Genomic DNA, 136,271 nt, shown 5'->3' with positions numbered 1-136,271 from the left:
TTTTTTTTTTTTTCTGGGGAGGGGGGGAAGGGTATAGTGCTTGGTTAGCCAGAGTAAGGCCCTGATGGATCCCCAGCACCTACGATAGAGGTGAAGAAGGTATAAGAGGGAGAAGAAAGAAATCAAATATTTGAACTAGATGCTGGTGGCTCATTCCTATAATCCTGGCTACTCAGGAGGCTGAGCTCTGAGGATCACAGTTCAAAGCCAGTCTGGGAATGAAAGTCCATGAGACTCTTATCTCCAATTAACCACCAGGAAACTGGAAGTAGAGCCATGAATCAAATTGGTAGAGTGCTAGCTTTGAGCAAAAGAGCTCAAGGACTGTGCCCAAGTCCTGAGTTCAAGCCCCATAGCCAAAAAAAATAAGAGAGAGAGAGAGAGAGAGAGAGAGAGAGAGAGAGAGAGAGAGAGAAAGAAAGAAGAGGAAAAAGAAAAAAGAAACCAAACATTTGAAGAAAGTTTCTGGGATTTCTTCGGAAAAAGGATTGAAGATACTCACCCATCTATTATCTAATATCCTTTAAAAATGAGATTTGACAAATTCTTCCAAAGCTAGTCAGGAAAAGAAATAATGCATCTCCCGAACAGAGAATTTGTCAGACGTTTGCTTGCTTCTGAGCTGGGGAAATTGGCTCAGTGCTTGGGACAGCCTACCCCAGTGTTAGACATTTCTGTCAGATCTTTATGTGAAACTGAAATCAGATGCTTTGTGACTTCACTCCCATGGATCTACACAACAAACTAACTCCTTTTGTCTTTTTTCTTCTTATAGTACTGGGAGTAGAACCCAGGGCTTTGTGTATGTTAAGCTTAGTACATTGCTGTTGAGCTACTTCCCAGATCTCTCTCTCTCTCCCTCTCCCTCTCTCTCTCTCTCTCTGTCTTTCTCTCTCTCTTGTGTGTGTGTGTGTGTGTGTATGTGCGTGCATGTGCACACACACCAGTCCTGGGGCTTGAACTGAGGGCCTGGGCACTGTTCCTGAGCTTCTTTCTTTTGCTCAAGGCTAGCACTCTACCACTTGAGCCACAGCTCCTCTTCCAGCTTTTTGGAAGTTTATTGGAGATAAGAATCCCATGTACTTTCCTTCCTGGGCTGGCTTCAAACAATGATTCTTTGATTAGAGGTGTGAGCCACCAGTATCTACCTTGCTAATTTTGAGGCAAAGTCTCACTAAATTGCCCAGGGTAGTGTTGACCTTTCAATCCTCTTGCCTCAGCCTCCAGAGCAGCTGTGATTGGTCCTCCTTTTGTCTCTGAGAGCTTTATAGAGATCAGAGGGAGAAAGATCTCCTCTTCACACTTGTGCCCCTACCAGTTCTGTTTCCAGGCCCCTATGCCACAGTGAGGTTTTTTTTTTTTTCAAATATGCTGAGCTCTTAATCTTCTGTACCTCGGAATATACTGTTTCTTCTGCCTGAAATGCCCTTCCTGTACCCACCTTTGATGTCTAGCAAACTTACTCATTTTTCAAAGGTCAAGGTCATTGCTACCAGCATCCTTCCTGCACGCAACAATTACTGAGTGCACACTCAGTGGCAGGCAGAGTGGTAGGTGCTGGAGACACAGTGAGGAACAAGATAGATAATGAGCCAGGTGCTGGTGGCTCACACTTGTAATCCTAGCTACTCAGGAGGCTGCCATCTGAGGATTATGATTCAAAGCCAACCTGGGCAGAAATATAAAATCCACAAAACATCTCCAGTTCATCAACAAAAAGATAGAAGTGGAGATGTAGCTCAAGTGGTAGAGCACCATCCTTAGTGAACTAACGAAGTGACAGCAAGAAGCCCTGAGTTCAAGTCACACACACACACAGAAAACAGAACCCAGGTTGTCTTTTAAGTAGCTGCTCTCTGGGCATTGGTGGCTTATGCTTATAATCCTAGCTATCAGGAGGCTAAGATCTGAGATCACAGTTTGAAGCCAGCCCTGGAAGGAAAGTCCATGAGACTCTTTATCTCCAATTAACTACCAAACAGCTGGAAGTGGAATTGTGGCTCAAGTGGTAGAGCACTCACCTTGAACAAAAGAAGTTCAGAGACAGTGCCCAGACCTTGAGTTCAAACCCCAAGACCATAGCATGGGGAAAAAATAAAGTAAAGCATCTGCTCTCCTCTTCCTTACTTCTCTTCTTCCATTACATCATTCTCACGCTGGTTTATCTGTAAGTTTACTGTGACCTCCTCTGCAGTGAGTGCCTGTAGCTATAAACTGCTCTTTACCTCCTGTCTTCTTTAGCGTTGCCAGTGGTAAATAGAAGTTTATTGAGCAATATTCTATTACTGTAACCTTTCCTCTTGTGGCATGTTATTTGTGGCTAAAAGGCCTCCTCTTAGAAGGTAGATTGCTTAACTATGTGAAATTGTCACTGCGATATGGATATAAGTATTAGGGCCAAGGAAAGCCTTCTCATAGCCCACTAAATTCTGACAGTATGATTCTAAAATAGATTTACCACAGGGCCTGAGCATGGTGGTACTCACTTGTAATCTAGCTACTCTGGAGACAGAGGTAGGAGAATCAAGGTCTGAGGCCAACCCAAGCAAAAGTATAAGACTTTATTAAAAGCAAACAAACAAAAAGGATGGCTAGCCCTGGTGGCACATGATGATAATCAAGAAGGAGGCGGCCACATAGGGATCATGAGTTTGAGACCAGCTTAAAAAAAAAAAGACCAATGAACCAATAAACCAACAATAAAACTGTCCAGGCATGGTGATTCATACCTAGCTATTTGGGAGTTGGAAAAACTGAGAAGATTCCAAGGCCAGGTGAGATTCTTCTCTCAATCAATGTCAGGTGTGATAGTGAGTGTCTGTGTCCCAGCTCTAGGGGAAGCTTTAGGTAGGAAGAGCACAGTCTGATCTTGGCAAAAAATTGAGACTCTAGCTGAAAAATAACTAAGGCAAAAAGCACTGATAGTGGTAGAGCATTTGCCTAGAAATCATGAGATACTGAGTTCAAAACTCTAGGAAAAAAAGGAAGGAGGAGGAGGGGAAGGAGGAGGGGGAGGAGGAGGAGGAGGAAGGAAGGAAGGAAGGAAGGAAGGAAGGAAGGAAGGAAGGAAGGAAGGAAGGGAGGGAAGGAGAGAGGGAGGGAAGGAAAAAAGAAGCCATATTAGAGAACTCATAAGCCTTAATTTCAAAGAGCCCTCATGGGGGAAACTGGGTAGAGATGATGTGTTGTTAGTGGAATACATGGAACGGAGTCATCTAGGTTCTAGAGCCTCCTCTACTGCAGGCCTTCTCACTAACAAAGCATCATGGCAAATGGACCTTCTATCACTCAAGGGGACTTCTACAAAGCAGTTCCTCCTCTGCCTTTGTCAATAGGTCTGCTGAGAAGTAGAGTGCCACCGAGTGGTGCTGTATAACTTGGGACACACAGCGCAGATGGCAGTAGGATCTGTATCCACCCAAAGGTGGGAATCAGGAGCTATCAGCGTTTTCTTTCTTTCTTTTTATTATAGCGGTAATATTTAGAGGGGTTACAGTTACATGAGTCAAGTAATAAGTACAAGTCTTTTTTCTTTTTAAAAATGTCAGTCAGAGCCAGGTGTGGTGGTACATGCTGGTAAACCCAGCTACTCAGGAGGCAGAGATAAATGGATCAGGTCAGCCTAAGTAAAATGTTAACAGGAGCAACAAGCCAGGCACTAGCATGCCTGGAGCTGCTTGGAAGCAGAGATAGGAGGCTTGTGATCTGGGGCTGACTAGGGCAAAGGTGCAAAGACCTATATGAAAAACAAGTGAGCAAAAAGGACTGGGAGCATGCATCAAGTAGTGGAGTGCCCGCTTCGCAATCATGATGAATTCAAACACCAGTACTACCACCACACACAAACAAGTAAATCCCTGATAAATTATTCCTCTTGCATTTAGAATCCAAATCTGTAGTGCTATTAGGAAACCCCTCTCTGAGCTTCCCCTGGCTATATGACAGCTTCAGACCTCCTTCCCTTGTGCTGTGGCCCACTGGCTCTATTTCTGGCCTTTGAATACACCAAGTTGCTCAGCTCCTTTTAGCAGCTTGGCCTTGGCTGTGTCTCTTGCTTTTAATGCTTTCCCACAATGGCACTCTGCCCAGCTCAAATATCATTTCTCCAGTGAGGCTCCCTGGTCTAACTTAGGTAGCAGTGTCTGCCTTCTACTTATTTTCTATATAGTGTCTTCTTTCATGTCCATACATTTCCTCACTTGTATGTGACCTGTCTTCCCCCGTGAGCATGAAAGGTCTAGTACAGATTGAACCTTATCTTTTTGTGGTACTTGGGCTTGAACTCAGTACCTCATGCTTGCTAGGTGGATGTTCTATGCCTCCAGCCCTTGGGGCTTGAACCTAGGGCCTAGCATTCTTGCTTGGCTGTATTGATCAAGGCTGGTGCTCTACCATATGAGTCACACCTTCACTTCTGGCTTTTTGCTGGCTAATTGGATAAGCATCTCTTGGATTTATCTGCCAAGGCTGGCTTTGAACCATAATCTTCAGATTTCATCCTCCTGAGTAGCTAAGATTACAGCTGTGAACCACCAATGCCCAAGTGGGGCCTTTAGTCCCAATTACTGCTATATCCTTAGAGATTAGAACAGTGCCTAGCACAGAGGAGGGTCTTGATTGGTGTGTGTGTGTGTGTGTGTGTTTGTGTGTGTGTGTGTAGGTGTGAACTTGACCTCAAGACTTTGTCTTCATAATAAATGATGAAGCTTAGAAGTGGATCAGTCAGCCCTTTTGACTCCGTCTCCTCCCGTTTCATGATGCTTGCCCCTTTTAATAGCCTGTTCTCTTAGATCTGCAATTAGGTTCACCGTATGCCAGCCTCAGCACAGTCTTTTTTTGTACTATTAGCCTTTTTTTTTCCAGAGAAATTGGCTTTGTCTGCCTACCACAGAGCCCTCCGCTTCCTGTTACACTAATTTCCCTGGAATGACAGAGAATCCTGTCCTTATACAGTGTTGCTTTGTGGGATGGGTGCTTGCTACACTTCTACAGAAAGGCTACTAAGTTTTAGGAACATTTATCATGTTTGGAAGTGCGGTGAACAGAAAAAAAGCAGAGGAGGACAGAATATTTATTTGTATTATCTGAGTCCTGTGAAGAATTAACCTCTAAATATTTGATATTCAGCCAGCCTGCCAGCTTAAGATTTTCATCATCACAAGTCTCACTGTTCTTTCTCTCTCTCTCTCTCTCTCTCTCATACACACACATACACTCACACACACACAAATTATCATCATTGTCATCTTCATTGTATCATCATGAACAACAACAAAAACAACAGGGCTGTCAGGCATCAGAAGTACTCAGTGTTTGTTGAATGAATGAACAACAACTTTATAACAGACTGCCAATGTCCTTTCTAGTTTTATTTACTCCACTTCTGCCTAGAGTCCAGCTTCTTTGACATAGTATGAATAGGTAGCTGCTAGCTGTAAATGATGGGAATATGCAAAGAAGACCTAAAATGGAAAATTCTTCAAGGCTTCCAGTCCTTGAGGAATTTTAAATAGTAGAGAGATATAAGCAGTGATCACGTGAGGAAGAGATCACAAGTGTTCAGAGAGAAATATTGTACTGTAATTAAAACATCCTCACTGGGTGCTGATGGCTCTCACAGCTGTAAATTTTAGCTACTCGGGAGGCTAAGATCTGAGGATCAAAGTTCAGAGCCAACCCAGGCAGGAAAGTCTGTGAGACTCTTATCTCGAATGAACTACTCAAAAAAAAAAAAAAAAAAAAAGCTGGAAATGGAGCTGGAGTTCAAGTGGTAGAGTGTTAGAGCTGAGCAAAAATAAGCTTAGGGATAAACCTAGGCCTTGAGTTCAAGGCCCCAGGACTGGTACAAAAATAACACACACACACACACACACACACACACCCCACAACCTTTCCTGATTTATCAGTGACCTGAGTCCTATAGACTGAGCCAGGGATAAGAATTTCTCACAGAACATCTCAATAAATGCTCAGAACCTAGCCATGAATGCAGTTGGCCCTGGAGATGATCTGTTTCTGGTTTATTGCAAGTGCTTACAACAAGTGTTTAGCCAGCTTTTCTGTTGTTCCTAAAAAGCATTGCCTCTTTACTTGGACCTACAAAATAATAAAAGGAGAAAAGCCTGTCATCGTTGCCTCCATTTTGTTTGTCTCTGCTGTAAGCTGTCCTCTCTACTGTCACATTGTAGTCACCTTGGGTTCCAGGAAAGGCAAGACTGTCACATTTATGATGAGGGACTGAAACTACCCCTAAGGGTGGCCTCAGAGGACAGACCCTAGAGGGACCTACAGAGAAAAGGCTGTACTTAGAGCAGGAGGAATCACCTCATGGCAACAAGAATGCTCCCCTCAGCCAGGCCCAAAGAAACACAGGTCCCATGGTTTCCCTTATCTGCAATAACTAGTATATGTCTAGGACAAGCCAAAAAGGTCAAAAGCTATGTACATTGGACTATATAAGATGATATGAAGTGAAATGAACCCCAAGATAGGGACACAAGAGGTTTTATCTTTGTTGCTGTTCTTCTTCATGTACTTATAATGAACTATGTGATTTTTTTTCTTTTGTATGACCTCCCCCACAGTATAATTCGTTTTCACTGTATTTGATGTCAGTGCCCTGCATCTTGTATAAACACTTCTCTAATTCGGGGAGGGGAAGGGAAAAAACACAATGCTTAAATAAGGATACAGGTTGACCCACTGTAACGACGAGATGTACAAGACACTATGTTGAAAATGAACTTTACAACTTCGATGGGGGGGACAGTAGTTGGGGAGGTTGGGAGGAGGGAAGGGATGGTAGGGGAAAAACAAAGGAGGAGGCAACAATGCTGCATAGGAAATGTACTCATTATCTTACTTATGTAACTGTAACCCTCTGTACAGTATTTTTACAATAAAAAAATAAAGAGTACTCCTCTCAAGTCATGACAGTGGTAACTTCCCCAGAGCCTGGGAGAACCAGAATGGAGATAATGACCAGCAGATCACACCTATAACCAGGACCCCTACTATGTATACCTTTGCCTCTAATTCTTCCTCTAAAGCTAACACTCATGTTTGTACCCTAAAGATGGCTGAAGACAAACCAAAGTGCTATCATCCCATGCCATGCCCCTGCCACTTAATATTTCTTTGCTCTTCACAATGTTTATTTGACATAATAATGTCTGATTAGACTTGGCATAGTCTTTTCCTAATAGATGATCTTATTTTCATTACGTTTTTTGTGTTGCCTGAATTATTCTCCTGCTGGGTGCAGAGGGCTCAGGTAGAAGGCTGCACTGACGCTGGTAACGGTATGCTCCAGCTACTCAAAACCAGTCTTTTCACCTTGCACCCCACAGCTTCTTACCTCTATGTGTTGGCTTTTGTGTTGGCTTTTGTGTTGTTCTTCTACTTATTCTTCCCTTATTCCTGCCTTGATGACTTCCCATTCTTCCTTTAGGACTCAATTTTGTACCCCTCCATGTGGCTTTGTTCTATACCACTGCTCACAGCTCCTCTCCTGAATTTCATTTAAAGGTTTCAGTTAGCTGAGTGCATACAGCTTACACCTGTAATCCTAGCTACTCAGGAGGCTGAGAGCTGAGGACTGCAGTTTGAAGCCAGTCCAGGCAGGAAAGGCCATGAGACTCATATCTCCAACTAACCAGCAAAAGCCAGGAAGCTGAAGTGAGGCTCAAGTGGTAGAGCACTAGCTTTGAGCAACAAAAACTCAGGGACAGCACTCCAGCCTTGAGTTCAAGCCCCAGGACCAGCACACGGACTCTCTCTCTCTCTCTCTCCTCTCTCTCTCTCTCTCTCTCTCTCTCTCTCTCTCTCTCTCTCTCTCTCTCTCTCTCTCTCTCTCTCTCTCTCTCTCTCTCTCCCTCTCTCTCTCTCTCCCCCCCCTCTCCTCAGCTAAAGGTTTCTTGCCTCCTAGACACTGAACTCCTCTGTGTGCTCAGGAGCTATTGTTGGATCTGCCACATGGCAATTGCACAGTATTTGTCAAAATCCCCAGTCTTGCATGGGGTTTGGGGTGCCTGTGGCATGATGAGCTAGGTACCTGGACAAGATAGTCAATGCTGTTCAAAACTAGGTCCCTGGCTTCATGTTCTTAAAGCTAAATTGAAGGGGAAAAGTCATTTCCATAGAAATTATATAGTTAAAAATTAGTGTATCCTAGAATTAAATATTATTAAATATTAGTGTGGTAGAATGTTTAAAGAACTGGACTAATCAGAAGACTTGGTTTCTAGTTCCTACAACTTACTACATGACTTTGGCCAATTATTTACCCTTTCTAGATTTTCATTTTCTTCCTCTGTAAACAAAGAGGTTTGATCAGATGCCTCAGATCTAAGGCTTCTAAAACAGTACCAGCTCTGACATCTGTTAGGCTCCATGGAAACCGAGTGGGAGAGACTATTAGTCTCAGTTTGCCCCCTTGTGGTCACTCAGAGACATCACAGTCCTTAGACACTAGCAGACTATTCTCTGGGAGAGCAGAGCTCATGCCTAGTAAACAAAGAACTGTGGGATTATGATCACTGTAGAATAAATAGAGCAACCACGTTTCTCACTGATCACTGGCAGGTTGTGGTACAAACCTGTCTTCCTTCAGGACAAAGGAACGTGGGATGGGAAAGCACGAAATCTGTTCCCACCTTTCAACTGAGCCTATCTTCTATCAGTGCTCTCTAGTGAAAAATCAGTCTGTGAGAAGCTGCTTTGTATCTCCTCTGACATTTTCTTCTGAGGCAAATTCTTCATTCTTCTCAGTATAACTGTCTATCCATTTATTTATGACAAAATAGATCTGGGTGCTGGTGGCTCACGCCTGTAATCTTAGCTACTCAAAAGGCTGAGATCTGAGGATCACAGTCCAAAGCCAGCCCAGGCAGAAAGTATGTTAGACTCATAACATACTCATAGACTCATAATGGAACTATAGCTCAAACAAATAGTGGAGCACTAGCCTTGAGCCAAAAAGCTCAGGGACAGTACCCAGGCCCTGATCCTGAGTTCAAGCCACAGGATTGGGGTGCGTGCGTGTACACACACACACACACACACACACACACACACACACACACACACACACACACACACACACACAGAGTCTCAAGAAATGGGCCTGGGGAAATGCAAAGGGAACCAGAAATGGAGAAAGAGATCATAAGAAAGTGATCACAAGGTCTCTGAGAGACAACATTGTAATTAAACTTTCCAACCCATAGAGGACCAATCCCTGTTAAGATCAAAGTAGCCTACTAAAGTCATAGGATATCCTAAGATGTTTCTGAGTTCCTTACCCACCTAAAGATTAAGCCAAGGTTTTATTTCAGTCTAAGATGGGTCAGAGACAAACTGTCCCTGGAGCAATGGATCTTTAACTTACTTTACTCTAGGGATCTGGTAGCCCCCATACTGATGTGTACATTGTAATTCTGCAAAGTTCTAACCTTGTGACACTGCTGCTTACTGGTGACCTTAACTCTAGGCTGAAACTGGGGCTAGACATTTCTCATAGCCAATCTCCGTATATACTCAAACCTCAAAGGCTCATCCTGTCATTTTCCCCCCACCTCTTTTCACTCTATTGAAACTGTATTCCTTTCCTAATGAGCTTTATTACCACTTGCACTATGTTTCAAGTCTTGCCTGAATTCTCTACTCTAATGCAAGAATTGAGATAGCTCATTGACTTTCCTGAAACAAGATTATTATTTGTTTTCCTTGCTGGTAATTATGGTCTGATAGTTATCCTTATAAAATAGAAATCTATCAGGAATACTCCTTTGATCCAAATATTACATCTTTCAATGGTTCCCCTAATATCATAAGTGTATTGCTCTATAAAAGAGACATATTACAGGAATGTTAGATAAAATAGGCATGTTATTGCTTAGCATGGTACCTGGCTCAATAAGTTATGGTTTTTCTAATTCATGTTCAGTTTTCTAGTCTTACTCCACCCAATGTTCTAGCCACATCCAATTCATTTATTAGTTCCACACAGATTCTAAACTTTTGCACATTTGTGCCTCCACTCAGTTTTCACTCTGAGATGCCTTCCCTGTCTTTGCCCAGTGATTTCCCTCCCATCCTTCGAAACGCAGCTCAAACATCTCATTTACAGACACCTTCCCCAGGACCTCCACTTTTGCTCTCTTCTTAACACCTTGCATCTGTTATATAATTCTGTTATTCTTTTCTGTTATGAATCTTGACTTGGAGGGAGCAGAGACCAAGTCTTACTATATTTTGTATTCGTGGAATGTTTGGAAAGGGGTGAAGGAGGCCGAGAAGATGGCATGAACATCAAGTGTAGAGGTTTTAGCTTGGCAAAAAGGACTGCACCTCCTCCTCTGAAACAAAAGGGAAGGAATTGTAGGAGAATGATATTATGAAGGTGGCAAGGGAAGAAGAGGTCACCAAAGAAATGAGGGAGGAAGAGAAGTGCAAACAGGGGGTTCATGGCCTGCAGAAAGTTCTTCTAATAGAAGTAGGCAGTGTGTGTGTGTGTGTGTGTGTGTGTGTGTGTGTGTGTGTGTGTGTGTGTGTGTGTGTTAGTATTGAGTCTTGAACTCAAGGCCTTCCACTCTCCCTTGGGATTTTCACTCATTTCACTCATGACTAGTGTTCCACCTAACACTCAAGCCACACCTCCAGCCAGGCTTTTTTTTTTTAAGCTAGTTAATTGGCGATAAGAGTCTCACAGCCATTTCTGCCCAGGCTGTCTTCTCATCAGGATCCTCAGATCTCAGTCTCCTGAGTAGCTTGGATTATAACAATGAGCAGCCAGTGCCTGGCTCAGAGTGGTTTTGATTCACACCAGAGTCAGAGTCAATCAATCCGAGAGAGAGAAAAGCAGGAGCCACCATCCAGACGGAGTAAAGGTTTGCAGTGATGTGGATGGGAAGCGAGGAAGGCTTAATAAAGGAAGTTGAGCATCATGCAGAGCTACTTGGGTGTAGGCGCTGCAGGGAGGAATGGAAGATGATTCTGGCAGAGATGCAATACTCGGGAAGTACTGCATGGATGGTAGAGCAGGAGCAGCTGGAGGAAGTATCGGTGTGTGTGGTTACACAGTCGATTGCTCTAGGTGCTACCCTGCATTGAAGTGAGCTCTCCAGTCCCACTTTTCCCTGGGGTCTATGGCATAGGTAGGTGTTGAGAAAAAAAAAGCAACATGTGCTATTTGGGCTGGTTCTGTTCTAGATTATTGACCTAAGCTTGTTGGATCATTTTCAAGTGCAGAGAACTCTTAATAACCATTTTTTTAGGTAATCTTTGAAAAACAAAACCAGCGTCTTGGTCAGAGTACCCTAGGGCAAATGACAGAAATTGTAAATGATTTCAGAAAAAATGGAATTTAGAAGCCAGGCACTGGTGGCTCATGCCTGTAATCCTAGCTACTCAGGAGGCTGAGATCTCTGAGGATCAAGGTTCAAAGCCAGCCCAGGCAGGAAAGCCCATGAGACTCTTCTCTAATTAACTACCTAAAAACTGCAAGTGAAGCCATGGCTCAAAGTGGTAGGGTATAATAAGCCTTAAGCAAAAGCTCAGGGACAGTTCCCAGGCCCTGAGTTCAGGTCCCACAACCTAAAAAGAAAGAAAAAGAAAAAAGAAAATTTGTTGAAAGGATGCAGGGGTGACAGGAAGGTGGGAGAGTCAGATGTGGTTATAATCTAGAAAGGCCAGGCAGTGGGTGCACAATGAGTTCCTGTCTTAGGGACAATCTGGCACGGCCACCATCCCCAAGGTAACAACACCAACTACCCCTCTTCCAAGTCTGTATCTGACAGCCACTGCTGCCATTGCAGTTGGATACCTACTAATTCTGTTGCTAAGAGCAACTCCAATTGTCTCTATGCCTTTGTGCCACTCACTGGAGATTAGAAGGTCAGAAGGGGGCTGAGCCCGGGTCATGTGTCATGTCCTGGCTGCTGAGGGCAGGGAGAAGAGTAGAAGAATAGCCCCCTGCTTCAGCCTCTTCCCTTTTATCCTTAGAATGGGGCATTGTCCCAGGCAGGAATGAGTTTTGAATGCTGTCTCGGCAAAGCAAAACAAGCAAAATATCTACCATGCCCAATTCAGTCCCCCCACCCCTTTCCCCGCTTAGGCTAGTCTTCTAGTTCTGTTATTGTCAGCAGGCAATTGTGATCACAATTCAAGGCTGCTAGGCTTGAAACTTAAGACTTATTCTTATCTCATTCCCTTTCTCATCAGGAATAATTCTGGATTTCTAAGATTTGCCTTGCCTTCTGTCACTGCTACTGCTTTAGTAGGCAACAGCGTAGGGGAGAAAAGAGACTGGAAATTGAGTCAGACTTCTAGAATGTTAGAGCCAGAATAGACCTTTGAACGTACCTAGAGTGGTGGGTTTTCCTAGGAGTATTCATTGAAATTATTATAACATTAAAAAAATACATATCCAGGTATCCCACCAAAGAGTAGGTCCCACTAAAACACTGAAGTGGAACCTTGGTGCATATTTATGTGGTGAATATCAGCTGAGAATTATAACACCTTTGTTTTAAAGGAGGATGAGGACCATAGAGAAGGTAGCTCCTTGAAATCACACAGTGAATTCAAGGGGCCAGATCTAAGCTGTGATCTCCTGGCATCTGGTCCAATGCTTCTAAGACCTCCTACTTTTCCCTCCTGTAAAAGGAAATTTCCTGTCTCTATTTGCAGCTAGTAAAGGGTGCTTCATCATTGCAGGCCAGTAGTAAATAAGCTCTTTAAAGGGCCAAGCTATCCAGAGTATGAAAACAATAATGAAATCACTAAAGTTGTTTTTTTATTTAAACAGTGAGGGAGCCAAGTGCTGGTGGCTCACACCTGTAATCCTAGCTTCTCAGGAAGCTGAGATCTGAAGATCATGGTTTGAAGCTAGTCCAGGCAGGAAATCTCACAGACTTTCTCTACTAAACTACCAAAAAAGCCAGAAGTGGAGCTGTTGGCTCAAGAACTAGAGATCTATCACATCTTAGCTACTCAGGAGGCTGAGGTCTGAGGATCACAGTTCAAAGCCAGCCTGGGCAGAAACATCCGGGAGACTCTTATCTTCAATAAACCACTAGAAAGCTGGAAGTGCCACTGTGGCTCAAGTGGTAGAGTGCTTGCCTTGAGCTGAAGAGCTGAGGGACAGCACCCAGGCCCAGAGTTCAAGCCCCATGAATGACCAAAAAAAAGCAAAAAGCAAAAAACAAAAACAAAAACAAAAAACCCCAAAACAAAAAACTAGAGATCCAGCCTTGAGTAAAAGAAGTCCTGGGATAGCACTTAGTCCCTGAGCTCAAGCCCCAGGACTGGCACCAAAAACAAAAAAGGGGAAGGGTGACACTGTCCAAAAGAAAATGTACTCTTTACCTTACTAATGTAACTGTAACCCCTTTGAACATCAACTTTATAATAACAATAAAAATAAAATAAAAATAAAAAGGGGGGAATGAAAGAGTAATAGAGGAAGTTACATTGTATAGACAATATAACAATAAGCTCCCTTTGTACAATTAATATACAGTAAAAAAGAAGTGAACAGCTCACATAAAGGACTCCATTTCAAAAGATGATCTCTGAACTATAGGCCTCTCTTGTCAGAACTGGGAAAAATAACCTCAACAAGTTCAAGAAGGGAGAGAAGTCCCATGGACAAAGGACAAAGGACACTCTCCTCCTCCTCCTCCTCCTCCTCCTCCTCCTCCTCCTCTTCTTTTCCTCCTCCCCCAACCCCTCTTCCTCCTCCTCCTCCTCCATCTTCTTTTTCGGGCCTGGCACTGACCCTCAGTCTTCAGCTAAAAGCTAGCGCCCTACCACTTGAGTCACAACACCACTTCCAGCTTTTTTCTGGTTATGTGGTGCTGAGGAATTGAACCCAGGGCCTCATGCATGTGAGGCAAGCACTCTACCACTGAGCTAACTTCCCAGCTCCCTTCAATTTTTAATTGTCCTTTAGACATCTGGTTCTCATTTCAAGAATCAATCTTTCTTTTATTTTTGTGCTTTCTTTTTTTTTTTTTTGTTGGGTCCAGTCGTGGGGCCTGAACTCTGGGCGTGGGCATTGTCCCTCAGCTCTTCAGCTCAAGGCTAGCACTCTAGAGCTTGAGCCACAGCGCCACTTCCGGCTTTTTTTCTTTTTGCTTATGTAGTACTGAGGAATCGAACCTAGGGCCTCATGCATGCAAGGCAGGCGCTCTACCACTGAGATACCTTTCTAGCCCAGCTTCTGCTTTTCTATAAAGCAGGAAATGCCTTTTATGTAATGCCTTTCTAGCTCCAAATCTACCTTAGGGCAAAGGAAGCAGAGTGGGAGGCCTGTTGTAGCAGAACCATCTCTCCAGGCTTTGGAGGGGGAGCCTCTCTTTTCCCTACCCCTTGGGCATTCAGAAAGAGAAGGGTAATGAAGTTTGAGCACCTCCCCCTGGCCCAAGCTAGAATGACACCGTCAAAAGCTGGCCTTTATGAAACAACTCTGAAACAAGCAGACTGTGGATTAAAAGAGAGTTTGTGCAATAAGAGGACAAAGTTTGTGCAATAAGAGGGCAATCTGTAAAAGCTACTGCAATAATCTAAGTGAAAAATGATGAGAAATGATTTGGGCAGTGCGAGTGGATAAGAAGGAAAGGATTGGTGGAGAAAGTCATTTCTGTGGAAGAACTGACTGGACTAAGCAGATATGGAAGATGAGGCTAAAGAAGACTAGGTTTGGAGCTTTAAGGTTGGGCCTATAATAGGAGTAGACAGCTGCTTTAAAAGGCAGGTGGGAGACAGTTACGTGGAGGGACATGGCGAACAGAGAGATACCAAAATCTACTCGAAATACAGTGAGCCTAGCCCATCAAACAGACCAGGTTGGAGTGCTCAAGTTGCTACAGCTCCCGCCAAATTTGGTCTGAAAAAGAGACAGCTAACCAATAGGTCCACAAAAAAAGTTAGCCAATCAACAAAATCCCCACTAACTCCGTAAAAGCCTGTCTTCAACTCCACATCTATGTAACAGCATGGGCAGAAGCAATAGGAGCAGTGGCAGGGACAGCACCTTGCTTTTCTACCTAGCTGCCTGTTATTTGTCTGTCTTTTTTCAATCAATACCCTAAGAAACCTTGCTTTTTTATATTCTCTTGGCAAATTCTTTTTTTTTGGGGGGGGGGGTCCGGTCGTGGGGCCTGAACTCTGGGCCTGGGCACTGTCCCTCAGCTCTTCAGCTCAAGGCTAGCACTCTACCACTTGAGCCACAGTGTCACTTCCGGCTTTTTTCTTTTTGTTTATGTGGTGCTGAAGAATCGAACCCAGGGCCTCAGGCATGCAAGGCAAGCGCTCTACCACTGAGCCACCTTCCCAGCCGCTTGGCAAATTCTTTTAACAAAGTGTAACCCCCCAAATATAATGTAACACCAGCAAGCAATGCTAGTTTTGGAATAAGGGATGCAGACATCCTCCATCAGGCAACTAAATTTTCATGGTGGGTCTCAGGAAGTCTGGCCTGCAGAAACCAACTAGAGAGATTCAGAAGAAAGCAAGAGATGGACCAGAGAAGCAAGCAGAGTGAGAAGAGAAGGGGACAGAGACCAGAGGCTATTAGAATATCTACAGTTGAGTTCTAGACAGGAGTATGACTCAGAACTGGAGGAGCTAGGAAATAGGGAAGAGAAGAAAGCCAACAAAAACAAGGATGTATGGTTTTGCCAATAAAGGGAGGGGAGTTTCAAGAAAGGATGTGTAAAGAGGGGGACTGACTCTAGTCAGGACTGACTAGAGGCTGTTACTTTCAGCAGCTATTGATTCAATTAGTTATTGGCCATAGTAGGCCAATAATCAGATCACAGGTACTGGGTGATCCGATCCTTCAGAGAAAGCCCAGACCCTTATATCCAATGCAGCCCCTAAGCAGCTTTCTGGAAACTTCATATGATTCCCACTCCCCGTAGCTTGCTCATTCTACCAGGATGTTGCAAGATAGAATACGTAATTATTTCATGAAGTTTTAAGATCGTCCGGAATTTCCAAATAAAGTCCTTCAGCAGGGAACCATCCTAGCTGGGTTCAGCAATAGACTGTTAGGGCGAGGCCGAAGACCGGATATAAAGAGAATGACTAATAAATATTAATGAGGTGTCCTCTCTCGCCAACCAGGTCGGAGAACCTCTTCTAAGCCCGCCGTAGACCCGCCCCCTCATGAATATGCAGATAGAGAACTCCGCCCCGCGCCGTCCCGCCCGCCACTCTTCTCCCTCGCAACCGACTCTCCCTTCAAACGAAAAACAAGATGGCGGCGGCAGGTCCGAGTACTCGGGCTTCTTCCGCGGCGGCCGCGGCGGCTCTGAGTCGGCGGGGCCGGCGAGGCCGCTGTGACGAGATGGCGGCCGCCAAGACTGGGGCTCCAGGCTCGGCCTCTGGTTCTGCCTTGTTGGTGTTGTCGCCGCCGCCGCCTCCGCCGCCGCGGCCGGAGGGGTCGGGCTGCGCCGGGTGCCTGGAGACTCCGGGGGAAGCGCCGGCCGTGCCGTGCGGACACTCGCTGAGCGGGGCGTGCACCCAGCGCGCTTCGGAAGCGGTGGGCCCCGGCTGTTCGCGCTGCGGCGTCCGCGGCCCGGGCTGGGCCCGCCGTCGGGCCCGCGACGACGGCCAGGCCGACGCCGAACTGCCGGGCGAGCGCGCCCGCCGCGGCCCGCCGGAGCGCTGCCGCCCGCGCCGGGACGGGGGCGCGGCCGCCGCGGGGCCCAGGCCGGAGCCGGAGCTGCGCGCGGCGCCCGCGGAGCCAGGTGGAGCCTCCTTCCCTTCCTCCCCTTGGGGGGGGGGGGGGTCCGGGTGCCAGGCCCCGCGGCCCCGGCCGGGCCTGATTTCGTGGGGGTGGACGGCCCTGGGTCCTGGTGGAGCGAGTGTGGGGAGTTGGCCTGGGTTCGGAACCGGCTGTGCCCGGGCCCTCTGTGTTGTGTATGAATTTTGAACTGTGGGGTGATCTACCGCGTACCTTGGGATTTGGAGGGGGGTGGGGACGGTGAGGGGACCCCGCGCCTTGCGTTAAGTCCGAAGTTTGCCGGGAATCAATTCTTGGAACAAGTTTAGAGGCAGGTTGGAGCTGGGGTGCGGAGCGGGAGGGGCTCTGGAGGAGCCCACAAGTGCTTTGGCTCCGTGCTGGCCTTGGAGTCGGATTGCTTGGGAGGAAGTGGGTTCCTGGGCCCGAGTGGAGTTAGACAGGTTGGATCTGAGGGTACGGACGGAAGGGAACGTTTCAGAGTTGAGAGCCGAGTGGGTTGCAGAATGAGCTCACGCGTGCAGTTCTTTTCATGAAATCCTGAAAAGTGCATACTGAGCACAGAGCGTGGCACATAGTGGGGAAGCGATAGATGGCCACTTGTTACCAGACGAGGGCAAAGCTCCACTAGCGCCCGATCGAAAAGCTGGGTGGGTGGGGTTTAAAAGTTTTGTAAACCAAGATTGGTTGGCCAGGGTCGCTTCTGTCTCCCTAGCTGTATAGATTTCCACTATCCTGGCAAGTTAAATATAAAGTCTGTTGTGGGACTCTGACCCGAACTTCTTTACCTTTTGTTAACATCAACAGCTTATTATTCGGTCCTGAGCTTCGAGACAGAAATTGTCCCGCTTAAAACACAAACCAAGACTGAGACTTCTTGGGGACACATCTAGTCACCACATCAACAGCTGTTTGATTTTTTTTTTTAAATCTTACTTAGCAGGATATTTTCAAGAAACATAAATCAGAAAAGTCCATATAATTAATACTGTGCCTTATGATGTTATTTTCAGTAAGGGAAGGGGAGCATTTGCTTGTGTATGAAAAGTGCAGTCCCTAAAGACTACAAGTCCCAGAATGCAATCTGATTTGATTCAGCTGAGACACTGCTGTGTTCTAGGATACCTTGTTTCCTCTCTTAGTCTATATCTCTATGCTTCTTGGTACTCCTTTTAAGCATCACAACATCTCTGCGAGATAGGCAACTTTGTTTCCATTTTGTAGGCACAGTTGAGGCCCTGGGAGGTTAAGTACCTTGCCAAAGAATGAAATCCAATTCCATTGGATTGCTGCTCAGTTAATTTACCTCAAATTCTGAGATTATGAGCTGGGTGTGGATGGCTCACACTTGTAAAATCCTAGCTACTCCGGAGATCCAGAGAATCAAATTCAAAAAAATGCTTACCTAGCAAGATATTTGCAGGAAACATGAATCAGAAAAGGCTATATATTCGAACCAGTAAGTAGAAAGCAAGGCTGGAGGTATGGCTCAAGTGGTAGAGTACCAGGCCAGTAAGCACAGGACTCTTGAGTTCAAATGTCAATGAGGGCAAAATAAAAATAAAAGTCTGAGATTATAAAAATCTGGTCTTCCTACCGGTATTGTTAATTATATAGTCAAACAGATTAGACATTTAAAAAATTTTTTCTGAGCCTAGGAGCCATTGCAAAATATTTCAATTTTGAGCCATGAGAGTTTTACTTTCTGATTTGTGTAAATGTTTTGCCCTTGAAGAAATTTTTTTTTTGCATAAAACACTATTGATTATTAAATTGGGATTCTAAATTAGGATCTGTTGAGTTACTTAGAATCCACTAGTTATTTAGCAATTTTAAGAATATTCAAAAATATATTGCTTAGCATTGTTCCTTTAGCATAGTTAAATGAGCTGATAAAGGCCTACTTTCCTTATGATTATAAATGAAATTTTATAGCAGATATGCTGGTATTTAAGTGAAAATCGTATTCTTTGTATATTTATAAATATATATTTATGTATTTGTCTATGACAAGATCTCTGTGTTGCTTAGGCTTTTTTTTTTTTTTTTTTGGTCCTCTGTTTGGGGCCTGAACTATGGGCCTGGGTGCTGTCCTTCAGCTCTTCCGCTCAAGGCTAGTGCTCTATCACTTGAGCCACAGCACCATTTCTGGTTTTTCTGCTTATGTGGTGCTGAAGAATCAAACTCATGCGAGCAAGGCAAGCACTCTACCACTGAGCCACCTTCCTAGCCCACTTAGGCTGTTCTTGAACTCTTCCAGTCAAGTGATTCTCCCTTCTCAGCCTCCTGAATAGCTGGGATACTGATGTGCGTGGTCACAGCTAGCTTTATTTTTTAATTACTGTTTGAAATCCCAGGGATTGAATTTGGGGCCTCTTGTTTGCCAGGCAAGCACTTTACCACTTGAGTTAAATCTCATCCCTCCCATTTTTAAATTTACTTTGTTGTACTTATTTAGACAGGGTCTTTCAAAGTAGCTTATTCTGGCCTTGACCTTTACATTCTTTTACCTGAACCTACTGAGTGCTGAGATTATTGTTATGTATCACCATACTGGCTAATTTTTTTTTTTTTGAAGCTTAGTATCTTTTTTTGTTTAATTGGATTATCTTAAGAACAAAGTACAAAGCTTCATTTATGTTAAAAATGTTGGTTGTGCTGGTGACATTTTTGTGATTTGTTTATTTATGACAGTTTTTTGTAAGTTTAAGGTTTCAGAACCTCAATGACTCCTGGAGTGTAAACTTTTAATTTATTTCTTATATGCATTATCAATATACTTTTTTTGGGATTTGTTTTTTTGTTGATTTGTGAAACCCTGTGTGTGAAGGCTTGCAACAGTGATCCTGTTGAGGTAGACTTAGACTTCAATTTCATGTTCTTCGAGGATCTCCATCTCATGTCTATTTGGCATACTAAATATTTGTACCATCTTGATGTGTATTTGGGGATTTTTATGACTCCTTTCTCAGTGCTAGGTACTATTTTAGGTCCTTGAGAAGCATCAGTGAATGAATATTAAAGCATTCTCTCTCTTTGAGTTTATAATCTAAATTTAGAGACAGTCCTGTGTGGGTATGAATATGGAGGCTTGAACTCAGGTACTCATACTCTTGCTTGGCTTTCTTGCTCACACTCTACCACTTGAAACAGGCCTCTAATCCAGCATTTTCTGGAAATGAAGTTTAACAGACTTTTCTGCCTAGACTTGTTTCCAACCACCATCTTCTAGGTCTTAGTCTCAGCCTCCCAAAGAGCTAGGATTATAGGTATGAACTACTAGTGTCCTGCTTCTATTGATATAGAAGCTTCTATTAATGTATTAAAAAAATTGATCACACAGTTGTATTCATAGTTAGATTTAGAACTATACATAGCAGCTACCATAAACCTCATTAAAAATGATTGATGTGGAGCTGGGAAGGTGGCTCAGTGGTAGAGCACTTGCCTTGCATGCATGAGGCCCTGGGTTCGATTCCTCAGCACCACATATGCAAAAAGAAAAAAGCCAGAAGTGGCGCTGTAGCTCAAGTGGTAGAGCGCTAGCCTTGAGCTGAAGAGCTGAAGGACAGCGCCCAGGCCCAGAGTTCAGGCCCCACGACTGGACCCAAAAAAAAAAAAAAAAAAAAAAAAAAGATGTATTTTAGTAATTCTTTTTTAAAAAAAGAATTGTTTTGAAGTCAAAATGGTTCTAAATTATATTACCTTTGAATCTGAAGCTCAAAATTTTACTTTTTGTGACAATTCTACGTAGACAATGATTGAAAAGAAAAGAATTTTTGAATTTTATTTTTTTGTGTCATTTCTGGAGCTTAAACTCAGGGCTCTCTTAAAATTTTTTAATTGTTATTATAAAGGTGATGTATGAAAGGGTTACAGTTATATAAGTCAGGTAATGAGCACATTTCTTTTTGACAATATCTCCCCTTCCCTTGCTCCTTCCCAGTCTTTCCCTCCTTCCATCCACAAGTTGTATAGTTCATTTTCAATATAGTGTCTAATGAGTACCACTGATGTGTTTGTTTCCCAGTTGTCCCTCCATTTCTGTGCCCCTCTTACATTCCCAAAGACAGATAAATGAACAAACAAGACAAAAAAAGAAAACAAAAATAGCAACAAAGAAGAAACCTCTTGTTTTCTTTGCTCTTCACTCTTGCTTGGCTTTTTTTGCTTAAGGCTGGTGCTGTACCACTTGAGCCACACCTCCACTTCCAGCTTTTTGGTGGTTAATTATAGATAGAAGTCTCAGGAATTTTTCTGCCTCAGCTGGCTTTGAACCCAGATCCTCAGGTCTCAGCCTTCTGAGTATTACAGGCATGAGCTACTGGCACTCAGCCAATTTTTTTCTATTTTTGTGTTAAAAAGCTCATTTCAAAAATTAAGTAGATAAAAAGTATTGAGTAGTGCTTCAGTTATTACTGTTTATCCTACGGTATCCTCTCTGTAAACACTCCCTTACATGCATTTTAACAATTTCCTTAGTAAAAAATATTTCTGGTTTAGTAAAAAATAGTTCTGGTTTAGGGGTGGGGGAGCAAAAAAAATAGTTCTGCTTTATTACTCAGTTGACAATATCTGCTAATTTTGTCACCTAAATTGTGTTTAAGACTAGAGAATAATGAAACTATGTGACTGTTAAATAAAAGAACAGGGATTTCCCTAGTCTATGAGGGTTGTTTCAAAATGTATAAAATGACTCATTCTTTTAACCTCAATGACACATAGTCCAGAATTTGTGTTATGCCTTCCTGAAAATGTGCATTGTACTTGCTTATGTATTTTCCAAAACTCATGTTGAGATTACCTCACCATATTTTACCAATTAATTAACAATAGGATTGCTCCAGTTTGTTGAATGGTAACTCCTTTGTACCACTACTTAAAAATAATAAAAATAAAAATAAGCCAGGCACAAGTGGCTCACATCTATAATCTTAGCTATTCATGAGGCTGAGATCCAAGGATCCAGCCTGGGCAGGAAAGTCCATGAGACTCTTATCTCCAATTAACCACTAGAAAACCAGAAGTGGCACTGTGGCTTGAAGTGGTAGAACACTAGCCTTTAGTGAAAAAGCTAAGGGACAGCACCCAGGCCCTGAATTCAAGTCCCACAACCACCACCACCAACAAAAATAATAAAAATATAATTTAAAAAAGAGTTGCCCTGATTTATAGAATTTCAAGATTTAGGAGGTATTTATTTATTTGCTCTACTGCGGCATTGCTTTTTCACTCATAGCTGTCATTCTCCTCTTTTGCCTTTTGCTGGTTAATTGGAAATAAGAGTCTTTGAGATTTGTTTCCTCCTCTTGAACCAAGATTCTTAGATCTCAGTCTCCTGAGTAGCTAGGATTATCAACATAAGCAACCAGCACTTGGCTTTAGGTATTTATTTTTGTTTACTCATATTTCCATTCCCTGCCTGACTTCCAGTTAATTTCTGAAGAGGTTACCCACTTTGAATTAATAGCTGACTTTACTTGAGACTATTATATAGGATCCGTTAATTAGATTTCATTCTATAATCAGTGAATATTTTTGTCCCTGTTCCTCCATTCTCCTTAGTCTGGTTGGTAAATGGACAGCGAAATAACAATCTGAAGTTGTAAGTGAGGAAAATACATAATGCCAAGAAATTGTAGGAATGGGCTGGTAATCTAGAGAAAACCTTAGCAAGGCATTTGGATTATATATGTTGAAGAGAATAGAAATTTACCATGCTAGGGAGAAGGGATTGCCATTCCAGGCAGAAGAGCTTGGATAACCAAAGTCAAGAAGGCCATTGTATGTATATTCATGTATTGACAAGAAGTTAACTATAGGTGCTGTGTGGGAGTGGAGTAGGGAAGCTGGAGAGACTGCATGCAGAAATCATATGGTAAAGGCCATATTTTAGATCATACTAAAAGAATTTTGGACTTTATTCTACATATAGGATGTTGCCTGTAAAGAGTTGTAAGTAGCACTATGATATCACCATGTGCTTAAGAAAGGGAGTATTGGTTAAAGGAGGGAAAATGTGAGTATGAACTGGAGGGAGTAAGTCCAGCTAGTTCAGGCTAGAGATAAAGAGGACCTGGGCTAAAACAATGTCCGTGGAATATTACCTTCAGTCATTCATTCATTCCACTTGAGGGCCTTCAATGTGCTTGTCATCGTACTACAAATATAAAATACATGATTCTGTCTCAAGGTCAAAGTATAGTTGGGAAGATTGGTATAAAGATGTGCTCTGAAATGTGGTACAAGTGCAATAATAATTGTAATGCAAAGTGTAATTGTAAAAGGCAATATGATTTATATTAGTAAACAGATTAGGAGAGGTGGATCTGGTTATGAACCATTTGTGTTCATATTCCATCTCTGCCAGCTGTAACTACATGTAATTGGGCCAATTGCTAAACCTCTCTGTATTTTACTTCGTTATTTGGAAAATGGGGATAGTAATAGTAGCAAAATTGTATTAAATAACTTGTTAGCAATGTTATACATATATAGAGCTCAATAATTGTAATTTTCACAACGAAGACAACCCAATTTGGATAGGTCAGGAATGACCATCAGCAGGTAGATGAGGGCAGGGAAAAAAGAGAAGGAAAAATCAGTGTACTTAAAGACACAGGAGCATGAAACAACATGTTCTGGGGATTGTAAACAGGAGTGGCTAGAACAGAGTGTACATGAGTAGATGGATGAGGAATAGCAGAACGAGGCAGTTGCTGGACTTTGCATGTCATGCCAAAGAATAAAGATCTCCTGAAGAATTTCAAAGAATTCTTCATCTTTGTGCTTTAGTGAGATCACTCCCATGAGGGTAATAAATAGCAAATAGATTGGAGAGCCAAATTTTCTTTGCAAGATGGCCAAGATAAGCTGAAAACTCCTCTGCTACAAATATCCAGAAAAGCTATATAATTCAGAGCAATTGTTTTAAATGCATTTCTGAACTTTGCTGGGAAGACAAGGTAATCTTGAGGGTTTGGGAACAAAAATGGAACTGAAGTCAAAACTAAACTCTTGAGGCCTGTGTTATTCTGAAGCACAATCATAGGGTGGTATTAGTGTTTTTAAGTGAAAGATGAGGTTCCTAGAGGAGTGCTATGTACAAAAAGTAACCAAGATTTCTACATAAATCTAGTCTTGAGCTGGGCACCAGTCTTACACCTATAATCCTAGCTACTCTGGAGGCTGAAATGTGAGAGTCGTGGATTGAAGCCAGCGTAGGCAAGAAAGTCCATGAGACTCTATCTCCAATAAGCTACCAAAAAAGCTCAAAGTGAAGCTGTGACTCAACTTGTAGGGTGCTAACCATGAGCAAAAGAGCTGAGGGGCAGTGTCCAGGCCCTAAATTCAAGCTGTAAGACTTGAATGTGCACATGTGTGTGTACACACACACACAAAATCTGGTCTTGATTTTCCTGGGCTCTATAGAAAGAGAAAATGAAAAAAGTTTCCCTAAGAAATTGAGGCACAGGATACATGCCTTGCTCACATTTTGGATTCAAGTTTGTTACCTGGCTCAGCTATCTCTGTGCTGAGATATTAATATAAAAACTGACTTCATGCCAGGTGCCTGTGGCTCACACCTGTAATCCTAGCTACTCAGGAGGCTGTGATCTGAGATCTCTGTTCAAGCCAGCTGGCAAAGTCTGAAACTCTTTATCTCCAATAAACCACCAGAAAACCAGAAATGGTGCTGTAGATCAGGTGGTAGAGCGTTAATTTGGGCTGAATAGCTGAGGGACAGCGCTCAGGCCCAGAGTTCAACCCCATGACCAAAAAACAAAACAAAACAAAAACAAAACTGACTTCATTATGTATCTGAGTTACTTAGAGAATTAAAAACTACATTCTGAGGAGCGTTCTTACATCTCAGGTCATAGGGATCATTAGAGAAGAAATCAGCTAAACCAAAGATGAACTATTTTTACAATTAAAAATGACAAGATATAAACAGAGTTTTCTGTCACAAATGAGAGTCAGCAGATAGAACAATCTGAAGGATTATAGCTCTAACAATTGGGATGGTAGAATGGTAGTTTGAAAGATACTTTAAATTAACATTTTATATGACTAGATAATTGACATTCTAATAAATGAATAAGCCATCATGAGATAGGCAGACTTTTAAAAATCATTAGTTGTACAAAGGAGTTATCATTTAACAAATGAGTTTATGAATATGGTGCATCTTGATTGATGTCACCCCTTTCATCATTCTTTTCCTTTTCTCCCAGAGACAGGCACATTTGAAAAAGGACTGAATATAATGAAAAATGTAGTCAGCTTAAAAGTTTCAATAAATAAGTTAAATAGTTTATACAGATGAAGAGAAAATCAGTAGAAGATAAATATTTGGAAATTCCTGAGAATACAAGATGAAATGAAGGAAATTATGGAGAGAAATAGAAAACAAGAAGCTGCATAACACACACACATATACAAAGAAGGTCCAACAAACAATATTCTAGGAAAAAATGCAGATACAGTGAGGGAGATGTGGCATTGGAGGAAATGGTAGCTTGAGAATTTTTCTGAATTAAAAATTCAAATCCATAGGTTTAAGATTCATGAAGCCCTAACTCCCTCTCTCCTCCCCCTGCAAAAAAAAAAAAGGAAAGAGAAAGAAGGGAAACGAATTAACAAAAGAATCCCACAAACTAAATACATTGCATGTGTAATTATAGAACATCAGCCTTGTGCATATTAGGTAAGCTGAGTCACATTTGCAACTGAAAAGGCACTTTTTATTTTTGTGCCAGTCCTGGGGCTTGAACTTGGCCTGGACACTGTCTCTGAGCTTTTTGCTCAAGGCTAGCATCCTATCACTTGAACTATCTCTCTGCTTTTGGCTTTTTTGGTGGTTAATTGGAGATAAGAGTCACATGGACTTTCTAGTGCCTGGCTGAAAAGACAACTTTAAATAAAACTCAAAAGGAGCAATAATCAGGCTTTAAGAACAGATTCCTCTTAAGGAGAAATTAGGTATTTTAAAGTATTAAGAAAGACTAGAATTTTATACTCAAGTTATTTTAAAGTTAGGGCAAGCAGGGTGCTGCTGGCTCATACCTGTAATCTTAGCTACTCATGAGGCTGAGATCTGAAGATCAGCTGTCAAAGTTGGCCAGGGCAAGAAAGTCTATAAGACTCTTATCTCCAGTTAACCACCAAAATGTCAGAAATAGATTTGTGGTTCTGTGACTCAAGTGATAGAGAACTAGCCTCGAGCAAAAAAAGCTTAAAGACAGTGTCCAGGACACCCCTCCCCCTCCCACCACACACACACACACACACACACACACACACACACACAGGACACCCCTCCCCCCTCCCACCACACACACACACACACACACACACACACACACACACACACACACACACGTGAAGTGAGGGCAAGATAAATTTTGGACAAAAATATAGAGAGGGATTACTATATATTTTTTTTATCGGTTGTGGGCATGAACTCTGGGCCCGGGCGCTGTCCTTCAGCTCAAGGCTAGCGTGCCCTACCACTTGAGCCACAGCGCCACTTCCGGCTTTTCCTGCTTATGTGGTGCCGAGGAATCGAACCCAGGGCCTCATGCATGCAAGGCAAGCACTCTACCACTGAGCCACCTTCCCAGCCCAACTATACTTTCTGAAAGAACTGTTATACTAAATGGTTTCCTACAGGAGGAAAGAAATATAAGGAGATCAAGTGAGATATAAATAAAATAAAAAATAGGCCGATAAGTAAGTAAAGCAATATTGACTATGTAAAACAAAAATAAGACTAATTTATAGGAGGCTTAAACCAAGGAAAATGTGTGACTGAAAATGAAAGTGGTAATTGTTAACAGTTCTAAAGTTCTGTATATACACTAGTGGGAAGATAGAGCTAATGATTAACTTTATACCTAGCTGGGCTAACCCCAGAGACAGCGTCTGGAAAGGATTCATTTTCAAGTTAGCCCAGGCAAAAACTTAGCAAGACCCTATCTTAATAAAATCTGTCTCTGATGGTACACAAATTTCATGCTAGCCATGTGGTAATCATAAATAGGAGGACTGAGGTCTAGGCCAGTCTGGCTATGAGCATAAACTTGAGACCCTATATGGAGAATAACTAAAAAGCAAATGGAACTGGGGGCATGGCTGATGTGGTAGAAGAGTACCAGCCTAACTGCAAACAAAATGAAACCCAACCCTTAAAAAGCATTCAAGGGAAGCTTTTTAAAATTTCACAGTATAACTTCATCTACTCCATATATATATATAACGTATAGCACCTAAATTAGGGATATACTTTCTCTTTAAACTGATGTGAACATATAACCATTGAACATTTACATTGTTTTCTTGCACTAATATTTAGGCATAAAGTTTGAATAGATAAAGAAAACTGATAGAACAATGTTCCTCACAGTGAATATAGGAGTTTTTAATTATTTTTTGAGTGCCTGGGGATCAAATGCAGGGCCTTGCTTAACAGGCAAATGCTGTACCACAAAGTAACACCCTCAGCCCAGTTTTTTTTTTGCCTCATAGGAGTATAAATGAAATCTCATTTCAAATTTTAGTTTTGATGTTTTGTTAGGCTAATGATATGCAGTATGATTCTCTTGTAATGCTGGCCAATTGGTAGCAAGCTGTAGCTCTACTCAGTGATCTGTGAGATCACAACAGATTCTATACTGTGTTGTTAAGCTATGATATTCTATAAGTTTGGTATAATACATGGATTTTTGGCTTAAGGTATTTTCAACTAAAAATGGGCATAAAGATGCATACCCCTCCTAAATTGAGGAGCATCTGTATAAACCATGTCATTTGATTCTCGTATGGAAAGGTAAAAATTAATAACTATGCCTGGCACCCCTGGTTCAATGCCTGTAAACCCTAGCTACTAAGGAGACTGAAATCCAGAGAAGTTTGAAAGCCTAAGCAAGCCAGGCACTAGTGGCTAACACATGTCACCTAGCTACTCAGAAGGTTGAGATCTGAAGTTAGTGGTTTGAAAACAGCTTGGCAGGAAAGTCTGATAGACTTATCTCCAATTAACCACTGAAAAGCTGGAAGTGGAACTATGACTTGAATGGTAGAGTACCAGCCTTGAGCAAAATAGTGCCTAGCTCCTGAGTTCAAGCCCCAGTACTGGCATGTGTGTACGCACACACACACACACACACACACACACACACACACACACACACACACACACACACAGTCAGAAAAGTCCTATGATTCATACCAAACTAGTAAAAAGCTGGACTAGAGTCATAGCTCAAGTGGTAGAGCATTAGCTGTGAAACATACGAGCTGGGGGTTAGGGAGGGAGAGACAGAAGAGTAAGTGAAGGGGAGGAAAGAAGGGAGGAGGAGGGAAGTGTGGAGTTGGGGAAAGGGAAATAAGTTAATTCCACCTTTCTCCAGTTGATGTTTGAAATTTTTTTTTTAATCGAGGTTGGAAGAATGGCTCAGGTGGTAGTGTGCTAGCCAGTGAGTGAAAGCAAGCGTCAGATAGCGAGTTCAAGTCCTGGTTGTGGGCAAAACAGCAAGAAGAAGTAAGGTGTGATTGAAGAACAATACCAAATGGCCAACTGAAGAAGTCGGAAAAGTAATAGCAGATTAAATCCAAAGCAAGTGAAAGTGAGAAACAAATTAATAATTAATAGGTTGATGCTGTATCACTTAAGCCTCACCTCCACTTCCAAGAGATACATTCATACACACACACACACACACACACACACACATATTGTACAGAGGACTTACAAGTTATATGAGTAAGGTAGTGAGTAGATTTCCTATCGAGCATTGTTACCTTCTCCTTTGTTTTTCCCCTACCAACCTTTCCCTCTTCATCTTCCTCATTTCTCCCCCCTTCCCCTCCCTACCCCGCCTGCCTAGCAAACACACACACACACACACACACACATACACACATACACACAGACACAGACACACACACACACACACACACACACACACACACACACACACACGGGGTGGAGGGTGGGGACAGTTTATTATAGCACTGTAGTGTTGGAAAAAGTTTGCCTCAGCAGAAGGGATGAATATAATGAATGGTTCCTATAGCGGTTAGAATGAATGAACTTTATTAACAAATTTTGAAAAAAGTTTCAAAAGACTTTCATTTGATACCATTTATACAAATAAAAAAGGTACACAAATTAGGTGTCATATTTCAAAGGTAAAGGAGTGAGAAACAGGGACAAATCAATTTCTTTCAAAGGGCTTGATAATGAAAGGAAGGAAAATAGTTTGCTTAAGAAAGGGCAGGAAAACAATTGTGTAGAATCAAGAAAGTATATTTAATCAGAACTAGGCATCAAGGTACTTTTGGAAAGCCTACAATTCCTGAAGTTTGGGTAGAACTTGACAATCTAAGTGGTAGATTTTTTTTGTTTGTTTTTCTCTTGTTATATATTATAGGAACAATAAATAAGCTACCAGTTTGATTATAAGTTGTGACTAGTTTTTCAGATGATGGAGATATTTATCTAATTTTGGGGAGAGAGCAGATAATAGAATAAAAGTTACGGCTCACAGTATGTCAGGATCAGGCCTAATAGTGCTGAAAGGTTTTTGTTGTTGTTGTTGTTTTGTTTTGTTTTTGTCAGTCATGGGCCTTGAATTTGGGGGCCTAAACGCTGTCCCTGAGCTCTTTTGCTAAAGGCTAGTGCTCACCACTGAGTCACAGCATCACTTCCAGTTTTCTGGTGGTTGATTGGAAATAAGAGTCTCACAGACTTTCCTGCCCCGTCTGGCTTTGAACTTCGATCTTAGATTTCAGCTCCTGAGTAGCTAGGCTACCAGTGCCTGGCTGAAGCTTTTTGTTTGTATAGACTATGGAACATGATCTTCCAAATTGGTGTGGTGTGTGTGTGTGTGTGTGTGTACACACTTCATGTGCGCCATTATTGGGGCTTGAACTCAGGACCTGAGTGTTGCTGTTTAGCTTTTTTACTCAAGGCTGGCACTCTACCACTTGAGCCACAGCTCCACTACCAGCTTTTTGGTGGTTAGTCGGTGATCAGAATCTCACTTTCATGGCTTTGAACCATGATCCTCAGATCTCAGCCTCCTGAGTAACTAGGATTAGAGGAATAAGGCACTGGTGCTGGGCCACATCTATCAGTAGCTGTTTTATCCCCACAGAATAGCTGCTTGTAGTTCCTTTGAAAATAATGTATGTGAGTATGTTTATTGTCTTCTTTAGAGTCTACCCCACATACAATTAGCCTGTTGGCTAGTGTGTTTCCATTAAGTAAATGATGAGGAAAGAATAGACTTCTGCAATCAATTAAGTCAGCATACCCAGCATTACAAAAACATTAGATTTTCTTTCTGTTTTTGTATATTGCCATCTGCCCTATTGTTGCTTATGTATACTAGCATAAAAGTAACTTCTTAACTAAATGGCTAGTTGTTTGACATCATATCATACAGACTTCAGCTTTAAAAAGCCTATTGCTATGGTTTTGAGTGTTTGGCTCTTGAGCATTATGAAAAATGCTTCTATAACATGTAAAGCAGTTGAGAAAATAAGAAAGGTTTTAATTTTCTCATTGGCAACTTGAATTAGCTTTATGAATGATTCCCTTGAATCCTGTTTTTTAAATGGAAATCACTATTTATGCAAATCATGTAGATTAGGGAAAGGGAAAGCCTGGATTTGAGTCTTAACTCTTCTACCTTTTTTGGATTGGCCCTGGCAAATGCTGCCTAATTTCTTTGGGTTTCAGTTTTCTGGTTTATAAGAAATAAATACCACAAATCACATAGAATTGTTTTAAGGTTTAAGAATTTTGTATGTACCTTACTTATGTAACTGTAACCCCTCTGTACATCACCTTTACAATAAAATTTAAGTTAAAAAAATGAGATATGTGGAAACAGCACAGTGCCTGACACTTAAACATTCATTAAGTGTTAGTTTACTGGTTATGCATTTTTCTGGATCACACTGTGGTAGGTCCTATACAGTGTCATTCTTACTCTGTGAGTTCTGGTTTAAATTCTTGCTCTGTCATTTACATCCCCCATCCCTCTTTCTCTTTTACCTTGGATAGGGTATTAGCTTTTCTGAGCCTCTGCTTCCCTAGTAAATAGGTATAATAATGATAACAATCCTCTAAGATTATTTTAAGGCATAAACAAGATACCCATTGTAAAGTTTAGCATGATATTTAAATGGTAAAAAAAGCTGGGTGCTGGTGGCTCACCTCAGTAATCCTAGCTACTCAGGAGGCTAACTAACATCTGAGGGCTGAAATTCAAAACCAGCCGGGGCAAACAAGTCTGTGAGACTCTTACCTCCAATTAACTACCAGAAATCCAAAGGTCATGCTGTGGTAGAGCCCTAGCCTTGATCAAAAGAGCTCAGGTAGCACTCAGGCCCTGAGTTCAAGCCACATAACTGACAAAAAAAAAAAAAAAAAAAAGTAAAACCAGGTTAATGGGATGAGATAATTTTTTCAAAAGAAAGAGTTAAGAAATAATGAATAATTTCAGTTTTGTATGAGTTTTCTGGAATGAACTAGGGAATGATGTAAAACGTTTTTCCTATTGTGAATTATGTTAAAAAATACTTGAAAGCTATTAGATAGGTACTGTATAGTACCTGTCTAGTATAGCATATCATCAATAAATGTTAGCAGCATTTACTCTGTAATGGATATATACTATCAAATTATGTATTTATATTGGTTTAGAAATCTAGTGGCATTGATTTAGTCACATTTGCCAGTGAAAAATAATTTGATTTTAGTAATTTATAAGGAGTTAAATTGAGCTTTTGGTTCTCATCATCAAACTCTGAGATCAGGGATGAGATTTAGGAAAGATGGCTTTGATTTCCATGGTGATACACTAATTTACATATAGTAGGTTTTTAAGCATTTGTTGAATTAATGCCTTTACTATAGCCTAATTTAGAATTTCCCAACTAGTCTATCTCTTAACTGAAAGCTGATTGATTTATAGACTGTAATTTACTGTTCTGAATTTCATCCATACTGTTGAAAGAACTTTTACATGTGTTTATCAGCATATATGACTTGATTATAGTAGCATAATAATAGTGTAAGCTAAGTGTGAAAGGGAGAACAAGAATAGTCATTTCTCAAATGTACCAGCAGGTCAGTTTTCTTTTTAAGTTTACTGAATGTTTCACCTACTGAATCTCAAGAATAGCAATATTCTTACATGTTTATACTTCTAATGAGATCAAAAGAATTATAAAATATGTTCATGATAATATTTTCCTTTTTTTTTTTTTTTTTTTTGGGTCCGGTCGTGGGGCCTGAACTCTGGGCCTGGGTGCTGTCCCTCAGCTCAAGGCTAGAGCTCTACCACTTGAGCCACAGCACCACTTCCGGCTTTTTTCTTTTTGCTTATGTGGTGCTGGGGAATCGAACCCAGGGCCTCGAGCATGCAAGGCAAGCGCTCTACCACTGAGCCACCTTCCCAGCCCATGATAATATTTTCCATTTAATACTTTATTATAACAATATTTTATATCCTATATAGCATTCTGTAAAGAATGTAGTATTGAAAATTAGTGGATGTAAGTTTGAATCTTGGTCCTGTCACATTATTAGCTGACTGACTTTGGGCAAACTACTTAAACTCTGTGCCTAAATGTCTTCATTTCTAATTTGTTGATTGAAATAACCACAACATACAGTTATAGGAATTAAATGAATTGATGATACATGCTAAGTGCATATACAAATAAAATACCTAATAAAAATTAGCTGTTATATGTATTTAATCACTTGTACATACATGTTGTGTGTCAAGCACTCCTCTAGGTTCTAGGAATACAAAGTCATAAAGTTCTGTGAAAGAATGTTAAGAAGCTGGTATAAATAGAATTGCAGTTGAAGCTGGCTCAGATATAAATTTGAGACTCCCTGGCCATATAAGGCCCTCAAAATAATTTGGTACATAATGGGACAGACATATATACTTATCATCAACTCTTACATTGGTAATTTTGTATGGCCCAGGAATCCTAAGAGCCCTTGGCAAAAAAAAAAAAAAAGTTTCTCTGCCTCTGCTAGATCATTATGAAGATTAAATGTGTTAGGCATAAGTGCTGCCTAATTGCCTGTATCATAATGATGCTGTTGGTGATAATAGAGATAGAAATTCTCATTTATTATGGGTTGGGTAAACATTTTTTTCCAACTTTATCTTTTGGCTTTTATTATCCTCTACTCTGTAGAAATTTAAAGTGAGTTTTGAGGATGAGGCTTTTTTGTTTTTTGTTTTTGTTTTGCCTGATATGAGGTAGCTGGGAAGAACAGGAGTGGAAGTTGAGAGCATTTTAGGCAAGGGATGGAGATAGAGATAGTTTTATCCTAGGTACTATAAACTGTTGGGGGACTGTAAAGTAGAGAAGGAATGAAGTGATGTAAACTAAAGAGGTAGGAGGAGATCATGTCTTATAGATTTATGTCTGCTATATTAAACTATAAGTAGTATTTACAGACAATCATCCCTTTGTGTTTAAAGAAAATGTATTACTTCTCAGTTAACTATTTTACAACAAATAATATAACTAATATATTTTCATACTGCTAAATAAAATCACCAAATTATTAGTATTATAAGCTCCCAAATTCATTGATTTTATTGGTATGTAAGTTCTGAGATATGGTTATATTTTTTCCAGATTTCAGATGAAGATGTTCAAGTGCAAAGAGATTTATCTAAGGTCAAATAGCTAGTAAGTGGGACTATTCAAATTAGAATCTAATACTTAATCAGTTATAAGATAGAGTAACTCCAAAATTCACTTTCATTCTACTGCAATCATAAGAAATTAAGATTGGGTGGGGAAGGGTAAAAATTCAAACATATCTAGTTATCCAGGGACCATTTACTTTGGATTTGAGAGTTCTTATATTAGTGTCTTCTCAATATAGTTGAGTAAGTTCCATTTCTAACATTGTGTTAGATGTGGATGTGTTGATTTGATGCATGTAGCAAATATCTGTCTTGTAGCTTGTTTTTGTTTGTCTTTATATATAACTAGTACCAGTCACCCCACCCCATGTAAAAATCTTTTTCAAGAATGACCTTGAAGGAAGTATAGTTGTTTCTATAATTCACATTTAGACTGAAGGCAATACTCAGCTCTAGGTCACTGGCCACAGGTGTATATCATTCTTAAGTCATCCATCATATCCTTCAAGAATTTCTCTTCCTGTTATGCATAGTTGTAGTCATAAGATAGGCATTAAAAATATTTCCTCCATTAGATTAATTTATAATGCTAAGTTATTCAGCATCCCAATAGTATGGATGTAGTTCCAGCATTTCTTTATAAAGCAAAGGAAGAGTGTTTTTTTTCCCTGTCTTATTAAAACATTTGAAAATCTTAAAAGCTGGTGGTAGAATTGGTAAGTTTGTGGCTAGCACCTTGGACAAAGGAAGGTGATGGTGTCTTTGCTGATTCTGATGTGACATTTTGCTGCTCTGCTTTTGTAACAGTATTGCTTGCATTTCAACCACAGTTTCCTCTTTTGGAGTAGAGGAAGCTGACGTATTACCCTTGAAAGAAGAGAGAAGTGAAGAGAAAATTAACTTCCTAGGGTTTGTTTTATTGTAAATGACTATTCTTTTTAAAGTAAATATCAGAGAACCTGAATTATTAATTAACCTACTATTAGTGGTCTTAGTATAATTAATACTATTAAATTCTCTGTACATGTTCTCCATTCAACTATAAGAGACATTATGAAAGACCTTACTTTATAAGGGGAGATTTTCAGGGCTGAGAGTGTGGCTCAAGTAGGATGGTATCTGCCAAATAAGCATGAGGCCCCAAGTTCAAACTTTAGTACTGCCAAAAATTAATAGACAAATAAATAAATGAGATTTTCATTTTTCTGGTTTTCACTTGACCTATTTTGGTAACTACTTTTATGTAAGTTTAAAATCCTAATAGCATTTTTCCTATCATATTAAACTTCAATGGAGTTTTATAGAATTTAGAGAAACATGGAGTAGGAAATGAAAGTGAAATAAAAGTATTATTATAGGGGCTGGGAAGGTGGCTCAGTGGTAGAGCTCTTGCCTTGCATGCATGAGGCCCTGGGTTCAATTCCTCAGCACCATATAAGCAAAAAGAAAAAAGCCGGAAGTGGTGCTGTGACTCAAGTAGTAGATTGCTAGCCTCCAGCTGAAGAGCTGAGGGGCAGCACCCAGGCCCAGAGTTCAGGCCCCACGACCGGACCCCCCCCAAAAAAAAGTATTATTATAACTTCAAAAGTTATATATAAAGTATTATAACTTCAGAAGTTAAGTAATATGTTGTCTTCATTTCTCAGGTAAAAACTGAGATATAAAAAGATTTCAAACCTGGGCCTAGGGTCACACACCAGTAATCAGGAGGATTATGCATTTGAAGTAGCCTGGCTACATAGCAAACAAATGGTGTGTGTGTGTGTGTGTGTGTGTGTGTGTGTGTGTGTGTGTGTGTGTGTGTGTGTGTGTGTGTGTGTGTGTGTGTGTGTGTGTGTGTGTGTGTGTGTGTGTGTGTGTGTGTGTGTGTGTGTGTGTCTTGAGTCCTGCAGTACTTGCAGGACTAAACACACAGTTGAACTCAAAGTCGTGATTTGTGGTATTGAAAAAAATACCAAGTACAGGGGAGAGATTTGTGAGAGAAAGTCTGGAAAAATCCAGGTAGAAGCTTCTGGAGTCTTCTCTAGGTGAAGGCACTTAGAATATGTTTAATTCCTCCAGCAAGGTGGTAGGACATATACAAAATGTTGCCAACAAGGGAAACTTTAGAGATTTTTTAGTTCCTATCATCTTTATTGTAAGCTTATTACATAGGCACCTATGCTTGCATACACCGTGGTTTTTGTTTGTTGGTTTTTTCTGTCAGTTGTGGGGCCTGAACTCTGGGCCTGGGCTTTGTCCCTCAGCTCTTCAGCTCAAGGCTAGCGCTCTACCACTTGAGCCACAGCGCCACTTCCGGCTTTTTTCTTTTTGCTTATGTGGTGCTGAGGAATCGAACCCAGGGCCTCATGCATGCAAGGCAAGCACTGTACCACTGAGCCACCTTCCCAGCCCACTATGCTTGCATATACCAAAATTTCAGACTCCTAGTAGGAAAGCAAATGTTCAGCATAAACTCTCTTTCTCTCTATCTATATATAATTTATTTAAAATATGTTATTATTAAGGTGTTGTACATAGGGGTTATCATTTCATAAGTCATGAAATGAGTACATTTATTTTTGGACACTATCACCCCTTCCTTCACTTTCCCCTTTTCCTCTTGCCATCCCTGCCCACAAATTACATAAATCATTTCCCACATAATATATGTACTGAATAGTAGGATTGCATTTGTTTATTCTTCCTCCCTTCCTTTTTGTGTTCCCCCTCATCCTCCTAAAAAAAAACCCAAGAGCAAAAACACATCACAACTATCACCAGCAGCAACAATAACAACAAAAAACTCTTGTTTCCATTTCCTGGAATTTGTGTTTTTTAAATTGTTATTATAGGGGCTGGGAGTTTAGCTCAGTGGAAGGGCGTCTGCCTGATGAGTGCAAGGCCCTGGGTTCGGTCCTCAGCCCCGGGAAAAAAAAAATTGTTATTATAATGATGATATACAGAGAGGTTACAATTACATAAGTCAGATAAAGAGTACATTTCTTTTTAGACAATGTCACCCCTTTCCTCCCAGTTTATCCTCCTTCCCTACCCACAGGTTATGTAGTTCATTTTCAACATAGTGTCCAGTGAATTCCATTGCTGCATTTGTTCTCCCTTTGTCCTTCCATTTCTGTGCCTTCCTTCTCTCCCAAAGACACATAAACAGAACAAAAGAAAGCAAAAACGGGGGATGGGGGAGGTGGGGAGCTGGGAAGGTGGCTCAGTGGTAGAGCGCTTGCCTTGCATGCCTGAGGCCCTGGGTTCAATTCCTCAGCACCACATAAGCAAAAAGAAAAAAGCTGGAAGTGGCACTGTGGCTCAAGTGGTAGAGTGCTAGCCTTGAGCTGAAGAGCTGAGGGACAGCGCCCAGGCCCAGAATTCAGGCCCCACGACTGGACCCCCCTCTCCCCCCTGCCAAAAAAGAAAGCAAAAACAGCAAATCCATATTCTGGAGTTCATTTTGATATTATTTTGGATGATCAGATGCACATAGGCATTGTGCATTTCTGTTCCTCTCCTAAGACTATCCTTCTTTGGTCTTTGTGTGAATTCTTAAGGCATGTGTAATTTGATAGTTTAGAGAAGTTACACTTTTGGGTTCATTCTTCCCTTCCCTTAAGAGTTTCTTTTTTTTTTTTTTTTTGCTAGTCATGGGGCCTGAACTCTGGGCCTGGGCACTGTCCCTCAGCTCTTCAGCTCAAGGCTAGTGCTATACCACTGGAGCCACAGCGCCACTTCCGGCTTTTTCTGCTTATGTGGTGCTGAGGAATCGAACCCAGGGCCTCGTGCATGCAAGGCAAGCACTCTACTGCTGAGCCACCTTCCCAGCCCTTCCCTTAAGAGTTTTTTAGCCTGTATGTGAATGCCTAGAGTCTTGTATCGATTATCAGGTCCAATTATATTTTAGATCTAGCTTCCACATGTGAGAGAAAACATGTGCTGTTTGTCTCGCTGAGCTTGGTTTACCTCACTTATCATTACTTGTTCTAGGGCCATCCGTTTCCCTGCAAATGACAAAAAGCAGGACCCAAGATCTATGGAACAGATACAAAAACTCAGAAATAAAGCCATTTACTTAAAGCTATTTGATACCTGACAAGCAAGCCAAAGATATATGGTGAACAAAAGGTAGTTTCTTGAATAATTGGTGTTGGGAAAACTGGACACCCATATGCAGAAAACTGAAATTTGTCACCATGCACTAATATCAATTCAAAGAGGATCAAAGATCTCAATGTCAGACCTGAAACTTTGAAATTACTTGGCAAGAGGGAGTAGGAAAAGCATTAGAATTTATAGGCACAGGTAGGAACTTTTTGATAAGAGTCCTAAGGGCACAGTAAATTGGAGTCTTGACAGATGGGGTTATATCAAAATACAAAGTTTTTGCACAGTAAAGGACATAGCTACTAAACTACAAAGACAGCCAACAGACTAGGAGAAAATTTTTACCAGCAATACATCTGACAAAAGCCTAATATCCAAAATGTACAAAGAGCTAAAAAAAATTAACCTCCCTGAGAAACTAATAAACCAATCCATAAACGGGCAAAGGAGCTTAAGAGAGACTTCTCAGAAGAAGCAAGAATGGCAAATAGACACATAACTTAATACTACACATCCCTGGACATGAAGGAAATGCAAATCAAAACCATTTTGAGATTCTGTCTCACCCCAATCAGACTGGCCACCCTCAAGAATTTGAACAACAGGGCTGGGAAGGTGGCTCAGTCGTAGAGTGCTTGCCTTGCATGCGTGAGGCCCTGGGTTCGATTCCTTAGCACCACATAAGCAAAAAGAAGCCAGAAGTGGCGCTGTGGCTCAGGTGGTAGAGCGCTAGCTTTGAGCTGAAGAGCTGAGGGACAGTCCCCTGGCCCAGAGTTCATGCCCCATGACCGGACCCCCCCCCCAAAAAAAAGAATTTGAACAACAATAAATGCTGGTAGGAATGTGGGGGGAAAAAGGAAACCCTACTGCACTATTGGCAGGAATGTAAACTAGTAAAACCATTCTGGAAAAAAATTTGGAGGTTCCTCAAAAACTTAACAGAGCTTCCCTATGACCTAGCCATATCACTCTTGGGCATCTACCTAGATCATCAACAGCCAGGATATGGTAAAGACATTTGTGCATCCATGTTCACTGCTACCTTTCCATGAACATGAGGATCTTTCCATTTCTGGATGTCATCTTCAATTCTTTTCTGCAGATTTTTATAGTTTTCACTATTAGAGGTCTTTTGCTTCATTGGTTAGGTTTATTCCTAAATATTTTTTTTAGGCTATAGCAAATGAAATTGTCTTCCTGCTTTCCCTCTCTGTTTATATGTTGTTGGTATACAGAAAGGCTTCTGATTTTTGTTGGTTGATTTTTGTATCCTGCTATTTTGTCAGTTATTGATCAGCCCTCAGAGCTTGGTGATAAGAGTCTCTCAAGTCCTTTAGATATAGATCATGTCGGCTGCAAGTAGGAATATTTTGACTTCTTTCCCTATGTGAATCTTTTTTGTCTTTATCTTGCCTTATTACTCTGTCTAGGAGTTCCAGAATTATGTGAAAAGGAATGGAAAAAGTGGACATCCTTGCCTTATTCCTGATTTTAGAGGAAATGGTTTTAGTTTTGTAGAATTTAGATATGAATCTATCCGGACCTGGACTTCTCCTTGCTGGAAGACTCTATGTTAACTTCTCAATTTCATTGCTTAGTATGGGATGGTTTAAGTGCTTTATACCTTCTTGGTTCAGCTAAGCTTGTATGTCCCTAGGAATTTATCATTTCCATTAGATTTTCCACCTTATTTGAGTATAGGTTTTGAAAGTATTCCCTCATAATATTTTGGATTTCTTAGATGTTTGCTGTGATGTTACCTTTGGCATCTCTAATTTTGTTGACTTGAATCTCTTCTTTTTTTCATCAGCTTAGCTAGGGGTCTGTCAATTTTATTAATTTTTTGAAAGAACCAATTTTTTTGTTTCATTTCTATGTATAGTTTTTTTTGTCTCTAATTCATAGATTTCTGTTTTAACTTTTACTAGCTCCATCTAGTACTTTTAGATTTTGTTCTTATAGATTTCTGTTTTAACTTTTACTAGCTCCATCTAGTACTTTTAGATTTTGTTCTTGTTTTGCTAGAAGCTTTAGCTGCATCATGAACCTTTTGAGTTATTTATGTCAATTTTTTTTCTGTAAACAGTTTAAGTAAATTGAACCATTCTCACTAGTTAGAGAATATGCTCACAAACCTGAAATTCAAGTTCCTAACATTAGTAAAAGGCTATTTGTGTAAAGATAGAAAGTTAAGCCTATGACATCAATTCTTTTCTGCATTGTATGTGTATATAACATTTAGTACTCTCTCACTAAATGTTAGCTTTTTTTTTTGTCAGTCGTGGGGCTTGAACTCTGGGCCTGGGCGCTGTCCCTCAGCTCGTCAGCTCAAGCGAGCGCGCTACCACTTAAGCCACAGCTCCACTCCCATTATTTTTATTTGTTGTAAGAATTCTTTAAATTACAACCACTACTACTACTACTTTAATTGTGGTCTGCTTTCCTACGAGGTGGATTTGTCAGTATTTTAACTGTGTGTGTGTATGTGTGTGTGTGTGGATTTGTCAGTATTTTAACTGTGTGTGTGTGTGTGTGTGTGTGTGTGTGTGTGTGTGTGTGTGTGTGTGTGTGTGTGTGTGTGTGTGTGTGTGTGTGTGTGTGTGTGTGTGTGTGTGTGTGTGTGTGCCGTACTTGGGCTTGGGCCACAATCTGCCTATTTTACATCTACTTTTGTAACTGGGATGACAGGCATGCCACAATGCCTGGTTTTGTATGTTGAGACAGAGTCTTGTGGGCTTTTCTGTCTGGGCTGGCTGAGAAACATAATCTACCCATTCTCAGCCTCCCAAGTATCTAGGATTATAGAAGTGATCCTAATACACAGCTAGTAGTATAAACTCTTAAAACAAAAGTATCATTAATCCTAACCCAGGATTAAGAGGATTTATATAGACACTAAATTGGTATCTTACCCCTGTTCCTGCCCATTGGTTTTTTTGTTTTGTTTTATGCCCATACTGGGGCTTGAACTCAAATCCTGGGTGTTATCCCTTAGCTTTGCCACTCAAAGCTAACACTGTATTACTTAAGCCACAGGACTTTACTTCTGGACAGTTGGATGTTAAGTGGTTAATTGGAAGTAAACATCTCAGGGACTTTCCTGCCTAGGCTTGGCTTTCAACTGCTATCCTTAGATATCAGCCTCCTGAATAGCTAGGATTACAGAAGTAAGCCATCGGCCCTACCTCTATTGTTTTATTTTTTGACTCAGGGTCTTACTATGTAGCTGAAGCTAGCCTAGAACTTGCTAGCCTTCTGTCTCATTTAGACGAGTACTGGAATTATACATATGTGCCATTGTGCCTTATTATTGCCTATTACCTCTTTTTTTGTGGCAGTTCTGGGGCTTGAACTCTACCTGGGTGCTGTACCACTTGAGTTGCAGCTCCACTTCCAGCTTTTTAGGTTTTTAATTGGAGATAAGAATCTCATGGCTTCAGTGCCTGGGCTGGATTAAAATCACAATCCTCAGATCTCAGCCTCCTGAGTAGTTAGGATTACAAACATGAGCCACCAGTGCCTGCCTACTTATTGCCTTAAAAGTTTTTCTTTTGGTTCCAGGTTTGAACTCAGGCTGCACAGGTACTTGGCTGGCTGCTTAGTTGATATTCTACCACTTGTGCCATACGTCCAGTCTATTCCTGTATCTTTTCATCTCAATCAGAAGTATAGGCAAATTTCAGTCAATATCCTATATTTCTACTTATTAAGGCATTACAAAAACTTTAGGACTTTTAAATAAATATTCCAAAAGGAATTTATATTTTCATGTAATGTACATATCAAGGTAGTGGGGTCATTGTCTTTGTTTCATATAAATTATGCTTGCAAATCTGATTATAATTTAAAGAATATAATCACTGTAGATTATATTATACTGGAGATAATTTTATACCTGATGAAGTGTCTTGCACACTTACTAACCAAAATAGTTTATAAAATATTTTCACTCATTATACTTATTTGATCCTTGTAATAGCTTGCCATGATTTAATTGTTATTAACTTGAAATATATTCAGTAATAGTCTGATTTTAGAGGAGAAGTAGTTGAAACTAACTTACTGAGGTTCTGAAACTTGCATGTAGGAAATAAATTCTTTTTCTGTAATTTACAAGATGAAGATGTTAAGCTCTTGAGACATTTATGAATTTTTTATTAACATATTAATTGTACAAAATAATGGTTTTCATTGAAGAGACATTTTGTACTAAATGTCAGCAAGAACTATTTTAGAAAAAAATTTTAACAGTTAAAATAATCATTTCTACAAGGCAATCACTAAAAGTATTTTTGGTTTCTTGTGTTGGAGAGTAGACTTATTTATGTCTGAATAAGATTATACTCCTTATGTTCTTCCCAAATAGAAATAAAGATTTAGAATTTTTAAAAGTAGATCTGAGAAGAATTTTGTACCAGAAAAAAATTATTATAGAATTGATTATATCTTGCTCTGAACATCTTTCAAAATATACAAAACCCAGAAGCCATAAAAGAAAAGTAACATAGCTATACAAAAATAACTACTATAAGCAAAAGTCAACACAAATATAAACTGGGGAAATACTTTTCATGAGATGTAGGGCTACTTTTCTTTGTATAGTGACATCTCCCTCCTTCTTCCTTCCTTCCTTCCTTTCTTCTTTCCCTTCACACTGGTTGTGCACATGCATGGTTGATATTCTATCACTTGATCCATGCCTATGTCCCTCATTTTGCCAGTTATTTTAGGGATAGAATCTTATTTTCTGTTAAGGCCTGACATGGAATCATGACCCTCTGGATCTTAGCTTCCTGAGTAGTTAGGATTTTAGGTGTTGAATTATAGGATGTCAGCTATAGGAATATAGGTGTCACTGGTACCTAGTATAGGGATAGCTTTTAACAACTCAAGAAGAAAAAGAAATAATGTGCACCCACATCTCATACTAAAAGAAATACAAATTGCTCTTAGTTTTGTAAAAAGAACTCAACCTCACTCATTAAGTATATAAGGAATAACATCACCTTTTAGACTGACAAAGTTAAATTCTCAGCATTCAGTTATACTGGAAAAGATGTGAAAAAATGGTACATTCATTATTGTTAATGGAACTATAAACTTATATAGCCTTTAAGAATATTAATTTGAGAGTTAAATGCTGGGGTGTATACCTTTAATCCTAGCTACCCAGGAGATCTGAGGAATGTGATTTGAAGCCAGCCCTGGCAGGAAATTCCATGATTCTTTTTTTTTGGGGGGGGGGGAGGTCTGGTCGTGGGGCCTGAACTCTGGGCCTGGGCACTGTCCCTCAGCTCTTCAGCTCAAGGCTAGCACTCTACCACTTGAGCCACAGCACCACTTCTGGCTTTTTTCTTTTTGCTTATGTGGTGCTGAGGAATCGAACCCAGGGCCTCATGCATGCAAGGCAAGCACTCTGCCACTGAGCCACCTTCCCAACCCTCCATGATTCTTATCTCCAGTTAAGCAGCAAAAATCCAGGAAGGGAGATTTGGCTCAAGTGGTAGAGCACCATCTTTGAGCATGAAAGCTCAAGGACAATACCTAGGCTTTGAGTTCAAGTCCAACTTAATTTGAATCAAATTAAGAGCACCATAACTTTATATATAATTTGTAATATGGGACATCTGTTAGACTAAAAGTCCTGTTAAAAATATTTTCATTTTGTTTTCCTCCAGAATTTATATTCAGAGCACCAATCAAATTAAGCAAGCCAAGTGAACTTCGTGAGGAATATGAATGCCTAAGAAAGGTATAGTATAAATATTATCATAGCATTTCTCTTTCTTTCTTTATCTCCCTCCCTCCCTCCCTCCCTCCCTCCCTCCCTTCTTTCCTTCTTTCTTTCTTTTCTTTCTTTCTTTCTTTCTTTCTTTCTTTCTTTCTTTCTTTCTTTCTTTCTTTCTTTCTTTCTTTCTTTCTTTCTTTCTTTCTTTCTTTCTTTCTATCTTTTGGCAGTACTATGCATTGAATTTAGGGCCTCATGCTCTCTAGACAGGCACTTTATCACTTAAGCCAAGCCTACAGCCCCTGTTTATGTTATTGTCCAGGTAGGGTCTTGTTTTACACTCTGGCTGGCCTTGGCTGTGGTCCTCCTTGAGTTTCCCCATGTTACTGGTATGACAGGCATGTACAATTGTGTCCAGACATTGTGGTTCTATACTGTAGTTGAAATGACAGAGGTGTACCACCATTGGTTGAGATGGTGTTTTACAAACATGTTAGCCTGGGCTGGCTCCAAACCATGAGCTTTTATGTCTGCCCTGCAAGTAGCTAGGATAACAGGCTTGAGCCCCTATGTCCAGTCCAGTATTTATTTCATTAAAATTAATTGGCATAATAATATTAAAGAATGTTTAGTGGGGAGTTTTGATTCACTGGGGTTTTAAATTTTACAGCATAGAGCATGTGTGTGTGTGTGTGTGTGTGTGTGTGTGTGTGTGTGCACCTTAGAGCTTGAACTTAAGACCTGGATGCTAATTTTACAGCATAGAGCGTGTGTGTGTGTGTGTGTGTGTGTGTGTGTGTGTGCGCGCGCGCGCGTGCACCTTAGAGCTTGAACTTAGGGCCTGGATGCTAATTTTACAGCATAGAGCGTGTGTGTGTGTGTGTGTGTGTGTGTGTGTGTGCGCGCGCGCGCGTGTGTGCGTGTGCGCGCACCTTAGAGCTTGAACTTAGGGCCTGGATGCTGTCCCTAAGCTTTTTGGTTTAAGGCTAGTGATCTACTGCTTGAGCTCTACTTCTGATTTGCTTGTAGTTAATTGGCAGTAAGAGTCTCATGGACTTTCCTGTCTGAGCTGGCTTTGAACAAAGAGCCTCAGATCTCAGCCTCCTGAGTAGCTAGGATTACATGTGTGAGCCACCAGTGCTCTGCTTTTTTGTTGTTGTTTTTAATTACTGCTTTATGCCACTCTACTCAGATGTAGAGCTAAATTAAAAGTAAACTTTAAGAATTCCTTTTTTGAGTTTTTACGAAGATAGAAATGTAAGTCAGATGATCTATTATACACCTGCTACAATAGCTAGCCACCAAGAAAGAAAGAAAGGTATTTTTGGCAACTTTGGCAAATGCTCTTGCTAGCAATTGTTCATATTATTTTTCCTTGTCTTGCTAGGTACCACATGGAGCTATTGTTATTTTTGTTGCTCTTACTTTGTTAAGTATTCTAGAAGAACTATAATGAAGACAAATAAAAATTTTCTAATTAGGAAATGTTTATTACTGGGAAAGCTTTTAATTGTTTCCACATATTATTTTTGTTGTTTTCAAACTAATTTCTGGGGATTGTGCACAGAAGTTAGATTTGAAAAGTCTTTCCTATCTCTTTCCCCGTAATCACCAACATTCACTCATGTAGTAGAGTCAAGGATCTTTGACTTTCTGCTTTTTTTTTTGTCAGTTGTGGGGCCTGAATTCTGGGCTTGGGTGCTGTCCCTCAGCTCTTAAGCTCAAGACTAGCACTTTTTTTTGGGGGGGGGGGTGGTCTGGTTGTGGGGCCTGAACTCTGGGTCTCGGCACTGTCCCTCAGCTCTTCAGCTCAAGGCTAGTGCTCTACCACTTGAGCCACAGCGCCACTTCCGGCTTTTATCTTTTTGCTTATATGGTGCTGAGGAATCGAACCCAGGGCCTCAGGCATGCAAGGCAAGCGCTCTACCACAGAGCCACCTTCCCAGCCCCAAGACTAGCACTCTTGAGCCACCTTCTCAGACCAACTTTCTGCTTTTTGAGATTACTAGGAGTTGCTAAATTTTGTGATTACGAGTAGATTCATATTGTCAAATATGTTAGTCTTTTTCTTTTTATCATGTATTATAATGTCTTTCTAACATAAAATTAATGTAGAACAAAACGTCTCTTCCTACTTTTTCCTTTCCTAGAGGTAACTAGTACTAATGATGGGTAAGTTAGGCCCTTATGTATTTACACACACATGCACAGAGAGAGAGAAAGTGAGAGAAAGAGAGAGAGAAGGAGAGAGAGAAAAATCTTCAGTATGAATGAGATCATGGTGTGTATTTATTTATTTATTTTTGACAATACCAGGGTTAGACTCAGGGCCTAGCACTTGCTAGGTGTATATTTCTTTCTTTTAAAAAATCATTTTATTGTTACTGGGCTGGGAAGGTGGCTCAGTGGTAGAGCGCTTGCCTTGTATGCTCAAGGCCCTGGGTTCGATTCCGCAGCACCACATAAGCAAAAAGAAAAAAGCCGGAAGTGGCGCTGTGGCTCAAGTGGTAGAGTGATAGCCTTGAGCTGAAGAGCTGAGGGACAGCGCTCAAGCCCAGAGTTCAGGCCCCATGACCGGACCCAAAAAAAAAAAAATCATTTTATTGTTACTATTACAGTGTTACCCAGAGGGGCTACCATTTCATAAGTCAGCTTATGAGTACATTTCTTTTTTAGATAATGTCACCTTTGGACATTGTCATCTCTTCCTTTGCTTTCTCTCAGTTTCCCTTGTATATTCATTTCTTAATCAGATATCTGTTGTTCCTCTAGTATGGGCCAGGTATATGCTGAAGTGAAGAGGGTAGCATGGTCTTGGACCTCTGGGAGATTCCTTTCTAGGAAGGAAGACCTACAAAACATAAGCAAATAATTTAAAACATAATAAAGCCAGATAGAAAGCGTTAGAAAGGGAGCATGAGGGAAAATTGAGGAAATGCAATTTTAAATTGAGTGGTTAGGGAAAGTATATCAGAGAAGGCAGCATTTGAGGTGAGACCTGAAATAAGTAAAGGTATATAGACTGAAGATTCTAGGCAAAGGGAGAAGCAAGTGCAAAGGCAGAAACAAGTTTGGCTTGTTCAAGGAGAAAATAATTCAGTGCATCTAGAGCTATGTATAAGTGGAGGTGGAAGGGCAGTAAGAGATATGGACAGAAATGATTTGAGAGAAGGCCAGATCAAAGAAGACCTAGTTAACCTGGTAAACAGCATAAATTTATTTTAGGTTGACAGGAAACAGATAATACAGTCTCAGGTCACTGTGTGAGACATAAAACTATAATAAGTCTAGGAGTCTAATTGTTTTTATTGTGAATATTAGCGACCCCAAAATAATGACTCAACAAATGAAATATTTGAGGATCCTGCCAAGTGAATGGATTTTATTCTGTTGTTCTTGTGATAAAAACAAAGAAAATGTGTAACTGAGAGATGGATATGTTAAGTTCCTTCACTATTGTAACCATTTTTATGCCTATATTTACTTTGTAACATTATGTACTTTAAATATACACAATAAAATATATTTTAAAATAAACAGATGTGGAGGAGACAGTATATGGCTGATACAGCAGTTCTGCACCATTGAGGTTTCAGCTTCTTTTTATTTTTCTGTTTATATACATTCTTCCTTGTGGGATGAGATGGCTGGTCCTTTGCTAGATGCATGTTCAATCACCAGATAGAAGGGCACAGGCCAGTTGAATGATGTCATCTTAAAAGCTTTCTCCAAAGCTCCCCTGACCCTGTGACTTATATTTTATTTTCTAATGTTATAGGCTTCTTTCTGCTAGGAGGCTGGGAAATACACTGTCTAAGCTAGGGATATTAATTTCTTTAAAAAATTTATTGTATTGTAAAAATGCTGTACAGAGGGTTACAGTTACATGAGTAAGGTAATGAATACATTTCTTGTTGTTGTTCTCCTTTGTTGTTCTTCCACTATCCCTTCCCTCCCCTGCAGGGATATTAATTTCTTGAATAAAATCAGAGTGTTCTTAGTGAGGAAGAAAGAAGTGGACACTGGTTAGATAGCTAGCAGTCTCTGACTGCCTCATGGGATAACAATGGAGATAAGCACAGTTAGGTATTATACTCATAAATTGACATGTTGAATTGAGTTGTCTTTGTACAACATACAAGATAATAAAAAACAAAATTTAAAAACACTAAAAAGGACCAGTTTGAATATTTGTAGTGAAAATAATGTATTAGGCTTAACTAGAATTTGGATTTTAACAAAAGTTTGATGGAGAGATGCAGTAGAATTGAAGGCATATACAAGGAAGTTATTAGCGGTATCTTTAAAAATTTGTTTTTGAGACATGAGTCTTGCTGGGAAGCCCAGACTGGCCTCAAACTCCTTAATTCTCCCTGAGTAGTGGGATTATAAGTATGTATCACTGTACCCTACAAATTATTGTGACCACGAATCTCGGTTATTAAAGAGGGAATTGAAGACACGATAGTAAAAAAATAGATCAATGGACTAGATTTTTTTTTTGGGGGGGGGGGCACTTAAATTCAGAGCCTGGCTGCTGTTCCTGAGCTTTTGTGCTCAAGGCTGGCACTCTTACCACTTGGGCCACAACTCTACTTCTGGCCTTTTTGATCGTTAATTGGGGATAAGAGTCTCATGGACTTTCCTGCTTGGGCTGGCTTCACACAGTAGTCCTCAGATCTCAGGCTCCCGAGTAGCTAGGATTATAGGGATGAGCCACCAGCACCCAGTGAAAAGCAATCTTAAAACAACTATTTCATATGTTTTTTTTTTTTCTAGACTAGAGTAGAAGAGGATTTTAATTCCAGAATTTCCTAAAATTCTACTATTTCTGTGTAATTTGTATTTTTTAGTTGAGAGGAGAAAAGTTACAAGAAGAAAAGGCTTCTGAAGATCAGGTCCACAAACTATTACCAGATGATACAGAAACAGGGAAAAGGAAAATGGATGATCAGAAAAAAAAAGATGAGCCATTAGTACTGAAAACAAATCTGGAACATGTAAGTACATTTACCTTTTGGATGGATACCTCACAAATCAGTAGTTAGCCTAGATAACATGAATATGAAAGCAACTGTGTTGGTGAAGTAAGAGACTAGTAATAGTCATTGACTGTGTCATTTAAGGGTAGCGAAGAAGGGCAGCTCTCATCCAGATAAAAGCTGGAGAAAGTGGGATGGTGAGACCTGTAAGAGGAGAGAACAGCAAGAGGAAAATGTAGTGTCGTGTAGCGCATGTGATGTTTTATATGTGTAATGTCATTTAGACACACTATTGGTCTTTGACATTTAAGTTTTGTATATCTTATATCCATAGATTTCCTTAAAGGGTGTATTTTGCTCTGTGGTTTACTGTCATGTGAACAGAACAGTGCTTAGTTTTAAGATACTTCCTCAATATTATCTATTTAGTCTAAACTTGATATAATTAGACTTGTACATCTTTTACAACATTTTGATGCAGATTTATTTGTATTTTAGGTTATCTTTTTAGTAAGTTGGTGTTAATAAAGCTTTAGCATATATAAAATATAGCAGAGTAGAAAGAAAATCCTGGAACACAAGTCTACCTCTTAGGCCCCTGTGTTGCAACTAACTATACACTGTTAGCCAAGTTATATAATGTCTGAAATTCTGGTTTAATTTTTACACAAAGACATTTGCCCTGAACTTCAGAAATTGAAATTTATTTAAACTGGGTCAATGATACTTTCTGACTGCCATATGCTCTGTGTGTGTGTGTGTGTGTGTGTGTGTGTGTGTGTGTGTGTCCCCTGGAGTTTGAATTCTGGGCCTGGGCACTGTTCCTGCTCAAGGTTAGTGCTCTGTCACTTGAGCCAAAGCTCCACTTCACTTCTGCCTTTTTCCTGGTTAATTGGAGATAAAAGTCTCACGGACTTTCCTGCTTGGGCTGGCTTTGAACTCTGATCCTCAGATCTCAGCAGGATAACCTGAGTAATCAGGATAACGGATGTGTGCCACTGATGCCTGGCTTGGGGCTTCTGATTCCAGTTATAATAATAATAATAGTAACTATTCTTCAATTATTATTTTAAAAAATACTACATAGATGCCAGTATGGTAACATACCTCTATAAAATCCCAGCATTCAGGAGGCTGAGGCAGGAAGGTCATGATTGGAAGTCAGCCTGGGGAAAAGTTCACGAGGCCTTGTCTCCACCAGTAAAAGCTGTCATGGTGGCATGTACTTGTCATCCCAGATATTCAAAAAGTATAAATAGGAGGATTGAGAATCAGGCTAGCACAAGCTACTATTCTGAGTCTATTCACCATCAGTGAAAGATAATAACAATCATTGTTTTAATAGGTCTGATATAAAAAATTGTTGAAGTATTTACAAGTATTAGAGTATCCAAAACCTCTATTTAAATGAATAATGGCTTATAAGTAAGGGAGGAAAAAGAGTCATAGATAGCATTGAGGTGTCTAGATAGTTTGGTGATAGGACTTAGAGAAGGAGAATAGTGAGTTTGATTTTGGATATATGAATTTGAACTACATTTGGGTTTGGGATATCCAGGATGCATATGCAAACATAGATCAGAACTCAAAAAGTGATTCAGAAAAAGCAAGCTTTGAAGCTGTAGCTAGAACATATTCCACAAGAATCCCAAATGGACAGTGTTGTCTACCTTGTCTCCTTGTCAGTGTCCTGCACGTCTCTCAGATTCAGAGAATGAAGAACCTTCTCGTGGCCAGATGACACAGACACATCGCTCGGCATTTGTTTCCAAGAACAACTCCTACTCCTTAGCTTTCCTGGCAGGGTAAGAGACTGATATCAAATTCTGTTCAAGTTCTTTCATTTGATGGTGACAAAACAGACCAAGGGTGCACAGGTATTGTTGTAGCTACTCTGGGGGAGTTGGAAGGGATGAAAAGAAGTTGAATCTGAGTTTTCATAGATGGAGAATTGTTAAAGAAAAGCAATATTTTCTGCCATCCTCAGGGTAGAATTATGCTAATTTATCTGCTGCAAAGTATCCTAAAGGGAAACAACAAAGTCATCTTTGGTCTGACAATATCCATAGATTCTCCCTTTGGTTCTTTTTTGTTTTTTGGTCGGTGGTGGGGCCTGAACTCTGGGCCTGAGCGCTGTCCCTCAGTTCTACAGCTCAAGGTAAATAGTGTTTACTATTTCTTTGTTTGTTTTTTTTCTCTCTCTCAGGACTTAAAAAAATTTTAGTAGGAACTGAGGCCAGAGTTGATATCCTTTTGATTGTCTACAACTAACTATATCTTCATGTGTTTCAAAAAGGAAACATTTTTAAGCCCTTTCTTAAGAAATCTCTTGATCCTTTAGACTTTGCATGTTCTGGGGATGAAAGAAGAGAGGAATTAGATGAATATTATAAAGATAATTAGGTGGAAGGGAGGGAGACATGGAGATAGGAAAGGTGGGAAGAATCATTCATTCAGGAGACATTCTGGGAATAGCTACTGTGTACCTTTGGTCTGTTTTAATGATGCAAAAACACACAATCTTTACTCCAGTTTGTTTTTGTATAAAGCTGATGAAATTTCTCACCCAAATTCAGGAGTCTGAGATCTAAGGATGAAGGTGTGAACTTAGCCAGGGCAGACAAATTTGGAGACTTTCATCTCCAACCAACCAGAAAAAAAGCCAAAATTGGAGGTGTGGCTCAAATGGTAAGAGTGCTAGCTCAGTAAAAGCTTCCTGAGAGTGTGAGGTCCCTAGTCAAGCCCCAGTATCAGCACCCCCTACCTCCCCCCAGAATAGAATTTATTGTTATTACTGGGTATGTTAGCTGTGATATCAGCTACTTTGGAGGTATATATTCAGAGGTTTAAGACTAGTCAGTGCGAAAGTTAGCAATACCCTGTTTTAACAACAACAAAAAACTAGGCATGTTAGAAATTCAACAGAGTTTAGAGATGTCTGTAGTGTCTTTGTCATTTTAGAATGGAAATGTCCTGGTAGTTTCCAGAAAAGCCTAGAATAAGGTGAGGGATAGAATGAGGGGAACTGGCTTTTGCCTAATGCTTCCTAATTCTTCCTGCCATGTTGAGTTCTTTCTATACCTCATGTAATATGCTCAGATTATAGCGAAGGAAACTGCAGCTCAAAGAGGTTTTCATTAGGCATTCTAGCTACAGAGCATTTAGTGGGATTGGTTGATGCATTACACTTGAACTGTCCCTCTCCCAGTTCTGCTGTCACACATTCTCCCCCAGAAGTGTTGATCCTAAGACCATTCTCCAAAAAGCTGTTGTGTATGTGCTTATGTGTAAACAAACTTTGGTTCGGTACTGCCTCAAGAACCTGTCCACTCAGTGGAGTGACAGCTAGCGTTAGAACCTAGTTCTCTTTTGACTCCAGATGCAAATGTTCTTTCTGTCAGTTGTCAAAGCTCTGTGACAAGAGGCCCTGTATTTGAATATTTGTCTTGAAATAATCTGTCTTTCGAACAGAAGACTGTTTCTGTTTTTTTTTTTTTGTTGTTGTTTTTAATACAAGGTTACTACAGAGGAAGGTGAAAAGCTGTTTGAGGAAACTTAAATACTTTCATATTCTGCTAGGCCTTTTGGAATAGAGCCAAGAAAAGAGTGTTCCTGTTCACTTGCTTAGCAAAAGATATAGTAGTCTGTGTGAATGGCAGAGATGGGAGGATTGTAGTTCAAGGCTAGCATGGGCAAAAAAGTTAGGGAAGTCCTATCCCCCCCCCACCCCGGAAAAAAAGAGAGTGGGCAAATAGAGAGAGAGACAGAGAGAAAGACAGAAAGGGAAGGAAGGAAAGAAGGAAGGAAGGAAGGAAGGAAGGAAGGAAGGAAGGAAGGAAGGAAGGAGGGAAGGAGGGAAAGAAGGAAGGAAAAAAGAAGCAAGGAAGAAAACTGGGTTTAGTCATGCACACCTGACCTGTAATTCTAGCTACATAGGAAATGAAGATAGAAAAAAATGCAGTCTCAGAGTCAACTCTGAATAAAATCAAAACCCTATCTGAAAAGTAAACAAAACAAAAAGGGCTTCAGGCATACAACCAAGTGTTAGGGTGTTTGCCTAGCAAGGACAAGGTCCTGGGAGGTTCTCATTTCAAACTTGAGTACTAAAAAGGAAGGAAAGCAGGAAGGAAGGAAAAGATGGACTTATAGTTAATATATTAGGGAAGAGAGAAAGGAAGGAATGGAGAAGAAGGGAGGGAGGATCGATTTATTGTTAGAATTCTATTATTTCAGTGTTCAGAATAGACAAATAAGCATACTGGCTTTCTTTTTTCTTTCCTTCAGTACCAGGGGTTGAATCCAAGGCCTCAAACTTGCTAAACAATCTGTCTACCCCTGAGCCACACCCTCATTCTCATTGGCTTCCTTTTCAATTCCTTCCAATTAATTTTGGAAGTAATCCAAAATTAATTGTTGAAATAGTTAAAGAATTCTGAATATACTAAAATTTATTATATTTTTTACTTAAACATAAAATGAATGCTGTAGTATAGACAGAGGAGGTATTCCAGATCATGAACACACAAGAGGAGGGTTGTAACAAAATCTCACTCATTTTTGGGTGCATAGCAGCTGGGCCAAAGCTTAATGAAGCTTCTGGTAGTTGTGTGTGTGTGTGTGTGTGTGTGTGTGTGCACTTATGCACACATGTTCATATGTGTGTATCCCCATCCTCTCAAAATGTGACTTGAAGGTATGCCAGTTTCTTAACTAAGAAACTTGTAGGCTGGGGGCATGGTTCAGTGGTAGAGTGCCAGCCCTAGGAAGCCTGAGGCCCTAAGTTCAAAACCCAGTTACTGCCAAAGAAAAAATAACAAAAACAGGAAAAAAAAAAAAAACCCTAGCCAGGCACCGGTGGCTCAAGCCTGTAATCCTAGCTACTCAGGAGGCTAAGATCTGAGGATCAAGGTTCAAAGCCAGCCTGGGCAGGAAAAGTCCTTGAGACTCTTATCTCCAATAAACCACTCAGAAAACCAGAAGTGGTGCTGTGGCTCAAGTGGTAGAGCACTAGCCTTGAGCTGAAGAGCTGAGGGACAGCACCCAGGCCCAGAGTTCAAGCCTCACAACCGACCAAACCCCCCCTCCCCCCCCCCCAAAAAAAAAACCCTATAAGAAACAAACACCAAACAACAACAACAAAAGAACCCAAGAAAATTGTGTGGTGTAGAGGTCTGAAAGATAAAAGTACTGAGTGAGGAACCAATAGCATGATCTGATTATTGTTTTATGTCATATTATTATCATTTGAATTCTTTCAAACAGCATTTTACAAGCATTAAGTGTCCTAGCTTTCTAGTCGCAAGTTTATACCAGCTGCCGCCTTGCTTTTCTTTGTAAGTCAGACTCATTGTGGTTGTGGGTATTTTTAGTCAACTAGGCGTCCTAGAAAACCATCTGGCTCTTGGCTGTGAAAATTTTAAACCTGTTGACTTTTAGACAATGCTGCTTTCTCTTGTTTATAACTTAATTATGTGTTCAAATAGTGCTTTCCTAGATGTATCGGGTCTCTCCTAAGGCAGAGTAGAGTAGAATGTTAGTATTCTGTGGCAATAAGAACATAAGCATAGATTCATAGTGATTCTCTGGTTTTAAGCTTCATCCCAGAAATGGAGGAAAGAGAAGATCATGTCTCTCATTTCTCTGTCTACAAATTGGGAATTTATGATACCCATCTCAGAGTTTCTGTGTGGATTAAATGTGAAAATATATTTAAAATATTTAGCACAGTACCTGACAGAAAATGGGGTCCAAATGAATGTTCAAAAATTCCCCCTTTTCTTAAGAGAGAGACATTTCTGCACATGTTTTTATTTATTTGTAAGACATACTGTGTTTGAGTTGGGGTTACAGCAATGAATGTGCAAGAATGAGGGAGAAGTAATTACTTTCCCTATTTTTTAGTGAAAGTATTGTTTGAATTCTTTCAGTCCTAAGAGCATTAACAAGTTCTTGACTATTCTGAGCCAGCATTTTGAAGATTCTTTACTTAACGAAAGCTACACAACAAAAATAATAATATCTTTATTTTTTTAATTAATTTAATTTTATTTGTGAACATACTGTACAGAGGGGTTACAATTACATGGGCAGGATAATAATAATACCTTTATAACATATTGATTTTTTTTTGCCTGTCCCGCAGCGCCTGGGTGCTGTGCTGAGCCTGTTTGTGCTCAAGGCTAGTGCGCTACCACTTGAGCCACAGTACTACTTCTGGCTTTTTTGAGTAGTTTATTGGACATAAGAATCTCATGGGGACTTTTCTGCCTGGGCTGGCTTTAAACCATGATCCTTAGATCTCAGCCTCATGAGTAGCTAGGATTACAGGCGTAAACTACTAGCACTAGGCCTATATTGATGTTTTATACAATACATTTATGACTTTAGTGACTCTTTGTATTACCCCATATCTGCAGGAGGGCTTCAGAATAGTAATGGTAATAAAACCCCTTTCTTGTCCAGTAATTAGATATTCATTCAGCATTATCTAAAAAGATACTTTACCTAGTGATATCAACAAAAATTGGCAGAGCCAGGACCTCCAAAAGCCCATCTCCTTGAGACTGGGAATGTGGCTTAGTGGTAGAGTGCTTGCCGAGTGTGCATGAAGCCCAGGGTTCCATTCCTCCATACCACATAAAAAGAAAAAGTCGGAAGTGGTGCTGTGGCTCAAGTGGTAGAAAGCTAACCCTGAGCAAAAGAAGCTCAGGGACAGTGCATAGGCCCTGCATTCAAACCCTAGGACTGGCAAAAAAAAAAAAAAAAAAGCCCATTTCTTTTACAGTTAAAACTATCTGGAATTCCAGAAACTAATCAAAAGTTTATAGCAATTAATGGATGCTTAATTAAGGGGGAAAGAAGAGAGCTGAGTCTTGGCACTTAAGGAATTCTTTAATTAATAACTGACTATTAAGCCAACTTGTATTAGAGACTTCAGTGGCCACATGTAACAAAGAATAGACTTTACAAAATCAGTGTTTAAAAGTTACTAATTAAGACCCAGGTGGCTATAATCCTAGCTACTCAGGCTGAGATCTGAAGATCAAAGTTTGAGCCCAACCTGGGCAGGAAAATCCATGAGAATTTTATCTCCAGTTAACCATCAAAAAGCTGGAAGTGGAGCTGTGGCCTAAGTAATAAAGTAAGGGACAGCACTCAGGCCTAAGTTCAAGTCCCAGTAACAGCACATACAAAAATTAAAAAGTAAATTCATCAAACAACTGCAGTACACAAAAACAACAAATCCAGGGGAGAAAATCTGATTTGCATATTGTATTCTATACTATTATACACATTATACTATACCATTACAATATAATCAGTGTGCACTGTAACATTTTGATCAGTAGATCACTATGACAGTCTATATTAGATAGCCTAAGTGCTAGCCTAAGTAGGTTATACCATCTAGACATGTGCAGATAAACCCTGTTATGTTTGTGTAATGTAATCATTGCTCCTGCCTTTATACACACGTTTTTTGTGCCCCATCACCATATTGCATTACATATTTGACCTGGGCTTTGATTTTTTACACATTTCCACTGTCTCATTTTCCGATTGTCAGAGTCTGGATAGTACCTCTCAGTGTCTGGCATGTAGTAAGTACATGATAAGTGCTTGCTTGGTGAGATATATTAGGCAAGAATTGTGGAGTAGGAAATAAAGGTAAGAAATTAATTATGGTCTGCAGGGAAGATGAAAGTTGCATGTGATTCTATCACAACATAAAATTTACATATAGCTGGCTGGGACACCTAAATTTGGAGTTAGACCCCAGCCTCATATCATATGCAAAATTTAATCAGCATGAACCAGAAACCTAAACGTAAGCACCCAAAATGTAAAATGCTTAGAAGAAAACATTTGGGGGAAGGGAGTTAGCTACATAGGAACTGTTTTCTCTCAGCATTCATCTTGCTAAAATTTAGTGGACTTCAAAATACAAATAGGTACTGTGGAGTTTCATTTGGGTTTGTAAAGTCATAGTGTAAGTCATAAGAAAAAAATCATGTGTTCTCAAAGCCTCATAAATAACCAAGATTTAGACTTTGGAAACTAAAATGTTATGAGTTAAGGTAGAGACTACATTTAATTTTGATACCTTACATAAAAATCCTACCATGAGCCAGGCATTAGTGGCTCACACCTGTAATCCTAGCTGCTCAGGAGATTTTTGAGGGTCATTGTTGGAAGCCATCCCTGGCAGTAAAGCCCTCAAGACTCTTATCTCCAATTAACTACCCAAAAAGTAGGAAGTGGAGCTGTTACTCAGTGGTAGAGCACTAGCCTTAAACACAAAAGCTCAGGGACAGTGTGACCATGCCTAGGCTGAGTTCCAGCACCAAGACTGACACACACACACACACACACACACACACACACACACACACACACACACACACACACACACACACACACACACACACACACACACACACACACACACACACACACACACACACACACCATGCCTAGGCTGAGTTCCAGCACCAAGACTGACACACACACACACACACTCTCACTCACACACACACTCTCTCACTCACTCACTCACTGCCACTACCGTGCATTTTTTATAAGTACTTCAATGTTTGTTTCATGGAAAGGCTAAGTACTTCAATGTTTGTTTCATGGAAAGGCTAGTTTCAGTTGTTTGAGAAGAGGTTTGAGCTTAATAACTAGAAAATGTTTGTAAGAATGATTTACTGCTGAATGCACCCTATTAAGAATAATGAAGTGTCCTAATATCTCTCTAACATGAGCAGAATAGACATTGATCTTGCTTCATTTTGTCTACTGTGGAAGTAAAAGCTTGAACAAGGTGTTCTCTGTAGAACATTCTCTTTTGGCAAGATTTGCTCTTAGAGTGTATTTCATTAATAAATTAATTCATTTTCTATTGTAGCACAGCAAGGGATCTTTCTTGGTTAGTGACTTAGAATGCATAAAAGAGATTATCTTTCCCTCAATTATATGGACTAATTTTGACATTTGCCTTCATCTATTAATCTATTTATTTGCAGGAAGCTCAACTCTAAAGTGCAGAGGAGTCAAAGCTGCAGTGACACAGTCCAAGACAGAGTGAAGAGCAGATTCAGAGCAGCTCAACCCAACAAAGCCAAGGTACACCTCAGCCACAGGCTTCCAGGGTACCCTAGCCACACATGGCTTCTTCTGCACATTGCCACAAAAGAATGATTCCAAGTGAGAAGAGGTATAATGGGTCCTAGGCACATTGTATTGGCTATAGTGGAGAATTCTATACAAAGGTGTGAAGGAGGAAGGTTTAAATTAGTAACCAGATGGATGTCATTAGGCCATTCGAGAAAAAAATGCTCTAAAGTGTCCCCTTCTTCAAGTCTTTGTTGTTTCAAGTGTGTAGGAATTTCTGTTAAATGATACAAATTTTAGGTTAAAGATTTTTTTCCCTCCTTTTTAATTTTTGGCCTGGTCCTGGGGCTTGAACTCAGGGCCTGGGTGTTGTCTCTGAGCCTTTTTGCTCAAGGTTACTGCTCTTCCATTTGAACCACAACTCCATTTCCAGCTTTTTGTTGGTTAATTGGAGATAGGATATCTCACTGATTTTTCTGTCCTGGATGCTTTGAACTGGCTTCTAACCAGGAACCTCAGATCTCAGCCTTCTAAGTAGCTAGTATTACAGGTGTGAGTCACTGGTACCTAGATTTTTTCCTGTTTCATAGGTTCACATTACTTATTCATTATCTTGTCCTTCTCTTCCCTATCTTCCCACCATCTGTAGTAATTATGTAGAAACACACACATACCCACACATAAAACCTCTGAAATCTCTTTCAGGTCACAACTATGGCTCCAGCCTCCAACCCCATTATTGGTGTCCTTTTGTCTACTCAAAACAATCGTTGCCTCTCAGCTCCTGACTTAACAATTGAAAAACGTCTACCCTTCAGTTCCCTCTCATCTTTGGCCTCCTTGCATAAGCCAGAACGTTCCATCAGTCCTGAAAGCAATGATAGCATCTCCGAAGAACTAAACCATTTCAAGCCCATTGTCTGCTCTCCATGCACTCCTCCCAAGAGACTCCCTGATGGGCGTGTTCTGAGTCCCCTCATCATCAAATCGACCCCTCGAAACCTCAGCAGAAGCTTGCAGAAGCAGACTTCTTATGAGGCCAGTCCACGAATTCTCAAGAAATGGGAGCAGATCTTTCAGGAACGGCAGATCAAAAAAACCCTTTCAAAAGCCACTCTCACCTCTTTGGCCCCTGAAACAGGGGAAGATTTACCCAGTTCTGAAGTTCTGTATTCTAGTAAAGAGAAGCCAATTCTGGCTTTAACTACAAGATGGTCCAGTGAGCAGATACTCTGTGAGTGTGTCACCTCTGCTGAGCTTGAGAATTTCTCCTCTGATAGCCCAACAAAATCAGAAGAAGACAGTGGTAGAAAAAGGAGCACCGAGGTCCCACTGGAAACTTGCCATCCCATAGAACTCAAAAGGGCAACCAGTGGGACTTCTTTGGATGGGAAGCAATTTGAGGGGTCGGGGTCAATTGCAGATGCTACATTAGACAAGAGCTGTATAAACACATCTATGAAAGTCTCGGCAGTTAATTCAGTGTTACCCCAGAACAATGTTTTGGATGGGGTCCTCAAAACAAAGAAACAGCTAAAGGCATTGAATCATTTTGATGGGGCTAATGGTGTTCTGGTAGATGGCTTCAATGAGGAGCCACTTCCTTCCTTGCGTCGGGGTCGGAAAAGGCATTGTAAGACCAAGCACCTGGAACAAAATGGCTCCCTTAAGAAACTGCGACAAACTAGCAGTGAAGTGGGTCTGGTCCCAAAAGATCCAGTACTTCGAGAGATGGAGCAGAAATTGCAGCAAGAAGAACAAGACCGACAGCTAGCTCTGCAGTTGCAACGTGCGTTTGACAATGAGAGGCGGACTGTGAGTCGGCGAAAAGGACGTGTGGATCAGTATCTCTTAAGGTCCAGCAGCATGGCAGGGGCCAAGTAGCATTTAATGAACAGTGGTATCTGTTTTTAAGAGGTCTTTGCCCTGGATCATTCATCTAGAAGAGCTGAGTGTGCTCACTTTGGGTTTCTTTTCATGGCAAAACACTGTCTAATAATGGTTCTGAGAGGTACCAGGGTCTTGGTAAGTCAAAATCCAAGGGAACTGCATCTCTGTTCTCTCTGACCCAGGCCAGAAGCACTCCTCCCCTGAGTGACCCAACTTGGAGAACTTCTGGGTCAAATCTGGTAGCACCCACTTGGAATGAGATTTGGAATGGCCTCATTCAGAAAAACAGTGGCCAGAGTTAGAAATGGTAGAGGGAAGAGGGATACCTTCTCAAATAGATAGACCTCCTGACATTTTTCAATTGTGTCTTGTTTTAAATCAGCCTTGCAGATAAAACATTTATCCCAACTTTTTCAAAGAAGTGGAGCTGTGGGTACTTTGGAATATCCAAAAGGATAGATTAAATATGTTTTCTCTCTTTCCTCTTGCCACAGATAACCCTGTCATCCTAAATCAGTGGAGCTTATTCTTCTGCAACTTGGCTTACATTCTCGATTTAAAAATGACATTTGGCAAATGCTGTATGGCTGAGAGAGCACATTCATAGACATTGTTTAATTTGTTTATCCTAAGAGACCTGACTTGTAAGTGATATTAGCCCCAGCTGTAGATGATGAAACTGCAGCGCACATGTTCAGTTTCTTGCAGCTACTAAGCAGTATAGTCCACGGTGATGGTTGCTCAAATGAACTGTCAGTGACACCTAGAAGAAGCACTGATAGTGCAAAACTGACCTGCAAGTCCTTAGATGGATGGGGAGCATAAACATGTGCTATAAGTTATCTACTGTGCCCCCCACCCCCATCCCTATCTACAGTCTTAAGCTTTCCTAGGGGTTCCAGCCTGTGAGACAAAATACAATTGGGGCTTTATGATTACTTTTTACATGGCAATGGTTATCTGCAATGTTGATTTAAAATCCTAAAAACAAATTGTCCCAAAGTCAGGCAAAGAACAATGCTGAAACTCCATACTATGGAAACAAGGTATCTAGCTGGATGCAGCTGGTAAATTCAGTCCCATGGACATTTGGGGTTATTTTTCTTAGCAGCTGACACTGTGTGTCTTTTGCATCCCAAGTGGTGCTTGGTGCTTCTGCCCTTCTGGGCTCATTGAGAATAGAGATTAGGTTATGATTTTAGAGAATCTCAGATGGGCTAGCATTCCCTGTGATTGTATGAGTTGTTACCACAGTCATGTGACTGGCATTTTAACAAACCTCCTGGAGCTTGTATATTGCAATGTGTGATATTCCCCTTGAGTAGTCCCCAAGCAGGATACTACAGCTTTCCCTAATGGTGTTACCTTTGGTCAAAACATTTCTGAAACTGCCTTCAAAGTCTGGAAACACCTAGGGGCATAGACTCACTCAAAATGTTAGAATGGGAAAGAACCTAGTCTTCTGTTCTAGTCTACTCTTTTGGCTAAGGCAGAGACTGAGGGCCAGAACAGACTCATTGGCCATAGAATACTAATAGCACATTCTTCTCAGGACAGGTTCTATCTCAAATTTAGTTACAAGAGGATTTTAAATTTGGAACTAGCCAAAAATGACTTGGAGTCTCTGGGAAGACAAGTAGGTTGTCAAAATCAAGGGTGTGGAGTCAAAAATAAGATGTCACTGTGAAGCAGTCCGAGCCATTCTCTTCTGTAGCGCACCTTTCCCACACAGTTCTCAAAGAGGAGGATGTCCAGAGGTGCCAGGCGGGTTGTGGTCATCAGTGGGACATGTGGGGTCTCTTCAGTGACCACTTTGGTGGTAAATACCGTGTCCTCTGTGTGTGTGTGTGTGTGTGTGTGTGTGCATGTGTATAGATGTGTATGTTGTAAAAATATGCATCAGTCTCATACTTTATATTCACGCTGCTCCCTTCAATTCTAGGACCTGTGCATCTGTGGCCTCTCGGGGCTGTGAGAGGGCATGTTAGTGGTTCCAGGAGAAGAGCTGGCACTGGTCTGCAGAGGACAGGGATGGTGACCATTCTAAATGCTTGTAAAGAAAACATACCACCTCCTATATTTCCACTTTTGATCATAGTAAATATTATGGGGAAGGCTAATCTTGATGGTAGAAACAAAGACACATATTTTTCCACTTGCCACCGTTTTGTATATCCCCAATAATTTGAAAAGTGCTTTCAGTTGGAATTTTGTTTTTGGTAAAAAGATAAATATTTTTAATAGATGAAAGCTATATATTTTAAATAGTTCCCCAAGTGAATACTTTAAGAATGTGCATAGTAGCAGCAACAAGTTTTTTTCAGGTGCAGAATGAAAAGCTCTTTCTTGTAGCAGATAATCCAAACCCTAGATCCAGCTTCCTGATCGCTCCCTGTGCACCTGCCGTGACGGCCAAGATGGTGTGGGCCAGGCCACTTCCCACACCGATTGCTGAACAGCAGTCCTTCAAATGTAGGCTCAACAGTTTAGTTAAGGAGGGAAGAGACTTACTTTGTAATCAGCTTGGCTTTGGAGAAGGAAAAAAAAAACATCACTAAGGTATTATCTGTATTTAAGATTCTTTTCATACTTAATAACTGAAACTTGAACACCTTCAGAAAAATTTCCATCTCTTGTTGCTCATCTGTGAACGTGGACACAGAATTGATAGCACAGCAAGAGACAAGAGGAGAAAATATAATGGGGGAGGGAAAATAGAATGAGAGACACAAAATAATCGTTTTGTTTTGCTCACAAATCACTGAAGTAGTCCTACAGTGTTCCTTGTGTGTATACCTTGTGTTTCCATGCAAAAAGGGAAATTTTGAGAGGTGGAAGAATGGGAGTCATTTTGATGGAAAGTCCAAGAAATGTGTTGCCCTCAGGAGTCTCTCAGCCTTTTCTACACTTTGGGAACATGTTCATGACTTGTTGATTGTCCCTGTTGGAAGAAGTCATCTATCTTGAGCCTTGTTGGCTTGGCTTTAGATCAAAGGATTATGCACCCAGCCCCAGGCCCTTTCCTTGACTTGCCTCTTTTTAGAAAAGATTACATCTGGCAGAGGCCTGCCAGAGAAGCCTTTTTCTATGTTTTCATTTGTTTTTTTAATTTTTTTAAGTTTTTTTTTTTCCTGAAGGAAATGCTAGTCGCAGATATTTTCCTCTTGTTTTCCTTTAAGAAAAAGGGAAAAATGTCCTCCAGAGATTAAAATTACTTCATTGTTTTTTGAATACCAACTGACTAAAATGGGAGGCAGAGGACTAAAGGCTGCAGTGTTTATCTTCGTTGTTAATTTGATGCATACATAGAAGCTCTTAAACTTGTGCCAATCCTGTGGTGGGTCGTGAGATACAATGATAGTCTCTGCTCTGGAGATGCTTAATGTCCAGTGGAATGTACTTGAATGTGTGTGGTGGGTGTATGTGTGTGACTGGACAGTATGATAATGGTCTTACAGAAGGCCATTACTTTTATAGCAGTGTTCTTTCATGACCCTATTTTGCATGTCCAGCACCCAGCAGGCTGCCTTGAACATTTTAGACACCCCATCAGTATTTAGGCTTTTGATTGTAACAGTGCTTTTCATTTCCAAAGTAATTTTACCAGGGAAAAATGAATCTTCTTCTGTAATGACTACAGAAGAATCACCCCTCTTCAGGAGCAGCTTTTAGTCAGGCCCCTAGAAATGAAACAGGTTGTGGATCACTGACATGGTCACTTGCTAACTTCCTAACCCTTTCCCCAACCTCACCTCCAGCTTCACCTCTCACCAGAGCTGGCAGCAATTTGAGATCCCTTTTCTTTTCCCTCACTGACTTTTTGCTGTCAAGAGCAAGAATGGCGAAAGTGCAGAAAGAATGATAATCATGGAATGGTAGAGCTGGAATAGGCATTGAAATCATTCAAGCTAAAATTCCTCACCCCTTTTTCTAACAAATGAAGTTCTACACATACACACACTTTGTGAATAAAAGGCATACCCAAATTATGTAGGAGGTTCTTAAATAGCTTTTTCTTATTTTTTTATTAAGATTAAAATGTACCTAATCCCCTAAGTATACACTCAGGTAGGGAAAACCCCCATGATGTAATGTAAGAGTGGAATCATGGAAACGGATATGATTTGGGTTGGTATAACTCATTTTTGCTAAGGGCTAAAATCTATCCAGCCCTTCATTTTCTCCTTGAAAATCAGAAACTCCTTAGTGTTTTTAAATGTTTCTTAACCAGTCTTTTTCTCATCAACAAATAAAGTGGTCTTTTGGCCTGGTCTTTGGAATGAACTGACCCGGCTATGAATTCTTACTCAGTAGAAAGTGGGTCAGATTCTAGGGCAAGAGGGCTAAGCAGATTTTCTTCTGAAGATGATTCAGAATTGTTTCTTTATACATGATTGTCATTACTGGAACATTCTGAAGACCACCATCTGTAGAAAAGAGACTTAGAGATATGCAGAGGTTACCTGTTTAGATATTAGCCCAGTTGGATAAAGAGGAAAAGTGCCAAGACTGAACGGGCTGATTGCTTTTATGTGTTATCAGTGTGTATTTTTTTCTACGTAGAAAAAAAGTACTCTTTCCTTTGTGAGTAAATGGGTCTTTAATGTTTTGCTAGGAAGGTGGCAACTTTTTATATGTGAAAGGCAACCTCAGATTCTAAGCAGGCTCCCTCCAACCCACCCACCCCTTTTCTAGTGTCTAGAGACAAAGCCAAGATAAAGCAAGGTTTGTTCATCTTCCTTTCCTGTCATTTAATTTGAGGTACAAATAATGTACTTGCTAAGTATCAAGTTATTAAATCTCGAGTACCTTTTGGCCCAGGTTACAAGTTAATATGGCAGCAGATTCTCCATGGTCGTCACCACCTACCCTCTGAACTATGCCACAAAAGGAGCAGGGGTTTTCCCTCAATCAGGTTTGCATCAAACATGGCATCACCAATGCTGGGCCTCTAGCAGAGCACTTAAAAAATCCTGAGAGAACAGGTTTTATGATGAACTTAAATGCCAACTATTGGATTTTTCTCTTGTGCACAATGTACCCTTAACATGTGTATAAATACAGTTGCCTAAGGACTTTCCCCTTCTCTCCTGGAAATGGAAAATGGGTTGTCTGTTGGGCTTAGTCAGCCTGCTGCAGCTCTCTGGTGGTCCAGTGATAATATATTCAACTTGCTGTCTTCATTAGAACTGGAAGAAGGCCTGGATCCTTGTGGACTTCCCTTCGCCTGATTCATCATAAAGAGCATTTTGACAAAGACAGAACTTGGAACAGGGATGACTTGTCAGGAATGCTTCTATCACAATGAAATGATGTGGAATTGAGTGGGATGATGTGTTTATTTCAACAGTACCAAAGTGCATTTTTCAATGTATTGTCTGCCTGCTTGAGGCAAGGCCCAAGTTGAAAATACAGTAAAGCAAACTCATGAAAAGTTAATGTTCTGCTTCTTATCAGTCTTGACTCTGGAGAGCAATGTCTGACAAACATGAATAAGCTTCAACTGTACGATGTGTTGGGTTCTGTGAATGTGGAGGTCCCCTGTGTTGAAATGCTTTGCTGCTACATCCCGAATGATGGGAGAAGTTAGAATCTGGGATGAGATTTCCGAGGTATATGATGACATTGGATATGTTATGATGTAAGTTGTCTCCAATATACCACTTATTCTCTCATGATCAATTCAGCCCAGAGTGTGAGTAAAGAATGAATGTGGAGGATGACATTGTCCTTGCATGAGGGCTATATTTAGAAATCTGATATGTGCATGTGTGTGTGTGTGTGTGTGTGTGTGTGCGCATGTGCAGATTGAACTCAGGAACTATCATTCTTGCTCAGCAGTTTTGCTCATAGTTGTTCTATTATTTGAGCCAGACCTCTAGTTCTGGCTTTTTGCTGGTTAAATAGAAGCTGCCTTGAGGTTGTACAGGGATGTGTCTACAGTCTGATCACCATTCTGACTAAAGGGGCAGTCCAGGGGATTCTCCAGTATTCGAACTTGAAGCTGGTGATGTGACTGTTGGGTAGATTCTTACAACCGCAATATGTTTGGTACTCCAGGAAATCCATGCTGTCAGCAGCATGCCCTTAAACATAGCTGCTGCTGTGGGTCAGCATATATTACATGCATCTCTTCAGAAGCCTTTTCCGCTTGGTGTTCCCTGTGTTTATGCTGCATGATGGCATACCATCCTGTCAATATTGGCTGTTGTGAGACTAAAAATTGAGTACACTCACATGCACATATTTAGTTGCAAATCAGGTTGTCTCTGCTTGCTGAGGATCCATAATCCTTATACCAGTGCTTCCTGGATCCTAGGGGTTGCAGGCCTGCCATCTCCAGGTGGCATCTTCAGGAAAGGAACCTTGGAGCAAGAGTTGTCCAAATGACTGGATCTGTCCAACATTTGTCCCCAAATATTCATCCTGGAATCCAGCCTGGTGGCCTTGTCCAGCTCCTCTTCTGTAGCAGATGCTGGCAACTGGGCATGCACCAAGAATGGGGCAGACTGCCTTGACCACTGACACTGCGCAAGCCAGAGGTCTGGTGTGGAGGCAAAGCCAATGTGGTTGTACTGAGTCCTCAATTTGTGTCCTGGATTTCCGGACTGTGGGAAATCCCACATAAATGCTGGCCTTTGTTGGTTCCATCATCCCTTTTCCCCCAAACAAGAGAAAACGCTTTCCTCATAGAGAAAACACAAGGCCTCAAAGCCTCGATTTTACCCCCCTTTGTAATGACCATGGGCAAGACAGGTAACTTCTGGGCCTTAGGTTCGGAACGGCTTCTCTGTTCCAGCACCTCACCCCATTTCTGTCTTACACACGTGGCTCAGGTGTTTCCCACTGGCTCCTTGAGGGTGCCTGCCTCCCGGAGGCTCCTTCCAGGGTATGAGGGCTGTGGCCCTGACCCATTTTCCAAGAAAGAATGCCCGCGCGCACTCCACTGCTCTATGCACCACTCTTTATTGCTGCTGGGCCAGGCACCAGGTGCAGCCCAGCCCGAGAAGGGGAGAACCTGCCGAGCTCCCTACTCTGCATCCCTCGAGTTGGAGCTGAACCTTCAGGCCCGTGCCAGGCCCAGCCTCCTAGGCCCTGACAAGGGCGCAGAGTCCACAGGGAGGGCTGGGGCGCAGGCAGGCAGCGCACGACCCGGGGCGCAGGCCTAGCCTGGTGAGTCGCTGGTCGTGGGCTCCTGGCAGAACTCATCCATGATCTCGAGGAAGCGGCCGAACTTGGGGGACCCCGCGCTCAGCGCTGGGTGGGGTTGGGGCGGGGTCGACCCGAACACTGTCCTCAGGGAGCCGCGCACCAGCTGCCGGTAGCGCGCGCGGAACTCCTTGAGCAGCCTCTTGGCCTCCAGGTACTGCTTCTGAGTCACGAGCCGCTGCTCCCTGCGCCGACGCAGCACCGCACCTGCAGGAGGACCAGCGCGGGGCGCCGCAGAGCTCGCCCGGTTCCCACCCAGACACTCCCGGAGACCGAGACCCGCCACTCTGCTGGCGGCCGCAAGCCCAAGGCATCTGCTCCAGCTGTGGTGCGGATCCCAACAGGCCTTGGGACTTGGGGCAACCTCCCTCCCGCCGGGGCCAGGCCCCCTGATCTCATGGGCACCCAGACAGGGCGAGGACCGCGGGGGCCGGAGGCCAAGCCGTACCTAGTGGTGCCTCCGTCACGTTGCGCGGGTCCCGCATGCGAATGAGGATGTTGTCCAGCACCTGCGCGCGGGTCTTCTGCGGGGGTGGGACCGGGACCCTCGCGGCCTGGGGAAGGAGGGGGTTAGGGCCAGGCCCCTTGCAGACCCTCTGAGCCTCACTTCACACAGTTTAGCAGCAGGAAGAGGGATGCCTGGGGAAATCAGGCCTGGAGGGTTCCACGGAGACAGCCCCATCCCAAACCGCAGGGTCCTCGGGAGTCTCCGCGGCTGGGTGCTTACCCGCTTCCGCTTGGGGATGTAGGGTTTCTGAATAGAGTCCAGCTTGGGCTTAGAAGAGCGACAGAGAAGCGGGTATTTGAGCATGCGCTGCAGGGCCTGGGCGTTCTTCTGGATGCCTGGGGGGAAAGAACAAGGGCATGCGCTGTTTCTGCACTCCCCAGCCTCCAAGTGCAACCTCCGCAATTAGACAGGGTAATCCTCAACAAGAAAGCACCGCTCCTGGAGCTCCCTAACCTTCCAGAGCCTAAAGTTCATCACACGTCCCCTGTGAGCACAGGTCCTAACGGAAGCATAGTATTGGCTTTTTGGAGTAAAGGCTGGTTGCCATGTGACCAAGACCCCCCCTCCCCGCCCCTAGAAGAGCCCAGCTGAGCATAGGAAATAAGGAAGGAGGGGCTCTGAGAAGGAGATGCCTTCCTTGCCTCAAGCCAGATAAGGAAGGTTGTGAATGTGCAATTTGGAGCTTAGCTGTGTTGGGAACTACCTTTCCCTGGCTTCTCCAGCCAGACAAGCTGAGCAAGCCCCGGGCCCCCAAGGCCAGTGGGGAACTAGAAATGGATAAGGATCCCAACATGCAGGGCTTCAAGCCAGGACAGGGTAAGGAGACCTCTGATGACATTTAGACAGAAGTCAGCATCCTGGCTGGCAAAGGCTGCTAGGCACCACTTTGACTTGGCCATGACCTTATCTGTGAAGACATACCCTTGGGCTCCACGAAGGTTGGATCAGGCTTGGCAGTCAGCAGTTCCTCATAGCCCGCATACTTGCTTGTGGTAGCAGATGGGAGCTTCCGTCTAGTCCTCTTCACCTCTCTGGGTGCTGTGAGTGGTCTCTTTTGGTGCTTCTCCTTCAAATCACCTTTCTGGGTACTAGGGCCAGGCAGGTCATTCACCTGTGCAGGGAAGAAAACACACGGCTCATTCCCTGCCCACTTTCAAGAATCAGCTCTGCACTGGTCTCCATGCTAGGCTTTGTTAAGGGCAAGATGGAGACTGGGACTGAGGAAGCAGATAGGAAACAAGGTAAGGACCAAACACTTCCATGAATGCCTTACCAGAGGAGGCAAGTGGTTTGGGTTGATTGCAGAGGAAAACCAATCCCACCAGGAAGTTTTCTTAGCCTGAGCCAAGTCTGAAGGAGCCAGGAGAACTATCCATAAGCAAGGTGGGGAGAAGGACTGCAAGTCTGAGAAAAGGGAACTAGCAGGTAAGGAACCGAATGTGCAAAGGTAGAGAGGCCAGACACATCAAAGTGCAATGTAGGGCAACTAAAGATTGATGCAGCTGGAGAGCCAAGTAGTCACAGGTGACAATCAGAGCCCAGATAAGTAAGGGCCTTTAAATGCCAAATTGAGGGTATCTTTTTTGTCTATGTTTTCTTTATCTGATGGCAAACTATGGAGGATTTTAGCCTACCTAAATGTTTTGTTTTTCCTTGTATGCCAGTATTCAGGCTTGAACTCACACCTTTAAGCTTTTGATTGGCTTTTTCACTCAAGGTTAGTGCTCTACTACTTGAGCCATATCTCCACTTCTGGTTGTTTTTGTTTTGTTGGTTAACTGGAGAAAGAGTCTCACAGATTTGTCTGCTGGGGCAGACAAAGTTTCAAACTGAGACCCTCAGATCTCAACCTCCTGAGAAACTACAATTCCAGATGTGGGCCACTAGCACCCAGTTCTGCATTGTCTAGAAAGGTTCTAAACCAGCTCACAGAGGTACTTTTATGCCCTATGAATTTATCTTCTCTATGTGGACTGAAAGAAATGAGTAGAGAATTAGACATAATGTATGGATGGTGTACCTCTTGAAGAGATCTGGTCATGGGCAGCCTGAAGGGGGAGACTGGATGCGGGAGATCAATACAATAAACATGCTCAAGTAGAGTCTGTCAAATCTTTGACCCTTGTGTGGGTTTGAAACATTTTACATTCTGGAATATTTGCGCATGCCCACACACATATGTGGGGTACCTCAGGGATGAGACCCAATCCTGAATCTGTTTCTATTGTATGTATATATATTATATATATATATATACACACACACACTTGGAAGGAAATCTTATATAATATTTTACATAATTTTATGCATGAAACAAAGTTTTATGGTGTGGAGTTTTCCACTTGTGGTCATGGTGGTACTTGGAAAAATTTCAGATTTTGAAGCATTTTGGATTTCAGACTCTCAGACTAGGGATGTTCAACCTGTATTCTCTTTCCCAATATGTCACCCGTCTATAGCATCTTCCTTTATACTACCCTGATTCATGTGGTGCTCTCTGCCAGAAAGCCCTTGCTGCCCAAGTCTCCACCTTGCTAGCTCCAACTCTGCCTACAAAACTCAGCTCATCTGGTGTGGGGCAGAGATGTCCCACCTTCCTCCAGGTCTGCTTCAGGCTCAGCTTTCCCAGTAGACTGTAGGTGCTCCGAGGGCAGGCCCCGCCCCTGAGCATCCTTACTCCTGGTATCCAGGGGCAGCATGAGAGGTGAGGTGACTTGACACAGGGAGGCAGAGACAGCGCCCCACCCCAGACAGACCCCAGACGCTGCCTGTGCCCTTTGGTGACTCCGTAATCTCACATGTCTGGAGCTCGCAGGGTGGGCACACAAGCCCTGCCGACGGGGCTGCCCTTGGGTCTCCAGACTTGTCCTGTGCTTGCTATGGGTTCTGCAGACAATGGGTGGGCAAATGGAGTTTAGGCACCTGGGTCAGGAAGATGGACTCCGTGTTCTTGATGTCCTCATCCGACAGGTGTTCGGGACTGACTCGGCCAGCTGTGTCACTTGGGCAGGATGCACTCTCTTCACTCTGCAGGGTGGAGTCAGAGCAGATGGGGGGCAGCGGCACGAAGGTCCTGCGGGATAGGGAGAGGCCTTCCAGGCCTTCGGCAGGCAGGTGTATGTCCTGAGTGACACTCCTGGCACAGGGAAGCTCCTCCTCCGGCTCTGCCTCTGGGTCTGTCACATCCCGCAAGGGCGACTCAGCTGTAACCATGTATAGCTGCTGGGGTTGCTTCGGCACCTTGGGGATCTGGCTTTTCACCTGTTGTGGGAGAAAGGCTGGGGTGGATCAGGAGTCATTCCTACACTTCACCAACCTGAGAATGCTGGATATGAAAACTGAGGCAGGGAAGCAAATCACACAACTGTGTATCTGTTTATCCTAAGCATAACTGTTTTAGTTACCCCTCAGAATTACCAGGGAACAATTACTACTACTGCTACTACTACTACTACTACCACTATTATTATTGATAGTACTAGACTTTGAATTTGCTAGACGGGTGTTCTAATATTGAGCCATGACTTCAGCCCTCGTTTGTACCAATTATTTGAGATAGATTCTCATTTTCTGACTGGGTTAGTGCCTGAATCGCCATCCTCCTATTTTACATTTCCCATCAAATCTGAGTTGACAGGCATGTGTCATCATAGCCATCAAAATGGAGTCCCATGAACTTTTTTGTCCAAGTTGGCCCTGAACTTCAATCTCCTGATCTCAGCCCATCAAAGTAGCTAGAATTACTAGTGTGAGCTAGCGTGCTTGGCTCAATCACCCTCATTTTATAGTAAGGAAACTGGGGCTCAGAGAGGTACACAGACCAAGGAAGGCCCCATTTGCAAGGCCTGGCCTTTCTGACTCCAACTTGGACTGTAGGCCTCATCCCTAGGCTGCATCATCCCTGACCATATTGCTCTGCCCTAAGGGGCTGATGAAGGTTTACCACAGTGATCTTGACCTTCCTCTAGGACTCTGAGGGCCACTATTAGGGTATATGTATACCAGCATATAAAGTACATGTGCATATCAAATCTCAAATGCCAAATCTCCCTTAGGATTTGGACAAAAGGAAAACTTCCTTCCTGTTGAATGGCTCAATTTCCTTAACTAGAAAAAGCCTAACTATTCTCTCTTCCTTCACCTCCACTGTCAGGAGGCTACCTGGGCTGTGATCCCTCCAAGTCTCTTAGCCTGGTATGACAGCTATGTGCTTACCTATGGACTAAGTAGAGGTCTCTCAAGAGACCTCTGGCTTGCTGGCTTTGAACTGCAATCCTCCTGTTCTCCTAATTAGTTAGGATTACAGCTGTGAGCTACCAGCACCTGACTAGAGATAGAAACTCTTATTTAAGGTCAGGCAGCTATGGAAAGTGTCAGAGCAAGTCTCTCCCTAAGTTTTCCAACCTCAAGACTTATTTTTCCTTTCTGGTGGGCCTTAGTGTCTCTGTAAAATCAGGGGATCCCTGACTCACTGATATCTAAGGCACCTCCTTTTGTTTTGGGGCCTCTCTGGCTGTCAGGCCCTTTCCATTTCAATCTGTATTTTACGGTCAGGAAAGGACACTGTCTGTTGTGGAGAGGGAAGGTAAGAGGGAGCCTCTCTGCTCAGGCTTGGGTGTGTGCATTCATTCATATAGTCTCTGGGGCTCTGGAACACTCACCTTTCGTGATTCCTTCCGAGGCATCAAAATATGATGCTTAGCTTTTATTAACTTCCTTCGAATTAAGTGGATTCCCAGTCGCTCCTGGAGGAAGCTCTTTAACAGTGGTGGGATCCCTGGTTCCATGAGGGGAAAACAGGATGTTAGCTCACAGTGACCAGGGCTTCCTATGTGCTAAAAGCATTATTCAAATTGCTAATACAGCTTAATTTTCTCATCAACTCCAGGAAGAAGGTACCATATAGTTCTCATTCAATATACAAGCAAATAGAGGCCCAGAGAGGTTAAAGAATTTGCCTGAGGTGGGGGTGGGGGTGGGGGTGGGGGTGGGGGAGGATTAGACTCCCTGGAACTGATGCAGACCCAGGACACTCATCTGCCCAGCTGCTGCCTCTGAGACAGCAGCCTCCAGCACTGGACAGTGCCCTGTATTCAGCCTGCTCTGGCAGGGAGGGTCCTACCATTTGGGAAGTAGGAAATGAAACCACACCAGATCTGCTCTACAAAGCAAGGTGTAGCTCAAAGAGTGCATGCAAGCTCTAGAAAATTCCATTTTCCACTCTTTCTTGCTGTGTGACCCTGACAGATCACAAGCCTCCCTGAGCTTCAGTTCCCATCAAAGTCCACAGGAGACAACGAATGCAAGCAGGATGAACATTATGGAGGGGGTACTCAGCAGTGTCTGCTGTTTCTCCTTTCCCAGTGCCTCATCGATCTCGCCCACCCCAGCCCCAAACAGAGCCCAGGCCTGGTATCCAGGCGTTGGGAATGGTGCCCACACTGCTCCTGTACACTGGGCTGGAGGGGAAGGTTGTGAGCATCATACCTCGTGTGTGGGACACCAGAGGGTTGTTATGAAGAATGAGCTCGCAGAGAGAGGGGAAGAGAGCCACTGGTAGGACGGCATCCTCCTTTGAGATCTGTAACAAAGGCAAGGCAGATATGAGGTCGATGGCACCCATTACCTCTACCAGGGTACATCAGGCTCCCATTGCTCACTGGAGAAGAGGTGGGCAGTGCCTTCTCCTGTGCTACCTGCTCATGCCCAGGCTACTTTGCCCACTGTCTTTACAACTCCATCTGCATGGTTCCATGTCTGATACCTGAGAGTCACCCTCCCTCCTCCACACTGGATATGTAGCTCTTATCAAGTATCAGTGAGATTGCTGAGACCGTAAGAATGAGCACACAGAGCATGTGAGTGGGCAAGGAGGCTGCAGGTTGTCCAGGCACTGACTCTGACTTTAGAGTTAGTAGCTAACATGTCACCTTCCTCCAGGCAAACCTCCACACACCCCAGCAGCAAATCATCCACTCCTGAGGGCTTCCTTCTGTAAGCACTGTGCCCAACTTGGGTCTTCAGCTCCACCCAAACCTGAGCTCCTCCAAGTCCTGGAGTTCCCAACCTACAGCTAGCTACTTCCTCTCTCCACCCAGACCCACCTGAGCTCCCACTACCTCACTTCCTACCCCCAGACCCTCCTGCTACCTGGATAGTGAAGGGTGCCACATGCTCCCTCTTGGGGAAAATATGGCTCCTCTAATAAACCTTATAATAATCTTTCTCTTGTGCCTGCCTGCTTCTGCATGGTCCCCTGGGATGGATGTGAAGGATCCCTTTACATTCCTAAGGTCAGCATTAGATAGCATGTGTCTAATGAGGCAGGAGTTCAGGAACTCAACCATGGGGGGATGAGCAGGGCCAGCTGTAAGGGGCACCTCACGGCCAAGAGACTGCTCTATCCCATATGAAGCTGGCTAGTAAGTGATGGACTGTTGACCAAGCCAGCCTCTGGTACGTAAACAATACATTCCTTCGTGAGTCACTGGAACACACAGGACCATGTTGCAGCTGGGTTGGGTACAGGACCTAAAGATGGCACCAGAGAAGTGCATGAAGCAGGAGATGGGACAGGGGGAGGAGAGATGACCTAGGAAGAGAGGGAAGAGATAGGTGGCTGAGATTGAAGAAGGTAGGAGGTAATGAGTAACTGCAGTGGGGGACAGAGTGTGTGATGGAGGCATTTCCACCCCAGCATGGACAGGCAGCTCAGTGTAGTCACGTGACTCGGCTGTAGCCAGTAGAATGTGAGCATAAGTGATCAATGCTCCTTCCAACACTGTGCCCACATGCCCATGTGGAGGCCTTCTGCCAACCAGGAATATCCACAATAAAACACGAAATAAAACAAGAAATAAAAACAAGAAATAAACTTTTCTTGTGCTAAGTGACTAAGATGCTTGAGTTTGCTGCAGCAGTATTACTCTAGTATTACTCTAACTAGTGCAATGAGAGCTGCATACCTGTTAGAGGAATTAAAGAAGGTTAGGGTGATTAAGCACAGAGAGGAAGCATGGAGGACTATGAAATGAAGCTGGAGATGCATGGCAGAGCCACACTAATGCTAAAGAGTGTAGCACTGGGAAGCCAGCAGAGATTGGACAAGATTTTGGTGATGGATTTATGTACAGAAGAGGAGATGGGACTTAAAGGAGTATCCTGGATGGCCACAAGATTCCAGCTTGAGTAAGTAGGTAAATGATGGAGCCAGTCACTAAGATGGAAGACAATGGAAGGACATAAAATTTAGAGGAGGATCAACTCATCTTGGAGGCCCCTTTGAGACCTCCATGAAGGCAGTTGGACACTGGTCTGGAATATAGAAGAGAGCCCGTATTTAAGAGCCACTTTTCATGGGACAGTGAATATTTGAAGTTGTACCTGAGGAGGGAGGAGAAAGGGGTGGGAGGGAGAGAAGAAGAGAGAGAGAGAGGAGAGAGAGAGAGAGAGAGAAAGAGAGATAGGGGGGAGAGATTAGGAGAGGGGGGCTGGAGGGGATTTAATACTAGATCTTCTAGAGCACAGGTTGGCAAGTAAGGATAGAAAACCTTGCTAACCCAGGCATGGTATCTGGGGGTAGGGAAAAAATACTACCACACTACTGGGTAGGGGCAGGAAACCCACTTTATCTGGTAGAGTGGAGGTCTTTTTTTTTTTTTTTTTTGCCTGAACTCTAGGCCTGAGTACTGTCCCTCAGCTCTTCAGCTCAAGGCTAGTGCTCTACCACTTGAGCCACAGCACCACTTCTGGCCTTTTCTGGTTATGTGGTGCTGAGGAATCGAACCCAGGGCCTCATGCATGCAAGACAAGCACTCTACCACTAAGCCATCTTCCCAGCCCCCAGTGGAGGTCTTTTGAGCAAAGAAATTCCAGAGAATCTAGACCCATCAGGGCTGCCAAAAACTGGGGCTAGAACCTACTCTAGTCCCTATTCCAGGTTGGCAAGCACCAAGCATGCAATTATAACAGCCTACTGCAGGCTGGGAAGAAAAGTGGAGTTAGACCCCGAGCTGCGGACACAAGGATAGAGCCCTGGGAGCCTAGCAAGGGCCAGGTCTCTTGCTGAAAGGATTGTGCTTTCAATACGGGTATCAGCAGGCTGCCAGCCCAGGGGTAGAGATCTATGCAAATAGTAAGTGTGAGAAAGCTGTGTAGCTATATTAAAATTAGACAACAATAACAACAAAAAGACATTAATGCAAGGACGACTGTTAACAGGCCAAGGGAGTAATTTGTAATAAAGAAGGGTTTATACAATTGGTTAATATAACAATTCTAAATGTATATGCACTGGGTAACTGGCTTCATATTACCTAGTACAAAAACTGATAGAACTGCTGGATGCCAGTAGCTCACGCCTGTAATCCTAGCTACTTAGAAGGCTGAGATCTGAGGATCATGCTTCAAAGGCAACCTGGGCAGAGAAGTCCATGAAACTCTTCAATTAACTACAAAAATCCAGAAATGGGGCTGTGGCTCAAGTGGTAGAACATTAGCTTTGAGCATAAAAGCTCAGAGACAGTGCCCAGGCCCAGAGTTCAAGCTCTAGGATCAGAAAAACACACACACACACACAAAAAAAAAACAAGCAAAAAATCTGACAGAACGAAAGGGAGAAATGAAACAAATCACAAGGAACAGAGATTTCAACACACCATGCCCGGCAACAGACAGAGAGGAGTACACACAGGATCAACCTCCTTAAATGATATTTAAAACCTCCCCACACCCCCACCACACTGCAGAATACACTTTTTTCCTCAGTGTATGTGGAATATCCACCAAAATAGGTCACATCAGAGATTATAGAACAAGTTTTAACACATATGGAAAGAGAGAAATTATAGATTATACTATACATAAGGGAAGTAGTTAAAAATTAATAGATCCAAGAAAAGCCCCATAGATTTGGAAACTAAACAACCCATGGATCAAAGACAAACATGATAGGAAAAATTTAAAAATATCTTAATTGGAGGAAGACAGAAATATAGAGGCTAGAACTTAGGTCAATGGAAGAATATGTGCTTGGTATACTTGATGCTCTGGGTTTGCTCCCCAGCACCCAAAAATAAATGAGAGTTTATAGAACATCAGAGAGGACAGGAATATTGGATAAACATGGAGAAATATGAAATCTGTCCACGGACATTATATCTGCTTTTGCTTTCCTTGTTACTTGTCTAGGTTCATTGATTCAGATCTTAACCTAAACACTTTACCTTGAGAACTTTCTCAGATTCCAAGTGTTAGATTAGACTGCCCACATTGTACTTACATCATAGCACAGGCACATCTACTTTGTGGTTGTCCAGTATCTGTCTTCCCTACAGCTTCACAAAGACAGAGGCCAAGTCTTTTTTTCCAGCTGTGTGCCCAATGCCTAGCACTAAGCTGGGCACACACTAAGTACCAAATAAATATCTGCCCTTCCCTGAGAATTCCTGGGCCCACAAACCTATAACACAGGGAACTAAAAGGCTGGGCTCAGGCCAGAATTGCTTACATCCCACCACCCATCTGTGCCCCTGAGCAAGCAGGTAGAGAGGCAGAGAGTCACCTTATTGTAGGCCAGGCTAAGGTACCTCAGCTCTGGGAAGGGTGGGGCCAACGTCTGGTTCCTGACCTTCAGTGACTTCACAGGAAGTATCTCGAATATGGGAGGGAACAAACATACCTTGGTTGTCTTAGAAGGAAAAAAAAAGTTAAAAGTCAAGGTGTCCTAATAATAAAGGAGATGAAGCTGGTGATGACTAAGACCCTTCCTATGGAGTGTACTGTCATGAGCTTTGTGCCTGGGCAAAGAGATGCATGTAGGGCTCAGAATTCTGATTCCAAGTTCTCTGAGGTCACATAGTGATCTGATTTTCTAGCACCGAAAGTTCCAGTTTCAAGTTCTCTGAGCCAGGGGTCACGGTGGCACTGAGGTGGGAATCAGAGGTACTCTGCCTCACCTCTGTTCCCACAGCAGCTTGGCCCTTCTACAGACATGGACAAAAATCTCTCCAGAAGGCAAAGGGAAGTACTTGCATTGGTAATGGGCCAGCACAGTGAAGATTATTTGTTCTAGGATGAACCCATAGCTAAGTCTGAATGATGTGAGCCAGGCCTTGGGGCCTGAATGTGGTAAGGTCCATATGGGTCACTTGCAGGGTCATGGTCTCTCTGTTCAATTCTGCCTCAGGGTCAATGTGTTTAATCAGGCACAAAATGGAAATACCATGGACCACATCTAACGTAATTTCACTTATTGCTTCCTTGAGAGCCATATGACTGGAGGGTATTACAAGGGTAGAAGTGGGGTTCATGGTTAAGATAAACTAAATGCTCTGAGCTCCATTAACAACTATGTAATCATGAGCAAATTATTCAATTTCCATGTGTTCATTCAATGAATATCTGTGGGATAGATACTTTGGGCCAAGTATTTTGTGTCCTCCTAGGCCAACTTGTAAAGCCTCATCCATGGGACAGGTCAGTCATGGGTGAGAGTAAAACAAAAGCTAATATGACTTCCCTTTCCAGGTGACCCCAACACAATCTGAGAAGGCGGACTGTGGCAGTCTGATGTGGCATCTCCCTTTGCCATGCGACTCCCTGAAACGGGCCCTAAAGGCTGATTTGGCTGAACACACAAGACATTTCACTTGGGCCCGAATCTGTCCTCTTTGCTACCTTAAACTTTGGGTCAGAGTACTGTTGAACTCTCACACAGACATGTTAATCATTTGAGTAGTAGCTGCCTAAAATCTAGTAATACAAGGTTGATTAGCTCTAAATTTATCTAACCTCTCCTTTTTCCCTTCAAGGCTGAAGACACCCAGGTAAGAGGAAGGTATTCTCAAGATTCCAAGAAGTGAGTCTTCTAGGCAGACATCCCTGGTAAGGAATTGAGGCTGTCCCCACCAAGTGGAAGCAGCCATTTTATCATTTCATGTCATCATTTCCTTCATAAGCCATAATTGAAAATCAGCTGGACTCTCAGAACCAGAGTTGGGATAATGGTCAACCAAACCAGAGGACTGACTGTGTATGTACACTTCTCTCTACCCCCTCTCCTTCACCTAGTCTGATGCTTTATCCTTCCCTTATGTAATCCTGAAGCTCTTATCAGTACTTCCAAAGACAAGGGTTAAGACCAGTGTTCCTCTGTTTTTGGTTTTTGTTTTTCTAGTGTAGCTACTCTCAGTAATACAGTTCTTTCTTGCCCTATCTTGAAGTGGTGGATGACAAATCTGGTAGGAAGGTCTCTGGCCTAGGACTCTGGGACTCACTCCTATTTGGATTAGGTGAGCTGAAGGGAACACAGTGGAACACAGAATAGGAGAAACCAGAGATTCAGGCTGAGTATACTAAACTTAGGGCATGACTGGCTCTGCTGAGGAGCACAGAGGACCCTATATTAGAGGGACAAACATCTGACTTTTAGGGTCCACTGGAAGTCTCAATCATCCAATGTTTTCTCTAGATTTTCAAATGCTAGACAACTAGGATTTGAACATGGAACAGTCCTAGGAATTACCTTGATTCTTATGGTACACAGTCCTGCTCATGTACAGGTCTTTTTGCAGGGTCACCCTGCAAAAAGGGGTGGGGCAGAAGAATCTATGTTTCTACTCCCTTGAAATCTGACTGGCTGTTGTATAATATAGAATTTGTCTGGTCTTAGTCCCAAGTTCCTAGTACCCAGTTTCTAACTAAAACTTTTCCAAAAGTCCTGGAATTTCCTGAGTTGTCTTTACTATTCAGGGTTCTTAATTATGCCTGAGGTTTTGCTAATGAGATGAGGATGGGGGCTAGCCAGATGATTACAGGGTTGGACCTTTGACCAAGCTGACCTCTGGGAAGGAAAGTAGGGTAGAGATGGAGTTCAAGCATGGAGCCAAAGATTCTCCAAGAAAGGCTCTGAAGGTGACCTTCCTAGCTGGGAAGCATACTTGCTGGGCGAGTATGCAATGCCCCTGACTCCTTGGGGGCATGGGTCCCTTCCAGATCTCACCTTATGGGCTTTTCAGGCAGCTGGTCCTTATCTGGATGAAAAGACCACAGAGACAGAGACAGAGAAGCCCAGCTATGGCAACTGTTCATTTTAGCCTAGCTCCTAGCTAACCTATCAGCAGACTGCAGTTGCAGGGTATGCTGGGGTGAAACCAGCAGAACTGCATTGCTAGCTCCAATAACAGTAACAAGTAAGAATTGCTACTGTCTGAAGTTGGCAACGGAGTTTGCTCTGAAGCAATTGTTAAGTGTTATCATCCCTCTATTCCTCATACAGGTATATCTGTGAGGAGTCAAGGTACTGAGCTGTTTCCCGAAGATACAGGTTGACCAAATGTATAGTTGTACTTCTTATTATCAATGAATATGTTGACATTTAGTTAGGTGCATTAATCACCAGATCCCAAGGCAAAAACCAATTTCTTGTGCTGACAACAATCAAGTGTCTAAGCCCTTGACACCAAGGGTTAGATTCTAGGTACTGGTATATCTAGCAAGAGCTTTTCAGCTTTGTGGGGCATGGGGAGAGACCTTGAGCCACAACCCCAAGGCAGGTCCCTTCAGTTAGGTCTATAACTAACAGTTCTGAGGGCACTGAGAGCTAGACTATAGGTGGAGGACGGTAGGGCCCCAACAGGGCCCTCCATCACCAGTGTCTGGTGCATACTGTGTGCCCAGCAACCATCTGCTCCAATAGATGGGCTTTCTTGGCATGATCTATAGAAATGTCTTTTATATCCCTTGTCATTTATTTGTTTTTGTCTATTAAAATTAATGTTCTTGGGCTAGGGAATGTTGCTCAGAGGTAGAGCACTTGCCTAGCATGTGTGAAGCCCAGGAATGCAAATGAATGAATGAATGAAAACAAACTGATGTTTCAACTCAACTATACAAGTGAGAAACAGGCAGTTCCTACCTCTGAGGTTGAGAATCCAGGGTAAGATGAGAAGATGACCTCTGAAACAAAGGGAAACAGACAAGGTTCGTGAATGCTTGAACTGACCCCCAGAGAGGCATGGTCTGGGTCTGCCCCCCACTCTGTACAGCAAGGCTTCCCAGACTGGTTCCAATCATAACTGGTAAAGAAGCAGCAGTGACAGCCATCAGGTAACAATGCCCTTTGCACACAGGATGAAGTCCAAATTCCTTGGCCCGACCCCTGAGGTCCCATGTGGTCAGGCCTCTGCTGACTCCTCCAATTTCATCTCATATTCAGGACCCTCTCCCTGACTCTATTTCAGTGCACAGACTTTCTTCTTGACTTTGCAACATGCAAAGCTTCACTAGAGAGTCTGTACTGAATAGAAAGTGAAGCAGCTTTCTTAGAAGAGAGAAATGTGCATCGGGGTATTCTGTGAGATGACTGAAAATACTCTTTGTCCTATTAGTGGAAGAGAATGTGTTGTCACAGAATTCAGCAGCACAGTCCTAAGGAGGAAGCTGCAGAATGAGTTCATTCTTGGGATCATAAGACAGATTATCCACCAAACAGCTGAACTCATCCCAAGAAAGGGACTCGATCCTGTTACCCTGGGGAATGAGGCCCCTTCCCCATATTAGTAGTAGTGAGACTGATCAAGTGAAAATAAACAATAAGTTTATTTAAAAGTAAGTTATTCTAGATGTGGATCTGCAAGGAATTTAGGAAAGGTCTGAGCCACAAACAAAGTCACAATTTGTCAGGGGATGGGCTATGTTTCAACTGTGGGTGTTGAGCAGTGATCCCCTGGATAAAGAGCTTAAGAAAGGAAAATAGATCTTTTTCTTCTTTACTTCCCTCCCTCCTCAGGGCCTCCCCTTCCCTTTCCTTCTCCTTCCTTCTTTCCCTCCGTTCTCCTAACTTCTTCCCTTCTCTTCTTCCCTCCCTCCCTTTCTTCTTTTTTTTTTTTTTGGCATGTCTTAAAAGAAATCCTACTAGAAAGTATTTCTAAGAATCTGGACTCATGAACAGCAAGGTGAAATTGGTATTATGGGTTGAGAGTTATTTTTTAACACCTCAAATTTATATGAAAACCTAACCCCAGGATCTCAGAAATATGATAAGAATAAACCATGATAAGGAAAGGTCTTCAAAACGGTGCTGAATAATGTTATGTAACAGAATGGGTTCAATAGTATATATCTACTATGTAATTAAAACATATTACATTCAAAATAATCTATACCCTACAAAGACAGATACTTGGATCAAAAAACAGTACCAGAACATATATTTATTTGCAAATGAGAAATGAGAATAGCAAAATAGAAGAATAAAGGAGGACAAGAATAACCTTGTGTGGTACAATCCCTACCCTATTCAATCAGGTTGTTCAATCAGGTTGTGCTGTGAACTCCACTCTTTTCTAAGTTACACATGGGCACATGAGACAGAATCGAAGAAGGAGAAAGAATTTTTGAGGTACAAATGGATTATTTTGTACCAGTAAACAATATATAAAACATATCAGAAACACAAGACACACATAAACTTACCAGTTATACCAGACATAACCCCTCATCTGGGAGTATAAAAGGAGGAGAGCAGAGATAAAAGAAGATACCAAGGTGGCATGCCTGTCTACCCCACCATATGGTTACCAGCTGTAAGCTATGTCCAGGAAATGGCTGAAGCAAGGACCTCTGCCTCTGTCCTCTGGCTCCAACGTAAGCAGTTTCCTTGTCTGTGACATACAAGCCACTTCAAACCAGCCAGCTGCCCAGACCTACATGTGACAACTCTGTGATCTGTTCTAAGCCACATTTTTAAAAATTAGCACCAGTAAGTTGTAGAAGGGGATTTCGTTGTGGCATATCTGTACAGGCACTGTGATGAGACTCACCCCTCCACCACTCTCTCACACCTACTCCCCCCTGAGGAGGAAGGTCTGACACATCAGCAGTTGTAGAGAGAAAGAAATGAAGCCAGCAGTACAGTATCTTAGTCTGAAGATTGATGAATAACTTATAAAAAATCAAAATTGATCCAAATTGTTATTAGGATTTATATCTATTAGTAAGATGGAGAGAATAAATGCCCACTAAATTTTCTTTAAGGGCTGGGGATGTGGCTCAAGGGGTAGAATGCTTTGCCTAGCAAAGCCTCAAGTTCAAAACCCAGTACACCTTTTCCTCCAACCTTTTTCCTTCTTATTAAAGGGAAGGTTTGCATTTAGTTGATTTCGCTATTGACAAAGTTTTGCAATGCGGATAGAATTTTAGAATAAAATTAGGATAATCATTTGGAAATATAGAAATGAACTGGATGTCAGTGTCTCAGGCCTGTGATCATAGCTATTAAGGAGTCTGAGACCTGAGGATTGTGTTTGAAGCTGGGCAGGAAAGTCCATGAGACTCTTACTTCAAATTAACCAGCAGAAGCTGGAAATGGCGGTATGGCTAAAGAACTAGAGCCCCAGCCTTGAGTGAAAAGTAAAATGAGAGCTCAAGGCCTTATGGTCAAGCCCCAGTTCCAGAGCACGTGTACGCATATGCATGCATACACAGGTGCACACAGACACACGGACACATACACACAGATTGCAAACCTAATAATAGAATGGAACCAACTTAATAGTAAGATGCCAGAAATAAAACTAGATAGTGACAAATCCTCAAGAGCAGTGAGAGACTCAATGTAACTATTTCCCAAATTAACTAAGTAGAAAAATTTTATGGGGAAAACCTGAACCACATAATTGTGACAGTTTTTTCGGTGTCTTTATCTCAAACCCACCCTTCTCTATATCTTTTTCTCTAGCCTGCTTTGGAGTGTGGGAGCTGAGGCTCTGAAGAATACTTCTACAGCTGGTTTCCTGTTCGATTCTGACAACGACTGAGAGAAGACTGGGGAAGAGGAGAAGGGGGCCACTTAATCTCATCTGCTTCCCATGGTTTCCTGCCTGCTTGTGATTTCTACGACTGCCAACGGAATCATGCTGCTTTATCCTAGCAACAACTGAATCAAGTTGGTAAATTTCCCACTTGCAAGACACAGCCTGATGCTGGCCAGTGTCCCCTCCTAAAAAGTCTGGGTCTCTACCACCCCAGGCTGTCTGAGCTCACAAGTCCCAGCAGTTAAGCAGGCCCTGAGGTCTAAGTTTTAGGGCAACTCTATGGTCCAAGGGGATTCCCTTCTTCAGCGTCTAATTTTTTCACATTCCAACCACTTCCTATAAAAGAAAACTTGAGCCAGGTATCGGTGTCTCCTGCCTAAAACCCTATCTACTCAGGAGGCTGAGATCAGAGAAGGTAGACAAATCTGCAAGACTCTTTCTTCTAATTTTGGGGGGACGGGAGAGGGTCTGTCTCCTCTCACATGAGCCATGAGCGAAAATGCCAAGTGAGAGCTTGAGGCCCTGAGTTCAAGCCCAGTACTGACAAGCAGGAAAGAGATTGAGAGGGAGGGGTGGGAGGAAAGCGAAGTTGGAATGGTGGTAATTCTCTGAAAAGGTATTGATGGCAGGGGGTACTACTGAGACACTGGAAATGTTCTGCATTGTAACGTGAATTGTTGCTAAGAGGGCTCATGTGTAAAAATTCTGGTTCTGTGAGAGATTTCTGTATTTTAACCACTGTAAGTCATTTTCCTTAATGCAGAGTACATTTAAACAAACAGGAGGCAGAGGCACAATCATAGACAACTAGATCAGTAGAATAGTATCTAGTTCAAAAATACACTCCTCTGTTAAAGGGGTTTGGGTCTATGATTCAGGGTTTGTCTCTGAACACTGTCATGTGGATGTGAATCTTAGAGCAGTGGTGTTTGTCCACCCCAGTACCCTAAAAGGTCAGAAGCAAACAGGCTAGCAGTGGAGAGAAGAGGATGGAAAGGCCTGTGTCCCTTGAGGCCACTGGTGTGCCACAGAGCTAAACCATTTCTGGAAAGCCTTGCTTCTGAGTTTCTCATTATTTGAGATTTTTCAAAATGATTTGCTTTTATGTTGGATTTCAAAAGCATCTTAAGTATAAAAACCCCTGAGGAAGTAAGTCAGTGTAAGAGCAGCTAGCTAGTGGCTGGAACCAGGAGTATGGCTCACCTGTGCGGTCAACGTCCTTTTTCATGGGCAGAACAGTATAATCTGGTTGCTCATCCTGGGCCTCTGACTTCCACGACTTGGACTGTAGCACAGACTGGGACTCTTTCCTGGGACTTGCCCTGCCTCCAACCCATTCCCCAGACCCATCACGGAGCTGAACCTGCTGTAGGTACGGGATCCGGGAAATCTTGTTTTGGTCCAGGCTTAACTTCTTCAGTCTTCAATTAAGGAAAGTGAATACAGAATCACAGCAATAATGATACCTCAGCAATATTACCAAGCAACTTAGGAAACAACCGGAAAGCAGGCTTGGACATGTACTCCTTCCTCTGTGTGACCTTGAGTTAGTGACTTGACCTCAATGTGCCTGTTTCTAACTGGGCATGTTTATTCACCTTTCAAGGTCCTTGGGAAGATTGAATGAGATGTAATATTCAGTCAATGCTAGCTGAGTTCAAAAGAAACTTTTCAGGAGGCTAAAACTTAACTTTTTAAAGGCCAGTGTTTTCTTTCCTTTAACCAAATAAGTAGAACTCAGCAGTTAAACTTCTAATTTTGGGGGGACGGGAGAGGGTCTGTCTCCTCTCACATGAGCAAGCTGTCTTGGGGAATATCTCCTCTACCCTCTGTTCACTTTGCCACTTCCCAGCCAGTCATATGTTCAGAAATAGCCTTATTGGTGCCCTGATTTTTATATGAGCTAAAGCTCAGAAGGGAGAAATGACTTATCCAAGGCCACACAGCAGAAGTAAGTGACAGAGCCAGAACTTAACCAGGCCTTTTGGGTTGTTGAGTAACCCTTGGGATGTGAGCAAGGCTGGGAGTTGGGAAGGGCCCTGCTGAGGAAGGCTTGTGGCTTTACCTCCTGAGCCCTGCCAGGCTGGCAAAGCAGTTGGGGCTGGAGAGTTTGTTGTCATCCAGCATCAGTGTCTCCAGTGCTGGGAACCTCAGGATGTACCTCTTGCTTGTCATCGATGTTATGGATGCCTCCCTGTGAGAGCAGAGATCTTGGGTACCAAGCAAGGGCAGGGAACAAGCTCCAACATCCTCAAGATGACATGGAGGACAGAGAATCAACTGAGAGGACTAACCAGCTTGGGAACTTCTTCTGTGCCTCAGGGAAGTCCCTGTAGAGGTGGACATAAGATATAAATGCCTCTCCACCCAACACCTTCCCGAACACCATTGGTACACACAGGCTTCTCTATGGAGAATGTTCACACACACACCATTAGCTAGGCTGGGCAGGGTGGGCACTGGTGGTGCTCTGGACTAGACCAGAGTGAAAGAGACATGACCAAGTTAGGGGAGCATTCTGCAGGCAGAACAGAGCAGAGGAGCACTTGCTCTTGGCCTCAACCACAGCTTTGCTAAGGTCTCTGAGAATTCATGGAAACATCTGAGAGGGATTGAATAAGCCAAGTCCTGAATTCCATAGATGGGCAGGAAGTGGTGGTGCCCTAGTCTATGGTTCCTGTGACCTTGTAAATCCAGGTGGATAAGGCCTGGGTAACTAAATACCCACAGGCAGAGGACTCAAATCACTATTTCCTTCTTCTCTCCATATTTTGTTCTACTTACATACCAAGTGTCTGGAAGTACAGACACAGACAAATATTCACCTATGTAAGACACAAACACAGACACGACAGGAAAGGAAATGAACATTTACTCAGATCCTACTGCACTCCCAGCACTGTGTTAGGTGTTTTATTTCTTTACTATTATTATTTTGGGGGGGTGTAGGTTTGAACTCAGGGCTTTGATCTTGCTTGGCAGGTGCTCTACCACTTGAGCAACATCCAACCCTTTTTAGCTATGGTTTTCCAGTTAGGGGCTCACATTTTTTGCCAAGGCTAGTCTTGAACTATGCCTCCAGTACAGCTGGGATTACAGGGCATACCCCCCACCATACCCAGCTTTGTTTGTGGAAATGGAGTCTCATTAACTTTTTGCCACTATGCTCCTAATCTCTTGTCTACCTAGTAACAGATGTGCACCACCATGTCTAGCTGTGTTATGTATGTTTGTTTGTTTGTTTTTGGTCAGTCATGGGGCTTAAACTTAGGGTTTGGGTGCTGTCCCTGAGCTTTTTCACTCAAGGCTAGCACTCTACCACTTTGAGCCCCAGCTCCATTTCTGGTTTTTTAGTGGTTAATTAGAGATGTGAGTCTCATAAACTTTCCTTCCAGGGCTGGCTTTGAACTGCAACCCTCAGATCTCAGCCTCCTGAGTAGCTAGAATTTTACAGGCATGAGCCACCAGCACCCAGCTTTGTGTTAGGTATTTTATATGTGTTATTTTTATGTATTATTCATAGGGAGGGTAAGTATTACTTACCTACTTTTCAGATCAGGAAACTCAAGCTCTGAGCAACTTGCTGAAAGTCCCATAGCTAGAAAGAGGCAGAGCTCAACTAGAATTTAGTTCTGTCTGATACCCAAACCCATGCCCTTTGTATTCTGCTGACCACCTTTCCCATTTACATCTTCAAGTGACATGTGGGTTAAAGGGTGGGGAGGGAGAAGGGACAGCTGTTTTCTGGGCTAGGGACAGCTTGACAAAGGTAGACAGTAGAGGAACATATACCTTAGTCAAAAATATCTCTAGAGAGGGGATATAGTCATTCACCCATTCACATTTTTTAATCTCTTACACAGCCAGGTACGAGAACACAAAGAGACAAAGACTGTGGCTCTTCCCTAAAGATGCTTATAATCTCCTGAAAGAGACCAGCACAGTGCATACAGTGGGACAAAATGCTGAAACAAGCAACTGAGGGCTCAGGAAAGGTAATGCTTAGCCATCAACCCTGCCATGCTCTTAACTACTGTGAAAGAGAGAAGAATGGGGAGAAAGATCACCTCTTGGTGGCTGGGTCTGTCACAGAACTAGAAGCTCTGGGCAGCCATGTTTCCTACCAAAGACACTACTCATAGAGTCCAGCTGTTCAGAGACATGCAGTGAGTCACAGAGAGGAACAGATAGGAAGCTGGGAGACAGATGAGCTGAGTGGTCTACCATGTGTACTACCTACATTCTTCAACAAGGGCACTAAAGCATGGTTCTGAGGCATGGCTGTGTGATTCCTCTGTGTTCTGATAATGAATTCCCCTTTTTGCTTATTGCAAACTGGACAGATTTCTACTGATGATAACCATGATAATTTTGACTAAAAAAGGCACAGGGAAGATCTTGGTGGGGGGCACTGTGGCAGCAGTGTGGGGAATAGGCCTGAAGTTCAAAGATCCAAAGACATTGGATAGGGCAGAGCAGGGGGCCTTGGTATTTCAAAGTCATAGGGACTCTTTTCCCTTTCCTAGAAGGACCAACTTTCACACACTGAATTTTTCATCTCTACTTGAAGTTAAGAACAAAATGGTGTACAATAGCTCTGTTGACTTATAATTAGTTGGCCAATCTTTATTTTACTCCATGACATATAAGGCACTTGAAATAAGCCTTCCAAGAAAAAAAAAATCCTCTAACATGCCATCAAAGAGAAGCTGGTTCAGTCTTCTCTGTGACAAGTTACACTGCTTTGACTTTCTAAAGTTCTATCCTAATAATAGTAATAGAAATGTTCATTTAGTCTTAGAAATATAAATCCCCTTAAAAGAACAGCGGCAGCTGCAGAGCCTTTCTACTGCTCATGCTGGATGAGCACTTTAGTGACAGAGCTCTCCAAGGGTGAAGCTGGGATTTCAGCTGCTCAGAATGATTCCAGTTTTACTATCTTTTCTCTGGCCAAGTAAAGTTATCATCACTTAAAATCCTACCAATTTAGTGTACCAATTTAGTGTAGAAGCTTAGTATATGGCCAGTAGTTGGAGCCATCATGAGAATTCATATGTCCTATCATAAGATGCCTGAGAATGGGGTCCAGCAGCTCTGAGCTCTGGCTCCTGTGGGGTGGCTGCCTTGCTTGTTGTATGACTATGGCTGGTGTTGAGCATCTCTGGACCCAGATCATTTATCTATATAGTATTTGTGTGTGCACACAAACATATATATACATATATTATATATGCAATATATAAATGGGGATTTCTTTTGACTTACATTATAAGAACTTGAATTAGGACAGAATATTGGCCAAAGACTGAACTAAAATGCTGTGGCAAAGCAAACAAGATGAATCTCAGCATTTGTACACTGGTGCAAATGTGAGACCGACTTCTGTGTTAACATACAGAAGACCCACTCTAGGAAATCCACACCTAGGATGAGGGAGGGTTGGCCACTTGCAAGAAACAGGACTTATGATGGGGCTGGTAAATAGCTGGAGCTCTTTTAGGTGTCATTATTAGGGATAAAATGACTACAAAGAGAGTCACAGTCCCCTCTTCTCTGTGCTGGTCATGCCTGAGGAAGCTGATATGGGTGGTCCAAGGCAGAATTAAAGAAGCCCAAGTAGCAGATTTCAGCTCAAAACAAGTAGTTGAGCAGTGTAAAGATGGAGTGGATCAAGGAGGATTCCCCTGACTCACCCAGAGAGAAGAATTGTAGTGCCCCAGAATGGAGACAGAGCCAGTTCAGAACAGATTAGATGTGTCATAAAATGAAAAAGTAAGGAGGAAAGAAGGTGAAGTAGGCAGAGTCAGGCCATGAAAAGCCTTGTGAGCAACCTCAATGGAATTTAGACCATTTTTTCCCCTGTGGGTGGTACTAGGGTTTGAACTCCTAGCTCTGTGCTTGTCATGTAGGCATTGCACCATGCTCCCAGCCTTTTTTGTTTTACTTAATTTTCCCCAGGACTAGCTGTGGAATTTCTCCATCTTGGCCTCCTGCATAGCTAGGATTGCAGACTTACATCATGATGCCCAGCTTTTCGTTAGGACACTAGAAAGCAGTTGGAGGTCTAAGGCAGTGATAGAGTTGCATGTGTGCCTGTTAGAAAAAGGTCACTTTAGTTGATGGTAAGAAAGTGTTAGGAAGCACGAACTGAGACTAAACAAGATTAAACAAAATTAGCAAGCTGGAGGAACATTTAAGAAGAGTGGTTCACAGCATCTGGTAGGAGTGAGAGGGCAGAGATCAGGTAGACCTCAACTATCCAGCTGAGATGACTAACTACATGGAGGGGGGGGAGGGGGGGAGAAGGAGAGAGGAAACCAGCCACCAAGAGAAGGAGAATTTGGCACAGGATGTGAGTGGTGAGGTGGTGAGTTTGGTATGATAAGGAGGCAGTAGGGGCTTAGAGCTCTGAAGACAGATGAAATACGTGGGAAAGGCCAAGCTCACCAAGAAAAAGTATTTTTTCAAGGTTGGTTAAAGTGGAAGGTAAATAATATCAAAATGCATTGTGTCTATGCATAAGGCTGGCATAAAGAAACTGTTGGATAGTAGAACAGACAGGGAAAGAGAGAATGATAGAGGGGATTAAAATGACTGAAGTATTATATATATATATATATATATATATATATATATATGAATTCATTTTGTAGAATTAACATATACTAATGAAAGTGAATGATGAGACTATATATAGCAGGTTCTATGGTGGAGTACCAGAGAAAGGGAGGAGGGTGAACATAGAGGGTGAACATGGATTAATGTGGTTGAAGCACTTTACATATATGTATGACAATGGAACAGTGAAACTTGCTGCAGTTGATTGAAGAAGGGAGAGGGGAGACAAAGAGTAATAGAAGGGGTGTATTTGATTAGGGGACATTGTATACATATGTGGAAATATCACAATGAAGCCTCCAATATATGCTAATGCAAAATAAATTACCTTTTTAAAGGGTTAAAGGTAGATAATCAGGTCACATTAATATACAAGAGGCTGATAGAAGAACAATGCACAGAACAGTTGAGTGTAGACAGGTAACAGGGAAGAAAATAATACTGATAACATTTACCTGAAGCCCTGCAGCTTCTACAGCAGTATCACAATAGGTAATCTGAGGCAGACAAGAGCATGTCCACTCTGCCCCTCATATACAAGGCAATGTATTATGGTTTGGATCTGAAGTGGACCCTTGAAGGCCATGAATTAAAGGTCTGGTTGTCAGCTGATGGCATTCCTAGGATCTGTGTAATGTGAGAAGTGAGGACTCATGGGAAGAAGTTGGTCATGGTGGGGAGATGCCTTGGAAGGGCATATCTTGTCCTGTCTGCCCCTTCTTCCCTCCCTCCCTCTTTTGACTTTCTAGCCAGCTTAAATTGAGCAGTTTTGCTCTATGTACACACACTGCATCACCTTGATATTCTGCCTTGACACAGATCAATGGAACCAAGTGACCTTTGAAATTGTGAGGCAGAATAAACCTTTCCCTTTTAAAAATTATTTCTTTAAGGTATTTTGTCACAGTAACAAAAAGCTGAAATACAATAGAAATGCAGGGTGATAGAGACTTATGTTACTTTGTATAAGAAGGCATTCCAGCTGGAAAGGTGGCTTAGTGGTAGAGTGCTTGCCTCCCATGCATGAGGCCCGGGGTTCAATTCCTCAGCACCACATAAACAGAAAAAGCCAGAGAAAAGTGGTGCTGTGGCTCAAGTGATAGACTAGCCTTGAGCTGAAGAGCTAAGGGACAGCACCAGGTCCAGAGTTCAAGCCCCATGACTGACCAAATAACAACAACAATAACAAAAAACCCAAGGCTTTCTAGAATGATAAATCAAATATATAAAGAAAGAAAGAGATCCATGATTTGAACACATGTAAGAGATGTGAAGGAAGAAAGGAGGCAATATGGCAAATCCAAATCCTGAAGAGAAATCAAACATCAGAAGCCAGTTAATCCTCAGCGAATTGTCTTACCACCTTCCCATTTAAAATTGAACTGTAAGGTGGATACCAGTGGTTCATGCCTGTAATCTACTACATGAGAGGAGGCAGATATGGAGAGGACTATGGTTCAAGGATAGCCTGGGCAGGAAAATGCCCTAGACTCTATCTCAATGGAGGACAGGTGTGGCTAGTGCCTGTCATACCACTATAGGAAACTTGGGAAGATCATGGTCTGAGTTCACACTCAGACAGGAAGCAAGACCCTATCTCACAAATAGCCAGTACAAAAAGAAGGGACAGAGGTATGGCTCAGCAGTAGAGAGCCTGCCCAGAAAATAGGAAGCTCTGAGTTTAGTACTACAAAGAAAGAGAGCAAAGAAGGAAGGAAGGCAGGAAGGAAGGAAGGAAGGGAGGGAGGGAGGGAGGGAGGGAGGGAGGGAGAGAGGGAGGGAGGGAGGGAAGGGAAAACAGAAGGGAAAGAAATGGACTATACTCAATTGAAACGGGTCCAAAGAAATGGAACCATGGTGTAACAGTGAGTGTGCCTTGGGCAATCAGAGACTCCCTACATGAATCTGGGATTTACTGTTAGGATAGCATAAATCAGAAATGAACACATTTGCTTCATCTCATAGCCAGGAAAACTGTCTTAAGGTGAAGAGAAGCTCTAGGGGGAGACTGGTGGTCTTGTAAACTATAGCTTAGTCAGGAATTTGATTTAAATGGATTCTACATTGAGTGACTCTAGGCATCTGGCCAAAAGAAATGGAAAATTTTATGGTACTTTAGTTTGTATAAGGCAAGAATATGATGATCATGACTTTGTCTATGGATTCAGATGAACTTGCCTCAAAGTCTGGCTCTGCCACTTGTTTTGTAACCTTGTCTTTGTCTCAATTTCTTCAACCCAAAAGTAAAGATAAGGTAGGACATCCACCTCACAGAACTGTTGTGAGATTCAGTGAGTGAACATATGTAAAGTGTTGAGAACTATGTCTGGCACATTATAAGAACTACATGTGTTGTTATTTAACAGAGAGATCCAGTATGTTCTGGCAAGAAAAAATGGCCTCAATAAAGATGCTGGGTGAGAATGTACAATGAGGCGAATCTTCTGGCAAAAATAACATCTACAGTATACAAATGACCAATCGGAGGTAGGGAAAGTGTCATGACACATATCTGGGTCTCTCTTAACCACACACAGGAAAGTGTAGGTATCCATCTGAAGTCTTTCCTGGGACCTTCAATAGGTGGTGCTATCTTGGCTTTGAGTACTCCCTGCCTGTCTTTATGGTGATTCCAAGCTACTTCTTTGGACTAGTTCTTTGAATACTGGTACCCAGACAAAGGCTCTGAGGGAACACACAGGATGAACTCAAGGGTGCAGAACTTACTGCTCTGTGACGCCCAAATTGGCTGGCAGGGAGGTGAGCCCATTGCCGGTGAGAAGCAGGACACGCAGGTGTGGCAGAATCCCCAGATCACGGATGGCCTCCCCAGTTAGGTTGTTGAAGGAAAGGTCCAAGAACTACCATGCGAAAACAAAAGGGGGAACAGTAGCACTCAATACATGAGGCAGAGGCTGGCGGCATCCCTCTTCCCAGATCCATGACAAACAGGATAAGCCTTCTCTAGCTAACATTCGAGGCCCAGTATAGTCAGTTCTATCTATATTCTAGCCATCACTGCCACTGCACATTTTGTCTTTCCTGTGGTACTGGACCCATGGACTCTTTTCCATTTCTTGCCTCATTCCACTTATATAGCTTCCTACCTTTTCCTTCCAATTACACAGAATTCCCTTCCCCCATGCATCTGAATCCCGGCCTCCAAAGGCCAAATCAAAGTTGCCTCCTTATACAATCTTTCCTGATCCCTGGCTAGATGTAATTTAGCTGACTTATCTAAGCAGGTCTCAGGGTACTTATCAGTCTTCCAGGTATCCAAGACAGCTAGGCACCTGTGAGGAAATAGGACACTGGGAAGTGGATGTGCTTTGTACAATGTCTGGCCCACAATGGATGACCTTGAAATCACAAGCCCTTGAAATCAAGGGCCATGCCACAATAACACTTGTAGTCTAGCATAGGACCTAGCACAAGGAAGATGCACTTAAAAAACTACCTGAAATGAGCTAGCTTGACATTGGCCCCAAATGGACATGTCATCATCAGCCAACTTCTGACTAGCTTCTTGGATTCATAAGATAGTTCATTGGGGCTAAGGGACCAGCCAGGAAGCTAGCTTCTCTCTACAAAGACAGAGACAGTTGGGACAAATGATATCTGCTCATTTTCTGCCTTCTGTTTCCTGAACCTCTCTAGAAACTCTGCCTAAGTCAGCTTCCTCCTCTCCCCACCTATGTGCACCTGGACTCTCCATCATATGCAAACAAAGCCTGTTCAGTGTAGTTAGGTTCAGTGGCTTAAACAGTTCAAGCTGGAGTGGGAGTAATGTCTCTGATCAGCCTCATACAGTCAGACTTATACACATGGCAGGTCTCTGCCCAAGGATTGAGTTTGGTTTCACTCTGCAATAGTAATTAACTGATGAGCTCTGAACAACTGGGTTTACACTGTGGCTTGTGCCATGTGGGTAAATTACTTAATTTGGGCTTCCCTATCTATAAAGTAGAAAGAAATCATTCTCATGTAGATGAAACCTTTAGCCTGGAGTGTGCTTAATTAATGTTTGTCCTCCTCCTCTTCCTTTTATTCATCAGTCCCCTGCTGAAGGCTAACTTTGTACCAATCCCTGCCCTCTGGGAACTGGCAGCCTCTTGAGGCAGCTAGATACCTATGTCCATTTCAGAGTGATGCTGCCAGGATAGATGGCTACACATGTATACACAGAGCACAAAAGAATGGTCGTGTCTACCAAGGGGTCAGGACAAGCTTCAGAAAGCAGATGACATCTGAGCTGCCCTTAGTAGTAGTATCTTTGCAAAATTGTTCAGGGCAAAGAGGCATTGAGATGAGCAAGGAGCAGGAAGAGGAGGCAGGAGGCAGCCTCACTTGAGCCGAGAACTGCAAATGTTTTGAGGATGACCTACCCTACGTTATCAGAAGAGGGCTTGATAAAGACTGGCAGGCCATGAAACACACCAGGCACCAAGGGAGTACCAAGTCAATTCTAAATGGAGGATCTGTTCACACAAGGGGGAAATTCTACCAGGTTGGAGCAAAAAGAAAAGAATGGGTTGGAAAGCCAGCAGAGAGAAGCAGAGTCAAGGGAGGAGAAATCTCTCTTCCTCATCCTCAAGCTCATATGTGGGTAGTCATCAAGACCTATGTCTGGCCTATAGTATTTATTCTTTCCAATCCATTCTTCATAGAGCAGCTAAAATAGCCGCCCTAAAATGCAGTTCTAATCAGACCACTTCCCAGATAGCATCCCTAAGAATTAAGCTCCTTAGCCAAGTTGGCCAAGGTTTTCATGGTCTCTCTAGCCCTCTCCAGGCTCATCCAACACCAGCCTCTACTGGGTCTCTTTGTCCATTCTATAATCTTATCTGTGTTTGTACTTAGGAGTTGGCCAACAGAAGCTTGAAAGCCAAATACAGCCTAATGTCTGTTTGTAAATAATTTTTACATTTATGAAATAAAAGACCAAAAGTGTTTTTAACATGCAGAAATGATGTGAAATTCCAATTTCAGTATCATAAATAAAGGGTTGTTGAAAGCCAGGTAGGCCTAATTGTCTCCAGCTGCTTTCTGGTCACAGCAGCAGAGCTGACCATCATGATAGTCGTGAGGAGTTAGGACCCTATGAATTGAGAAGTCTATATTTACTTCCTGACCTCCTACAGAAAAAGCCTGTGGAATCTGTTTCAGTTGCTTTGGGTATTTACGACTGAATGCAAATTTGCTTTCTATATACATTTAAGGACAGCTCAAAGAACAGATCTGCCTTAAGAATCACAGATCATAGATTTTGGAGCTGACCTAGAATATAAAAAGGGAAAACTTAAGTCCCAGAAAGAGCAAGTTCTTTGGCCAGGGAAGCATGGCAAAGAACTGGAAGAAGCAAGACATGAAACAAGGTCTTCTGATTGCCAGAGCAGGGATCCCACTGAATAGTTTCAGGTCTGTAAAATAAGTGAATCAAATCATGCCCCAAGTAAGTTTTTTTATATTGATGTATAAAGATTTCTCCTCTAGGCTCTTCTCTTTGGGGCAGCCTCTCTGATAAACAAGGACAAAGATTCCTAACTTGGTGATTGTATCTGCTGAGTCACATCAAGTTTTATTACACATTGAAGTATTCATTACTGGAAGCTACAAATCCAGGATATTTGACAGGTTTATCTTTTTTCATAAGGAGCCTTTGCAAATCATGGAGAGATGAAAACAAATGACTGGCCCAGAGATTTCCTTTTCTCATTTATGTTTTGCATCCTAGGTTAGGTCTGTTTTTATAAATAAATTTCTTGGGGACGGTTGGGTCTGCTGGATAAATTATCACCATCAAATGCTATCCAACTACAAAATAGGGCATGCAAAAAATTGATGGTGATCAACCACTGACTACAAATTGAATACAATTGAATACAAATATAATCTGAATAAAAAAAGCAGTTGGTCTGGGAAGATAGCTCAGTGGTAGAGTGCTTGCCTTGCAGGCATGAGGCCCTGGGTTCTATTTCTTAGCACCACATAAACAGAAAAAGCCAGAAGTGGTGCTGTGGTTCAAGTGGTAGAGCATTAGCTTTGAGCTGAAGAGCTAAGGGGCAGCGTCCAGGCCCAGAGTTCAAGCCCCACAACAGACCAAAAAATAAAAAAAAAAATAGGGGCTGGGAAGGTGGCTCAGTGGTAGAGTGCTTGCCTTGTATGCCTGAGGCCCTGGGTTTGATTCCTCAGCACCACATAAACAAAAAGAAAAAGGCCGGAAGTGGTGCTGTGGCTCAAGTGGTAGAGCACTAGCCTTGAGCTGAAGAGCTGAGGGACAGCGCCCAGGCCCAGAGTTCAGTTCCCACAACTGTACCAAAAAAAAAAAAAAAAACGGTTTTCAGAGCTGGGCACCAGTGGCTTAAACCTATAATCCTAGATATTCAAGAAGCTGAGATCTGAGGATTATGGTTCAAACCTAGCCTGAGCAGGAAAGTTCATGACACACTCATTTTTGTCTTTTTTTTTTTGTCAGTCCTTGAACTCTGGCCTACGTGCTGTCCCTAAGCTTTTGTGTTCAACGCTAGTGTTCTATCATTTGAGCCATAGCTCCCCTTCTAGCAATTTTGGTAGTTTTAGTGGAAATAAGTGTCTCACAAACTTTCCTGCCTAGGCTGGCTTTGAACTGTGAATCTCAGATCTCAGCTTCTTGAGTAGCTAGCATTATAGTTAACCACCAGAGAAAAACCAGAAGTGGAACTGTGGCTCAAGAGGCAGAGTGCTCTAGTCTTGAACACAAAAGCTCAGGGACATCACCCAGGACTGGCACAAACAAACAAAGCTAGTCAGTTGTACAGACGGAGCTTGTGGCCATGTCACCTGCCCATGGCCACTAACACTTGAAATAAGTATTTGGAATGGGGAGCTGGAGGGAAGAGAGATTGCTGACACACTGAACAATATGCAAGAACTCAATGACTGGCTCTGAAAAGTCAAAGGATCAAATAAAAGTCCTTAAGACGCTTCCATGTCTGAAGGTCATGGTTCCCTGAATCTCTAGAGTGTTTAGGACCTATTTCTCACTGTCTACTGAAAAACAGACTTAAAAAATACCCAGGGGGGCGGGGGGAAGGATGGAATGGGAAGGGGAAACAAAGGAGGAGGCTACAATTCTTGATAAGAAATGCAGGGCTGGGAAGGTGGCTCAGTGGTAGAGCGCTTGCCTTGCATGCCTGAGGCTCTGGGCTCGATTCCTCAGCACTACATAAGCAAAAAAGAAAAAGCTGGAAGTGGCACTGTGGCTCAAGTGGTAGAGCACTAGCCTTAAGCTGAAGAGCTGAGACGCCCAGGCCCAGAGTTCAGGGCCCACTACCGGACCCCCCCCCCCAAAAAAAAAGAAATGCACTCATTATCTGCCCATGTAATTGTAACCCCTCTGTACAGTATTTTCACACACACACACACACACACAAAAACCCATAGCCCCCAACTGCATCAGTTGTTGCAGATTTACTTTTTCTTAATTTCATGGGACTTTTGAGAACTGCTTCCTGGGTAAATCATAGTAAACGGATGCTATCCTTCAATGTGATTTGAGACTTCAGGAAGAAGTTATTAATACATTCAACATAACATATTTGAAGAATGTAAAGACATATGATCCATCTGGGGAGACACTCATTCCAAAAGTTTAAAGCTGGGCTGGGAAGGTGGCTCAGTGGTAGAGCGCTTGCCTTGCATGCATGAGGCCCTGGGTTCGATTCCTCAGCACCACATAAGCAAAAAAAAAAAAAAAAAAAGCCGGAAGTGGCGCCTGTAGCTCAAGTGGTAGAGCGCTAGCCTTGAGCTGAAGAGCTGAGGGACAGTGCCCAGGCCCAGAGTTCAGGCCCACAACTGGACTCCCCTCCCCCCTCCTCAAGAGTTTAAAGCTTTTTACAACTCATGCATATAAAGATGATGAACTGTAAAAATGCTGGTCCTGGGGATGGCCTTTCACTCCTTTAAGATGATGTGAGGCTTATGTGAAGAATGGTTCACTCTTGATGTTTGCAGATTAGATCATTTCAGTTACCATCTCTTTGGGCTTAACTCCAAGGTTCACAGCTTGTAGACAGTTTGCTGAAGTACAAATAAGAAAGGCTTTAAGACTGGCATGTAAGAAAGGGTCCATTTCTTAGCAAGTGAGTGAGCCACTCCTGGCTTCATGAAAGCAGTGATTTTAGGTAGCAACAAATGTTTTATCCCTTTGTTTAAAGTGTCCCTAAAGTCTTCGTGAAAGCTCAAGAGACAAAATTGAAGTATGAGGACATTCAAGGAAAATGTATGACTATGGAAATTTAATTCAAGAGAAAACCAGGAATATAAACGATTTTTTAAAAAAATTTGAATCTGGGCTTTGAAGACCAGTTTGGTTGTGCTGTGCTTGTGTCTAGAGTTGGCTGTAGAATCATAGTTGCCTAATTATATTTCATCTTCATTGCTGAGTCTATGGACTAGAACTGCAGGCTGTTCTACTGTAGCCTGCTGGGACTGATCTAGTTTACTAAGACCAATATAGGCCTTTTGACAGCAGCTACAAGTCCTCACTTGATCAAGATTTCACCTTTAATTTGTCCTCCTCAGATACTCACAGTTCTACAAAACTCCCTCAATGTAAATAATCCTTGACCTTTACTTTCTAGGATCATGTACCATGGCCCTTGGTATTTACCTGGTGCCACTGCTATCATGCTATTAACCATCCCTCTACTATTTATATCATCACTAGCACCCCACCATCAATCACTGTCATCACCACTACTCTCACAAAGGTGAGCCAAGAAACACTACTTGTAAAGGCCCAGCGATTTCCTTTCCCAAAGTAATAACCATGAGAGAGCCCTGTACTCTCTGGGAAATCTGTGGACACCAAAAACTCCCTACCCTCCAACTTACTTGTAATAACTTAAAGTCTCCATATTTCACATAGACTGTCTTGATGCCATTGAATGCGAGCTCCAGCTCCTTTAAGGCTGGAAATGTGTGAAATGCCTCTACATGGGGAGAAAAAGAGAGAAGCTGCAGCTTTCAAAGGACTTAAGAGAAAGATATCACTAAGGACAGTTCCCACTGGGTCAGGCCAAGCACTGTGGATGGCGTTTTACACACCTGGCCTCTAAATCTCTGATGATCCTCACAGATAAGGATTGCTAGTCCTCTTATGGCTGCAGAAATTAAGGCTCAGACTGGTTAAGTGATTTGCTAGAAATGAAATTGCTGTTAAGTGAAAGAAATAAGCATTGACTCTAAGTCTTCCCAACCACAAAGCCCATTTAAAATTTATCTTTAGTATTTCTGATTACAGCAGTTAAACATACCCACCAAAAATAGCTAAACAACACAGAAAAACAAAAATTCCCTTTAATCCCAACACCCAGATAATAATAGTAATGATGATAATAATATTCCATGATTATTTTCAATAAGAATAGTAATTTTTTCCAGTGTATACTGAAACACACACACTTCTTTCTACAAAAATGGAATCATATTACAGTGTACAATCCTCTTGACAGCTGCCATTAAGTCTTCCTACTGAAAGTCAGCCAAGACTGTTTCTTGTTGGAAGGATTAAGTCCAAGTCTGTGAAGATACATGATGATCAAGTCCCTGACATAATGTATACTCTCAATTTTCCCATACATGTTTCCTTTGTAATCATCCAAAACCTTTTCAGTCTCCTTGATCAGTTCTGCTATTCCATCTGCTTCACTGGCCTGAAATGCCTTTCTACCTTCTAAATTCCTGAACTACTTTTATTTCTTCTTCTTTTTAATCTTAGCTTAAGTTTTCCTTTTCTGAAGTTTTAACAAGCCACCGGATCACCAGGGGAAGAGCTAGACACATTCTCTACAGTTCACACAATCTCATAGTAGTCCTAACACCAGCAGGGGTCACTGTGGGCTTGGTGAATAACAGAAAACTTTTTCTTCCTCTAGAAGTATCTGCAGGTGTAAATATGTATCTCATCTGAGGTTTTTGTTTTTGCTTTTTTACACAGCTGAGTATTCAACTCAGGACCTTTCACTTATCAGGCAGATGCTCTTCCCAGACTGAGCTAAATCCAAACTTTCATCTGAGTTTGTAGGTAGCAGATTATCTCATTTAGAGGAAACAAAACAAAACAAAACAAAACAAAAAATCTGCAGTTCACACTGGGCACCAGTGGCACACACCTGTAATCTTAGTTATTCAGGAAACAGATCTGAGGGGTGTAGTACAAAGCCAGCCTGGGCAGAGAAAGTCTGTGAGACTCTTAACTCCAATTAACCACCAAAAAGCTGAAAGTGGAGCTATGGCTAAGTGGTAGAATGCTAGCTTTGAGCAAAAAGCTCAAGAGGATAGTGCCCAGGCCCTAAAGTTCAAGCCCCAGGACTGGTACAAACAACAACAACCAAAAAAAAAAAAAAGAATCTAACAAAAAAAGCTGCAGCTCAGAGAAATATACTAAATAAGCAGTTATCATGAGGCTGGAAGAGGTTCTATTTACTCTCCAGCACCCAGCATGTTGTGCTCCACAAAGGACATGCGTGGCTGATGAGGATGGACAGACAGACAGACAAATTCTAACACAGGTGAATAGCTGTGCCAACCAGGAGGCGGAAGATAGTTTTCCAGAAGAAAAAGCTCACCTAGAGGCAGCAGGTTTTCTGAGGCATTGATATAAATCACAGAAGTAAAATGCTTGAAGTCCTTTTCATTCACCTGTAGGAAAATCATCATGAATGATACTTTGATGACCATTGTGACCACTATAAAATATATAATTATGTATAAAATATATAAATCATAAAATACATAAAACCTTCTATCTTTGAAATTTTTTGAAGAAATAAGTGAACTATTAGAGGGTTGACCATCACTACAACCCTCCACATTTCCCTCCCAATCATGTACTATCTTGAATTGGTGATCATTTCCATTCCTGTTTTGTATTATGTTATAGTCATGCACATATCTACATGTGTATCCATCAATTATAGTGCTGTTTAAATATTTTAAAACTTTATATTAAGTGCAACAATATGGTAGATACGCTTCATTGTGCATTTGCACAGTATATTTCTGTGATTTGTGTTGATATACATATATGTGTATTGCTCTAGATCATCCACTTGAATCAACTTGAATTCCTGGGTACTGTTCCCATTGTGTGAATGTTATAAGTTATAACTTCTCCTAGTTTATTTCCAAGCTTTCTTTCTTTTTTGGGGGGGGGGAGGGTCCAGTCATGGGGCCTGAACTCTGGGCCTGGGCGCTGTCCCTCAGCTCTGCTCAAGGCTAGCTCTCTACCACATGAGCCACAGCACCACTTCTGGCTTTTTTCTTTTTGCTGAGGAATCGAACCCAGGGCCTCATGCATGCAAGGCGCGCTCTACCACTGAGCCACCTTCCCAGCCCCCAAGCTTTCATTCTTCGTACATTCCTTCCCATCAGAAGAGTTTCTTTAATATCCCTACCAGATAGTGGGAACTTGTGATGGAAACTCAAGTGTCATAAAAAGAATTAAATCCCATCAAAATTCTTTCTTGGGGTGGGGGGAGTACTGGACAGAACTCAGGGCTTTACACTTGTTAGCAGGTGTTCTATCCCCACTTGAGCCATGCAGCTGATCCCTCTGTGTTTTAGTTCCTTGTCATGTAAAGTTTTGTGCTTTTGTCCAGGACTTGTCTCAGGCCACAATTCTACCTATGCTTCCCATACAGATGGATCACAAAAATTATTAATTGAGATGGAGTATCACTACCCCTTTTCCCCAGACTGGCCTCAAACCAAATTCCTCTTAATCTCCATCTCCTAAGTAACTTCCATTGAACGTCTAGGCCTCCATGCCCAGCCAGAAAGCCCACCAAAATTCTACTGCAAGTTCAAAGGTAGATTTCTATGGTGAGTTCTCTTAATTCACACCAAATGGGACAATGGAAAAACCCAATCTCTAGCAAATATTGATTTCTAAATACTTTTTCCACTCATTGTTTAACCTGTCCCTCCTTCCTTCTAATCCACAGAAACTCTGGAGGGGCAACACACAAACCAGAAGAACCAGGTACCTCTCATATTTGGCTCACTCTAGTCATGTGTTCACTACTGGCCTTACCTGGGATAACTTTAGGCCACTCACGTTGATGTTGCAAAGGTCTGATGGCCTTGTCACACCATGGTGTTTCAGCTTGGGACACAAGATACAGAGTTAGCTCTCAAGACCACAACAAAATGCAACCAATTAAAAGCTATTTTTGTTCAGTATTTTCTTGTTGGGCCCTCTTACACATTTATCATTTGCTTGCTTGCTCATTCATTCATTATTTATAGCACAGTAATTACTAAGCACTATTTTGGGCTATTCACTATACTAAATATATTAGCACACTGTCTTATAACTAAGCCCTTTGTCATAAGTAAAATTATCTCATTCTTTTTGTATGTGGTACTGGGGATAAAACTCACAAACTAAGCAAATGCTCTACCATTGAATTAAGCCTCCAGCTCTCTCTCTTTTTTCATAAGGTCAAGAACGGACAAATACCTTGCATAAGTAATTGATAGTTATGATTTGAATTCAAATCTGTTATCATTAGACTACACACATATTTCCCTGCCATATATCATGTTTAAAAAGTTAGAAGCAGCTGGTCACCAGTAGCTCACATCTGTAATCCTACCTACTTAGGAGGCTGAGATCATGCCCAGATACTACGTTCAAGCCCTAGCACTAGTGCGTGCACACACACACACACACACACACACACACACACACACAGAAGTTAAAAGCAAATCTCAACCTTATTCATGTTTACTGGAACTCTTTCCTTTGTTCCATTAATTATTCACAGTAACTGCTATATTTAGGCCCTGAATTATGCTGGGCAGTGGGAAGACAATAGAAACAAAGCAGAAGCAGTCCATGCTTTTTCAGATTCTAAACTCTCATGGAAAGCTGAGTGATAAACAAGTATTATAAATGTATTTTAAGATTTGAGGTCCTATGAGAGACAGTAACAGGAGCCTAACCTTAGTGTAAAAGTGAGGAAATGGTAAGTTGAAGTAATGATATTTAAGCTGAGAGCTAAGAGTTGAACAGGAATTAGTCCTATGAAGTGGGTATCAGGGATGGTGAAGTCTACCAGGCTGGAAAAGATAAGGTGCTTTTAATGGAATGACAAACATAAAAATGTAGAAAGGTGGTCATCATGTTGATACTTGCTGGTTCTGAACCAAATTATGATTTTTATCCTACAACCAATAAAAGGCTGTTGGTGATTTTCTTTAAAGCAAGAAACAAATAAAGGATGAGAAGACAGGAGAGAAGAATGTACAAGATTTATTAATTACTTTCCCATAACTACTTCTCTGCTCCTTCTATGTTAAAGTGGACGGATTATATTCACCTTGAGTGAATATATTCTAAGTCCTAGTTCTGACTAAGCTAATCCTAGAGATCTCCTTCTCACTGATGACTGTTTAAACATGTGTCATAAACTACCCAATGAGACACTGGCTGCTGCTGATAGTAAGGTTGGATGACCAGTTAAGGAAAGCTTTCTTCTAAAAATTGACGTAAGACACTGGCTATCCTCTATATGTGATGATAGAATTGCTGCAGCAACCTCAGGATCATGAAGGCTATCATCCCAAGAGGACAATTTAGTATATTAAATGACAGAAGATGATGGACGACAGAGAAGGAGGATGGAAGGAACCTGAACCTTGTAAGATGTTATTCAACCAGTAAATTAATCTACCTAATAAAAGGCATCCTCACTTGTTCAACTAGTTAGGAAGTTATCAATCACTCCAATAAGAGATGATGGTAGCCAAGTTAAAGATGGTGGCCATAGAAATTTAGTAAAAAAAAAAAAATTCCAGGATTAGGTAAGGGTTGGTGTTGGGGACAGTGAAGGAGAAGAAGGTATAAAGTATTCCCCCAGATTATTGGCTTGGGACTAGGGAGATAGTCAGGCCAACATAAAGTATAGTAATACTGGAGAAAAACAATTTGGGGACTTGTAGAGGGAGGATAATTTAACAAGGGTTTGACAGCAAAGCATTCAAGTAGAACCATCCAACTGGCAGAATGTGTTATCTTGTTACTCCAAAAACAAACAACAAACCAAACTTGCTGCTTTTTTTTTCTACCCAAAATGGAATTGGGTAATAAGCCATACCCATGAAATATGGGAATATATATGTATAGTTGTCCTTCAGTATCTGCTAGCAACTAGTTCTAGAACCCTCATCTAATACCAAAATGTGCAGGTGCTCAAGTGTCTTACATAAAATGGTGTCCTATTTGTATGTAGTCTGAGCAATCCTCCTGTATCCTTAGAACCATTTCTAGTTTATTATACCTAATATAAATAAATAATATGAAAATTGTTGTATTGTTTAAGGAACAGTGACTTTTAAAAGTGTGTGCATGCTTAGTAGAGGGAAATGTTTTATTTCACTTTTTCAAATATTTACAATCTATGGATTGAATATCTCATACCCATGCATATGAAGGGCCAATGGTCATTTGGCAATAAAGAGAAGGAGCACCATGGCAAGTGTTTCTGCCTTGCCTCAGTATTACTGTTTCAGTCCTCCCCACCTCTAATGAGGTGCATAAAGGAAGGTAACAATGAAACCAATTCCATAGGCTCTGCATAAAAGCTTGCATTACTCAGTTAATGTGAAATGAAACCAGCTACATTCTCTTGCAACTCCTGATCTATGTAGAAACCATTTCTTGGGACCCATGGGCAGAAGCTGAGAACAAAGAAGGCTACCAGGAAATTCTTCCCATGGAAGCAGTGAGAACCAGACTGCTCATTAATATTGATTTACAAAATATGTCTTTCTTTGCAAAGTCCCTGAAGCATTGCACAGAACAGATGTGAAACTAGCTGGCAGGTCTCCAACCCTGTCACCTTAGCTCTTTTCATCAAAGACTACCCTAGGTTCTGAGAAATAACTGGTCAGTTCCTCTGGCATTTAGCTAAATGCTAAAGCCAAGAGACAAAGGCTATGGGAAAGGAAGACCTCCCCAATTCCACCAGCTCCTAGAAAAGTCACCTTAGGGCAGAGCAGAGCAGGAATCTCGATCTTCCTATGCATTGGAATAGTCTTCTCAATTGACTCCCACTCAACTGCTGTGGTGCCTCTCCAATACTTCATATAATGTGAAAGTACAGGCTTTGGAGCTAATAGACCAGAGTTCTAATCTTGACCCAGCCATATACTGACTGTGGGACTTCCGCCATGGCCAATGACCTCTCAGGGCCTCATTTTCCCATGTGCCCAATTGTAACAATATAATAAGGATGGCAATAACATGCCCATTTCACAAGATGTATCCAAAGGAGGCTTTACATATAAAGTCTTGGGCCCTTCCTCATGGAATTTGCCAATATCACTCTCATGAGCTGTGGTAGTTGTATCAGTCAGGGTGACCCTTTACACCAGTCAGGACAAGGGTAGGTCAGGGCAGTCCTGTCATTTCTCCTCCTCTTCCTCCTCCTCATCTCCCAGCTGATGCTGCCAGTCATTCTAGGATGCATTTACTCTCACCAGAAAAGCCCGGTCCATAATGTATCTAGAAATGTCTACTTCGCTTTCCTGTTGAGATGCTTTCTTATCCAGAATCTCAAAAGAAACCTTCTTCAGCTGTTGTTGATTTTCAACAGATGTCTGAGGTTCATGCACAGTTTTCTTCTTAGCACTACTTCTCCGAGCCACTAACCAGTGTCCTCGGCCTGTTGGAAAGATCAGAACACTGAGAAAGGGGTAAAGTCCTCTAAAGTTACAGTGAGTACAATTACATAACACTCAGCCAAAAATAGCTCCTAATTATTACCATACAACAGATGCTATACTTCTTTCTGCTAGGGGTGGGAGATGTCACCATACCTATCTAATTTAACTGCCTCCCATAGTCCAAATGAAGGACATGTTACTGATTGTATTTTACAGATGAAAAGGCTTAGACTAAAAGAATACTTACTCAATTTCTTGTGGAATGCTTACTCAATTTCTTTCTTCACATGTTCATTATTGTTCCTTTAAGACCCAACATCAAGTATTTTCTATTCTGTGAAGTTTTTCCTGACCCCAACAAAGGACTGGATTCCCTATTTCCTATGTCAGTCAGTTACTCTCTTGGTTGGTCATAGTTTAGATAAAAGACCTCAACTCAGTGGGATCCCTCTTCCCAGACTTCCATCACTGTAGAGAGAAAGTTATGTTGAAAACTCAGAATAAGAAAGTGAGAAGAGGGATGGAGATATAACTCAGAGCATTTGTCTAGCTTGCATAAGACCCCAGAGGTTTGATACCCATCACTGAAAGAAAAAAAAGGAGGAAAAAAAAGAGGTGTAAGAAACAACAAACAATTATGGTCACTGTAGAAAACACAAGAAATTTGTCAGCAAAAAGAAAAAGATGAAGTTTACTAGTAAGCTGACCTAACAAAAATCAGGTGCCAAGTGCCTACGGTTTGTCTGTATTCCTAGCTACTCAGGAAGCTGAGATCTGAGGATCATGGTTCAAAGCCAGCCCAGGCAGAAAAGTCATCTTGAGACTCTTTTGCCAGTAAACTACTCAAAAAAACTAGAAGTGGCTCTGTGGCTCAAGTATTAGAGAGCTAGTCTTGAACACGAAGAGGCCCAGGGACAGCACCCTGAGTTCAAGCCCCAGAATCAGAAAAAAAAAAAAAGCAGGAACTTTGTCTAACTCAACCTGGTATAGCCAATGCTTGTACAGAACTTACCGTATTGTAAATGTTGCTGACTTAGTGAAGGCTGAGCCATGGCTCCCACCCACAAAATCGCCCATTCAGCCCTTTTTTGAACATCTACTTTGTGCAGGGACCTGGGGATATATGAATGGATAAGACTCCCCCCCCCCAAAAAAAAAAAACTTTTAACGATTTATGAGTTGCTATGCAAGCCCAGAGAAGAAACTACCAGACTAGGGCATGAGTGGATATAGTAAGTTGAAGGGAGTTTGCTATGTGAAGACTGGAAACCAAGCAGAGGAAAGCACAGAAGCAATACACAGAAATAGAGATGAGGACCAAGCAAAGACAAATAGTTGTAGGAACCAGCCTTCTACCACTGTCTGTCGTCTGGTACAGTTGAAACCCTGCATTGGGGACTTGAGACAATTCCTGCCTTGTGTTTTGCATGAGCCATTTCTCACTCCCACTCTGGGCTCAATAGTCCAGGTAACCCATTGCCAAATATTTCACTATCCAGACATGGACTTCAGTTCTCTTTGATCCTATCCTCAAATCCTCCATTCCTTAAGACACCAGTCTAAGTTTGTACCAAAATTCATGGCTAGGAAGAAAGGCCCAGAGCTGAAGACATAAGGATGAGGCTGGAGAGGTCAGCAGAGTCAGGCTATGAGGTCCTGAAGAGGTCCTGAAAAATCACACAAAGTGTTGTCATGGAACTAGGCTTTTAGCAGGAAGAGAATCAAGGGAGACAATGTTCTCCTTCATGTTTTTTCATCTTGAGAAAGGTTTGGATTTCCAAAAACAATTGCAAAAGTAGTCCAGATTCCCATGTAGCCTTCACCTAACTACCTTAACTGCTCACATCTTAATGTAACTGTAATACAGTGATTGAAACCAAGCAATTAATACTGGTATGGTATCAGTTACTTGTCTCACCCTTTTTCCTTTTGAGGTTTTCTCACTAATGTTCTTGTTTTGCTTCAGGACCTCATACTCCACTCAGCTGTCATAGTACCTCAGTGTGTCCCAGTCTGTGCAGGCTTTTTTTTCCCCTTGTGTAACCTTAACATTTGTGAAAAGCACTTGCCAATTGTTTTCTAAATCATTTTTAAGTTTGAACTGGATACTTTTCCATGATTAAATTGAAGATATGTCTTTGGCAAAGCTACCACAGAAGCAAAGATGGAACTTCCTTACCATATGATTTCAGAGAGTTCGTGAAGCCATTATGCCTCATTTCTGGTGATGTTAATTTTTTTAAGACAAGGTCTATATGTTATATAGCCCAGGCTGACTCTGAACTCACAATCTGCCCACTTCAGCCTCCTGAGTACTGGGATTACAGGTGTGTGTCATTACATCTAGAATTGTGATATTAATTTTGATTACTCAGTTGAAGTGCTGTCTCATTTCTTGACTGAAAAATTACGGTCTTTCCCTTTGTAATTAATAAATATACCTTGATATTGGGAGTATAGTTAGTAATACAGTGTTGTCTAATATGTGCAAGGCCCTTGGTACCAACGTTTATACCAGGAAAAAAATACTACAGTATCAGCTCTTACAGTTTCCTCAGCCCCCCCCAAAATCAATAAGCCGATTCCTGGTGAGAACAGGAATCAATCTCTCTCTCTCTCTCTTTCTCTCTCTCTCTATCTATCTATCTAATCTATCTATCTCTATCTCTATCTCTATTTCCTACTAGTCCTGGCTGTTACCTGTAAAATTTTAGTGATTTCCTATTTCTCTCATTCCTTTTATATATATATATATATATATATATATATATATATATATTTTTTTTTTTTTTTTTTTTTGTTGGTCGTGGGGCTTGAACTCTGGGCCTGGGCGCTGTCCCTCAGCTCTTCAGCTCAAGGCGAGCGCTCTACCACTTGAGCTACAGCGCCACTTCCGGTTTTCTGGTGATTTATTGGAGATAGGAGTCTCACGGTCTCTCCTGCCCGGGCTGGCTTTGAACCGAGATCCTCAGATCTCAGCCTCCTGAGTAGCTAGGATTACAGGCGTGAGCCACCAGCGCCCGGCTTCCTTTTATATTTATTAGTTAGGCTCTATTATAAGAAAAAGTTGTTCTTTCTCCCCCACTTATATATTTATTCAAATATTTATTTGTATCACTATGGACTCATAAATATTCATTTATTCAATAGTTTATTTCATTGCTTAGACTGTTCCAGCTTGGGCCCTGTTATTTGGCGCTAGTATCTTTTCAATCTTTCCCCATCACTTTGAGAACTTCTTTACTTTCTGATAACACTAGGCCCAATTTGGTTCAGCCAAGAATGGAGAAACATCTATTTCTCTCAGGAGTCCTTGCTTCTTTCACTGGAGAATGGTATTTACAAACCAAAGATCTAAGAAGTATGTTCTTTACTGCTAAGGTGGTGGTGTTCTCAGCAGACATATACATAGGTATACAAACACAGATAACAGCTCTATATTTCTGTAGCTCTCCATCTGTAGGGTAGGGGGAAGATAAATGAATGAATTCATAGATCTCTTGCAGGATTTTAAACAAGTCCATTTCTAAGGAAGGTCCATATACAAAAATGAAATTATTCTAGAAAAATGGAAGGACTAACTAGAGGACACGGTTCCTTTAACATTCTATATACAGCAATCCTCTGTCACCTAAGGCTTTTCTATCTGTGGTTTTAGTTACTGGCAATCAACTACAATCTAAATATATTAATAGAAAATTCTGGAAGTAGAAAATTCATTAAGTTTTAATGAACTTTTTGCCATATATTGTTTCATTAGCTAACTAGAGTAACTATAACCATATATGTCAATTTTGTACTATGCCTAATTTATAAATTACATGTTATTATAGGTATATATATATATATATATATATATATATAAAATATATATATCTATATATCTATCTATCTATCTATCTAGAAAAAGACAGTCTGTATAGGTTCCAGGCACCATTTAGGGCTCTTGGAACATATTCCACAAATATAAATTGATTACCAACAAGTTACAACCCTGGCATAAACAAGGTGTACTTTTCTCTTGCCCTTTCAAAGAATCAAAGCATTCTATCTAGAAAGTATTCTATCTACAGGTCTCTGCTCAGTGTTAGGAGGGGGGTCCCAGGGATAGCAGTGTGAAGTTTCAGCACTTTGAGTTAGGAGCTGGGCAGAATATGATTGCTTATCAAGTAAGTGACACAGAAAGGTACACCAAAGACTAGGGCTGGCTTGTTGAAAAAGGTGGAGAGAGTGGGTTTCATGGATGGGAAGAGTTTAGATATCTGGAATGAAGACTAGAACATTCAAAGCAAATCAAAAAGCTGTGTGAAAATAGAGTACTGTGGAATGAGTCAAAAGTAAAGCAAGGGGGCTGTAGTTGAGAGTAGGACAGGTAAAGAGACTATAAAGGATAGGTTATATGTCTGCAATGAGGCTACTGAACAGCAGGGGGCACTGCTGTAGGAGACCCACTGAGGCCGCTGTGAGAAGGATGGAGGGGAGGGGACAGCACTGAGAGTACCAGAGGAAAATGTTATGAAGGAGCTGGGGAGGATGACATGGAATGTGTGACGCAGGAGCTAGGGCTGGGGAGAAGGTATCAATTTGAGAAGTCACCTGACCTTCCTCAGGCATCCGTAGCAGATTTCTGGCTGGAAAGCAGTTGCCCAGGTAGGGTTTCCCATCGTCCAGCTTGTATATTCCTGAGGTAGTCATCTCCCTAAGGACCAGCAAGGACAGAGAGGAGTAAGATAAGCAGAAGTAGCAGCTGAACTCTTTGACTCCAGAATAGCTCATGAGCCCTCTAGGACCACTGTGCCCTGCATACCTGCCTCTGGGGTTCCAGAGATGCCCCTCCCCCCCACACCCACTCTATGGCAGAAATGGGCTGTCATTTAAGTGAGAGGAGATGGGTCCTGGGTTTTCCAGCTCAAATCAGTCTAACTCTACTAGAAATACTAGCAATAGAATACTAGAAACAGCATTACCTTTTGGCTTATACAGACCTGGTTTGTGTATAATTGTATATTTGGGGAAGCTCTTTCTTTGGGATCCTCAGTTTCCTCATGTGTAAAATGTTTGCAAATGATCTTACTTTGTTATGTTACTGGGTTTAAACTCAGGGCCTCACACTTACTAGCTAAGCACTCTATACTGTATTATGCCTCCAGCCCATTTTTGTACTGGTATGGCAAGGGAGAAGTATACCTTATTTATACCAGAGTTGTGACTGGCTTCTTGCCCAAGAATATACGTGGACTGTGATCCTCCTATTTTACATTTCCCTTTGTAGCTAGGATGACAGGGGCATGTTACTGCACCTCACTTCTGTTGAAATGGAGTCTCATGAACTTTTCTGCCCAGCCTGGCCTAGAATGACAATCTGCCTGCTCTCAGCATCCCAAGTAGCTAGAATTACTAGGCCTGCATAATAATCCCACTTTAATAGAGAAACTATAGCATCAAGTGAGAAAGGGAGCACCAAGTACATATTACCTGTTCGCAAACTCTTCTGTTTTAACTGAGTTTCAAGAGAAGGGGGGCTCACATTTTAGGGAAGATGATATGCAAATAATGAATAATGAGAGCCATGATGAGAGCTGGGGAGAGCCATGACCCCAAATATGCTTTAGAAAGGGAGGTCTGACAAAAACGTACTGGATGAAAGTGATTAGCAGCTGGGATTGTATGAAGACCACTGTAGCAATGAGGGTCCATGCCAAACACTGAGTAACAAAAGCAAAACAAAAAGAGCAGAAGGAAAGAAGAGAAGAAGAAAGGGAAGGCAAAGAAAAAGAGCAACAGATCAACTGCAAGTACAAGCATTTAAGTTAGAAGCAAAGAGGAGCAGACCTGGAGAATTAAGAAAGGAACTGTAGAAAAGATTTAAGGGATAGAGGTCAGGCAGGGAGCTGTCAAGTAAACCAATGGAAGAGAAAGTTTCAGGAAAAAGAAAGAGCAGGAAGTGGCGCTGTAGCTCAAGTGGTAGAGCGCTCGCCTTGAGCTGAAGAGCTGAGGAACAGCGCCCAGGCCCCGAGTTCAAGCCCCACGACCGACAAAAAAAAAAAAAAAAAGAAAAAGAAAGAGCAGTCAGGCAAGGGTAGGATAAAAACTAGTCCATAAAGCCAGGAATGGTGGTTCATCCTGTAATCCTTGCATTTGGGAGGTAAAGGTAGAAGGATCATGAGCTCCAAGCCAGCATGAGTTTTGCAGTGAGTTTGAGGCCAGCCTGAGCTACAGAATGATACTGTCTCAAAAAACAACAACAACAAAAAAAAAGTCAACCAACCATACAAAAAAATCTGAAACAGAACTTTTTAAGTTAATACTGAACTCTGTCACAATCTGATGACAAACCTTGCAAAAACCTGCATTTTAATCAAGAGTTAGAAATACAAATGGTTATAGAAGTTGGCTAGACCATGTGAATGAAGAAACCTGGATGTGGGAGGGAAGAGCATGGAAGAGGAGCAAGTGTATGAGTATGCATCTGCCTACAGAGATCACACCCAGACATGGTGGGGCATATCTATAGTCTTGGCACTCAGGAGGCTAAGGTAAAAGAATCATGAATTGGAAGCCAGCCTTACTACACAGCAAGACCCTGTGTCTCAAAAGCCAATGACAGCAAATGAGTTGGCTCCTATTTAGCTTTCACAACCACTACCACGTACAAATGTGAGTCAGTGTTGCCAGATATTCCCATTTTTTCCAAAGAATTCTGCCATTTGCAGAAAAACTCCTGATTATTTGAGTGCTGGTAATGAATATACCATTTTGAAATAAGGTATAGGCCAAACCAGTGGGGAGTAGATTCAACCCAAAGGGTTCCTGCATATTTTTACTGATTGAAATTTTTGATCTCATGGTGTAAGAATTAAATAGTAGGTCCTATTCAAATAAATAAACCAACTCCTCTGCTTTGCTTTTCAATTTCAATAACAAATACTTCCTTCTCTCTTGAAAATGCACATTTGGGCATTACTAATGCCTCCTGGATGTCATCCTAGACCAATGCCCCTCTTCTTACCTCACGTAGCTAAGTGATTATTGAGTGATACTTTGGGCTCAAAAATACTGCATCATCTCCCAGGTAGACGACTGCAACTGTCATCTGAGTTCCCACTGAGCATGAAGGCTAGATGCCAGAGCCTGGTCCTGAAGGACCTTAGCACCCTATTCTCTAACCTTTCTAGCTCCAGCTAGTCCTGCCCATTCAGGCTCTCTAGGCTGTACTTTATCCCTAACGCACATCATTCACATGTGAGCCTTTTTCTAGGTATTCTTTTGAATATCCTTTCCCACCTTGTCATCCTTTAAAATTCAACCCCAGGGCTACACTAGAGATCTAAGTTCCTTAAGTCGTGAGCTCTTAGAAATTTCTCTTAAAAGGGATCTAGCCATTCTCAGATCTGCTTTAAGACGGGTCCACACAATTTGAAGTGGCAAAGTTGTAGGGATTTGTAAGCCCCTAGCCAGAGGAAGGGAGACCACATGAAGACTATGGAATCATGACTTAACAGGATGGGGCAACGTTCAGTAAAAGGCAGGCAGGTCCAGTGAGGAGAGCTGGGATCCAAGTGTTTTGGAGTGACAGTAGGAAAGGAAATAATTTGGGGGAATGGGAAGCTTAAGTTTGAATTTAGTTTTTATTACAAAGAAAGCTGACTTTTATCAAATTACTTGACCTATTTGTGCTTCAGATTTCCTATATCAAAAATGATGATAAAAGTTCTGTGTTCATAAGACTTTTAGTAAAAATTAAATGAGACAGACATGGTGCTTTATGCCTATAATCCTAACTGATCAGGAGGCAGAGAGGATCAAAGTTTGAGACCAGTCTGGATAGAAAATCCATGAGATGCCATTTCAACCAACAACACATAGGCAGTGGTATACATCTGTCCTCTCAGCAATGTGAGAAGCATAAATAGGAGGATCAAAGTCCAGGACATCCCAGGCAGAAATATAATGTATTTGAAAAGAGATGAAAGCAAAAGTGGGCTAGAGGTGTGGCTCTAGTGGTAGAGCAGCTGCCTACCAACCACAAGGCCCTGAGTTCAATCTACAATACTTAATTAAAAAAAAAGATTGTTAAATATCATGAAGGGCTCCTTCATGGAACTATAAGCCTCCAAATTTATGTCCAATTCATTGTCTTTCTTCCACTCTTGGGACCCAGCTCATAAGAAAGACCCAATAGATATGTGTGAGCCAAATGAAAGCTATGATGGCACCCTTGAGACCTACAAGTGTATGTGTAACTGAATTAATTACTAGACTCCAGGATCCTCATGGGAAAAAGCACCATTTATGGTATTAAACCATCAGCTTATGCTTGTAGTCAGTAGCTTATGCTTGTAATCCTAGCTATTCAGGAGACTGAGATATGAAGATCATGGTTCAAAGCCAGCCTGGGCAGGAAGGAAAGTCTGTGAGACTCTAAGCTCTAATTAACCACCAGAAAGCTGGAAGTGGAAGTGTGGCTCAAGTAGTAGAGCACTAGTCTTGAATGAAAAAAATAAAGGACAGTGCCCAGGCCTTACATTCAAGTCCCAGGATTGGTGTGTGCTTGTGCATGCGAGTGTGCACGCGCGCGCACACACACACACACACACTCAATATAACACCAGGCATAAAACAGCTTCTCTCTCTCTCTCTCTGGATTTTCTGATCTCTGACCTCCTCTGCAAAAGGTGAGGTATTCTTATGTGTTCCTATAGTACCCATTCTTGTCCTAGTATACTACTTACAGCTTTATCATATTGGTTTGGACCCATCACTAACTTCCCATTAAGGTTAACACCCAGTACTCACTCAAAATATGTTGGAAAGATTGTTTGGCTAAGTGGATGAATGAGGACAGATTCACATTCAGTGCATCTGCCCTTCAGTGGAAATCCTTTCTGCTAGAGAGGTGAATAAAGGAATAAAGGAGTAAATCACTGCCTGGGAAATGTGAGAGATGATGGCTGTTGGAAAAGCATTCAGTTTCTTCTAGAATATTGGGACCCAGCTTTCAACATAGTACTTACTTGAGCTTTAAATTTGGCAATAAACCCTTGCTTTCCTTTTTCTTTTGTTTCTTGATCTGTCTTTTGACCTGTAAAATAGATGTTAAATCCCTCTTAGTCTGTCACTCAGAGCTCTTGGACTTTTTTTTTTTTTTGTGGGACTGGGGTTTGAATTCAGGACCTTGCTAGGCAGATGCTCTGCCACTTGAGCCATTCCACCAGTCCTAAAGTGTTTTTTTCCAATTGTATCTTACAATGAGCCTTCTGGTCTACAATGCATCTTATCAGAGGCTTAGGGGGAAAACCATAGGGTGGAAGAAATAGCTGAACATACATATGGATATATGGAATGTATATTCATAAAAATATGTGTATGGACCTAGATAGGAGACATGGACAAAGATGGCAAAGAGTATATGAAAATAGTTTTATGATAATGGAGTATTCTTGGATTGGTTATGTAAAATAAAAAAAACATAAATCAGAAAGGAAAAGATCATTTATACAATCATTTAAATAAAATGTATTTCTGCAGCATAAAAATGGTAGAGACAGAGTTGGCTATTGGTGGCTAACACCTCTAATTCTAGCTATTCAGGAGGCTGAGATCTGAGAATCACTATTCAAAGCTAGCTGGAAGTAGAAGTATAGCTCAAGTGGCAGGGTACCAGAGAAGTTGAGCACGAAAAGTGAGAGCATGAGGTCTTGAGTGTTCAAGATCTAATACCACCACAAAAAAGGCGATAATGCTCCTCACCTGTATCTGAATATATGTAATCCTTTCATCCCATTGCTTATCATACTGTTACCTTATTTTTTGACTCATGCAGGTAACTTTCTCCCTAGTCTCAGGTTGACTCTCAGCTGAGGTACCACCTCAAGCTTACTTCTGCCACACTTCAGAGGCCCTGTGCCATACTGTATTATAATGACTTGCATCTCTGACTATTCTCCACCCACTAACTTCAGATTGAGGCTGAATTGCTCCAAGGCCAAGCCTGGGCCTATGTTAACTCTCTCCACAGCACCTCATACAGGAACTGGTCTACTTAAGGGAGAATGGTAACAAAACTGAACAACGAACAATGCTACTGGTACATTTCATTTTGTCTACAAAGGTGGAAGATGCAAGGATCAGGGAGAGTTTCACACAGCAGGTCTTGAAAAATTAGAACTGAGTCTTGAAAAATGAGAAGTGGGCTGGGAAGGTGGTTCAGTGGTAGAGTGCTTTGCCTTGCATGCATGAAGTCCTAGGTTCCATTCCTCAGCCCCACATTAGCAGAAAAGGCCGGAAGTGGCGCTGTGGCTCAAATGGTGGCGGGCCAGCCTTGAGCTGAAGAGCTGAGGGACAGCGCCCAGGCCCAGAGTTCAGGCCCCATGACCGACAAAAAAAGAAAAGAAAAAGAAAAATGAGAAGTTATGAAAGATAAACAGCAACAACAAAAACTGGGAGGGGGAATTGACAGAAGTGATAAAAGTCTAATCTGATCATTATTTTCTCATGTTGGCTTTGACAAGCCAGATTTTTGTCTGCTTTATTCAAAGCTATATCTTGAGTGATGAGAATAGAGGCTATTACTAACTAAGCAATTCAATAATTATCTGCCCCATCATTTGTACAATTAGCGGAGGATGAGAAAGGCATAATGCAACTTATAATGCAATTTAACAGCCTATAATATAATCCAATACCGCCATGTAATGACTACATCTCTTAGAGTAGCAGCCAGGTCTATCTTAAACCTTAGTACAATGCCAGGCAATAATCATGCTCAATAAAAACTTGCCCCCCCAAAAAAAGATGAATTAAAAATTAAATCTAGGGCTGGGAAGGTGGCTCGGGTAGAGCGCTTGCCTTGCAAGCATGAGGCCCTGGGTTCGATTCCTCAGCACCACATAAGCAAAACGAAAAAAGCCGGAAGTGGCGCTGTGGCTCAAGTGGTAGAGTGCTAGCCTTGAGCTGAAGAGCTGAGGGACAGCGCCCAGGCCCCCCAAAAAAACGACCGGACCCCCCCCAAAAAAAATTAAATCTAGAATACTATTTACATCCTAAAAACGAGATGCCAGAGAGGAAATACCATGGGTTTCGAAGTCTAAAACAACAAAATAAAACAAAGACAACCTGGCATCAAATCGGTTCTGGGGGCGGATACATACTTTCTGGCCTTGCATGAACGCCTTGGTTTGCTCAACCTCACTGGGCTGTACGGGGATTAAATGACAGAATGGATGGAAATGTACGTAGGCCACGGCCCAGTAGACACTCAATAAATGTGCGTTGTTTACGAAGCAGGCAAGATGACAGTTGCTACGGAGAAGAATTAACTGGGTTAGGTCACCTAACAGGGCAAGACAGAAGGAAGATCTATTTCCCGCTCTTTCGGGGACGCCACCAGCCGAGGCGGGAAGACTCAGGCGAGTTAGGTTTCCAGCCACACCTGCCTCCGGCGTCGCTTCCGCCTCCGGGCGATTCGAGGAGGCAACCTGCCGGCCAGTCTGTTTGCGCGCAGACGAGCCTCTCGGGGATTTCGGAGCCGCTCCACCGTGGCGCTGACCACTAACCTTCCCCCAACCACTCCTTAGTAACCGCGACCACCACGGCTGGCGGCGCAGGCGGCAACCGGCAGTCAGAGCTTCGAACTACAAGTCCCAGCAAGCTCCGCGGCCACTTCCACCTACAACTTCGCGTCGGCACACCTCCGGAAGTACGGATCCCCCGATGGCGCGATCACCGAGTGGCTCGTCAGACCCGCCGCTTCAGCCAATCCGCTTTGGACAAGTCGGAGGGGGAGGGAGACGCTGAGGCAGGCAAAATGGCGGCGGCGGCGGCAGCGGCTGCACAAGGCGGGAGGAGCGGTGGTGGCGGTGGTAGTAGTGGAGGTGGCCCCAGCTCCGGCGCGGGCAGCAGCCGCAGCGGCTTGTTGGATAAGGTGAGGAGGAGCCCCCACCTCAGGGGACACTGGAACCCTGGAGAGGCCCAGCAGGTGATGGCTGGCCCACCTTCCCATCCCCGCCCCCCTCGTTTTCTGCGGCTTGTGGGGAGCGCCTGTCTGGATCCCCGACGCGCGCCCCAGCCTTTGCGAGCCCCAGCCTTCTCGGGCTGTCTTTCCTTCTCAAAGCATCCTTCCAGCCTCACCGGCTTGGCGTAATTGGTCACCCCCATGATCCTACGCGGCCTTCGCCTTTCCGTTGCGATACGGCGGGTTGGGGGGGGGCGGGGGGGGGGACTCTTGAAAGCGCCCCATTTCACCTACTCTGAGCGAGCTGAAAGAATCTTCCCGAAGTTAGCGATCCTTTAGTTTCCCCCCCCCCCCCATCCCCCGCCATCACCACTGTCATCGTCACCTTCCCGGGCTGCTACAGGTTCCAAAGTGTTCCTCGGCCTTTTGGCTGATGTAGTTCCTAAGCCACTTTTATTAATGATAACGCTGGATAACTATAGAGTCTTGCCTTGCTGGGTTGACCCGACCGCTAAATGTTTTCCTCTCTTTCCTCCCTTGCCCTCGCCCCCTTCGTTTCTCCTGCTTTCCACCAAGGGCACTGCTGCCTGGTCCAGCTTTTGCCCCTCCCCCCCCTCTGCCCATCCTTCTTAAATTTCTTTGCAATTTTCTTTAATTGTCCCAGCAATAAAGGCTTAAAGAAAAAAGAGTGGAAAACTGCTCCTTGGTTGACCTTGCTTACAAAGAAGCGTCTGCATAGAAAACAGGGTTCTGCTTCTAGCAATGTGACCATTAAAATATGTTCTCTTTATGTCTGTTTCTTCATCTTCAGAATGAAGGATTTATCTGTAGTAAACAGTAAGGTCCAGTCCCAGTTCTCTTTCATTGTAGGGCTCTGGGCAAAGTTTAATAAGGTAAAGCACAGTATCTTTAGTATAGCGAACAGGATTCCTTACTTGACTTGAAAAGCGTTCATGCTTCATTGTGCCTCCATTCAAGTGGTAGATGTTTAAAAATGAATAACTGATCATACTGAGGTACCTAATTCAGATCCAGATCAACTCCTTCCCCCTCCCCCTCCCCACGCGGGTGTATGTTCTAAGCAAGTACTCTACCACGTCTGCAGCTCTGCCTGTCTTTGTGTGTCTTTGGATTTGAATTTGAGATAAGGTCTTGCTTTGTGTTTATTAGCACATGCTGATTTGGGACTGGCTATGCAGCCTGGCCAGTGAAAATAGGAAATCTTGTTCTTCAGCTTCATGAATGCTGTCACACTATTCCTTTGGAACAATAACATGTTCTGGAGATTGGAGTGGTATAAGAGCATTGGGAACTGGTATGCAACTCACCCCTTCCTGTTGAGTGAGCCCACCACAGCCTATGGTAGTCCTTTCCCACTATTCTTCCTCTACTTTCCACTTGCTTATCACCAGCAGGCAGTAATATGTCTTGAGCACTCAGTTTCTGCCCTTAAATCAGGCTTCATCTTGATGCATTTGTCTCTGATGTTACTCCCATTGCAGACCATTGGTCACATTGCCAGTAAAATATAACATAAATGTGGTTGTTATTCATCTGCTTAAAGTACTCTCCCTTGCCTGCCTCAGAATAAAATTCTTTAGCCTTGAAAACAGTGCCATCTAGGATATGGTACTTCATCGTAAGTGCTCCATTTTCTACTACTTTCCTTTTTGTAGCTTATTATCTACCTTGTGAACTGGAATAGACTAAAGAAGGATATGTGTTTAATTGTTTCTAAATCAGAATGGGGTCTTTCCATTGATACTCTCCCACTCCTGCTTTCCATCATGCCACTGTGAACTAAGGAATCAACTTTGAGTCCTAACCTGTCCAGCTGAGGAGATCTATGAAGCAGTCCACTGAGGTCTTTGAAATTACTGCATAACTTCTACTTTCACTATTGCTAAAATAAGAAAATGGAAAATGTTCATGCTGATACATGTCATACTCAGGACAAATTTGTTTTGCTTGGCATGCCATGGTGATGCAGGATTTTGTCTTTTATGACTGACCACCAATCCCCCTCAAGGCCAGAGAAGGAGAAGGCTATTTCAGAAAATAACTTCCTGCAGTATTTACAGATCCTTACATCATGAGTTGAATTTAAAAATCTTTCTCAGTACTCAAAAATGAAATTCCTGGGAAGGTGGCTCAGTGGTAGAGCGCTTGCCTTGCATGCATGAGGCCATGGGTTCGATTCCTCAGCACCACATAAGCAGAAAAAAAAAAGCTGGAAGTGGCACTGTGGCTCAAGTGGAAAAGCGCTAGCCTTGAGATGAAGAGCTGAGAGACAGCACCCAGGCCCAGAGTTCAGGCCCCGACCGGCCCCCCTCCCAAAAAAAATGGAATTCTTGATACCATACCTATAGTGAAGTATCTCTGTGAATTTTTTCTTCAAATAGGCAGTAAAGATTTGTAAATGAAACAAATTGCCATAATGTTCAGTCAGTCATCAAATGCCTATTTTCTGTGCACTAATTAGCCAATCAGGTATGGCTGGCATTGTTTCAGAACTAAATATGCCAGAAGAGTAAGCAAGCCCAATGAGTGTGAGGGCTTAAGTTCAAACCACAGGGGTTTTTGTTGTTGTTTTTTTTAAGCAATTTTTTTATTGTGATTAGGTGATTACATAAACTTCACAAATTTCACAGTATTGTGGGATAGTGATACTTATTTAAAGTCACAAACACATTCTAACCTTCATGTAAATTGTCTTTATTGTGGTCTATAAAGTTTATGAGTTCTATGAGCTTTGACAATACAGTTATTTCTTCCACATCGGATGATATGTACATTGCTTTCCTTTTGCTTAGTGTGATTTGTTCCCTCTTTCCCACTCATTTCCCTCCCTCCTATCGCTGCCATTGAGTTGCTTAGATCAATGACCAGTGCAGCTGATGGGTCCCGCTGTTGTATGTTTTCCCGTTTCCCTGTTTCTGTGTCCTCCTCCTAGTTTCCCTCCGGTGTGCACATATATGTATACCATACGTGCGGTCATCAGCATGGGGTCATTTAGTAATGATTTGACCAGATGAGTGGAGGTCCTTTTTTTTCACGAGTCTTGTTTACCTTGTTTACTTTGTCGAGTCTTGTTTCCTTTGTTGTATCTCCTTACTTTGGATTTAATACCCACTTACCAGGGAGGCCATGTGCTATTGGTCTCTTTGCTCTTGGCTTATCTCACTCAACATGGTTTCTTCTAGTTCCATCCATTTCCCTGCGAATGCCATTATTTTGTCCTTTCTAATGGCTGCATAATATTCTCTTGTATATAGATACCACAATTTTTAGATACATTCATCTGTAGTGGGGCATCTGGGTTGTTTCCATATCCTGGCTATTGCAAACATGGAGGTAATAATAAACATGGAGGTACTGTAAGCCGGGCGCTGGTGGCTCACGCCTATAATCCTAGCTACTCAGGAAGCTGAGATCTGAGGATCGCGGTTCAAAGCCAGCCCGGGCAGGAGAGACCTTGAGACTCCTATCTCCAATAAACCACCAGAAAACTGGAAGTGGTGCTGTAGCTCAAATGGTAGAGCGCTCGCCTTGAGCTGAAGAGCTGAGGGACAGCGCCCAGGCCCAGAGTTCAAGCCCCACGACCGACAAAAAAAAAAAAAAAAACCAAAAAAAAACATGGAGGTGCTGTAATAAACATGGAGGTGCATGTGTCCTTGTATCCTGGTTCCTGTTGTTCAGGATAGATGCCTAGGAGTAGTATAACTGGGTCATAGGGGAGGTCTATATTTAGCTTTCTGAGGACCCTCCAGACTGCTTTCCAAAATGGTTGTATAAGAGTACATTCCCACCAGCAGTGTAATAGGGATCCTCTTTCTCTGCATCCCCTCCAGCATTTGTCGTTTGCTGAATTTAGGATGTGGGCCATTCTGACTGGAATAAGGTGGTGTCTCAGGTTGTCTTTATTTGCATTTCCTTTACAACCAGGGATGGTGAACATTTCCTCACGTTTTTTTTTGCCATTTTTATCTCTTCTGAGCAGAATTCTCTCTTTAGCTCCTTTGCCCATTTAGTAATTGGTTTGTTAGGTTTGGGAGGGGTTAGTTTCTTGAGTTCCCTGTGTATACTAGATATTAGCTCCTTGTCTGATACAGTGCTGGTAAATATTTTTTCCCAGTTAGTTGGCTGTCTTTCTACAAACCCCAGTTTTAAAAAAGAAAGAAACTATGTAAGTCAGGGTTTAGTGGTTCATGCCTATAATTCTAACTTCTCAGAAGGCTGAGATCTGGAGGATGACCCTGTAAGGTCAGCCCAAACAGAAAAGTCCAAGAGAATACATCTCCAAAATAACCAGCAAAAAGCCAGGCTGGAGATGTGTCAACCACAACAGTGCAAACTTAAAAAGAGAACAGAAGTAAAAACAAAACCCAGCTATCCCTCTCTTTGGGTAAGAAATAATAATGACAAAGATAGGGGAAAGCAAGGACCTGTTACTATTTTAATGTGAGACTTTTTTTTACGTACATAGATGATATTAGGTACAAATAAGTAAATTCATGTGATAGTTGGTTATACTCAATCTTCATGTATCAAATATGCAAGAGGGAATGAGGAGAAATGAATTATGTATGAGGTTATAACATCTGAAATACCTTGTATTTGGCAATACAGTGCTACCTGTGGTTCTCAAGATTACCCTAACTGGTGATTTGTTAGAAAGATGTATGGGACTTAGTCTATATGCTACTCCTGGGCAAGGGATATTACAGCAAAAGGATGCAAGGCAAGAAGCAATAAAGAGGAAAGCTAAGTGGGATAAAGTTTAGCAGAAGCCAGATAGATACAAGATTCCATGAGGCCTTTTCTGTTGGCGTCTCATACAACATGCTTAATCTCTCCAGCAACAGCATTGTGAGTATACATGTGAAATGTCTGCCAGAGAAGCTCCAGTGCTTTGTTTTCTGTAGGACTAGTTTTGCAGACATCTGCCTAGCCTATGCCAGAGTCAGAAGGAAAGGCATTTGGCAGAAATCACCTTGTTAATATAATTTAGGCACAAAAATCCACTTACCATGTAGGGAATTTTTTTTTTCATTGTAGAGAATTATATATTAGCAGACTTGTCAGAAGTCAGCCAAAGACTAACCTTGTAACAGACTTTCTGAGAGTGGCAATCTCATGTTGTCATCTTGTGTATATGTTTTGTGTGTGTGTGTGTGTGTGTGTGTGTGTGTGTGTGTGTGTGTGTGTGTGTGTGTTGTCTATGTGTCTATGTCTGGGGTTTAGGACCTTGGCTCCTCCCTCTTCCAGATGTTTCTCTGTGCTATTGCAGAGATCCTATTTGCCTTCAAATGAGCTAAGGTTTTTTTATGCACACAAAGTGGATGATGCTTCTATCACCTCAGAAATCAAAATTATAACCTTTCTTACCATTTATAAATGTTCGTGTTTCCACTTACTGAAAATTACTTTTAGGTACAAGGCAATGGAATTAGAGTTAAGGCTGTTCAACACATATTATAATGGCTGTTTCTGCCTTTGATCCCTGAAATTCCTAAGAAATTATGCTGTGAAGGGGCTGAGAAGGTGGCTCAGTGGTAGAGCGCTTGCCTTGCATGCATGAGGCCCTGGGTTCAATTCCTCAGCACCACATAAGCAAAAAGAAAAAAGCCGGAAGTGGCACTGTGGCTCAAGTGGTAGAGCACTCGCCTTGAGCTGAAGAGCTGAGGGACAGCGCCCAGGCCCAGAGTTCAGGCCCCACGACCGGACCCCAAAAAAAAAAGAAAGAAAGAAAAAATTATGCTGTGAATATAGAAGCAAGCTTCAGTGAGATGTGCCACACAGTGGTGTCTGACTAGGTTACTAGGAGATTATATTTTTCTTTTTCAAATAAAAAAAGAATGGCTTTATTCTGACTTAATTTCATAAATGAATTTCTGTTGTGGGTTTGACTCTTAAGCTTTTCTTTTGCTTGTGGTTTTAAAAATGAAATGTATGTGACGAGTGTATACAAACTAACTGTATGACTAGAAAAACCTATTTTCTTCTTAATCAGTTTGTACTTTTAAAATTAGGTGTCATTTTTCATTGTAGACTGGCAAGTGAGAATTAATATTGTTAAGTAGTATGATGAGTAACTTTTGGGAGGGAGGGGCGGTCCATCCTGGAGCTTGAACTCAGGGCCTGGGTGCTGTCCCTGAGCTCTTTTGCTCAAGGCTAGTGCTTTACCACTTTGAGCCACAGCGCCATTTCCATTTTTCTGGTGGTTAATTGGAGATCAGGGCCTCATGATCTTACCTGCCCAGGCTTTGAACTATGATCCTAGGATCTCAGCTTCCTAAGTAGCTAAGATTACAGGATGAGCCACTAGCACATGGCTGAGTAATTTTTTTTAAAGAATTTTGTTTTCATAAGGCACAAGAGGGGTAACTGTCTTTTAATCCCCTCAAGTATGATTATTTTAGTTCATTTTTTTCCCTCTCAACAAACTTCAGTTTTTGTTTGTGTTCTAGTATGTAAAATCACAATTAAAAAGAAAATGTTGATGAGGTATTTCTTTCAAGTCCATTCCAAAGCCAAATGAATTTCGAATTGCCTGCTGACTTTTTCCCTCATAGCCATTTGTCCCTAACCCAGGGTCTTAGGCTAGCCAAACCGCATAGTTATAAGTCTCACACACACCCATATCCTTCTACCCTTACAGGGTGTCTGCTTTGGGGCACTACTTTGGCAGGCAGATTTTCACAAACAAAGGGTAGGAAATAGCAGCTCACACAACTGTGATAACATAGGAATGACCGAGAACTTCTCCACATCTCCAGCACTGGATTATGTATGGGTTGTAATTCAAAATTTTGCTTATGAATTTTCTTTATATATTATTATTCATTTATTGGCCATGCTTGATCAAAAACCACATGTAATATTCTATTAAGGTAGATATACTGGATTTCTTAAAGTTAAGACATTTGGGTAAAATATAAAAGTTGGTAACCAACAAATGTGTATTAGAGAAACCCTTTCCATTTTGTCAGTGTCTCTATTACTGTGTCTCTATTTTCTGAGTTTTGGGATCACAGAATAAAAGGATCGACAAAGGGAGTTCTTTTCAAAACTCACATTTGGTAAAATGAGTTTGGGGTAAAAGTTGACACTTCACAGAGTCTCTCTAGCCTGTGTATATGTTTTGTTTGGGACTTGTAAATGAGTTTTGACTTTTCTGCTTAGAGTCGGACAGCTTGGGTTCCTCCCAATTTTAGAAACATCATTGTCTCTGGACTTATTTTTCATTGTTTTAGCTCTCCAATGTCAGATCACAGAGTAAATGCTATATGTACTTGAGGATGTTCTTAAGAAAGTAGCTCATTTTAGCTACATCCAGTGGGTCATGTTTGTAATCCTAATTACTTGGTAGGCTGAGATGGGGAGGATGATAGTTTGAGGCCATACTCTTTTTCAAGACCCTGTCTTAACAGAAAAAGCTGGGGATGTGGCACATGCTTATCAAGTCAGCTAGGGCAGGAAACAAATAGAATTGTGATCCAGGCCAATATAGGCAAAAAGCAAACCCCCAATTAAAAAATGGCCATATCATCTAGAGTTCAAGCCCCGTGACTGAGTGTGGGGGGGGGGGGGGGAGGGAGGGGCGGCGGGAAGGGAGAACACATCAGAAAGGGCTAGAGGTATGGCTCAGGCAGTAGAGTACCTGCTTAACAAATGTGTAGCTCAGGGTTTGTAATGCACCACTTTTCTATTTGTTTTACAGTGGAAAATTGATGATAAGCCTGTAAAAATTGACAAGTGGGATGGATCAGCTGTGAAAAACTCTCTAGATGATTCTGCCAAAAAGGTACTTCATTGAGGAAGTGTCCATGAACATGTGTAGGGTCTATTCTCTTACTTGGATTCTCAGTGTTACAAATTGAGCCAGAAAGCAAAATTTTAAAGTCTCAGAAAAAGTTTCAGTTTTCTTTAGAGTGGTAAAATACCAATGGGATGTTTCATATGATTTTCAACATACTTTTTTTTATCATTGAAATGATAAAAAGCAGGTGCTAGGTGGGAAGCACTCCGTTAGTTTGATTCTTGCTGTTTTTCCTAGGTACTTCTGGAAAAATACAAGTATGTGGAGAATTTTGGTCTAATTGACGGTCGTCTTGCCATCTGTACCATCTCCTGTTTCTTTGCCATTGTAGCTTTGATTTGGGATTATATGCATCCCTTTCCAGAGTCCAAGCCAGTTTTGGCTTTGTGTGTCATATCATATCCTTTATTTGTGCTCAGGTTTGTTTTTTAGTAGTAATTTTTAAATATCTCTGCTGTTTCTCCTCCCTGTGCCTAACAAAAACTTTCATCTTAGGGCCTGTTAATGATAGCTACAATATCTGTAGAGTTAAGTATATTGTTGACTCATAAGCATCTGTAAAGTTAAGTAGTACTGTTGATATTTTAGGTTTAATATGTTAATTTTACCCATAAGGTACATTTTATTGTAGAATTCATTTTACTTGTAATATGAGCACTCATTAGTAAAACATACAATTATAGTTCTTATTGCTTGTAACCCAGAACTTTTTTGTTTTAAGTCACTCATTCCAGAATATTAGAAAAGCATCAGATTTTGCAGGTTCAGCTCTCTGCCCGGGTTTCCTTGTATTGAGGAGATCCTAAGCATGGTTTTCCCCTCCTCCCTTCCCCCAGGATATATTATAGAGGTTCACCACTACAGTTCTTATGTTACAGTTCTGTCAGCCTAAACTCATCGATTGCTCTTTCTGAAATATTTCTCTCTGGAATATTTTTTAAAACTACTTTCAGATAGTCAACAAGCCATTTAATAAAACATCTGATCAAAAATGATATTATCCAGATGGTGCCAAATCATAGTTCCCAGAATTGGCACAAAGTGATTCTTAACTATTTTCACTAGTCAGATTATTTCAGTATGAATTCCAGTATGAACATGTCATAGGTTCTGTAGATCATTCGCAAAGGAATTCCAAAGAGAATTGAAATGACATCAATAAAATTGTAACATTACATAGCCTCCCAAGAAAACTACTCTGGTGGTACTTATAATATTTGTTTAAAACAAAGCAGCATCTTATAATCACATGTTTTATATATATTACTAGTGACTGCCATTATAAATGTCTTCTGTGTGCTGGGCACTATAAATCCCATGACCATTTTAAAATGTCAGTATTATCCCTGCTTTAGTGATGAAAATACTTGGGGAGGGTGGAGTAATTTATTATAACTATACTGATTAAAGGCCAAGATTCAAATCCAAAGCTGCCTCCCTGCAAAGTCAATCAATATCTTTTGCACTATACTTTCTTGCCTCTCTGGTTTATAAAATTTAATGAGAACACTATACACACAAAGTTAATACCATACTTAATCACATCCTCTGTGCCAGAAACACAAAAATTGACTGTAATAGTAAGTTTATAGATACATAGCACATAACTGATCATATAGTAAATAATTCAGTCATTGTCTAATGACCCTTGAAAGTGCTTGAAAATGGTCAAGTTCCTTGTGGCTAGTGATTGTAGAGTATGGTTTTTTGTTGTTGCTTTTTTTTTGTATTTTCCAACAGAGTCTCACTTTGTAGCCTGGGCTGGCCAACATTTTGTGATCCTCTTATCTCAGCCTCCAGCCAGGATTATGGGTGTAAAACACATGACTGGCTAGGTAACACAATCTTTTGATACCATTGTCCATCAAGAAAGAAGATGAGAACTGCTTTGTGCCTTTTACTGTTTTTCTTCCATTTTTGAGGTGTTGTGGAGAGTTTCCAGAGAGAACCTTATTTCTCTTGGCATATAAAGAAAATGAAAGTGAAATAGCTATATTTTCTGTGCTTTTGAAGTAAGACAAAACTATCTTGTTTAGGTCTAACATGGAATTTTCCATGCCTCTTGTGTATTAGTTTTTGTTTCCCTTTGTTTTCATGTTTACATATTTTCACCTTAACTTATTTGAACCTATTTTGTGATGATGGGGATTCTGACCATTTATACCTCATATAAGGAGAAGAGCATCTTTCTGGTGGCTCACAGGAAAGACCCTACAGGCATGGATCCTGATGATATTTGGCAGTTGTCCTCCAGTCTCAAAAGGTAATGACTATCCCTACTAATTCTTTATTCCTGGTACTGGATTTGCCCTCTTGTGTGCCTATTCTATGCATATCGTAGTGCTAGGTATATAAATGTGAAGTAAAGGGTATGAATGATCTAGAAGGTTTTTCTAGCAGTGCAGTTTTGAGATTGCATTATCATACAAATGTACTAAGGACAAACTAGACCAGAAGACTGAAGAATGACTCTTTTTCCCCGGTAGTAAGTTAATAAGAGCCAAACGTATGAGGTCAATTGTCTTTGTAGACATCCAGTTCCTTTCTTTGTGTTCTGTGATCCTGATTGCACTGTGAACGTAGTTAGGCATCTCTAGAGCAGTGCTCAATATAACTCCAAAAAGTACACTTCAAGGGTTTTTTCTGACGGATGATGGAATATTTATAAGTACCCAGAACTAAATTCATATTCCAGTATGTTTTTAGTTATGTAGCTTTTGGTAAAAAATGTAAACTATTCAGTGAGGTGGAAAATGACTCCTTAGACTTATTGGGAAGATGAGATGCCAGCTGTCATAGCAAAAATCTGCTAAGCATTTTTTCTACATTTGGTCTTCTGGCAAATGCATTGTGTTTATTTAAATCTTAAAATATCTCTGTATAGGTAGGAATTTAGTTCCAGAAGGTTTATTTAATTCTAGGATCTACCCAAAAGTGGTAGAGTAGGAATTCCAGCCCAAAATTCATACTCTTAATTACTAACTCAAAACACATGGTATCCTTCCTAGCACATTATTATTTGGGACCTCAAACTATTCTTATTCATATATGTGAAGCTAACTTATTTCAGCACCAAATGGACTCACTCATTACAGACCTTCATTTGATGATGTAGTTGAATTCTTGCTCTTGTTTTTTGGCAGGAGCCCTTGCTGCCCATTTGCCTCATCATTGTGAGCCTGCATGCTTTGCCAGGCCAAGGAAACAGATCTAGAATCTTAACCTCTTGATTTTGTTATTTTTATTTTGACATTTTTTTTTTTTTTGGGTCCAGTCATGGGGCCTGAACTCTTGGCCTGGGCGCTGTCCCTCAACTCTTCAGCTCAAGGCTAGCTCTCTACCACTTGAGCCACAGCGCCACTTCCGGCTTTTTTTTTCTTTTTGCTTATGTGGTGCTGGGGAATCGAACCCAGGGCCTCAGGCATGCAAGGCAAGCGCTCTACCACTGAGCCACCTTCCCAGCCCCTTGACATGTTTTTGATTGGCCTTATTGAAATATATCTCTTACCATTCAACTCATTCATGTAAAGTTGCTAGTGTGTTTACAGTTACTTGCAGCAGTCAGCCTGAGAGCATCTTTATCACCTTAAAATCCTATACTCTTCAGCTATCACCTCTTTACCTATTTTCTCCACCCCAAAACAACTATCAGTCTGTGTTTTCTTTGTACAAATATCTTATGGACATTTCATGTGAATTCAATCATACAATATATATCCTTTTGCATCTGGCTTCTTCTGCCACTTAGCATAATGTTTTCAAGGTTCACCCATGTTGTCCCCTGTATCAGTATTTCAGTCCTTTTTTATGGTTGGATAATACTCCATTATACAGCCTCACAACATTTTGTTTACCTATTGTCAGTTGCCATTTGATTTATCTTCTGACAATTATGAATTATGCTTCTATAAACATTTGTGTGTAAATAGATACATAAACAGTGGGCTTGTTTTCTTTGGGCAAATATATGGAGGAGAGAAATGACTGAATTTTATAGTTACTATTTATTCAGGAATAGTTTCACTAGTTAGCTCACACTGGCCTTGAATTCAGGATTCTCAGCCTCCATCACCATATCTGGCCAGTTGATCCCTTTGAGAAATCACAAAACTATTCTCCAAAGTGGCTGCACCATTTTACAATGCCACTGGAATGATATAAAAGTTCAAAAAATTTCACATTCCCTCTTGACTTTTGTCAACTGCCCTATTGTTATTAGAGTAGTATGAATGTTCTTGCTTTGTCCTCCCAGCCTTGCCTTCTCCTTTTCCCTTTAGGGTTACTTAGTGGTTTAATAGTGCCTGATGCAGATATCTTTTATAGTATCTAAACACTTATAGCATGTAAAACTCATATAAGTAAAGTTTCATGAATTCTTGAACTAATGCATTTTCACCAGGTCACAGCCCATCAGGTCATGTCTTGCCATAAAAGCAATGTAATTGCCCATAAAATTAGACCCAGAGGTACAAAAATTACTGCTGTCAATCAGCAAAGTGGTCAGACCTTGAGGAATCTTTTGAAGTTTTGAAAATAGTTGAAGAACTTCACTATTACTAATCCAAATTGTATTACCCCACACCAACAATTTATTAAGGAGCTATGTGTTTTTTTTATTTAATTACAGTAATTAGAGGTTTTTCCACTTTAAACATGTACAAAACGTTTCACCTAAAGATGACCCTAGGTTTAACAGTCATTGAATATGCTCTTATAAATGGTAACCAAAACAGGTGATGAGGGGGTGTCAGCCCAACAAGAAATTGGTGTCATTAAACCTTCCTTTTTATTTTTTTGATGTGTTTGTGCATTACTAGGCTTGAACTCGGAGCTTAAAGTGTTCTATCACTTGAATCATACCCTATTAAACTCTCCTGAATGGACAGCAATAATAAAGGCCTTTAAGATACCATGGGTGTAGCTAGGGAATCTTTTAGTAAAGTTATGGGCCTCTGGGGTCAGTAGAACCTGGAGTTCGTTTGTTTACATGTTGTAAGGGCTAAGCCAACTAGAATCTCCAACCAGAATTGGGGAGCTTCCTTTTTACATTGTTTAATTCATGTCAATGAGTTGTCCAAAGGGATTGTATTTTGACGTGGATTTTGATTGGATTACGTTTTGTCCATATATGCATGCAGTGTGGTGAAAAGCACAAATAGGCAAGCATCATTTCAACACAGATAATTTTATAGATAGCATAGGAACCTGTCATGGGATCTGGCATATATTAGGCACTGAGAATTCAAGTTGGATGGCTATTGAACGTGCTCTGAAAGATAAAGGAGACATGTGACTCAGATTGGGAGGGTTTATGAAGGCTTTCCCAGAAAAGTTTTTTTTTTTTTTGGTTGGTCATGGGTCTTGAACTCTGGGCTTGGGCACTGTCTCCAGGCTAGCACTCTACTGCTGGAGCCACAGCGCCACTTCCGGTTTTCTAGTGGTTTATTGGAGATAAGAGTCTCAAGGTCTCTTCTGCCCGGGCTGGCTTTGAACTGTGATTCTCAGATCTCGGCCTCCTGAGTAGCTAGGATTACAGGCATGAGCCACCGGCGCCCAGGCGCCCGGCTCCCAGAAAAGTTTTGTGGCCAAGTACATTAACAAATGGGAGCTAGTCAAGTGAGATAAAAGCAACATCTAGGAAGATCAGTCTAATGTGGCAAGTGCAAAGTCCAGAGGTAAGAGATGATCCACTTAACTTAACACTCTGTAAGGTTAAGGGAGATACATAGTAACTAAATCTGGGAAGAAGGCAGTTAGTATCCCTGGGTTGTTATAAGGATGCCTATTTTCCTTGATTCTTAATGCCTAGCTTATCCTTATCCTTAAAACATCTGGTGCTGCTACTGGTTGAATCTGTTTGGTTTTTGAGTTGTTATCTTTTCTGTACTGCTAGGTTCGATGACAAATACACATTGAAGCTGACCTTCATCAGTGGGAGAACAAAGCAGCAGCGAGAAGCCGAGTTCACCAGGTCCATTGCTAAGTTTTTTGACCACAGCGGGACACTGGTTATGGATGCATATGAGCCTGAAATATCTAGGCTCCATGACAGTCTTGCCACAGAAAGAAAAATAAAATAGCTAATTGTAAAATCAGCTCTCTTTCTTCTGGATCATGCTGAATTATTGGGTGGGTGGTTGGGGAGAAACAAATTAAAATGAGTTAAATAAGAAATGCTAAAAATGTTCCTGTTTCGTCCTGAAAATTTAGTTCATTCTTGAAAAATAGGATTTTCTAGCCCAGATATGAGAAGTTGTAGCTCTGATGTCTAGCTGTAGCTTCCTTAGTCTGCTGATTGTGTTCTGATTTGCTTTTCTGAAAAAGCATTTTTGCTAAAAGCCGTATAGACTTTTTCCTTTGTACCCAGCAGTACTTTGTATAGTATAGCTTTGTGCCATGCAGCATTTGAAGATTCAATTTTTAAGAATTGTTAACCTATTGCTGACATTGTGTTAATACCTGCTTTAACAACTGTTTTCCTGATGAATTCAGGATACAACTCCTGTGTGTAACAGCTTTCCTTCACACACCATTTTTGTGGGTGTGTGCATATCTGACTTGGAGAGATTTAAAAAGAAAAAAGCTTTTGAATTTGTTTAAAACAGACCTGCCTGTTACATTTTGTGCTCTTAACCAATTAAAGAAGCCAATAGCATTTTTAGTTTTATATTATGTATGTTTTCCACTAGTATGTCCTTGTTGATTTGTGCCCTTTATTAACTGCCATTTTCTAAAATTTTTTTCAATAAAAGGAAAGAAGATGTGAAAAAATGGAGTCATAGTCTAGATATATTGTATTTCTGGGCTGTTTCATTGTTCAGAGTCCCCTGAGAACCTGTGACTGGAGAAACTCTTAGCTCTAATAATAGGCATAGCTATAATAATCATTCTCGGCATTTGTTTTATACTCCAAGTACTTCATGTGAACTAACAGCAAGCCTAAGAGATAGGTGGTATACTATTATCCTCATTTTACAGATAAGGAAGCTGAGATACAAAAATCACACAGGTGGTGATAGAACAGGGATAATCTGGTTTCACTATATTCCCCTAGAGTTGGCACAGTAGTGTCTTTTTCAATATTTTAACTGCCTGGTAAGAGAAGTACTAAGTACTTGTTTAGGGCCTGTAACTATTAGGAATATTGTCCCTGAACCCTTAGCTGAATCTCGTACCCAAAACTATTTTCACTTTATAAGAACTCACCAGTAGGGACTGGGAATGTGGCTCAGTGGTAGAGTGCTTGCCTAACATGCACAAAGCCCTGGGTTCGATTCCTCAGTATCACATAAATAGAAAAAGCCAGAAGTGACACTGTGGCTCAAGTAGTAGAGTGCTAGCCTTGAACAGAAAGAAGCTCTGGGACGGTGCTCAGGCCCTGAGTTCAAGCCCCAGGACTGGCACAAAGAAAGAAAGGGAGAGAGAGAGAGAGGGAAGGAAGGAAGGAAAGAAAAAGTAAAAAGAAAGAACTCAACTCACCCTTAGAACACTTCCTGTTTGGTTGGGAATGTCCTGTTCTTCACTACCCAGTGGGGGGTGTTAAGGAACTGCACAAGATGGAAGTTGAAGCCTTTTTTTTAGAAGCCTTTGGCAAATCAGTTTTTTGAAGGTTAGCAGTTTAGATCTGTCAAGGTGGGTATCAGTCCAGCCACATCCAGCCCTTGTTCTAGTCTTTCTACACTGCCTTCACACCTGTGGCATTTAAAGACAGTTGCCCATTACATGATTCCAAAATAACCTTTTGCAGGTTGAGGCCTCATGACCAGCATACTCTGTAGGCCTACAGATCAGCTTTGGCCTACTATTGATACATGAATTTCCAAGTGGTTTCTCCAGCCTGTTTTGGATGCTGCGGGGCTGCTCCTCACCCTCTGGTAGCATCCTCACCAGGAAACACACACATCGTGTTATCCTAATTCTCAGCTTGTTAAACTTGACTTGAATGAACTTAAGGGTTCCAAATCATATAGCCTGTTCGTTAATAGGCATTGGAAAGATGGTAGGCTGAGTAGTGGGAAATAAGTTCCAAGACAGCTGCATACAAGGTAGCTTGGTTATTCACTATCTTGTTAAAGGTCTTCCTGACTAATAGGACAATCAGCCTCATATCTGTCCTATTTTAGCTAAAATTCTATATGATGAAACCTGCATTTTGTACACATAATGTACACTCTTTTAAAGAAGGTATATAAGCCAAACCACTGGCTCATTCCTGTAATCCTAGCTGCTCAGGATGCTGAGACCTGGAGGATTTCAATTTGAAAGCCAGCTTGGGCAGAAAAATCTGTGAGACTCCCATCTCCAGTTAACCAGCAGAAGTACCAGATTGGAGACATAATTTAAGTGGTAGAATGTCATCTGTGAGCAGGAAAAAAAAAAAGTGATAGCTTGAGGCAGATAGCTCTTCGCTACTTGGCTCTCCTTGGAATTATTCACAGGATTTTCAAAAAACCTTGTAATTCTGGCCTAAGGTCCTTATTTTGGGTCATTCAGGCTTTCCTCGTCAAATGAAAATGAAAGTCTCATCAGAACAAAAAGTTGTTGAGCCAGGTGCCAATGGCTCACATCTGTAATCCTAGATACTCAGGAGGTTGAGATCTGATGATCACAGTTCAAAGCCAGCCTGGGCAGAGAAGTCTGAGTCTTACCTGGTGCTGTGGCTCAAGGGGTAGAGTGCTCATCTTGAGCTGAAAAGCTCAGGGACAACGCCCAGGCCCAGAATTTAAGACCCACAACTGACCAAAAAAAAAAAAAAGCTGTTGAAAACTGTTATCCTTGCCTTATTTAGGCAAGGTTATTCTTAGGGGCTAGACATATTACATGTTTATTGACTTAAACTATTGCCATTAGCCTTATCTGAGCTGCCACTTGGGAGATTAAAGACTGTCAAACAATTTATTCTTTGTGTCTACAGACTGGAAATGAACTTCAGCTGTTAATATGGTTACTCATGTAAATGCCTATGTGAGACCTCATTCTCAGAGGCAGACTCTTCAAACAGATGGTAACTGTGCTATAGCAAGCACCCTAGCAACGTGAGAAAGTGAGGTAAGAAAAATCCAGTCAATAACTGGAACGTTACCATATTTACCACACTTAATTCTGTTGGAGTGGTATAAAGCACTTGTTTTAAAAATATCAGACTTTACCAGGTGCTGGTGCTAGCTACTCAGGAGGCTGAGATCTAAAGATCAAGGTTTAAAGTCAGCTCTGGCAGTGAAATCTGAGAGACTCCATCTCCAATTAGCCAGCAAAAAGCCAGTAGTAATATAGCTCAAATGGCCTTGAGTGAAAAGCTGAGCAAGAGTATAAGCCCTTAAGATCAAACCAAATACCAACACACACACACACACACACACACACACACAGATATCAGACTTTAAGGGCGAGAAAGCAGGAGTAATTAGATAGCTATTTCTGGTAAGACTACCCCCTCAGCATTTCCAACTGCATTTATTTATTGCTTTATTGCCAGTCCTGGGTCTTGAACTCAGGACCTGGGCATTGTCCCTGAGCTTCTTTTGCTCAAGGCTAGCACTCTACTTCAGCCATAGCACCACTTCTGGCTTTTTCTGTTTATGTGGTACTGAGGAATCAAACCCAGGACTTCTTGCATGCTAGGGACACACTACCACTAAGCCACCTTCCCAGTCCTCCAGCTGCCTTTATAGGGGTCAAATCATCATATTTTGTTCACTTGCAAATATCTGACAGTCTCATGTATTTAGGGTAGTCATGGTAAATAATTTACATATTGAAATGTGTATTTTATCAGGAATGGTGTTTCATTTCCATTCTACTTGCTGTTTGAAGTGATTTAAAATATTTATATACATAACTCGTTTCTGAATTTCAGGATGGTAAAGAGAATGTTAAAATGTACATAAAAGAGCCTTGACTGTGCTAAAAACAGCTGTCTCAATTTTAGGGTGCTGCAAATGTCTTAGTCATCTGAAGTCTCATTCTTTGGTTTCCTATCTGTTCTTTCTCTCCCCTAGGTATTTTCCCTTTCAGCCTCACTGGTGATCATTAGCACAAAGTGATAGGTAGCCCTAACTGCAAGATTTCATTTTAAAACCTGAGATGGTCTACACTCTGGACCCATGTTTCAGATAGTGGCCCTCTATCCTTATAGATACCACATCTCCGTACCACATCCCTTGTGTGAGTATGTGACCTTTCACTGTGTGGCACTGAATCAGCAAGGGCAAAAGGGATCCTGCCTCAACAGTACAGGTATGTGATTTCACACCTGAAAGCCACTGCCCAGTCATCAAACCATTTGGCAAGGGAATACAAGGAGCCAGGTTCCATTTTGTACCCTATAGCAACCCCATTGAATAAAACCCCAAGACCCAACAGGTTCATAGTTCCAACGCAGCCTTTATCCAACTGCCTTGAGGTGTGCTTTTGCTTTGCAAATAAACTATTCTTTGCCATATATCTAAGAAAAAGAAAATAATATGCAGGTTGGTAGGTTTGAGCTTTTAGTTTTAGTGATAGTCTCAAAACTGTTATAACCAATTTGATAGAAAATCCCCTCAAACAAGAGAAAGAATGAGCAAGTCTAGAGATAATCTTAACTGCATGAATTGTTCTGGAGCTAAGCTGGGTTAGAATGGTCACGGTATGGTAGGCAGCCCAGCTATCTACCTTGGTTCTTGCTTCTGGGCAAGATAGGAAAACACAGTGAATGAAAGGATCGTCAATTAGGAGAGGAGTATGCTAGGTTCAGCTACTTGCCCCTGTATGCCACATAAGCAGATGTGATGAAGGGCTAAGAAGGGAGATTTATAATGTGGCAGGGGCATGCCTTGAGAAGACCACACATTAGTTCATCTTCAGCCATCTTCAGGGTACAAACCTGAGTGTTAAGTTTTAATAGAGGCAAAATTAGGGGTAGGGGACAAAGACTATATGTGAAGTGTACCAGTTACAAGTGTGACCTGATTGGTCATTATCTCAGTTCTGGTTCTCCCAGGCTCTGGAGAAGTTGTTACCACTGTCATGACTTGAGAGAAACAATCTGGCTGCCACAAAATGATTCTTCCTGTTCCAGGGTGCATCCTTGTCACTATAGGTAATTGTCTCTAGATAATCTGTCTTTTAAGGATACCCTATTACTTAGGGATAGTTTCAGTTCCTTGTCATAAGTACAACATTCTTGCCTTTCCTGGAACTGAAGTTGATTGCAAAGTGACTAAAGAGAACAGTTTAGCATCGAGATGTACAAAAGGGAGGCAGAGATAGCGGGCTTTTCTCCTGCTTTTAGTTAATTTGTGGCAGCACAACACAGTTTTAAGTATCTGTCATAAATACACTCTTAGTTGAGTGAAAGCAGGTCCTCTCTAGGATGAGAACAACAGCATTAGCCTT

General features: G+C 41.8%; 3 protein-coding genes across 9 annotated transcripts; 2 read left to right on the top strand and 1 right to left on the bottom strand.

The window, feature by feature from the left end:
- The first annotated feature begins 16,252 nt into the window (after positions 1–16,252).
- On the top strand, positions 16,253–64,695 carry Rnf169 (ring finger protein 169). The gene is made up of 6 exons (XM_042687986.1): positions 16,253–16,757; positions 43,221–43,294; positions 48,124–48,270; positions 49,939–50,057; positions 57,279–57,378; positions 58,072–64,695. The coding sequence occupies exons 1-6, from the start codon at positions 16,265–16,267 to the stop codon at positions 59,248–59,250; spliced, it is 2,112 nt and encodes a 703-aa protein (XP_042543920.1). The 5' UTR covers positions 16,253–16,264; the 3' UTR covers positions 59,251–64,695.
- Positions 64,696–66,184: 1,489 nt separating this feature from the next.
- On the bottom strand, positions 66,185–116,695 carry Xrra1 (X-ray radiation resistance associated 1). Of its 7 annotated transcripts, none has more exons than XM_042687929.1 (20): positions 116,552–116,688; positions 114,135–114,202; positions 109,722–109,819; positions 104,935–105,119; positions 101,483–101,554; positions 100,017–100,089; positions 98,281–98,378; positions 92,134–92,267; positions 85,083–85,118; positions 84,854–84,982; positions 83,992–84,209; positions 79,890–79,930; positions 76,536–76,661; positions 72,461–72,554; positions 71,635–71,750; positions 69,896–70,234; positions 67,895–68,084; positions 67,193–67,308; positions 66,914–67,019; positions 66,185–66,672 (listed from the first exon to the last, which is right to left on the bottom strand). In XM_042687929.1, exons 3-20 carry the CDS (start codon positions 109,813–109,815, stop codon positions 66,422–66,424), a joined length of 2,418 nt encoding a protein of 805 aa, XP_042543863.1. In that variant the 5' UTR covers positions 109,816–109,819; positions 114,135–114,202; positions 116,552–116,688; the 3' UTR covers positions 66,185–66,421. The 7 variants fall into 7 exon arrangements, with proteins under 7 accessions (XP_042543863.1, XP_042543887.1, XP_042543880.1 ...); XM_042687953.1 differs by having other exon boundaries at positions 76,653–76,661; XM_042687946.1 differs by lacking the exon at positions 85,083–85,118 and having other exon boundaries at positions 116,552–116,695.
- A 204-nt stretch (positions 116,696–116,899) lies between these two features.
- On the top strand, positions 116,900–131,665 carry Spcs2 (signal peptidase complex subunit 2). Its single transcript, XM_042688036.1, has 5 exons — positions 116,900–117,043; positions 124,797–124,880; positions 125,133–125,293; positions 127,024–127,158; positions 130,789–131,665. Exons 1-5 carry the CDS (start codon positions 116,927–116,929, stop codon positions 130,973–130,975), a joined length of 684 nt encoding a protein of 227 aa, XP_042543970.1. The 5' UTR covers positions 116,900–116,926; the 3' UTR covers positions 130,976–131,665.
- Positions 131,666–136,271: the final 4,606 nt, after the last annotated feature.

The sequence above is a fragment of the Dipodomys spectabilis genome, unplaced genomic scaffold, assembly GCF_019054845.1.
Source record: "Dipodomys spectabilis isolate Male_0828 unplaced genomic scaffold, ASM1905484v1 ptg000003l, whole genome shotgun sequence".
NCBI classification, from domain to species: Eukaryota; Metazoa; Chordata; class Mammalia; order Rodentia; family Heteromyidae; genus Dipodomys; species Dipodomys spectabilis.
The sequence above is the reverse complement of the archived record's forward strand: the minus strand, read 5'-3'. Positions and strand labels throughout refer to the sequence as shown.

Coding starts and splice junctions, on each gene's coding strand:
- Rnf169 (XM_042687986.1), top strand. CDS start 16,265: ATGGCGGCGGCAGGTCCGAGTACTCGGGCTTCTTCCGCGGCGGCCGCG. Junction 48,271..49,938: donor TGAAAACAAATCTGGAACAT/GTAAGTACATTT, acceptor TCTCCTTGTCAG/TGTCCTGCACGTCTCTCAGA. Junction 57,379..58,071: donor CTCAACCCAACAAAGCCAAG/GTACACCTCAGC, acceptor AATCTCTTTCAG/GTCACAACTATGGCTCCAGC.
- Spcs2 (XM_042688036.1), top strand. CDS start 116,927: ATGGCGGCGGCGGCGGCAGCGGCTGCACAAGGCGGGAGGAGCGGTGGT. Junction 125,294..127,023: donor TTGGCTTTGTGTGTCATATC/ATATCCTTTATT, acceptor ACTTATTTGAAC/CTATTTTGTGATGATGGGGA. Junction 127,159..130,788: donor TTGTCCTCCAGTCTCAAAAG/GTAATGACTATC, acceptor CTGTACTGCTAG/GTTCGATGACAAATACACAT.
- Xrra1 (XM_042687929.1), bottom strand. CDS start 109,815: ATGACTACCTCAGGAATATACAAGCTGGACGATGGGAAACCCTACCTG. Junction 72,555..76,535: donor TTAGCCTGGCCTACAATAAG/GTGACTCTCTGC, acceptor CCTTTGTTACAG/ATCTCAAAGGAGGATGCCGT. Junction 66,673..66,913: donor CGTGACGGAGGCACCACTAG/GTACGGCTTGGC, acceptor GTCCTCCTGCAG/GTGCGGTGCTGCGTCGGCGC.